This window comes from Mobula birostris, chromosome 26 (genome assembly GCF_030028105.1).
Source record: "Mobula birostris isolate sMobBir1 chromosome 26, sMobBir1.hap1, whole genome shotgun sequence".
In the NCBI taxonomy this organism is placed as follows: Eukaryota; Metazoa; Chordata; class Chondrichthyes; order Myliobatiformes; family Myliobatidae; genus Mobula; species Mobula birostris.
This window is the reverse complement of record NC_092395.1, coordinates 21,390,716-21,534,894: the sequence shown is the minus strand read 5'-3', so window position 1 is coordinate 21,534,894 and position 144,179 is coordinate 21,390,716. Positions and strand designations below refer to the sequence as shown.

The following is a 144,179-nucleotide window of genomic DNA, read 5'->3' as shown; positions in this document are numbered from 1 at the left end:
GGATCAAGAAGGGAGAGAGATGTCTGTGTGCAGAATAAAATCCAGCATGGACCAGTTTAGCCCCTGTGACTTTCCCCTACATTAAACTATGACAAGCAAGCCGTTTCATAGGAGCTTCATCAGACTAAATGCAACACAATTCACATTGAAGGTATTAGAGATTTTAAGGAGAAGCAATGGGCAGGAAGATGAATAGATAAAGACAAAAAAATTCAGAGCTTAGAGAACTGCCAGTCGAAGCATGAAACTGGCTTAATGCACATTCTATGTAATTGTTTCAGAAAACTTTTCCGAAAAATAAAATGTAGAAGAAACATATTCAACTAATGAGGTTGCTTACTGAGATTGAATCACTTTTTATTTTGGAATGAAATAAAAGTGCTCTTCTTAGAACTTTTAACAATGAGGGTGAATAAGGATTCAGTGACCTTTGGTTCACCCTGATGTTATTGTCTACGTGCATAATGAGTTATAACCATGAAAATAGATTTGTAACACATCGGGCATTCTCTTTATTTTTCCTCTGCAGTGTTCCTTCTGCTGAGTTCCTCACTTCAGCTCATTAAAGTCTGTGAAAATGAACTCTCCGCCGTCACTTCTGCACTGATAACGTGAAAAGGTCATGACCCCACCTCGCACGCCAGCCAAGTTTATGCCAAAAGCTGTTACATCCGCAGAGACCGCGTTGAGCAAAGTTGTATCCAGGCGTGTGCAGCCAGAAGGTTTGATCAGAAAGTGGGAACAAACAGTTGGAGAGAAGAAACAATTGATCTAGATCAGAATTGAAATCAGAATCATGTTTATTACCACTGACATATATCATGAAATTTGTTGTTTTGTGGCAGCAGTACAGTGCAATACATTAACAATACCATAAATTGCAATAAGAAATATAGATATATAATTTAATATATTAACATTTTAATGTATATAATTTAAATTGTAAATATATATAGATAGAAAGATAGATAGATTACAATAAAATAGTGCAAAAAGAGATCAAAAGTAGTGAGATGGTGTTCATGGATTCATGGACGTCAGAAATCTGATAGAGAAGGTAATGAAGCTGTTCCTAAAATGCTGAATGTGTATCTTCAGATTCCTGCACCTCCTCCCTGAAGCTAATTTTTTTTAGATTATGAAGACACGCAGTCCTCTTTTATTGTCATTTAGTAATGCATGCATTAAGAAATGATACAATATTTCCTCCGGTGTGATATCACAAAACACAGGACAGACCAAGACACTGAAAAAACTAACAAAACCACATAATTATAACATATAGTTACAACAGTGCAACAATACCATAACTTGATGAAGAATAGCCCATGAGCACAGTAAAAAGTTCAAAGTCTGTCAAATGTCCCACATCTCACGCAGACGGGAGAAGGAAGAAAACTCTCCCCGCGATGCCCGACCGCAGTCCGACTCTGAGTTGTCCGAAAACTTCGAGCCTCTGATCAGCCCTCCGACACCAAGTACCGAGCGCCATCTCTATCTGAACGATTCGACCTCAATCTCGGCCGCCAGCAGCAGGCAAAGCCGGGGATTTTGAGGCCTTCCCTCTGGAAGATTCCCGATCGCACAGTAACAACAGCAGCGAACTGGCGTTACAGAAACTTCTCCAGATGTGCTTTCACATCTGTCTCCATCAAATCAGAATTGTCCACGGCGCCTATTTAATGGAAATGATCTCATTTTCACCGGAGGGCTGTGTGTGCGCGCGCGCCGCGCTGATCTCCCATCCTCCCACCTAATGAGAAGAGAGCATGTTATTTATGGTGAGGACCCTTAATGCCTTCCTGAGGCACTGGCTTTTGAGGAAGTCCTCGATGGTGGGAGGGTTGTGCCCGCGATGGAGCTAGCTGAGTCTCCGGTCCTCTGCGGCCTTTCCCAATGCTGTGCATTGGAGCCTCCATAGCTAGCAGCTAGAGTGTTCCCCATGTTACATCTGTAGAACTTTGCTGGAGTCATCATTACAGCGTATGAAAACTAGCTTGGATTGAGATGTCCCATTCTGCCCTACTGGGCCTAATTCTTCAGTGCATCTTCTCATCTGACAGAAACTCGAGTGCAATATCACGTTTGCAATTAATGCCCACAAGATCACAGGTACAGTATCCCAGTGATTAAATTCCTGGACTAGGAATCATTAATCTAGAGACAGCTTGGATCCCACTATGGCTTCTTGAAGTTTAAGTTCAAGTAGTTAAATAAAATATGGATCTTTAGCAATAGCTGGCATTAGTAACCATGAAGTTACCAGATTGTTGTAAAAGACCAACTAGTTCACCTTTGAAGGCAGGAAATCAGTTGTTCTTACCAGGTCTAGCCTGTAAGTGACTCCAGGCACTCAAATATGTCTTACCTATCATTTCTTCTTCTACTTATGGTGACATTGACCACGACCACTACATGCCATTAAAAAAATGGGTGAAAGGATCTTATTCTGCTAAAGCACAGGAGTCAGAACATCATGTAATATTCTTTAGCAGGCTTCAGCCACCCAATGAGAGCATCCACTCTTCTGCTCATTTCTCCATGGAAAAGGTTATTTTCCTTTTAAAGGTTGCTAAGGAATAGCATTTAATTGCAATGATAGCAGGTCTTAAGAACTTGCTGGATTAAACACAAGAGATTCTGCAAATCCAGAGCAGCACACAAAAGCTGGAGGAACTCAGCAGGTCAGGCAACATCTATGAATAAGCAGTCAACGTTTTAGGCCAAGGCCCTTCATTAGGATTGGAAAGGAAGGCGGAAGATACCAGAATAAAAAGGTGAGGCGGGGGGAGGAGGAGGAGAAGAAGGACGAGCTTGAAAGTGATAGGTGAAGCCATGTGGGCGGGGGAGGCGGGGTGAAGTAAGAAGCTGGGATGAGGTAGGTGGGAAAGGCAAAGAGCTGGAGAAGAAGGAATCTGATAGGAGAGGAGAGTGGACCATGGGAGAAAGGGAAGGAGGAGAGGCATCAGTGGGAGGTGATAGGCAGGTAAGGAGAAAAGGTTAGAGGTCAGAGTGGGGAATAGAAGAAGGAAGGGGGAGGGAAAGATTACCTGAAAGAGAAACTGATGTTCATGCCATCAGGTTGGAGGCTATCTAGACGGATATGGGGGACTTCTCCTCCATCCTAAGAGTAGCCACATTGTGGCAGAAGAGGAGGCCAAGGATCAACATGTTGGAACAGGAATGAGGATAGGAATTAAAATGTTGGTTGCTATTCGTGTGTGTGTTAGATTAATACCACTTCTGTTCACTAACTTCCTTGCTAATTTTATATGAAAGGAATGTTCTTCCCATAACTGATGACAATTGCTGATTCCCATATTCCCAGAGAATTATTCGGGTGGTTTCGTTATTGAGAACACCCAGTTGGCGCCTCCACTCCCTGCCCAGCCTTCTCCAGCTGTTCGAAGCTTGGAAGCTCAGCCAAGTAATGAAAGCTCTTGTCTCAAACCTGCAGTCTCCATTTCAGGAGTTAAATCTAATCAACAGAGGTACTTCAGAATACTTGATCAGTGTTTGATGCATCAAAATAATGTTACATATGCGCTGAATTCTAAAGGAACTCACAACCTATTGAGAGATAGCACAAAGGAGCAATATACAGTAACTGACTTTTTCTTCCATCTGGATATTTTGTCTCAACAGCTTTACCCTCTTAAACTGTACGAAGAAGGAAACATTGGAATAGAGACAGCAACAAGCTAAAGGACTCCAGAACTGCTCTAACCCTTACTGGGATCATGGGTAGGCCTCTGCTTTTACACACGCTCACATTTCCATTCACGTGACCTGTACCCAAACACTCTCACACTCATGCACACTCACATTCTGTCTCACACACACACACACACACACAGAATCACAATCCAACTCACACCATCTCACACGAACACACAGCCTCTCACGTACACATTGGTGCCACTGTGGCGTCGCAGTTAGCACAAAGCTATTACATCTTGGGGCACTGGAGTTCAGAGTTCGATCCCAGAATCCTCTGTAAGGAGTCTGTATGTTTGCCCTGTGGAATATGTCGGCCTTCTCCAGGTTTTCCAGCTTCCTCCCACAGACCAAGATGTTCCGGGTGAGTTAATTGGTCATTGTAAGTTGTTCTGTGATTATGTTAGGGTAAATCGGGGTTGTTGGGATTTGTGGAGTGGTGCAGCTCAAAAAGCCTATTCCGCACTGTATCTCTAAATAAATAAGTAACATATTCATATGCACAACTTATGATTTGCTTAAAGTCCAAATATTGATCAGTTGATCAATTAATCTGAGCCTTAACTTCAGTCTACAGCTAAGAACCTCCAACCCCTGAGTTAGAGAATATCCATGATTCACAACACTCTGCATAAAGACATATCTCCTTGGCTAAGGGACACATTACCAGTCCTTCTCCTGAGGCTAAACGCCTCCTCTGGGTTCCTTAGTCAGGTGCTCAACATCTCTAAAGTTACAAGCAGGAGACTATACAACAAATGCTACACAAATTTATTTCACTTTTTCAAGATGGTAGAGAGACTTTCTGCACATTTCTCTCAGGCAGGGCTCATGGTCAATACCTGCAAGGTGAACAAGCTGTCTGAATGTAGGAGAAAACCAACAGGCAACCCAGCTGTAAGGCTCATATAAAGAGAGAATAATTTAATCTTCTTGAGAAATCCCTTGGGGTCAGCACCTTTCTCAACCAGATGACCCTAAAAAAGACTCCTTAAAATGTCAATATTTCAAGCTGAGCCCCTTCATCAAGGTCTCAGTCCAAAATACGACTGTTCATTCCTCTCCATAGATGCTGATCTGCCTGATCTGCCAAGTTCCTCCAGCACTTTGTGTGTGTTCCTCAAGATTTCTAGCAATAGCAAAATCTCTTGTGTTGTCCCTAAAATGTAGTGTTGGTGTAGAGCAGAAAACAACAGATGTGAATTTTGAAAACAGAGGTTTGAGGTGTGAATTAGCCCAAAACAGGACGTTTCACCTCTGCCATAAAATGGGGTAGGAGGTATCTAAGAAGGTAAACAGACAGGGAGCACATTCCTTCCACTCCTACAGCCTGTGACCAAGAGAATCATACCTCCACTCACTCTCAAGTGGAAATCAAGCTATGCAGAATGTTATGGAAGGAGATCATTAAGGAGACACTGTATGTAAGAACCCAGTGTCCCAGTCAATAATTAATCCTTAATTAGCAACATTAGAACAGGTTATCCATTCATTATCACGTTGCTGTCTCTGAGAGTTTACTGTGCATAATTTGGCCCGACCAGTTCCAACATTACAACATTGATTTCACCTGAAATGCACTCCGTTAGTTGTAAACCACCCTGGAATTCGATGAGGTTGTGAAAGGTTCTGTAGAACTGCAAGTCCTTCGTAATTTATTGAAATATTTTCTTGGTTTATTTATCCACAGGTTGTGGTTGGCACTAACTATGCCTTCTCTCCTATCAGATTCCCTTTTCTCCAGCCCTTTACCTTTCTCTCCTCCCTGGCTTCCCCTATCACCTTCCAGCTTGTTTTCCTTCCCCTCCCGCCACATTTTTATTCTGGCGTTGCCCCCTTCCTTTCCAGTCCTGTTAAAGGGTAGCAGCCCAAAACGTCGACTATTTATTCACTTTCATAGATGCTGCCTGACCTGCTGAGTCCCTCTAGCATTGTGTGCGTGTGTTGCTCTGGATTTCCAGCAGATCCCTTGTGTTTATGCCTTTGCTTTTTGTACATTCCCTTTTGCTCTTGAATTAAGGAGGCAGATGCATATTGTCAGGCCAAGCGAAGAGAACTGCAATGATTCAAAAACACAAGAGATTCTACAGATGCTGGAGTTTTCTCCAATATCTTTAACCTCTCACTTCGGCAGTCGGTAGTACCAACCTGCTTCAAGCAGGTCTCAGTTATACTGGTGTCTAAGAAGAACATGGTAACCTGTCTCAATGATTATCATCCAGTAGCAATTACACTGTGATGAAGTGCTTTGAGAAGTTGGTGAGGAAACAGATCAACTCCTGCCTGAGAAGTGACTTGGATCCACTCAGTCTCAACAGCACCACAGCAGCTGCCATTTCTGCTGTGGAGATTCAACTCTGGAGATTCTGGACAGCAAAGGTGCAAACATCAGGATGATCTTTATCGACTACAGCTTGGCATTCCATGCTAGCATCTCGTCAAAACTCTTCAATCAGCTTCAAGACCTTAGGCTCAACACCTCCTTGTGCAATTGGATCCTCGATTTTCCCACTTACAGACTCCAGTCAATGATACCTCCTTCACAATCTCCATCAGCACAGGTGCACCACAAGGCTGTGTGCTAAGCACAGCTTCAATGCCATATTTAAGTTTGCTGACAACATCTCTGTTGTTGGCCAAAATAAAAGTGGTGACGAATCAGCATATAAGAGGGACAATTGAAAATCTGGCTGAGTGGTGCCACGACAACAACTTCTCACTCAATGTCAGCAAGACCAAGGAGATGATTACTGACCAGGAGGAGGAAACCAGAGGCCCATGAGCCAGTCCTCGTTGGAGGATCAAAAGTGGAGAGGGTCAGCAACTTTGAATTCCTCAGTATTATCGCGTCAGAGGACCTATCCTGGGCCCAGCATGTAAGTGCAATTACAAAGAAAGAACAGCAACATCTCTACTTCCTTAGAAGTTTGCAAAGATTTGGCATGACACCTAAAATTTTGACAAACTTCTATAGCAGCACACACACAAAATGCTGGAGCAACTCAGCAGTCCAGGCAGCATCCATGTAAGACAGTAAACAGTTGACATTTCAGGCTGAGACCCTTCATCGGGACTGGAGGTAAACAATGAGAGGTCAGAGTAAGAAGGTGGGGGGAAGGGAGGAGAAGAACAAAGTGACAGGTGATAGGTGAAAACAGGAGAGGGGGAGGGGTGAAGAAAAGAACTGGGAAGTCAATTGGCGAAAGAGATAAACGGCTGGAGGAGGGGGAATCTAATAGGAGAGGGCATAAGGCCATGGAAGAAAGGGAAGGGGGAGGTGATGGGCAGGTAAAGAGACAAGATGAGAGAGGAATATGGGAATGGGAATTATGAGGTGGGGTGCAACTACCAGAAGTTCGAGAAATCGATGTCAATGGCATCAGACAGAATATGAGGTATTGCTCCTCCAAGCTGAGTGTGGCCTCATTACGGCAGTAGAGGAGGTCACGGACTGATGTGTCAGAATGGGAATGGGAAGTAGAATTAAAATAGGTGGCCACCGTGACATCCTGCTTCTTCTCATTGAGTATAGGTACACAGTGAAGTAGTCTCCCAATCTACATTAGGTCTCACCGATATACCGAATGCCACACTGGGAGCACTTGATACAGTAGATGCCTCCAATAGACTCATGGATGAAATGTCGCCTCACCTGGTAAGACTGCTTGGGGCCCTGAATGGTAGTGAGGGAGGAGGGGTAGGGGCCGGTGTGACATTTGTTCTGCTTGCAAGTATCAGTGCCAGGAGGGAGATCAGTGGGGAGGGATGAGTGGGCAAGGGAGTTCCGTGGAGGGTGATCCCTGTGGGAAGTTGAAAGGGGGGGTGGGGAAGGAAAGTTGTGCTTGGTTGGGGGATCCCCTTGGAGATGGTGGAAGTTATGAAGAACTATGTGCCATACATGGAGGTTGGTTGGATGGTAGGTGAGAACAAGATGAACCCTATCCCTGGTGGGGTGACGAAAGGATGGGGTGAGGGCAGACATGGACAAAATGGAAGAGAAGCAGATGAGGGCAGTGTTGGTGGTGAACAAAGGGAAACCCCTTTCTTTAAAGAAGAAGGACATCTCTTTAGTTCTAGAATGAAAAGCCTCATGCTGAGAGCAGATGTGGCAGAGATGGAGGAATTGAAGAGAAGGGGATAGCATCTTTATAAGTAACAGGGTGGGAAGAGGTATAGTCCAGGTAGCTGTGAGCGTTCCACTCCTTTGTGATTGTTATAATTGGACAAACTTCTATAGATGTGTGGTGGTGAGTTTATTGACCGGTTGCATCACAGCCTAATATGGAAACACCAATGCTCTTGAATAGAAAATCCTACAAAAAGTAGTGAATCATGGCTAAAGCCCTCCCCACCATCGAGCACATCCACACAGAACACTGTCGCAGGAAAGCCTTATCCTTCAAGAACCAGTCAGGCAATGCTCTCTTCTCGCTGCTGCCATCAGGAAGAAGGTACAAGAGCCTCAGAACACACACCACCATGTTCAAGAACAGTTATTGCCCTTCTGCTAGCTGATTCTGGAACCAGAGCGGATACCTTCTGTTTCTTGGGTTTACTGTGGATGCCTGCAAGAAAACGAATCGCAGGGCTGTATATAGTGACCGACATATACATTGATAATAAGTTTACTTTGTACTTTAAACTAGATGCTCAAGAGTGCAGGTACGGCCGGGGCAGCTATTAATGAGGGTGGACACTGCATCGAGGCCTGATAACAGAGGATGAAGCCATGGTTGACTCCATTACTCCACTCCAATTAAAGCGTCGAGCAAGATTAAAATTGTCGAGAGTGTTAGCAGAAAATGAGTGGGTGTTCTCCCACTTTTCTGAAACCGGTCTCCCTCTCTTCTCGCTACTAGCGTTGAGTGGGAGGTGCAGGGGTCTTGAGGCCCACACCACCAGGTTTTGGAGCAGTTGTTGCTCTGCAGTCAGCAGGCTCCTTGATTTCCTTTACTCACCTCAGCGTTGAATGGGCTCCACAGCTGTAGACTCGCGCTCGGGGACCCTGCAGTTCATGTTTCATGTGTTTTTGTTTACTTTTATTTTACTATTTGTGTGATTAGTCATCTTTTGGATGTGTGGCAGTCTGGTGTGTGTGTGTTTTTTGGTGAATTTTAATTTTTATTGAGGTGCAGAGTGGAATAGGCCCTTCCGGCCCTTTGAGCTGTGCCGCCCAGCAAACCCGATTTAACCCTAGCCTAATCATAGGACAACTGAAGGCTGATTTATACTTGTGCATCAAATCGACGCCGTAGGTACGGCATAGACACGAACCCTACGCAGTGCCTACGTGGATCTCTACGCCGTAGCCTGACACGCACCCCTCCCAAAATGTAACTACGTGTCGCGGCAATGCAGACTGCAACAGCTGTGATTGGTCCGCTTGGTAGCATCACATTTCCTCCTACGCTGCAATAGCTTCCCATTGGGCGACTGGAGGGCAGGGAAGGAACTCTGGCTGCAATGCTTTCCATAAAGCTTTACAGACCTCTGGAATTATGGAGGACACATTTTGTTTTTACGAAAAAAGATGCTCGCTTTAAACTTGTTTACCCCGAGAAAGACTGCCATGACCATGAACCCTTGCACGGGTAGGTATGTGCACATGAGTGACATGCGATAATTGCAGAGTGATGCAGACACACCAACGCACAAGTATAAATGCTCACAACGGCACAGCCCTCTTGCGTGATCAGCAGCACTGGGGCTCCACAGGGGACTGTCTTGTCTCCCTTTCTCTTCACCATTTACACCTCGGACTTCAACTACTGCACAGAGTCTTGTCATCTTCAGAAGTTTTCTGATGACTCTGCCATAGTTGGATGCATCAGCAAGGGAGATGAGGCTGAGTACAGGGCTACGGTAGGAAACTTTGTCACGTGGTGTGAGCAGAATTATCTGCAGCTTAATGTGAAAAAGACTAAGGAGCTGGTGGTGGACCTGAGGAGAGCTAAGGTACCGGTGACCCCTGTTTCCATCCAGGGGGTCAGTGTGGACATGGTGGAGGATTACAAATACCTGGGGATACGAATTGACAATAAACTGGACTGGTCAAAGAACACTGAGGCTGTCTACAAGAAGGGTCAGAGCCATCTCTATTTCCTGAGGATACTGAGGTCCTTTAACATCTGCCGGACGATGCTGAGGATGTTCCATGAGTCTGTGGTGGCCAGTGCTATCATGTTTGCTGTTGTGTGCTGGGGCAGCAGGCTGAGGGTAGCAGACACCAACAGAATCAATAAACTCATTCGTAAGGCCAGTGATGTTGTGGGGATGGAACTGGACTCTCTGACGGTGGTGTCTGAAAAGAGGATGCTGTCCAAGTTGCATGTCATCTTGGACAATGTCTCCCATCCATTACATAACGTACTGGGCGGGCACAGGAGTACATTCAGCCAGAGACTCATTCCACCGAGATGCAACACAGAGCGTCATAGGAAGTCATTCCTGCCTGTGGCCATCAAACTTTACAACTCCTCCCTTGGAGGGTCAGACATCCTGAGCCAATAGGCTGGTCCTGGACTTATTTCCTGGCTGGTCCTGGACTTATTTCCTAGTAATTTACATATTACTATTTAACTAGTTATGGTTTTATTACTATTTATTATTTATGGTGCAACTGTAACGAAAACCAATTTCCCCCGGGATCAATAAAGTATGACTATGACTATGTAAGCTGGTACGCACAAGTATAAATCAGCCTTTACAACTAACCTACCAACCGGTACATTTTTGGACTGTGGGAGGAAGCCAGAAGACCAGGAAGAAACCCCTTGCCGTCATGGGGAGAAAATACAAACTCCTTACAGGCAGCATTGGAAATTGAACTCGAGCCGCTGATACTGTAAAGCGTTATGCTGATCACAACGCTGCCTTCCGCACTTCTATTGTGTTTCTGTTTTGTGAGTTCCTGCAAGAAGGTGAATCTCAAGGTTGTATATGTTATACATACTTCGATAATAAATTTGAACTTCGAATACTTTCATTGTGAAAATTATTGATACTAGCTCTTATTAGGAAGAACCCAGGTTTCTTTGGGTGTGTTACATGAATTTAAATTTCCTTGATGCAAGTTCTGATTTAAGGTTTTTTTTTGGAAACATAGAAACATAGAAAACCTACAGCGCAATACAGGCCCTTCGGCCCACAAAGCTGTGCTGAACATGTCCTTACCTTAGAAATTACCTAAGGTTACCCATAGCTCTCTATTTTTCTAAGCTCCATGTACCTTTCCAGGAGTCTCTTAAAAGACCCTATCGTATCCGCCTCCACCACCGTCTCTGGCAGCACATTCCACGCACTCATCACTCTCTGCGTAAAAAAAACTTACCCCTGACATCTCCTCTGTACCTACTCCCAAGCACCTTAAAACTGTACCTTCTCGTGCTAGCCATTTCAGCCCTGGGAAAAAGCCTCTGACTATCCACACGATCAATGCTTGTCATCATCTTATACACCTCTATCAGGTCACCTCTCATCCTCCGTCACTCCAAGGAGAAAAGGCCGAGTTCACTCAACCTATTCTCCTAAGGCATGCTCCCCATTCCAGGCAACATCCTTGTAAATCTCCTCTGCACCCTTTCTATGGTTTCCACATCCTTCCTGTATGAGGCGACCAGAACTGAGCACAGTACTCCAAGTGGGGTCTGACCAGGATCCTATATAGCTGCAGCGTTACCTCTCAGCTCCTAAAGTCAATCCCACGATTGATGAAGGCCAATGTACCGTATGCTTTCTTAACCACACAGTCAACCTGCGCATCAGTTTTGATTGTCCTATGGACTTGGACCCCAAGATCTCTCTGATCCTCCACACTGCCAAGAGTCTTACCATTAATACTAGATTCTGCCATCATATTTGACCTACCAAAATGAACCACTTATCTAGGTTGAACTCCATCTGCCACTTCTCAGCTCAGTTTTGCACCCTATCAATCTCCCGCTGTAACCTCTGACAGCCCTCCACACTGTCCACAATACCCCTAACCTTTGTGTCATCAGCAAATTTAGTAATCCATCCCTCCACTTCCTCATCCAGGTCATTTATAAAAATCATGAAGATTAGGGTTCCCAGAACAGATCTCTGCGGCACAGCACTGGTCACCAACCTCCATGCAGAATGTGACCCGTCTATAACCACACTTTGCCTTCTGTGGGCAAGCCAGTTCTGGATCCACAGAGCAATGTCCCCTTGGATCCCATGCCTCCTTACTTTCTCACTACATCTACTGCTTTACCTTCATCAACGTGTTTAGTCACATCCTCAAAAAATTCAATCAGGCTCGTAAGGCAACACAATTTTCTGAATACAAGTTCAGTAATTTAATCATCACTGTTCCCTTGAAAGTGAAAAAAAAACAAATTGCTGGAAGAACTCATTGGGTCAGACAGCATCTGAGGAGTCAAAGGGATGGTTGAAGTTTTGAGGTCTTGACACAAGGCCTTGGCATATTTGGCAAAATATTGACCACCTCTTTTCCTCCGCATTTGACCCGTTGAGTTCTTCAAACAGTTTACTTTTTGCTGCAGTTTCCAGTATATGCTGTCTCTTGCTTCTTCTTACTGGAATCTGCCTGAATCTCCCATTAGCTTTTGATCATTCACTGAACTGTAAACACATTACCGCGAGAAAGGGGGATTAATAATTCTTCACAGCCATCTGGATTTAACCCAAACCCTACTACTGTCGTAGGTTTTGGAAGGAAAGGAAGGGAGGTGTCAGGGAGAGTTGTAGTGTTAATTGGCGCACTGCAGACTAAGGTTTATCTTTTGTGTTTTCCTTTTCTCTACCGAAAAAAGCTGCCTGTTGTTCTGTACATTTGTTAGGGCTTGCCAGCCAAGTCTTCGCGGGTCAAGGATTATTCTTTGTTAATTGGGATTCCTTCACCATCCTATTCGCATCCCCTTCCCCCAGCTCCCACTACAGGCTGTCACAGTCCCCCTGGGAAGAGGCAGTGCTATGTGAGGCCAGGCAGCCCAGGATACGAACACCAGGCTCTGAAGGAATACACCCCCTCACTGGGGAGACACACACAGCCATATCGTTTCGTCCTCTTTCTGTGTAGAGGAGTGGAATAAATTCCTTTTGAACCAGTAAGGAATGGACTCCCGCTTTTCTTGTACAAATATGCACATTGGTGGACAGAGAAAGCAGGATCTCCCAGTGGCCACACATTTTAATTCCACGTCTCATTCCCATTCTGATATGTCTATCCACTGCCTCCTCTACTGTAAAGATGAAGCCACACTCAGGTTCAGCCAGAGACTCATTCCTCCGAGATGCAGCACAAAGCGTCATTCCTGCCTGTGGCCATCAAACTTTACAACTCCTCCCTTGGAGGGTCAGACACCCTGAGCCGATAGGCTGGTCCTGGATTTATTTCATAATTTACTGGCATAATTTACATATTACTATTTAACTATTTATGGTTCTATTACTATTTATTATTTATGGTGCAACTGTAACGAAAACCAATTTCCCCCGGGGTCAATGAAGTATGACTATGACTGCTAGGTTGGAGGAACAACACCTTATATTCCGTCTGGGTAGCCTCCAACCTGATGGCATGAACATTGACTTCTCTAACTTCCGCTAATGCCCCACCTCCCCCTCGTACCCCATCTGTTATTTATTTATATACACACATTCTTTCTCTCTCTCTTCTTTTTCTCCCTCTGTCCCTCTGACTATACTCCTTGCCCATCCTCTGGGTTCCCCCCCTCCCCCTTTTCCTTCTCCCTGGGCCTCCTGTGCCATGATCCTCTCATACCCCTTTTGCCAATCACCTGTCCAGCTCTTGGCTCCATCCCTCCCCCTCCTGTCTTCTCCTATCATTTTGGATCTCCCTCTCCCCCTCCCACTTTCAAATCTCTTACTAGCTCTTCCTTCAGTTAGTCCTGACGAAGGGTCTCGGCCCAAAATGTCGACTGTACCTCTTCCTAGAGATGTTGCCTGGCCTGCTGCGTTCACCAGCAAATTTGATGTGTGTTGCTTGCTTATTCACTCTCTCATTTCATATGCAAATATGTTCTTGCTTTCATGCACAACACAATACACTCTTTCAGTCACATGTATATCCTCTCTCTCATACCTGCATGTGTGCATGCACACACACACACAAGCATCCTAACACCCTAGCACTGAGTGGTACAGAAACTGCACTGTGGCCTACAGAAGGGCTCTACAAATGGTAGTTAAAATAGCCCAACGCATCACAGGAACCAGCTGAAAATGGGAAAACGGCCAGTAAAATCATGAAGGATCCCATCCACCCTGCACATACACTGTTTGTCCCACTCCCATCAGGGAAGAGGCTATGTAACATCTACGTCAGGACCACCAGACCCAAGAACAGATCTGTCAAGCCATAAGGCTGATCAACCTACCCTACCACCACTACTTTATCAGTTTTATAAGTTGAAGAGCTGTCTCATCTGTAAAAACTCTTTGGGGCCCTTAATGGAGGTGAAGGAGGAGGTGAGTGGGCACGTGTAGCATTTCTGTCGCTTGCAGGAGTAAGTTCATTTGTCACATCTTCATTAAAACATCAGAACATGCAGTGAAATGTGCTGTTTGCATCAACAACCGACATAGTTTGAGGATGTGCTGGGGGCAGCCCACAAGTGTCTCCCTGCTTCTGATTCCAACACAGTATGCCCAAAACTTACTGACCAGTATGTCTCAGGAACATTGCAGGAATCTGGAACACCCAGAGGAAACCCACACGGTCACGGGGAGAACATACAAGCTCCTTATAGACAGCGGTGGGAATTGAACCCAGTTCATTGGTGCTAACTGCTACGTTACCATGTTGTCTTAAAAGTTGTGGGTTCAAGCTCAGTTCTAAAAGCTGGAACATAAAAATCCAGTCTGGTCGTCCAGTGCAATATTGAGCAGATGCTGCAGTATCAGAGATACTATCCTTTGAATGAGATCACATGACGTCTTTTCAAGAGGAGCAGCAGAACGGAATCAGCCTTAACGCTCCGACAAACTGACTGTCCTTCCAGCTGTAATCTCTTTGAAAAAACATCGGCAAAGAATCTTTAACAGTAAGTTCTCCATTTTAGGGAAGAAAACTACTATTTTATATGTGACTTCAGATCACAACAATGGTTGTGTCTTATCTGCCTCCTAAAATAAGCTAGAAAACAAGCCAGTTGTGGGAGGTTCAGCTAACCTTGTGGTGTTCTTTACATTGATCTGTTTCATTTACAGCGCTCCTGTAAAACAGAGTGGAGAGCTTGACCAGATTATCAGATCCTCATAAATGTATAAGTGCTTCATAAATACCCTGTAGAAGGGTCCCGGCCTGAAATGTGGACCATTTACTCTTTTCCATGCTGTCTAGCCTGCTGAGTTCCTCCAGCATTTTATGTGTGTTGCTTCATCAATGTAACTTGGTGTTCTTACTGTTCCTCCCAGAGGGTCAAAACCTTGCCGTGATCTGGAGGCTTGTGTGCCTCAATGACCTGGAGAGCCCTGTTGGCTGGAGTCAGAGCTTCGTGCTTTGGCTCTTGGTAGGGTCACCCATGCCAAACAGGTCAAAGGGTAAGAGTGGTCCACCGGTCCTCCAGGTTTGGGGGTTTCAACTCAGGGCTAACAACCCTGACTGGTAAAACAAAATTGTAATGGAAGCAACAATGAAGGATCTTTCTTCATCTGAATGCAATGGAATTCCTGAGGCTTGACCTGGGACTTGCAGGATTGACGCTAATGAAAACTGAGAGGAAGCTACTGACCTGATAAAGGGATTCCTGACCACCGCCAGAGATGGAGGACCTTCATTGCTGCCCTCAGTGCCAGTGGCATAATGGGCAGTAAGTTAGGAAGAAAGTTCTTAATATTACCTTAGGAATTTTACCACCAGATCTAGATGGGAGAATGTGGGGAATGAGGGAAAGACGACAGAGGGTTGAAAATAACCTTGATTACTCAATTCCTGCTTTCCATGATCTCTCTCCCAATCCCCAACTCATAGACACTTCAGTATTTGACACAGGATTTTTTTTCAGTCTCCATTCTTTTTATTATGCCAGAGAAGGAGGCCATTTGGCCCATCTAGTCCGTGCCAACTCGCAGAAGAATCTCACTCCCTACTAAAATTTCACTGCATGATTTACTACATGACTTTAACTTCCCCCAGGTTCTTCACTATTCTAGGGACAATTCACAAGTGTTAATTAACTGTGCATCTTTTCATGATACGGGAAAACCACATGCTGACTTGGTGAACATTCAAACTCCACACTGACAGCACCTGAGGTCAGTATCGGACCAGGGTGACTGCAGAAGTTCTACTAGTTAAGCCACTGTTGCTGTTTCTCACATGTAAGTGCTGACTTTGTATGATTACCAGGTTACCTGAGAACAGCGAGTGTGTCAATATCAAGAGGACATATTGCAGCTCTTGGCAGAACCGGGCTGTGCATTTGGGCTCAGATTAAGCAGGAGCCAGATCCAACAGTTGTCACCTTACTAATGCAGTGAGGTGGTTGGACAGTCTGCAGAGCAGAGTCAAGCTCTTGGAAACAGGGTCTTACTGTTGAATGTAACACTCCAGCTTCAAATTCAACACTAATGCACCGATAGCATCTTCAAACACAATATAATATTTCAGCTGTCAAAGCCTCCATAATGAAAACAAAAGCAAACTCAATGTCAAAATGAAGACCAGTGTATATAGTCATTTCATAAACCAGATCTCCACTAGACACACAAGCAAGCCACATGCCTCAAAGGGGCGGAACGTGTACGTTTAAATGGCAAAATGTGATCTATTGCATGTGATGCCTACCTAACGTGTAGGAGATGCGTGCAGAAAACTGCCAGAGAAAGGCAGGCAATGACGATCATAGACTCGTCATCCCACTTCCATCAGGGAAGAAGCTAACACTAGACTCAAAACCAGTTACTTTCCCCAAGCCCCAGGCTGATCAACACCTCCACACATTAAACCACCACAGCACACCCCAAAAACTACTAATTTATCAATTCCTGTCAGAGTCTCCCTATGTACAGACACTCCTGTACCTGACATCACTTTAAGTACAGATAATCAGCCTATGTATATAAGCTAATCTAATGTATATTGTGATATTTATGCATTCTTTAGGCTTATTGTGTTTTTGTTTATTTTGTATTGGATCTAGAGTAACAATGCGTTCTCCTTTACATTCGTGAACTGATAAATGACAATGAACAATCTTGAACCTTGAATCTGAAGGCAATAACCAGGCTTGACAAGTAAAAGCAAGGTACTGGAAATTTGAAAGGTGAATAACAAACCCATCTGTTTTGGTTGGGTTGGTTGAGGAGATACTTTGGGCAATATTAGAAGGACACGAATGTCTCTATAAAAATGCAAAGTCCTTCATTTTGTGCTATATTCTATCTTGAAGAAGGCAGCTCTAACAGTCAGTACACACTGAGTAACACCGGTAAGGAATTTTACGCTCAGGACTCTGAAGTGGGGCTTTAAATCTGCTCAGTGTGAAATCAGAGGAGAGAGAGAGAGAGGTCCCAATGTGCCTCACAGAGCCAAGCTACAGTTAAAACAGTGAGCAGGGAGGTTTTGGCTGCTGAAGGCACTGCTGCTAATGGTGCAGCAAAGGCCACCGAATCTCCAGAAGGTAATAGCATTGATGGAGTGCAGAGACTTGAGGCTGTAGGGCTGGGGACATTACAGAGATAGGAAGTGCTGGAGCCAGGAGGTCTTACGTTGTAGCAATCCTTTGAGATTCACTAGCAGGTCACCTGTTGACTTTTGAATGCAGTGATCAGTAATGATTAGGGAGTGCAAGGTTCAACATTCAAGATTGTTCAATGTAATTTTCAGTACACACGTGCAAAGGAGAACAGAATAACTGTTACTCTGGATCTGATGCAGCACAAAAAAACACACAATAAGGAACACAATAATAAAAAATGCAATAAATTATAGGTACCTAAGATAGCTTATATACATAGACTGATTTTATGTACATAAAGTGACAGCATGTTAAACAGTGTCTGTACATAAGGTGGCTGACAGGAAATGATAAAGTAGTGGTGGTGGGGGTGTGAAGCAGTGGGTTAGTGGCTGGAGATGTGGATCAGCCTTACAGCTTGGGGAAAGTAACCGTTTTTGAGTCTGATTGTCCTGGCGTGGATGCTATGTAGCCTCCTCCCTGATGGGAATGGGACAAGAGCAAGGTGGGAGATAAGCACCAAAAAGTAGTATTGTTGCTATCTTTCATTGGTAGAAGGGAGGTTAAGCCCGATCTATTTAACTCTGTGAAAAAGAGAATCATCGTAGTAATATCCCAAGTCCAAGAAAATGCTTCCTTCAGTGCCTAAAACATTCCTCCCAGAGCTAATCTGACTAGAATAGATTCCACTGAATTTTAGCTGAGTCTGGGATTCTGCTGTGCAAAACGCAGCTGCTCAGCCACTTCTGCTGTTGGTATTGGTTTCTGGGTGGCAGGGTGGAGATACATCTCTACCAGAGGAGATGTAGGGTGCTCCTTCCCTCCACTAGCCTGCAGGTCACCGTTGGGCAAGCGTGGCACCTGCTTATCCCCCCAGTCAGGGTCACATGAAGCCATGGAAGCAGATGGTGGATGGTCGTATGAGCAGTTGGTGCAATCACAAGTCCTGGTTGCACGACCACTGATGTGAGTCTATTCTCTAACCAGTATTGACAATGTCTAGGGTCGCCCATCTTGTAAAGACACCGCCCAGAAGAAGGCAATGGCGAACCACTTCTGCTGAACAATTTGCCAAGAACAAGCATAGTCAAGACCATGATCACCCACGTCATATGATACGACTCAATGATGATTGGCTGATTATTACATGTATGGAGATATCATTAAAAGCTTTCATTTGCATATCATCTAGTCAGATTATGCCATACATCTGTATATTAAGGTAACAAAAACAAAAACAGAATGCAGATTATAGGCGCAAACAACAGGAATTCTGCAGATGCTGGAAATTCAAGCAACACACATAAAAGTTGCTGGTGAACGCAGCAGGCCAGGCAGCATCTCTAGGAAGAGGTAAAGTCGACGTTTCAGGCCGAGACCCTTCATCAGGACTAACTGAAGGAGGAGTGAGTAAGGGATTTGAAAGTTGGTGGGGGATGGGGGAGATCCAAAATGATAGGAGAAGACAGGAGGGGGAGGGATGGAGCCAAGAGCTGGACAGGTGATTGGCAAAAGGGATACGAGAGGATCATGGGACGGGAGATCCGGGAAGAAAGACAAGGGAGGGGGGGACCCAGAGGATGGGCAAGGGGTATATTCAGAGGGACAGAGGGAGAAAAAGGAGAGTGAGAGAAAGAATGTGTGTATAAAAATAAGTAACAGATGGGGTACGAGGGGGAGGTGGGGCATTAGCGGAAGTTACTCATTCTTCCTTCGGTTAGTCCTGACGAAGGGTCTCGGCCTGAAACGTCGACTGCACCTCTTCCTAGAGATGCTGCCTGGCCTGCTGCGTTCACCAGCAACTTTGATGTGTGTTGCAGATTATAGGGTTGCAGCTACTGAGAAAATGCAGTCCAAGTAATGCAATAAAATACAAGGGGCTCGATGAGCCTGCAGAGAGCAATGGGATGTCCCAAGGTTAGAATAAACCACCATACAAACAAATTTCATCAGTGAAGCTTGGCAGGGGAGAAAACGAAGAGGAAACTTACTAATTGAGAACCCATTGCTTGCCTTCATCTTCCTGGCATCTGCAAGCATTTTGTAAATTCAATTAAATTTTCAAAAAACAAATGTGACCCACTAAAGAACAAATTGTATTCAGTTGCTGTTTATTAACAAGTTAATATGCTCATTGTGGAGTCTGCCTCTGCCAACCACTTGGATCTTCATCTGTTCTGATGAAAGGTCCCTGGCATGAAGGATTAGCTACAGTATTTCTCTTTCCACTGGCACTGCCTGACTCGCTGATTGCTTCCAGCATTTTCTGTTTCATTTCGACTTCTAGCATCTGTTGTTTTTTGAGCCTCTGGAGACTGAGCTCCAAATCATCTTCAGTCATGGACTCATAGAGCACAACAGCAGCCCTTCAGCCCACTTCGTGCATGCTAGCCTCTTTTGCCCATCTAAAAGTTCAAAGTAAATAATGATCAAAATACATACACTTACCAGCAGGCATTCACATTAGAACAAGCAAGTACAACAGAATGAATAAAAAGTTGCACACAAACAAGGCCGACAAAAAAAATGTGCAAAAGATAAACTGCGCTGTACAGAAAAGATCCAATAAGTAAATACTGAGAACACGACCTGTAGAGACATTGAAAGTGAAAGGTCTACACCAATCATGTAGACTGTACACTTAATGCCTGCAAAACAAAGGTTCTATGTCCATCAACCACAAGTTCCTGCAGAATGGAGACCACTGTCCATGTATCAGGAGTCACCTCTCAACGAGGACCAACAGTGATGATAAGATTCACCAACACCTTTAGTGTGTTAGATGGGAATCAGAGTCAGGCTTGTTATCACGACATGCCAAGATTTTTTTTTTTGATTTTTGGCAGCAGCAAAGTGCAATAATAAAAATTACTATAAATTACATTAAGAAATATGAAAAACAAGCAAGTACAAAGTATGAGGTAGTGTTCATGTGTACGTGGCCAGTTCCGAAATCTGATGGCTGAGGGGAAGAAGCTGCTTCTGAAACGGTGAGCGTGTGTTTGAAAATCAAGACTTCAAACCTGACGAAAGCTTATGGTCTACTCGGCTACAGTACTCCCCACTCTCCTTTATGCTCCTAAGTATGGACTACATATATAAAGACATACCTCCACAGTGAGCTCAATAAAATCCTCCAGATCCACAGGAAGGATGATAAAAAAAACATCAGCACCCTCACTCAGGCTTACAATAGGCACTGAGGACCGAACAATACTCGGCTGATTCAAATGGACAAGGCTTGTTGTTTGAGCACATAAGACATAGGAGCAGAATTAGGCCAGTTGGCCCATTGAGTCTGCTCTGCCATTTCATCTAGGCTGACTTAATATTCCTCTCAACCCAGGTCTCCCGCCTTCCCACTGTAACCCTCGGCACCCTTACTAATCAAGACCCTATCAATCTCCACCTTAAATATACCCAATGATTTGGCCTCCACAGTCATCTGTATCAATGAATTCCACAGATTCACCACCCTTTTGCTAAGGAAATTCCTCCTCATCCCTGTTCTAATGTGATGTTCTTGTATTCTGAGGCTGTGCCCTCTGGTCCTAGGTGCCTCCATTAATGGAAATATCCCCTGTCCATTCTCAATGTCCACAAGGTCTTTCAATATTCACTAGTCCTGCCAAGGGGTTTCGGCCCGAAACATTGGCTGTATTCTTTTCCTAGATGCTGGCCTGGCCTGCTGAGTTCCTCCAGTACTTTGAGTGTGTTGCTTGGATTTCCAGCATCTGCAGATTTCCTCTTGTTTGTCTTTCAATATTCAATAGGTTCCAATGAGAATACCCCCTGATTCTGCTAAGCTCACACACACACACAATCAGTCTAGATCGAGCTCTGTGTAGCAGAAGATTACCAGATGACAGATCTAAGCACCAGGCCGATTTGGAAAGGCCAGGTACAGGCTGAAACATGGCAGAGAGGTCCAGGCCCAGAGCATATTGAATCATCAGGGCCTGGGTCTGAGAGTGAGGAACAACCTGATATTTGGACAATTTAAACACTGGGCCAGAATGAAAAAGCAGGGTGTCGGTACCAGAGGTGGATGTCGAGTTGGTTCTCCTTGCTGCTCTGTAAATATTTGCTCAGCTCTGTGCTGGACTGAGGTTGTGGCTTTCTCTGACTGCAGAGGTGACTGGCTCCGTGTCTGTAGACTCAATTTTGTTATAGGTGCTGTTCGCTTGCTTTTGCTGATTGAGCGATTTTTTTTCCCCCTGGCACATTGGGTGCTGGACGGTCTTTTTTTAAATGGGTTCTTTGGTTTGTGGCTGCCTGTAAGGAGACAAATCTCAAGATAGTAAATATACGTACTTTGATAATAAATGGACTTTGAACTTTAAACAAGAGAAAGACAAAAGATGTTTACAAGGCCTCTTTAAAAACCCCCTCTGACTCCTGGCCTTCTCTGGCCCATGACTGTCCAAGTATCTGGGACAGAACAGAAAAGCTTGAGCCTTAGATAGAGTCATAGAACACAGACACTGGTCCATGCCAACCAAGATTCTTATCTAAGTTAGTTCCCATTCGGCCTACATCCCCCTTAACATTTCCTACCCTATAACTTTTATATGTTATTAGTCTACCTGCATCAACCATTTCCCCTGGCAGCTCTTCCCATATACAGATCACCCTCTGGGTGAAAAAGTTGCCCCTCCGATTCTTCGTAAACCTTTCCTCTCTCATTATAAACTTACGTCTCTAGCCCTTGATTCGACAACACTGGGAAGAAGACAGTGTATATCCACCCTATCTATACCCCTCAGGATTTTATATATCATTAACATATCTGATACTCCAGTGAATAGACTCTCTTTGAGAGAATCCAATTGAAAATGGTGAAAAGAACATTTCTCAAATTTCCCACCTGTGCAATCCCATCCTACTCCTCCTTCCCTACTAGTGGAGGATAGGTTGATTAGCTACTCAGAGTCCCATAGCTGGGCTGGATACAAATCATCCCTGGCCCCAGGAGACTGCTGAAGTAAAGGGTATGTGGGCTTGTATGGGAGTGGGAGGAGAGAAGGGGGTACAGGCATTATGTGCACCTACTTTGCTGAATGGAATAAACCCTGACCAAATTCAGGGGAAGGAACTCAATTTAAATGTCTATGGGGACCGGTTGATCATCAGTATTGTGCTCTAAAGCTGCAACCCTGGTGTGCGGACGGTGCATCTCTCAACTCATTAGGTTACACAGCTCTGAAGACACTAGCCTCTTATTTCACACAGCTCTTTTCCATTTCAATGGCAGGAGTCAAACTCCTCAGCAAAGGCAAAGGCAGGAGACAAAAGGGTGAGAGAGGCACTTGTTCAAGGGAGGATAAAAGTCAGTGGAGAGAAAGGGGAGGGTTGAGAAGACCCTTTATTAGCTCCACATTAGCACCACTAATCTATTGCAGGTGTTTAAACCCAGGTTCCCAGGGAAAAGGGCTCCTTTATTTTTGATCCTCAGGGGACAGGAGTGGTGAATATAGATCTTTGGCTGCATACATCACTTGACCAGGGTACAAAACAGAGGTTTATCAGTAGCAAAGGTCATCCTGCCCTGCCATAAGGGAACAAGGAGGCACAGAATGGTAAACGGAGTACAGATACACCCGTCTTCTCTGGGCAGAGCCCAAACTTCAAAGTAAATTTATTATCAAAGTACATATATGTCACCATATACAACCCTGAGATTCTTTTTCTTGCGGACAATCACAGTAACTACAAGAAACTCAATAGAAGCAGTGAAAGACCACACCCAACATGATGGTAAACAATCATTGAGAAAAAAAACCAATAAACTGTGCATTTACAAAAATAAAGAGAAAAAATAATAATACGTAAATAAATAAGCGATAACTATTGAGAAAATGAGATAGAGTCCTTGACAGTGAGTTCATAGGTTGTGGGAACGGTGCTGAGTGAAGTTATCCCCCCTCTGGTTCAAGAGCCTGATGGTTGAGGAGGAGTAACTATTCCTGAAAAGGGTGGTGTGATTCCTGAGGCTCCTGTACCTCCTTCCTGATTGCAGCAGAGAGAAGAGAGCATGTCCCGGGTGGTGGGGGCCCTCGATGATGGATGCTGCTTTTCTGTGACAGTGCTACATGTGGATGTGCTCGTTGGTGGGGAGGACTTCACCTGTGATGGACTGGGCCGTATCCTCTACTTTTTGCGGGATTTTCCACATATGGGAACACCAAGCTGCGATGCAACCAGACAATATTCTCTCCACCGCACATCATGTCGCTAGTCTTCAAGTGTCGAACGGAGGCTCTGCACCTCTGTCCTTAAACCCTAACCTGACCCCCAAGTTGCCTGTCTGTCCCCAAAACCATCCTTATAAACTAAAAAGAAACAACTAAGTCTGAGCTTTGATCTCTATGGAGACCATAGCTTGGTGCCATCTGAACCGATTTTCAAGTATTCTAGTTTTGAAGGCTTCCAGCAGGTCTCCGTGTGCCCACTTTATTGCAGTAAAAGTTCCAAACCAGTGCCAACAGATCAAATGTCACAGCTGTGGTATAATCCTTAAAAATGGTCTCTGCCCTCAGCCCTTACTTCTATGCATTTTGTGTATTAAGGTGACCAATGCAGTGCGCATTCCCTGTCCAGACAAATCCGACATAAGTACAGCGCACCTAGCTCTAGATTATCCTGCAGTCACACATCCAGATTGTGGATGCAGCATACTACCTGAATACTGCCCATTCAAGGCATTGCTCCTGACCTGATCTCCAAATGGCCCTGCAAGATGCTTCCTCAATTAGTGCACCAGGTGGGATGTCTTCCCTCCACTGGAGCCTCAGTGGAAGAGCCACTTCCCCAAACAGGCCCGAGGAAGGCAGTTACTCCCACAGCAAGAGCCCTGTGATTGGTAATCTTTCTCTGATCTCTGAGAAAACAGCCTAATGGCCCAGGCACTCGCTCTCCCAGTTCAAGCCTCTTTGGCAGAAGCATGCTGAATTACTTTTCATCTATACCTGGTGAACTGTTCTCAGCCGAGCAACCTCTTTGAACAACATTGCATGGACATCAAACAATGAAGTAAACTCCAAGTAACATGACTAATAGAGCGACCAATTGTGATGGAGATGCTGCTCATGTTGAACTGAAGCCAACATGTACAGCATCTCTACTACGAAAGGGCAATACCAACTCTGATGGATAGGTTATGGCACCTGAATGCCTAACTCACGTCTCCCCATACAGAACACTTTCCCCCAGTTGAAGGAATGTCAGTGAGCCCCCGGTGGGCAAAGATTTCAAAGATAACAACAAAATCAGTCTGAATAACTTCAACAAGTAGCTGCAAAATGAGGGACTGAACAGACAAAAGACCCAACCACTGAACACACCCACCAATTACTATTGCCCACACAGCACCAGAACATGTGATGCCTGGTTCAGCCTCTACAGCCGCCTGAGGATCCACCAACAGACAACCCCTTAGGAGAACTTCATACTCGACTTAAGGGATCACAGTACTGCTAGCTAAAGTAACAAATAATCTGCTGGAGAAACACAATGGCTCGGACAGCATCTGTGGGAGGAAAGGAATTGTTGACATTTTGGGTTGAGGTCTTGCACTAGTCCTGATGCAGTGCGTCGATCCAAAATTTTGACAATTCTTATCCCCCAGAGATGCTGCACGACCCTCTGGGTTCCTCCAGCAGACTGCTTCTTGCTCCAGATTCCACCATCTGCAGTCTCTTGTGTCTCCCTTGTAATAATGTAATACTGTTAACATTTTTAATCTGTTTTGTATTATCCTTAGCATTATCTGTTTTTGAAATATGCCCTATAGAGTCACTCCCTACAATAATGCATGCTGTCGGAGCAGTGCTGCCAGGATAATCAAGGACACGACCCACCCAGCCAACAAACTTTTCGTCCCTCTTCCCTCCGGGAGAAGGCTCAGGAGCTTGAAGACTCGTACGGCCAGATTTGGGAACAGCTTCTTTCCAACTGTGATAAGACTGTTGAATGGATCCTGACCCAGATCTGGGCCATACCCTCCAAATATCCGGACCTGCCTCTCGGTTTTTTTGCACTACCTTACTTCCCATTTTTCTATTTTCTATTTATGATTCATAATTTAAATTATTAATATTTACTAATTTTAACTGTTTTTAATATTTTTAATATTTAATATTTGTAATCCAGGGAGTGTGAAGCACAGAATCAAATATCGCTGTGATGATTGTACGTTCTAGTACCAATTGTTTGGCGACAATAAAGTATAAAGTACAAAGTATTTATAATATTTAATATTTATAATCCAGGGAGCGGGAAGTGCAGAATCAAATATCGCTGTGATGATTGTATGTTCTAGTATCAATTGTTTGGTGACAATAAAGTATAAAGTATAATGGAATTCATGGACTCCACATTCTCAATATCATCAACTGTGGCTATATTTCATCAGGAGTTTGAGGAGACTTTGCATGAAAACTCTTGCAAATTTCTACAGTTGTATATTGTAGTTGGTTGCATCATCATCTGGTACGGAGAGGCCACTGCACAGGATCAGAAAGAGCTGCAGACGGTTGCAAACACAGCTCCAATATGGACACTAGCCTCCTCAACATCAAGGACGTATTCAAAAGGTGACATCTATCCCTGAGGACCCCTATCACCCAGGACATGCCCTCTTTTCATTGCTACCATCAGGGAAGAGGTACAAGGGCCTGAAGGCGCACAATCAACATTTTACGAACAGCTTCTTCCCCCCATCATCAGATTTCTGAATGGATAATGAATCTATGTACTCTACCTCACTATTTTTTGTTCTTTTTTTGCTCTCTCTTTACGCAGCTTATGTTTATTTATTGAGATACAGTGCACAACAGGCCCTTCTGGCCCCTTGAGTCATGCTGCCCCACAATCCCCCCATTAACCCTCGTCTAAACACGGGACAATTTACAGTGACCAATTAACCTACCAACCGGAGGAAACCCATGTGGTCATGGGGAGAACATACAAATTCCTAAAAATTAAATTGAATTGAATTAAAGTTTTAAAATAAATTTCTTATTGTAATCTATAGTTTTGTTTATTATTATGTATTGCAATGTACTGCTCCTGCAAAACAATAAATTTGCCAGTGATATTAAACCTGATTCTGATTCCAAATGCTGAATGATCTCAAGATCCTTAAGCGTCAGTGAGGTTATTGCAGTTTTAATGAAGCTTAAATTTTACCCCATTATCTAGACAACTGAGAGCCAAGCAACACACATCAAACTTGCTGGTGAACGCAGCAGGCCAGGCAGCATCTCTAGGAAGAGGTGCAGTCGACGTTTCAGGCCGAGACCCTTCGTCAGAACTGAGAGCCAACGTAATTTTAATTTTTTCTCTTCATAAAATTGCACGCATGTTTCTACCACTTTCACGTTTCACAATAATATTTGATGACTTGTTTGTATCCCGAGTTCTCCAAGCCACTCTTCCACATTTTTTCCAGAACAGTGTTGGTGGACTGCAATGGGATACCATATATTCAAGAGCTGGCAGAACTGCCCTTAGTTTAATATCTTATTTAAGTAGTGTAGACAGAACAGCATTCTCACTCAGTACTGTACTGGACTGAAGCAACAACTTCCGTCCATATACGCAGGACTCAGGGTCTTGGATGATATATTTTTTGTGCGTGACTGTATTCACTGATACCTTCTATTTGCTTGCGATCTTGTATGTGACTTTTGGCACTGAATTTTGCACCTTGGCCCCAGGGTAATGATGTTCCATTTGGCTGTATTCATATACGGCTGAATGACAATTAAACTTCAACTTGAACTATAGGATTCTTAATGCAGCAAAGGATATCCCGAGTACCTCAAGACATTTCACAAGGATTTTAACGAGAGGATGGGCCGGCTAGGATTTTATTCCTTGGTTTAAGTTACTGAGGGGTGAGTTTATAGAGGATCCTGAGGAGTATAGACGGTCTTTTTTCTAGGGAAGGGAACCAAAACCTAGAGGTCGTATGTTCAATGTGAGGGGGGAAGATTTAAGCGGCGCAACTTCTTCACACAGGGGCATTCTCAAGTTGGAGGAGCAACACCTCATATTCCATTTGGGTATCTTCCAGCCTGATGGCATGAACATTGATTTCTCTAAATTCTGATAACTTCTCTCCCTCCCCTTTCGCTCTTTTCCATTCCCCATCTGGGCTCCCCTCTTCCCCCTTCCCTTTTCTTTTCCTCCCTTGCCCATCTCCTCCCTCTCGTTTCCTCTTCCTTCCTTTTCTCTCATTGGCCACTGTCCTCTCCTATCAGATACCTTCCTCTTCAGCCCATTCATTCCTCCCACCTATCACCATCCGGCTTCTCATTTCGTCCCCTGACTCCCACCCACCCACCTCAGCTGCCTCACCTGTTACCTGCCAATATGTACACCTTCCCCTCCTCCCATCTTCCTATTCTGGTTTCGACCCACCGTCCTTGATAAGGCAGCACCATTAAGTGGTGACTCTTTTCAAGCGGCACCGATGGGAATCACCAGATACTCCCATTTTGATCTACTACAGCTGAAATCCAGTCACAGCCATGGGTACTTCAGTAAGGAGCATAATTTTAAGACATTTAAAATATCTAAGGACTAAGTTAGGGGTGATGCAAAAACAATTCACAAGGATGCTACCAGTACTGGAGGGCCTGAGTTATAGGAAGAGAATGAATAGGTTGGGACTGTGTTCCCTAGAGTGTAAGAGGCCGAGGGATTTCTTTATGGAGGATTATAAAATTGTGAGGGGTGTAAATAAGATGGATAGTCACAGTCTTTTTTCCAGACTGGAGCACATAGATTTAAAATGAGAGAGGAAAAGTTTTGAAGGGGACCTGAGGCATAGGTTTTACACCTAGAGAGTGTTAAATATATGGAACGAGCTGCCAGAAGTGGTCAAGGTTTATACATTTAGAAAACACTTTGGACAAGTTATGAACAGGAAGGGTTTAGAAGTATACAGGCCAAATACGAGAAGCAGGGACTAACTCAGGAAGGTAAGTTGGAATGAAGGCCCGTGTCTGTGCTGTATCACTCTAGGCCTCCAAACTGACCCTTATCAGCACTTATAGTTACTGCCTGTTACGCTGCTGGTGTTTGGGCAGCAATGAAGGTCCAATGAAGGCCATCTTCTCTATTGTGCCCCAGGTGTGGTTCAGGGTGCTCATTTCTGCCTCTTCAGTATGGCGCCTCATTAGTCTCCCCCGTTACCTCTGACCTTCAGGGGCCCTGTGAAGTGCTGTTGTGATGATGGAATTGGCCTCCCTTCTCATCACATGCCCAATCCATCTCCAACGTTTCCTCATGATAGTCATAGTCATAGTCATACTTTATTGATCCCAAGGGAAATTGGTTTTTGTTACAGCTGTACCATAAATAATTAAATAGCAATAAAACTATAAATAATTAAATAGTAATATGTAAATTATGCCAGGAAATGTCCAGGACCAGCCTATTGGCTCAGGGTGTCTGACCCTCCAAGGGAGCAGTTGTAAAGTTTGATGGCCACAGGCAGGAATGACTTCCTATGACGCTCTGTGTTGCATCTCGGTGGAATGAGTCTCTGGCTGAATGTACTCCTGTGCCCAACCAGTCCATTGTGTAGTGGATGGGAGACATTGTCCAAGATGGCATGCAACTTGGACAGCATCCTCTTTTCAGACACTACCGTGAGAGAGTCCAGTTCCATCCCCACAAAATCACTGGCCTTATGAATGAGTTTGTTGATTCTGTTGTCCAGCACTTATGGGAAGGTGCAAAAGGTCCTTTGATGAGACTTTAAGCAGGGGAGCTATCCCAAGGGTCCGGCCAAGTATTAATCACAAATGAAAAAATCTGCTTATTGCTTTGTGGGAGATTGTTATGCATATATGATCTGCCACATTTTTGATGACGTTGACCCCATTTTGGAAAGGTCAAAATTGACGGTAGAACACTTTTGAGAGTCCTGAGCTTGCGACAGCTGTTACAGAAATGCAAGCCCTTCTTGGCACACAGGCTTCCGGCCGTCCTCCTTCCTGGGATCTTTCCATGCAGTAAAACATGTTTTGGCCTGGTTGGATGGGAATAAAACGACTTCTCTCACGTATCTGTTCAATTATACAGCCGAGTATATCATTAATCAATAACGGTGGACTTGAAAGTCTGGTGTAAAGTTTCAAAGGGCCCTGAGTCTATCCCTGGGGATTCAGAGGTGAGAGGCTGCTTGCATTAGCTGTATCCAAACAATGCTTTGTTTCAACACAGGGCTCAACGCCAGTAATTATCATCTAATTATATCCGCTTTCAAATTAAATGCACTGGCTAATTACATTTCTTTTTCTTTCATAATAGACATGTTTTTTTGCCTTTGACCTGTTTTTCAAACTCCTACCCCCACCCACACCCTCACATTCTGAGTGCCCCAGTCTTGGGTCCAGAGCAAGACTGCCCGGTGTGGGGTTTAAAGGTGTAATGCAACAACAAGGCAGCAGAGGGAGCGGGCGAGTCACTCTGAGACGAGAAAATAGAACATGGAATAGTATAGAATAGTACAGGCCTTTCAGCCCAAGAAGTTGTCCTGAGCTTTTATCCTATTCTGAGATCAATCTGTCTAACCCCTGGCAGGGTGTTCCATGCACCCGCAACTCAAAAATTCAGAGTTCAAAGTAGAATGTATTATCAGAGTACATACAGGTTACCACACACAAACCTGGGATTCTTTTTCTGTGGGCATAGTCAGCAAATCTAAAGAATGGTAACTGTAAACAGGATCGATGGACAACAAATTGAGCAAATGCAGATATACAGTAAATCCATAGTATTAAATAATAAGCATGAAATAACAAGATAAAAGAGTCCTTAAATGAGTGTAGTTATCCCCTTTGTTCAAGAGCCTATTAGTTGAAGGGTAGTAACTGTTCTTGAGCCTGGTGGTGCGAGTCCTGAGGCATTCATACCTTCTACCTGATGGCAGTAGCAAGAAAAGAGCATGGCCTGGGTGGTGAGGAACTTTGATGTTGTTTTTCTATGGCAACGTTTCATGTAGATGTGCTCAGTGGTTGAGAGGGCTTTACCCATGATGTACTGGGCCGAATCCACTACCTTCTGTGGGACTTTCCACTCAAAGGCATTGGTGATCCCATACCAGGCCACAATGCAGCCAGTCAGCACACTTTCCACTACATGTCAGTAGAAATTCACCAAACAGACTCCTGGGGAAGTAAAGGCATTGTCATGCTTTCTTCACAATAATATTTTTATGATGGGTCCAGGACAGGTCCTCTGAGATAGTGATCCTCCAGTGATCAAAATGGCGGGAGGAGAAGATGGCAGCGTGCCGCGCATGTGCAGCTCTCCGGTGAAAAATGATGTCGTATCTGTTAAATAGGGTTCATGGGCAATTCTGATTTGATGGAGAATGGATGTGAAAGCACAGAGGAACATTTGGATGAAATTTCTGAAACGCTCGTTCGCTGCTGTCGTTACTGTGCGGTCGGGAATCTTTCGGAGGGAAGGCCTCAAGATCCCTGGCCTTGCCTGCTTTTGGCGACCGAGAAAGAAGTCGAATGGCTCGGAGACAGATGGTGCTCAGTACTTGGTGTCGGAGAGCTGATCAGAGCTCGAAGTTTTCAGATGATTCAGAGTCGGATTGTGGTCGGCATGGCAGGGAGAGTTCTTCCTTCTTCCGTCTGCGTGAGATGTGGGACATTCGAGAAACTTTGAACTTTACTGTGCTCACGGACTTCTTCGTCAAGTTATGGTATTGTGCACTGTTGTAACTATATGTTATAATTATGAAGTTTTGTTAGTTTTTTTAGTCTTGGTTTGTCCTGTGTTTTGTGATATCACACCAGAGGAAATAATGTATCATTTCTTAATGCATGCATTATTAAATGACAATAAAAGAGGAATACATGTCTTCATAATCTATCTATCTACTGGACCTCTGATTTCCCTCTCCTGACATCTACAATCAGTTCTTTGCTCTGTACATAAAAAAAATTCCTCTGACATTTCCTATACTTGCTGTTGCGTTGTATGCCGAGCTTGGCTTGCAGATGTTTCATCACAGGTTGAGGTGACATCCTCAGTGCACAGTTGTTGGTGTTTCTCTCTGGGAGTGCTCACATTTATTTAGGCTCCCCGTTCACTTGACTCGGTCCTGAATGGCTATCCCTTCAGTTGAAATTTGAATTCTATTGGCTCGCATTTCTTTGACTCTTAGGGGTTTGTAGATGGCATCTATTTCAATATGTTTGCTTACAGAGTTATCAAAAGAGAGCTACGCTTCTAATAATTTTTGCGCCGGCTTTGTGTTTGCCTATGCCAGAACCTCCGTGATAACCCAGTTAAAGTGGTGTCCTCCTCAGTCTTCATGTGGATCACCGAGACAGTGGATCACGCGTCCGTACCGCCAGTTTGTCCTCTCGTAAACGAGTTGAGAGTTTACGCCCTGTCTGGCCCATGTAGTGTCCACCACATTGCTTCTGTCAGTTGCCTTTACTGGTATCTTGGTTCTTGAGACAAGCTTCCTTAAAGTCGGGGATAGTTTGTGAGTGATTGTGATGTTGTGAGGTTCGAGCAGTCAAGCTGTCATTTCTGAGATATTCTTCATATAGGGCAAGGCCTCCACCCAAGAGACCAATATTCACCACCATCCTGATCCCCTATACTTTTCTCCAATCTCCTTAGAATTATACCCTCTTGTTTTAGCAATTTCACCCTGGGAAAAAGGCCCTGGCCGAGAACCTATGCCTCTAACCATCTTGTGCAGCTTTATCAGAAGTACATCCCTCATCCTCCTCCACTCCAAAGAGAAAAGCCATAGCTCATTCAACTTATCCTCATAAGACATGCTCTCTAGTCCAGGTAACATCCTGGTAAGTCTCCTCTGCACCCTCATAGAAGCTTCCACATCCTTCCTTTAATAAGACGGCCAGAGTGAACACGGTACTGAGGGAGGGATTTGACACACGGTTGAGGAACAGAAGTCTATTATCACAACAGAGTCCTATTCCTATGTTACTGGCTCCAGACCTCACACTGGGGAGGAGTAATGGTGGGCAAGACTTCCTGGAGCTGATGGATTACTCCGACTGGAATTGAAAATCAGAATCCTGCAGATCCTGCACATCTTGCACATCTGAAATAACAAGACAGAAAACTGCTGGGAGTAGTCAGTGGGTCTGGCAGCACTGGGCAGGCCGTGCCTGACACCAGACTCCTGAAGCAGATGTGCTGCTCAGGGCAGTGGAGACTCAAGAGAGTGCAGATGCTGCAGTCTGGAGTGACGGCCGATTGCTGGAGGAATTCAATGAGCTGAGCAGTGTCAGTGGGAGAAAAGGAACTGACATCGCTTCAGGTCCTGATGCAAGCTTTGAACCCAAAATGTCGGCAATTCCTTTCCTCACTGTGAAAATACAACATCCTCACTGAATCCTAGGAACCTCTGGTCAATAACCACTCAAGGTGGAGATGCAAGTGGGATAGCACTGAGAACCTCAAGGCCATGCATCAAGTGTACATAATATACTGCACATACAACAGAAAGGGCATGTCATCTCCTGAACTACTCACCCACCTATCCTATCAGACACCCTCTGCCCCACCCATGGAAGAGTCTGTAATTCCCATATAGTCTTCATCTGTCACCTCAGAGCTCAATCTCAATCCTCCATCTCAAGAGACCACTTAAAAAGAGGAGGAAGCTTATGTATGTGGTATATTTGCGTTTGTCCATGTGCTTTGTTCTCCGTGTATGTTAAGTCGAGTTCAAGTTTATTATCAGCTGACTGTACGCATATACAACCAAACAAAACAATGTTCCTCTGGACCAACGGTGCACCCAGAAAACATATATCACATGCAGTACATGAATCAAAATATTATCATAAATAAGTTAATAAAATATAATTCAAAATGTATGTAGTGTGCAGCACAGGTAAACAGTAAACAATAATTAGTACAGTAAACAGTAACCAGCCACTGTCCAAGTGACGAAACCTCGGTGGCGGCAAGTCCCAAGATAAGTTTATGATCATCTGCACAAGTGCAATGAAAAACTTACTTGCAGCAGCATCACAGCCACATACAGTAGCATCATATAAGACATAAATTATACACAATTGTGTTTCTGTGTGTTTTCCTTAATATAATGTGTGTGTGTGGGGGGGGGTGGGAAAGAGAGAGATAGGGAGAGAGAGAACAGAAAGAGGGAGAGAGAGAGAGAGAGAGGCAGAAAGAAAGGGAGGGGGAGAGAGGGAGGGAGAAAGAGAGAGGGGGAGGGAGAGAGGGAGACAGAGGGGGGAGAGAGAGATTGTGTCTATGTGCATGTAGTATTAAAGCAATACAGGGAAAATCATTCTCGGGAGTCTTTTTCAACAACCTTTTCCCCTTAGCCAATAAACTGTGCCCCAAACCCCAGAATGGATTCCGAATATTTCCAGGCAGGGTGAATTTGTCCTGATGAACATTTCTCTGCTTGTTCTCCGAGTTCCTCCCGCATTTTGTTTGTTGTTCCAGATGTCAGCATCTGCAGCCCATTTTGTCTCCAGAGTGGATACGATCTTCACTGCGTGTCACAGAGTCACAGACTCATACTCTATGGAAGCAGGCCATTTGGCCCAACTGGTTCATGCCAACCGCGGTATCTTGCCTGCTAGCCCCAGTTGCCCAAGTTCAGCCCATAACCTTCCGAGCTGTTCTATTCCACGTACCTATCCAATTGACTCTTAAATGTTGCAATGACTTGTATTAACTGCAACATAATATCCCTACTTCTAAACTGAGTGCTCTGACTGATGAACTAACAATTTCTTCTCTACCCTCTTGATGTGCATGGCTGCTTTCAGTAAACTGTACTCCCAGGTGCAACAACACACATCAGTGCCCTATCATTCACTGTATGGATCTTTCCCAGTATGATTGTCCAAAATGTGGGCTTGGCAGGGAAGGACTATAGTTTAGGGTTCTTCTGCTAATGGAGAGGGAGAGGCTGGGTTGGGTGAAGAAACCCTTCAATTTTTGCAGTATTGTACCACCAGGGTGGTGTGGTGGAGATACAACTCTATCTAAGGAGGTGTAAGGCACTCCTTCCCTCCTGTAGGCCACCCTTGGGCAAGGTGTAGCACCTGCTTAGACCCTGAGCAGGGTCACTTGAAGTCATGGGAGCAGGTGGTGGATGGTCATATCCCAAGTCCTGTTTATCACAAGTCACTGATGCCAGGCAGACAATCTCAAGAGTATTGGTAACGGCTGGGGTCACCAATCTTGTAAAGACTCTGCCCAGGCAATGGTAAACCACTTCTGTAGAAAAAATTGCCGAGAACAATCATGGTCTCGATCGCCCACATCCTACGACACAGCGCATGAAGTGTACTGCCCCAGGGGGCCACATGAGTGAACTTTCTGCTTTAAGATGGCGCTGGTGAATCTCAGCAACTTCTGGCTGGTGACTAACATAACAAGGAAAACAACTAAATACTTTGATAATCACACATTTTTTGGCAAACAATCTTTGCAAGTAATGATCTGTAACTTCCCTTTGGACTTGAAGGTAATCTGACGTGGCAGAAGCGAGGCGAGGTGGTGGGCCCATTGCCAAGAGCGAGGAGAACCTGAGATTTGGTCGATTTCAGCGTCCTGCCGAAGGCTGAATCGAGGTGGCAAAGTTCAGTCACTAGAGTGTACCGATTCGACTGACCTCGTTGTTTTAATGGAGACTTAAGTGCTGTGCCAAATCGTAAAGGTCAGTCACAGACTGAATTGAAGCAGTGAAATCCCGTTCCCAGAGCGTATTGAGGTGATTAAACCCAATGTTTCATCGTCAATCTCTTCTATGCCCGCTTTGACTGTCAAAACATGGAGGAATCATCATGGACTCCCACAGCCACTGATGATCCTTTGACGTGCGAGCTGCCTTCACAGGGTGAAAACACAGAAAGGACCTGGCCTAGTCAGGGTATTTGGACAAATATAACAATCCTCTGCTGGTCAACTTGTTGGAGTGTTGATTGAGATCTTTAACCTCTCACTTTGGCAGTCTGAGGTACCCACCTGCTTTAAGCAGATTTCACTTATCTCACTGACTAAGAAACATGCGGGGATGTGCCTCATCGGCTATTGTCTAGTAGCACCTACATCCACAGTGATTAGTGTTTTGAGAGGTTTGTGATGAAATATCTCAACTCCTACCTGAGAAGCAACTTGGATCTGCTCCAGTTTGCCTACCAGAGCAATAAGTCCACAGCAGATAGATTCTATCTCATTGGCTCTTCATGCAATCCTGAAACATCTAGACGGCAAAGATGCATACACTTTGTTCTTCATCGACTACAGTTTAGCATTCAATACCATCATCCCCTCAAAACTAATCAATAAGCTTCAAAACCCTGGCTTCAATACCTCCTTGTGCAATTGGATCCTCAATTTCCTCACTTGTAGACACCAGTCAGTTTGGCAACAACATCTCCTCCACAATCTCCATCAGCATAGGTTCACTGCAAGGCTGTGTGCTTAGCCCCCTGCTCTACTCGCTTTCTACTTCTGACTGTGTGGCTTAGCGCAGCTCAATGTCATATTAAGGTTTGCTGATGATGCCACTGTTGTAGGTGGAATGAAAGATGGAGATGAATCAGCATGTGGGAGGGAGATTGAAAATCTGGCTGAGTGGGGCCATAACAACAACCTCTTGCTCAACGTCAGCAAGACCAAGGAGCTGAATATTGACTTCAGGAGGAGGAATGCTGAGGTCCATGAGCCAGTGCTCATCCAAGGATCAGAGTGGAGAGAGTTAGCAGCTTTAGATTCCTTGGTGTTACTACTTCAGAAGACATGACCTGGGCCCAACTCATAAAGTACAATTACGACAAAAATATGGCAGTGCCTCTACTTCCTTAGGAGCTTGCGAAGATTGGGCATGTCATCTAAAACTTTGACAAACTTCTATATATGTGTAATGGAGAGTATGTTAACTGGCTACCCCACAGCCTGGTATGGAATCGCCAATGCCCTTGAATGGAAAATCCTACAAAAAATAATGGGTACAGCCCAGTCCATCTCGGGTAAAACCCTCCCCAACATTAAGTACGTCTACGTGAAGTGTTATCACAGGAAAGAGGCATCCATCATCAGGTACCATAAGTGAGGATACTCTTCATCTCATGTTCTTGATGCTTATTACTTGCGTATCCTTTTTTTGCATTGTCATCTTGTTGTCTTTTGCATTCTGGTTGAACACCCAAGTTGGTGTGGTCTTTCATTGATTCTATTATAGTTGTTATCTATTATGGATGGACGTGGCCAAGTGGTTAAGGCATTCAACTGGTGACCTGAAGGTCGTGAGTTCGAGCTCCAGCTGACGCAGCGTGTTGTGTCCTTGAGCAAGGCACGTAACCACACATTGCTCTGTGACGACACCAGTGCCAAGCTGTATGGGTCCTAATGCCCTTCCCTTGGACAACATCGGTGGCGTGGAGAGGGGAGACTTGCAGCATGGGCAACTGCAACTCCATACAACCTTGCCCAGGCCTGCGCCCTGGAGAGTGAAGACTTTCCAGGCACAGATCCATGGTCTCGCAAGACTAACGGATGTCTTATATATTATGGATTTATTGAGAATGCCCACAAGAAAATGAATCTCAGGGTTATATATGGTGACATATATGTACTTTTATAATAAATTTACTCTGAACTTTGAACAAAGTGCATAGTATCAGAAAAGCAGCATTCAAAAGAAAACAAATTAAAATAAAATTATATGCCATTTTTTTCATACCAAATAACATTTAATTCTAATAAGTACTCTTATTTCTGTTTCCCAACCACCTTCCTATTTTAACCACTATACAGTACTGTGCAAAAGTCCTAGTCACCCTCACTATATATACGTGCCTAAGACTTTTGCATAGTATTGTAGATCAAGTAAAAGCAATCGTAGTGCAAAGTGTTGCCACGCTGAGGTAGGGAGGAAGGTTGTGCAGGAATGATGGTGGAGGGAAAATAACTATTCCTGAACCTGGTGGTGTGGCTCCTAAAACTCCTGCCTGATGGTAGCAGTGAGAAGAACGCATGACCCAGATGGGAAACTTGCTGATAGACTTCACTTTGCTGAGACAACACCTCAGTTGGATCATAAGTGCAAGAGGACCCACAGAAATCTTGAGCAATGCACACAAAACGCTGGACAGACTCAGAAAGTCAGGCAGCATCCATGGAGGAGGATAAACAGTCAACGTTTTGGGCAGAGACCCCTCATTAGATCCTGATGTCTGTTTATTCTCCTCTGCGGATGCAGAGTTCCTCCAGGATTTTGTGCCTGTGTGGTCCACGTGGATGCTTTCAATGGTTGTGCCTGTGATGGGCTGTATAATCACATAAGTGTGTGTATGTCTGTACGTACGTAAATACGTACATGTCGGTGTGTTTGCATGGAAACCTGTATATGTTTGTTGGATGGGTGGGAGGTGTCAGTCTGCACATATGTTTAAGAGACGTAATCCCAAAGAAATGCATCGCAAGTAAATCTCATTTAATGTAAATAGAAGTGTCATTAGGCACAACGTGTCCGCGGCTTGTGTAGATTCATATGGCTCCGTAAAGTGTTACACTTATTACCAAAAACAGTCGGCAAGACGGCGACTAAATACAGCTGCTCACTGTTTATGAGTGGTGAGTATAAACAGAGGTAATTTAATAAACCAAGCAGGAAGGCAGCTGGTGACAGCTCAGGGCAAACTGGGAAGGGGATGAAGATGGTGGAGAGATGGGGCTGAGCTTGTGAAATCAAGAAGAATCAGTTTGGCAGGAGCTGGTGGCTCAGAAAACACTGTTTGGAGGTGCAGATAGGTCTCAAGCTGCTGTGGTAATGCAGGGCATTGTATATATTAGAAAATAAGAGGTGTATATAATAAAAATAAATACAATAATTCATTTCGACTCAAGTTTAATTGTCATTCAACCATACAAGAACACCCATGAATACAGCCAAGTGTGAGTGTTACTCTGGGGCCAAGGTACAGAACACAATACCAACAGTCACACACAGCACAAGGCACACATAGAACATACATACAGCAAGCACATAAATGTATCAGTAAGATACAGCTATGCAATAAGAAAGCCCAGGCTCGAGCTGCAGAACGCTGCAGTTGATCACAATAGAGCTTGCCTTCTGCTGAGCAAACGCTGGGGAGCAGCACTGACTCCAGCCTGGACACTGGGACTATACTCATGGGGGTACATTAGCAAAAGAAAACTGATGAAGGAGCTCAGCATGTTGGGCAGCATCTGTGGAGGGAAATGAACAGTCAACGCTTTGGGTCGAGACCCTACATCTTAGAATTAAATTAGATTTATTTATGAATCACATCTACATTAAAACATACAGAAAAATTCATCGTTTGCATTAAAACCGAACACAATCTGCAGATGTGCTGTGGGCAGCCCACAAGTGTCACGACGCATTCCGACATAGCATGCCCACAACGTTGAGCAGAACAACGCACAGCCAACAGAAAACAAGGTGTTACAGTGTCATGCAGATTCACCCAATCGATTACGGGGATTGTGGAATGGGAATAAGGAAAATTGATTGATGAGTCTAAAGAGTCTGGAGTATTAACCGGTGAACATTAACCAGCTGCAGCTAGTGAAGAGCAAGCTGGCATTAATAAATGGAGGATGAATTCATGGACTGGATGAAAGATGAGTTTCTTGAACTTGAGAAATCCATTGGGGGCAAGTTACCTTAAACCAAATGTTCTGTCATAAGAAAGAATTGTCTATCTGGAGGATAAGAGGCTTTTGAACAATAGTGTTCATAATATGATAGAACTTTTAAAGTTTGCAAGTGATTAAATTCAACCTGAAACCAAAGTTCAACGTTCTAGGTAAATTTGTTATCAAAGTACATACATGTCACCATATACCACCTTGAAATCCATTTTCTCTCGGGCACTTACAGGAAATGTCAGTTTACCAAAGGCAGGAATCTGAAACAAATGCAGACTGTGAAGGAATGAGGTGTGAAGTGGCTGTGGGAGAATCAGAATCGGGTCTAACATCACTGGCATACATTGTGAAATTTGTTGTTTTGCTGCAGCAGCACATTGCAACACATAATAATTTTAAAAATCTCTGAATTACGATAAGAAGAATGTGTTAAAAATTAGATTAAGTAGTGCAAAAAGAGAGCAAAAAATGTACTGAGGTAGTGTTCATCGGTTCATCGTCCATTCAGAAACCTGAAGGCGGAGGGGAAGAAGCTGTTCCTGAAACGTTCAGTGTGAGTCTTTAAGCTCCTCCACCTCCTTCTTGAAGGTAGCAACGAGAAGATGGCAAGTCCTGGGTGATTTGGGTCCTTAGTGATGGATACTGCCTTTTTGAGGCATTGCCTTTTGAAGATGTCCCTGTTGCTGGGCAGCTTTGTGCCCATGATGAAGCTGACTGAGTTTTCAGTTTTCTGCTGCGTTTTTCCATCCTGTAATGGCCCCTCCACACCAGACAGTGATGCAACCAGTTAGGACGCTCTCCATAGTACATCTGTAGAAATTTGCGAGTACCTCTGGTGGCATACCAAGCCTCCTCAAACTCCTCATGAAATATAGCCACTGTTTTGCCTTCTTTCTGAATGTATCTGTATGTTGGGCTCAGGATAGATCTTCAGAGATGTCAATTTCCAGGAACTTGAAACCGTTCAGTCTTTACTGCATCCCTTGACCATACCCTCTTGGTCCTCGCCACTGGTATTGCGGTCTTTAGTCTCTGCCTGTAAGTTGGCAGTAGAAGTACAGCCAGGTAATTGGTCTTTCCAAAGTGTGGGCATGGGATGGTACGGTAATCTTTCTTGACGGTGGTGTAACAGTGGCTTGGGGTGTTGACTCCTCTGGTTCCACAGGTGATACGTTGGTGGTCGTTGTTCAGAGACTTCTTCAAGTTGGCCTGGGTGAAATCCCCCACAGTGATAGGGAAGGCATCGTGGTTCACTGTTTCTCGATTGCTGTTCTCAGTGCTCAGCTCCTCCTGTGCCTGCCTGACGATGGCCTGAGGTGGAATGTACACCATTACTTGGATGATGGCAGAAGACTCCCTCAGCAGATAAAAAGGATGAAATTTCCAGGCTGGGTGAGCAGGACTGAGACAGAACCACCACACTTCTGCTCCATGATGAACTATCTTTAAAACGGTGCTGTTTTCTGAAGTACCCATGGCTATAACTGTGAATTTCAGCTGTGGTCGTCCTAAACAGGAGCATATGATGATTGCCATCTGCACCCCTAGCACATCTTTGGGCTGTGTCGGTCATTGACGCAAATGATGCATTTCACTGTATGTTTTGCTTTTTTGCTGTACGTGTGACAAATAAAGCTAATCTTTATCTTTAATCAATCCAGATCAGTAATTTGGACAGGAGGATCAAGTGTTCTGGTTTCTTCCATTTTCATTTCCAGTCCTGATGAAGGGTCTCGGCCCAGAGCGTCAACTGTTTATTCCTTTCCATGGATGCTGCCTGACCTTCTGAGTTCCTCCAGCATTTTGTCTGTTATTCTAGATTTCCAACGTCTGCAGAATCTCTTGTGTTCAGGATCAAGTGTAGGTGGCCCAAGTTTCCTGATGATACAAAGCTGGGTGGCAGTGAGGAGATTTCAAAGGTATTTCTGGAGTTAAAAGTAATTTAAGAGAAAGGGCAAGAATGTGAGGTTAGTGAAAGAATGTGGCATTGAGGTAAAAGTCCAACCTTGATTTTATTGAATAGCAGAGCAGGCACATATGGCCAACCCTGCTTCAAAAACACAAAAGGTGCTGGAAATCCACAACAACACAGGGAAAATGCTGGAGGAACTCAGCAGATCAGGCAGCATCGATGGAAATGAAGAAAACAGTTGATGTTTCAGGCCGAGACCCTTCAGCAGGACTGGAATTGAAAGGGGCGGGAGCCAGAGTAAGGAGCTGGGGGGGGGGGGTTGGTGGTGGGAAAGAGTACAAGCTGCAGGTGATAGGTCGAAGAATCAGAAAGCAGCAGGGATCATGGGGTGGGGGTGGGCGGCAAGGAGAGAGAGTGCACTGAACTCCCATCGAAAAGATGATTTCAACTTTTTCAGAATGGGGTCATCTACTGTGCCTGGTGCTCCTGGTGTGGCCTCTTGTGAGACCCGGTGTGGATGGGAGACCGCTTGTGTGTTGCTTGGACTTCCAGCATCTGTAGATGTTTTTCTTGTTGGTGATTAAACTTTTCCAGTGCAGTTGTAACTCATAGAAACGTCACAGCAAACCACAACCACAAGAGGTTCAGCAGATGCTGGAAATCCAGAGCAATAGCTCAAAGTGCTGGATGAACTCAGCAAGTCAGGCAGCATCTCCGGAGAGGAATAAATAGTGAACGTTTCGTGCTGAAACTCCTCAGCGGGACCTTGATTCTTATGACTTCATGGCCCTGGTGAGGAATTGCAATTGTTCACGTGGACAGCATTTCCTTTGGTGCAGGAGATCGGACCTATGCTGGGTTCACAAGGTGGCCTAAAGCAGCCTCAGAAATCACCATTCACAATAAATAAAGTCGTCTTCAACATAGGTTTACATGTCGAGAGGTGAATGGTAATCGTCTTCCCTTAGACTAAGGGAGACCAAAACTAGGAAGCATCGGTTTAGGGTGAGAGCAAAAGGCTTAGAAGGAAGCTGAGGGGTAACCTTTTATGCAGTGGGTGTTGAGTACGTATATGGAACAAGCTGCCAGAGGAAGTGGAGGAGTCAGGTACAGTGGTAACGTTTAACAAACATTTCAATAGGTACGTGGAGGGGGCAGGGCTTAGAGAGCTATGGGCCAAACACAGGAAATTGGATCATGCTGGGTGGGCACTGTGGTCAGCATGGGCTGGTTGGGCCGAAGGGCCTGTATCTGCAGGGTATTGCTCTATGATTATTTATTAAACATTGTTTCAACTGTTTTTCAGTGATAGTTTGTCATGAAACCTTGCTCTACAAAATCAGTTAACTTCCTCAACTCTCTCTGCCTTTTGTTTCTAACCCTCACTGCAAAAAACACCTCGATAAGGCTAAATATTTATACCTAACCAACACAAATGTTATGTGGAAGAACAAAAAAATTATTTAAGTCAAATTTGCCTGGATAGATTCTATAGAGTGACAAGAGATTATTAGTTTTATCACATATACATCTGCCTAACACGAGCTCAACACTTCATAAGTACCTCATTAGTTGTAGAATACTTTAGGACGCCTTGGAAGGGGAGCGAAAGGCAATTTGGAAATGCAATTATTGCTTTCCCGATTGCCCATCCTTTGACACCAGGCTGGAGTTGGACACAGTCCCTCAGTCTGCCACTAGGTGTCACCGTGCTCTGCTCTCCGCAATCTCTGAGGCTCAACGTGGCACAGCAGCGCCTCTTTCTGGCAGATATCCGCAACTACAGAGGACTGACAGGAAAATTAGCCGTCCACATCTGGAGTACACATGGGACTAACAGCAATTGTTCACAACAAAAACACTCTGTTGATCAGTTTGGAGACATGTTCCCAGGGTTTCTTGGCAACCTGGAAACAAAGCAGCATTTACTTGGTCGCAGTCCCTTCTTCCATTGGGGTACCCCATTATCCCAAACACTCATGCTGAGGTACAGATGGACATTTCTCCATCAAACTCACCTCATTAAATAAAGTTTTTGCTGTACGTCTTAATGACGCAGTGATTCTGTGCCATTAGTTTATTGAAATTGTCCCTGTGGGTGGTAGTTATACCTTTGGTTCAGCTCCAGATTCAAGATCCGGTCTGGAAACTGGAGCTAAACTATAATCTGGCACTCCACTGGGTGCACTGGCAGAGCTGTCCTCTCTACACGAATGTAAAGCTGAAGCTCGTTCAGGGGTGATGAATCCCCTGTAGAATTTCCCAACAAATAAGGGGAGCATTGGGCCCATCATCTCTGTGCTGGCCCATTCAGTGTGAATGAGTGAGGGTTGGTAATAACGTCTCCTCCTCACTGACCTCAACACGCAGGTGCACCTCAAGGCTGCGTGCTTGGCCCCCTGCTCGACTTTCTACACACACATGACGCAGCACAGCTCCAGTGGCATCTCGAATCCGCCGACGACGCTACTGCTGTTGGACGGATCACAGGTGGCGATGAGTCAGCCAGCCAGAGTGAGACAGGTCGCCTGGTTCAGTGACGCCACAACGAAAATCTCCCACTCAACATCAGCGAGACTTGACAAATTGACTGTTGACTTCAGGAAGGAAAAGAAGGGCAAGCATATACTGCTCTAAATCGGGGATTTGGCAGTGGAGAGAGTCAGCAGCATGGGTATTAATATCTTGGTCAATACAGTAGCGTAGCCGTCAGCACAGTGCTTTTCAGTACCAGCAACCCTGGCTCAACTCCAGCCTTGTCTGTAAGGAACTTGTATGTTCTCCCTGTGACCACGCGGGTTTCCACTGGTGCTCTGGTTTCCTCCCACAGTCCAAAGGCATACCGGTTGGTAGAGTAGAGCTACTAGGACTTGATGTTTCAATCCCTATGGTAAGTCGGCACTCTCGATGTTGGCAGTGGGTTTGGAGTGGTGACAAGGAGGGAGGGTAGGTACGTCATCGGGGTCATCAGGTGGGCACCCTCCTTTGATGTTTCGTTGATAAGCCCGTAATGTCTCCAGAGGGCTCAACGGTGCTACCTGGTGTCCCAGATACACCCCCCTCAGTTCCATACCCTTCCATCTTCATCTTGCAGCCCAGTTGTTGTCTTTCCTTTTAATCTAAATCAATTATTCATGATAAATTGTTCCATGTTTAGGCTAGGGTTAAATTGGGGGTTGCTGGGCAGCACGGCTTGAAGGGCCAGAAGGGCCTACTCCAATGATAATAATAATAATATTGGGATGACTTGCTCTGGGCTGAGCACATGGATATAATCTGAAAAAGTTAAGGAGCTTTGGCTTTTCATCAGGCACTCTAACACACTTCAAGATATACTGCTGAAGGTGTCCTGACTGGCTGCATCACGGCCCGGCGTGACGATTCAAACGCGCAGGAACATAGGAAGCTGCAGGGAGTAGTGGACACTGCCCAGTGCATCACGGTTGCATGCCTCCCCATCATCAATTACATCTCCGGGACGTGCTGCCTCAAGAAGGCAGCTTCGATCAGCGCAGATCCCCGCTGTCCTGTCCGCCCAGGCCACCTTCTCACAGCCGCCGCCAGGCCGAAGGGAGAGAAGCCCGAAGTTCCACATCACAAGAGCAGCTGCTTCCCTTCAACCAGTTGGTTCTTGAACCAATCTGCAAAACCCTAATCACTGCAGTTTCGCACCACTATGATCACTTTTTGTCATTTTACATTAAAATGGACTTCGTCGTCTTTGCTCTAATTACGTTTTCCTAGTAAAGATTGCGTATAATTTACAATCTTTGTTTATCTAGGGATACTAGCCCTTCTATCTCATTGCCCAGCGACCCATCTATTTAACCCTAGCCTCATCACAGGACGATTTACAATGATCAATTACCCTACTAACCGGCACGTCTTTGGACTGTGTGAGGAACCGCAGCATCTGAGGGAAACCCATGCGATCACAGGTTGAATGTACCAACTGAGCACAGAGGACGCCGGAGTTGAGCTCCAAACTCCGACACCCCGAGCTTGAACGGCGCTGCGTTAACCGCCATGTTGCCGCGCCGCCCCTATTTTCTTGTGAGTGCTGCTTATGCGATGGTTGCACTCGCAATGGTGCTGCAAGTGACTATTTCATTGCACCTGTGCATGCAGGTACTGGTCCATATGACATTAAACTTCATTTTGACACACCCCGTACTTTGGGGAGGGAAAAGAGAAATACGGGCACCACAATCGCGTGGAGGTTAGTGCGAGACTTTACAACTCGGGGCGTTCTAGGGTTCGGAGTTCAACTCCACCACCATCCTGCAAAGAGTCTGTACAGCCTCCCTGTGGAATGCATGGGTTTTTTCTGGGTCCTCCAGTTCCCTCCAACATTCCAAAGACGTATCGGGTAGGTTAATTGGTCATTGTAAATTATCCAATAATTAGGTTAGGATTAATCGGGTTCGGGGGAAGGGGGGTTGCTGGGATAGCATGGATCGAAGGGCCACAAGGGTCTACTCCATGCTGTATTGCTAAATAATTTGGCCTCAGTAACATTACTTTTACTCATACTTTTTAATTTACGTTATTTTTTGTATTTTTTTCTCACGGTAACATGTCGAAGCTGCACCCTCTCTAACATGCTGGTAGAGAGAATTTTATTTGGGTTTTCTTTAGCACTGGAAATGGTTACATCCTGACACGCGGGACAGAAGCAAGGTCGCATTCTGTATTTCACGGACCAGCAAATCCCGGCCGGCTTAGCTAACAGAGCGGCGGACACCCCTGCTGAAATCCGGAGGAAAACACACAGGGGGGATCACAAAGCTGAGGAAAGAGGACTGGGTCGAGACAACAGAGACTTCTGGAGAAGAGGAGTTCGGTGGGTAATCTGGAGAAGAGGAGTTCGGCTGACCAGAAGTGCACTGAGAGCGGTAAGCGTAAAGGAGTTGGGTGCATACTGTTCTGGCTAACAACGGATGGTGCAATCCGGGGTATATTACGATCGAGGAACGTGTTTGCAGACTGGATATTGAACTTTTCACTGTTGGACTTCGGCCACATTCCACCGAAATAAAACACTGGGCGGCACGGGAGGTCGTTCCTGCCTGTGGCCATCGAACGTGCAGCTCCTCCCGTGGTGGGTCAGACACCCTGAGCCAATAGACTGGTCCTGGACTTATTTTCCATCTGGCATAGTTTGCATTTTGGTGTTTGATTGTTTGTGGTTTTTGTATTGCTATATTTACGCTCTATTCTTGGTTGGTGCGGCTGTAACAAAACCAAATTTCCCTCGGGATTAATAAAGTATATCTATCTAGCTATCTATCTATTAATGAAGAAAGTGATCATATCGCCCTCATGTGCACCAAATGGCTCATTACAGTTACTGCGAACCGAGATTGTACGCATGTGTGTATTAGGGATGTCACACCAGAGAATTACATCACGGGGGATGTTAATAACAGTGTCAACAGTGGCATTATGGTTTTGCTTGTGCAGCCCTGTTAAACAACCTTGTGGATCAATTAGCTCAGTACAGCGGAGACACAAGGTACAGCAATCTGCTGGAAGAACAGACCTGGAAGGTAGAACACTGAAAAATAGGAGCAGGAGTCGGCCATTCAGCCCCTCATACCTGACGTGCCATTCGATATGACCATAGTTGATCTATGCTGGCTGCACCTTCTTCTGTGCCAGTCTGCCATAACGCTCATTCATTGATTTTCCACAAATTTATCTATATCCATCTTAAATATATCTAATGATCTGGCCTCAAACACCCGCAGAGGCGGAGATTTTCAGAGATTCGCTACTACTGTGTCCACTAAGCTGCACGGGTGCGCGGTCGTGCAGGAACTGAAATGCTCCCACTCACATTAATTTTGTTGCCACACAGCTGGAATTCATTTTATATAATGTTAATATAATTTTGAAATTATGCTACTATATGTGTGAAATACTCTGTAATTAACTGTTACTGAATACAATCCATACGTTTTCTAGATAATAAACGTAACATAACCTTTACTTTGAAACATTTTAGAGCTTCAATGTCTTTACATTGTCAGGGTCGTTACAACATTGCAACAACAAACACAGAATGGAAGTCAGTAGCTCATTGTTAATAAACTGCCAGCCTACTAAACGCCATCTAGTTAAAACATTTTGCTTTGGCCATTGTGCCTGTCAGCTGTTTTGATTGCCAGACATTGTTTACCTATAACACACACAAAATGCTGGAGATAAATATTAACCAGAGAGAGAAAAAAATTGTGGTCTTCATTCCATAGAGCAAACATGGTTAGGATTAAAGTTTAATCTAAATACTGATGTTTACTTATCAGACCCACCATGATTGAACACAGTCGTATTGACCTGGAAAAGGACAGAAGGAAGCTGCAGATGCACAAGAAAGAATGAATAGCACATGCAACTGAAAAAGAGAAGCAGGAGATTTCCATAGCACAAAAATCACAGCGTCTGCCAACTGCAGCCCTGTGTTTCAATCCTGAGTGAAGCCTAAGATCTTCTGACTAAGAGACAAGAGGGCTCACGCCGAGGAGAGATGATGTTATGGAGCCCGACGGAACCAGTCCATCATCATCCTGATGTGAACAGGCCCAGCCTGGCTTCAATACTATAATTCCAAGTAAACTCATCACCTAACTCCCGAGCCTGAGAGTCAACACCTCCCTCTGCAACTGGATCCCTGACTTTCTGCTATCAGTGAGGATAGGCCTCAGAGTTATTCCAGTTGGTGCGTGAGGAACAAAACCCCCACTTTAGCAGCCAGCACAGCTTGAAGATGAGGAAATTGTTATTTACGTTGCATTATTACATCAGGCTGTGAAGTCCAAATCATTCCGATGGTAAATCAATTATTTCTATGTCAGAAGGGAATGTCAGCGATTACCTTATGCACGATAAGCTCCCACAAATGGCAAGGTGATAGATGAATGGAGAATTGTTTGATATGGTGATATTTCTGCAGGGATCAATATTCAACAGAGGAACATTTGAGCTCTTTACAGAAAATAGTGCAGGCTATTTTTGAAGTTTAAATGAATCATGACATTTACAAACAGAAGGTGATTCCTTGAGCACAGTATCTTCAGCATTTTCTTCTTTTTCTTACTGATCTTTGAGATCTTCAGGAATTTTTTGCTTTGGAAGGATGTGGCACCACTGAGTTCCATTGAACTGCACTCGAAGTCTATGTCCAGCAACACCAGTCAGCCGGTGACCAGACATCCTTTCTGATAGTCCCCTCCTTCAATGTCGTCTCATGCAAACCCTGCAGCCCACCCCTCAGTCTGCACCATGTTTCCTCACGTATTCACAGACTGGCACGGCGTCCTAATCCCCCAACATCTTCAACGTGACATTCTGACACAAGCGTGTGACCCTGAGCAGCATGCCTCCGCCAGTTCCTGATGTTAACCTCAGGAACGTGTGGTGATGTCCCACAGGCAGAGGGAGAGACACTGAAGTTTGAACAGCTCACTGAAGTTTTATAAGAACTGTGCAAGACTAAGGAAAATAATAAATGCTAGGACCACAAGGCCGTGAACTAAAATTCTCAAACTGAAAGCTAACATTGACACTGCAGCTCAGAAGCAGTAACTTAATACTAAGTAATAGTATTCAGTAAGAGCATAAAAGAACTGGTGATTCTGCCCTTTGCTGTTGTTCACCAAAAATCTGGAATACTCGACTGACTGAGATTCACCAGGCTCTTACTATGGAACATTTCAAAACGTTTCTAAAAACCTACTTTTTAAATTTGCCCCACTTATAGAATTACTTACTGCCTATTGAAGTTGATTATGCTTATATAATTTGGTATATTCAATTACATTTTATTCTATATAAAGTTTGTCTTTACTTATGATTTTTAATTTTGTCTCATGTTTTTATAACTATATTGATTTATCTTTACAGACTGCGTAAAACACTTTGAATCTGTATGAAAGGCATTATATAAATAAAGTTATTATTAGATTATGAGGACACACAGTCCCCTTTTATTGTCATTTAGTAATGCATGCATTAAGAAATGATACAATGTTTTTCCAGAACGATATCACGAAAACATATGACAAACCGACTTAAAAACTAACAAAAACCACATAATTATAACATATAGTTTACAACAGTTCAAACAATACCATAATTTGATAAGAACAGACCATGGCATGGTAAACGTCTCAAAGTCTCTCGAAAGTCCCATCATCTCACATAGACGGTGAACCTCCAGCACTGCCAACTTGCCGATGCAGCATCCTGGAAGCACCCGACCACAGTCCGACTCCGAGACCATCCAAAAACTCCGAGCCTCTGACCACCTCTCCGACACCAAGCACCAAGAACCATCTCTGCCGAGCGTTCTGACCCCTGCCCCAGCAACAGGCAATAGGCAAAGCCAAGGATTTGGGGCCTTCATCTCCGGAGGTTCTCGATCGCACAGTAGCAGCGGCAGTGAAGCCGTTATCAAATATTTAATAATTTAATAATAAATATTAAATATTTATTATTATTAAATAAATTCCACTCCTTTACAGGGTCACTCTTAACTGTAGTCTTCTTTCCTGGAGCGAGGACTAAGGTAAGTAGGGAGTGTTACCATTGCTGTACTTTGCTCAAGACCTGATAAAACTGAAATGAAAGAAAGGGAGTTAAATATGACCACAATGAAACACTAATTGGCTGGAACCTGTATACCCATGAGTGTGGTTGCCAACCCCAGTCAGGTGCCCATCTGCAATGGTGCCCAGATTGTATGGCCGAGTCCATGGTTGTGTCAGGAACCTTCTCCTCAGGCGCAGCTCCCGAGATGCCAGTGACCTGTGTCTGCTGAAAGTCCTGGATGAGGGACTTGCCCAGGATGTCATGGGCCAGAACCCCAAGAACAATTCACAGGGCCATACACCTCCCAATCCACGAGATACTGGATCCTGCCCCACACCTGCCGAGACGCCAAGAGGCGCCACACAGAATAGACCAGAGACCCACCCACCAAGCAGGAGGGTAACTGGAGCAAAGGGAGGGGAGGAAGTTACCAGCTTGAGCTGGGAAACGTGGGACACTGGGAGAATCTTCATTGATGACGGTAGACGCAGACTATAGGAGGCTCTGTTGTTAGACTCCACAATGAATGGTCCCACATAGTGAGGGGCCAACTTGTGGTTCTCAGCTTTCAAAGGAAGATCTCTAGACGGAGGAGGAGAAGATGGCAGTGCGACACAGCGCGCGTGGCCACTTCGGTGGTGATGTCTGTTATTTGTCAAGTAGGAGACTGTGCACAATTCTGATTTGATGGAGACAGATGTGAGAGTACGGAGGAACACCTGGAGAAACTTCTGAAATGCTCGCTTCATTGCCGCTGTTACTGTGTGGTAACCGGAATCTCTAAAGGAGAAGGCCCCAAATCCTCGGCTTTGCTTGTTTTGGCGGCTAGGCGAGGTTGAAGGTGCTCGGCAGAGGATGGCGCTCGGGAGGCTGTATTGGAGGGGCTGGTCGGAGGCTCGAAGTTTTTGGATGGACTCATTGTCGGCTGTGGTCGGCTGCTTCAAAGGCATTGGCAGTTGTTGGTGCTTGGAGGTTTCTGGCAGGGGAAGTTTCTCCCTTTTGCCGCCGCTATCGGGACTATCGGGAGTCGATCAACTCGGGACTTTGAGTCTTTTTTTTACCATGCCCATGGTCTGTTCTTTATCAAATTATGGTATTGTTTTGCACTGCTGTAACTATATGTTATAATTATGTGGTTCTGTCAGTGTTAGTCTTTGGTTTGTCCTGTTTTTCTGTGATATCACTCTGGAGGAACATGCAGGCATGCATTTCTAAATGACAATAAACGAGGACTGAGTGTCCTCATAATCTAGATACCAGCCAGACATTCTGGCTTGAGAGGCCTCACCTGTTGGTGAAGCTGATCAGCCTGCTAGACATATTGTTTATGAGTGTGAAGCAAGGAAGCCCTGGCCCACCTCCACGGCCACTTGTGCCAATGGACTAACTGCTCAGCAGCAGGATCTCCCATACCAATCTCTTGGTCAGGGAAGGAATCCCTTCTGGTATTCAAAGGGTGAAATACCAGTGAAGAACGACTGGAGTTTATTGTGGGCAATCTCTAGTTGGGAGCACCAGGTCATGGGGTTGGAAGAGGCGAAGCAGTGCAGGGTTGTCTCCAGCTCCTGGTTCACTCTCTCAGTCTGGGTGGTAGATTGGGGGGGGGGGAACTGGATGAGGTTCCCAAAGGGGAACAGAAAGCCTTCCAAAAACGGGAGATGAACAGTGGTCCTCAATCACTCTGGAGTGTACAGTGGCAGGGACAAACAGAGGGTTTTGAGGTCCCCCACCTGGGCCAAGATCTGACTGTTGGGCAGCCCTCACCTCTGCCTCTATTCCCCAAATCACCAGAGCAACAATGCACAAGCAGGGAAGACTAGGTTCGAGATTGGCGTCATCCTCAGAGATGGCGGAAGAGAGCACTGGTCTTGGTATTCTTGCTGCCAGTTTGGTAGGGGAGGGTGAAATTGAACCTGGTGAAGAAGAGAACACAACGGGCTTGATGGGAGTTGAGTCTCATAGTGTCCCAAACGTAGGAGAGGTTCTTGTGGTCTGTCCAGACCAGAAAGGGCTGCTCTGCCAGTGTCGTCATGCTTCCAGGGCCTCCTGGAAGGGGTAAAGGTATATCCAGAAATTCTCAGATCCCAACATCTAGTTACACAATGCAGGAGCCAAGTGATGGGAAAGAAAAGCACAGGGATACAGCCGGTGATCCACCGAAGAACACTGGGGGAGTACAGCTCCAATGCCGACATCTGAATGCATCAACCTCGAAAATGAATGGATGGGATGGGTCTGGATATTGCACCACTGGGACTGTGGTGAAGCATCGCTTTAGTTCTGAGAATGCTTAGTCTGCTTTACTTGTCCGCAGGAATCCTGCAGCGGTCTTCTTGGTGGGTGCCTTTATGGGTCCGTGATGGAACTGAAGTTTTTGGTGAAGTGACAATAAAAGCTCGCAAGCCACATGAGGCGCCTCTCCTGTTGGAATGTGGAATGTCCAGGCCACTCTGTGGCTCTCTGAACTTTACACGGGTCCATCTGAGCACTGGAAGGGGTAAGGATATAACCTGCTCTTTGAGGAACTCACAGTTCTCTGACTTGGCATAAAGGATGTTCTTGAGAAGCAGTTTGAGAACCCTACAGACAAGCTGAACGTGTTCCAGGTGAGAGCGGGAATGGGTAAGAATGCTGCCCAAACGCACAAAAACAAATTGATTCAGCATGTCTGAGATCACATCATAGACCAGGGCCTGAAAATCAGCAGAAGCATTGGCCAGACCAAAATGCATCACGGGGTACTAATAGTGGCCCATGGAGGAGCTGAATGTGGTCTTCCACTCATCCCATTCTCGGATGCGAACCAGGTTGTAAGCATTGTGCAGATCTAACTTGGAAAATATAGTTGTTCACTAGAGATGTTTGAATGGAGAGGCAAGCAGGGGAAAAGGTTAGTGGGCCATCACTGTGGTGTTGTTGAAGGAACAATAATCAATGTTTATCATTCTCCTTGCTCACAAAAAGAAGCCTGTCCTACATTAAAAACGTAGCTACATTGTTATAGTGTGGCATTGTCAGTGAAATCCAGAGGGGGATGTGAAAGGCGCTGTATAAATGCAAAACTTCTTTCAAGGTTCAAGGCGAGGATGAAACATAGATAAATCCTCAGGCCAAAGCCTCCTTGATATATTCTTCCATGACCACTGTTTCAGGACTAGAGAGGGCAAAGAGTTAGTCCTAGAGAGGACTAGAACTGGGTAGAAGGTCAAAGGCAGAGTGGTATGGCCAGTGTGGAGGCAGGGAGGTGGCCTTCTTCTTTCTAAAGACGTCAAGAAGGTCACATATTCAGCTGAAACATCAGACAGGTCCACACTAGCATCTGGCACAAGAGGGGATAGATTGACTGGGGTGGGGGGTGGTGCTTGAGTCAGAACCAAAGAGGTAGACAGAGGTCCTCACTCTTGGGGCATCTTTAGGGACCAATCAATCTGTGGGCTATGGTGAGATAGCCAGGGAAGGCTAAGCACCAGAGGCAGTTGATGCAAATCAACAACATAGAAGGAGAGTTGTCCCCTACCATTGCCTTCTTGCGTAAGTTTAATGGGGTCTGTGGAAAGGTGGATCTTGCCATTGCATAGAGACCAGCCATTCGGATCCTTGACAGTGACATTCTCTCTCAATTACTGAGTAAGAACTCTTCATGGTCTCTATTTCCTGAGGAGACTGAGGTCCTTTAACATCTGTCAGACGATGTTGAGGATGTTCTATGAGTCTGTGGTGGCCAGTGCTATCATGTTTGCTGTTGTGTGCTGGGGCAGCAGGCTGAGGGTAGCAGACACCAACAGAATCAACAATCTCATTCGTAAGGCCAGTGATGTTGTGGGGATGGAACTGGACTCTCGGACGGTGGTGTCTGAAAAGTGGATGCTGTCCAAGTTGCATGCCATCTTGGACAATGTCTCCCATCCACTACATAATGTACTGGTTGAGCACAGGAGTATATTCAGCCAGAGACTCATTCCACCAAGATGCAACACTGAGCGTCATAGGAAGTCATTCCTGCCTGTGGCCATCAAACTTTACAACTCCTCCCTTGGAGGGTCAGACACCCTAAGCCAATAGGCCGGTCCTGGACTTATTTCCTGACATAATTTACATATTACTATTTAATTATTTATGGTTTATTTCTATTTAGTTATTTATGGTACAACTATAACGAAGTCCAATTTCCCTCGGGATCAATAAAGTATGACTATGACTATGACTACGACTATGACTATGACGTAATCTTTGAGCCAGAGAAATATCCATGAGGTTTCTGACTGCCCCAGAATCAATAAATGCCTAAAGCTCATGTGCCTGGAACTCCCACAAACAGGGAGCTGGAGGCATTACGTGATTAGGGGAGGATCTCACAGGGAGAATCGGCCCACCAGAATTCTCCCTCCTGCTGATGGATATCCTCCTTACAGGGTGCTTGGGACATGATGCCCAGAAGTGCCCTGAATTGCCGCAGTAGAGGTAGGAAGGTGCTCTCCTGTACCAAACTCGCTCCTCCTGAGATGGCTACATGTGCCCCACCTGGATCAGCTCCTCTGCAGACTGTGCACTGGAAAGGGTACAGACAAACAGTTGTAACGCTCGGCGATATTGGCTGGTATTTCTCCAGGGGAAACCCCGTCCGGCACCCACCTTGTCTCCGAGTTATGTCGGCTGCTGTACAACTGCCACCAGATTCAGCTTCAAACATCAATCATCAGCCATCGCACAGTGTACGTTTTACCAATTACACTTTATAGATATTACTAAGTCTATGAGATTACTAGAAGTTCAATACAAAAAAGGAATGGAAAAGGCGCCAGACTTATCAAAGTTCAATTTGTTCGTGCACAAGTTGGAGCTCGGGGACCTCTTCGGGACCACTCCGACCCCTGCGACTTGCAGCTCGGGACACCCGGAGTGATCAATCTGAGCTTTCCCCGCACGTCCGTTGTCCTCACGATCTCTCCTCCGACTCCCCACCAAAACCCCCGGTTCCCAGCCATATGAGACAGCATATCACCCCAAGAAAGAATAACATCGACACCCATTGGTTCATTTACTCTGTTATCTATATTATAACCCAAGCAAAGTGCTAGCTAGAGACCTTATCAGCATTTAACAAAACAAAGAAGCCATTTTGATTAACATACGCAGTAACACAAAAGAAGAAACCCCTTACACAGTGATCTAAGAAGTTGATGGCTCAGGGCATTCTTTCCCTGTGCCACTCAGTTGCCCAGTTCTCCAGTCGAATGACCAGATTGATCAGGTCATCCAGGCTGTCTTGCTTATTATGCACCGTGATCTCATGCTGGACCCCAGTGCTCAGCTCTCGCTGGAAAGCAGTGAATCTCTCGTTCTGCCTTGTTTCCACCACAAGTGTGGGGAACTTTATTGCCTAGCCCCTCACTTTCTCTTTCCCTTGGTGCAGGTCCAGGAGACAGTGGGCTGCCGCCTGAGCCCATACTGGAAGATCAAATGCTGTCTTGAACTTAAATACAAATTATATTAAGCAGTAGTAAATCAAGGCAACTGGACTTGCTGTGTTCTCTAGAAGCTATTTCCCCACTCATCCGAGAGGCTTCTTCGGTTCTAGTCCATGGTGGGTAGTTTTCTGGATTATAGCTACTCATCATGGATCAGAACTGAAGAAGCCCCTCGGATGATTGGCGAGACATCTTCTAGACAACATAGTAAGTCCAGTTGCCTTGATTTACTACTGCTTGATATACAATGACCTGGATGACTGAGAGCCTTCTTGGACATTTTAATTACAAATTGTTGGAAAGACTGGGCTGCAGGGGAACCTTGTTTTCACAGTGTGTTGAACAGGGTTGAACAGGTCGAGTGCGGGTCTGTCTAAGGGATTCACCATGTAAGCCAGTTTACGTGCATCATCACCGAACTGACCTGGCTGAGCTTGGAAAGTCAGCTCACACTGGGTAATGAATTTCCTGCAGCTGTCCGGGTCACCAGAGAATCAGCCTGACGAAGGAATACTCGATTCTGGTCTGGACGCTGTCACGGGAGTTGGGGTTTTATGGCCGAGGCTGATGAGACTGTTAAACAACAGGATGTGGAAGATGGTGGAAGTGGGACTGATCTGACTGAAGGCTGCTGATGTCATGGTTCTGTTTGGTTGTTCCCCTTTAATGCTCCTTTCTCCCTGATTATGCCCTAATTTCAGCCATTATATTTCCAATTGCTGCTAGTTTACTTAATTACAGTACATCTGGTTTGCATCAAAGACTGTGAAATAAGTACGATGGTGTCACTACACAGGTTACCAGTTTGTTGGTCTATTCTTGTGTGATACTTTGTCCTCTTGTCTGCTTAGAACTGTTAGTTCTAAGTTCAGTTCCAAGTTCTACTCTAGTTTCAAGATAGTCCCTGTAGATCCCATCTCCTTGTCAAGATTCCTCCAGTTTGCTGTTCAACGTTCATGTCTACGCCAGCATCCCCAACTCAGTCGATGTGTCGGTATCCTGCACTTGGGTTCTCCTCAGTCGCCCTGTGCAACAGCTGAATTGCAACAGCAAGGGCAGTAATGGCTGGCACCTCATTCTGGCTGTTGATAGTGAGCTGCTGAACTGTGGCTGTGAGAGCAGTAATAGTTGCCACCTGATTCTAGCCATATGAGGTGAGTTACTGAACTGTCACTGCGAGGGTTAACGCCTGATCTTCCTGCTTGAACTGGGCTTGCCGCTCTGAAAGTAGTTGCTGCACTGCATGAGCCACCTCTGCTACTACAGCCTCCAATGACTTTAACTTCTCTCCTATCTGAGCAATGCATATCAAGGCCATGGTCAGCTGTTCTCCCTCTGCTGGGTGCATTTTTGTTCGTCGAGTTTTGCTGACAAGTATGTCTGGCTATGAGTGGTTAAGGGAGAGACACGGAAGCTGATTGAACTGTTCACTGAAGTTTAATAAGAACTGTGCAGAAAAGTGGAAAGTAATTAATGCTAGGACAACAGGGCCGCTAACCAAAACTCTCTAACAGAAAGCAAATGCTGACACTGCAGCTCAGAAGCAGTAATTCAATACGAAATAAATTCCACTCCTTCAAAGCGTCAATCTAAACTGTAGTCTCCTTTACCAGAACGAGGACAACGGTAAGCAGGGAGCAATGGCATTGTTGTGCTTTGGTCAAGATTCAACAAGACTGAAATGAGAGGAAGAGAGTTAAATACCACCACAGTGAAACATTAATTGGCTGAAACGTGCATTCTCACGAGCATGATCGCCAACCCCATCTAGCTGCTGTCCTGCAAGCAGTGGCCAGGCTCCATGGCAGTTGTGGTTTTGACATTTAAGGGTCCCAGTTCTGTTTTGTTTTTGAACAAATAATTCTGTGGTTTTCAGAAAGGTAATTATTAGATAGTAGAATGGTTATATTTGAAAGAAAGTTTGCAATTATATAGCACCTTTCACATCCCCCTCTAGATTTCACAGACAATGTAGTACTCTAGCAATGTAGCTACTTAGAACCATAGAACCTGTAACAGGCCTTTTGGCCCTTCTTGGCTGTGCTGAACCATTCTTCTGCCTAGTCCCACTGACCTGCACCTGGACCATATCCCTCCATAAACCTCTCATCCATGTACCTGTCCAAATTTTTCTTAAATGTTAAAAGTGAGCCCACATTTACCATTTCAGTTGGCAGCTCATTCCACACTCCCACCACTCTCTGTGTAAAGAAGCCTCCCCTAATGTTCCCTTTAAACTTTTCCCCCTTCACCCTTAACCCATATCCTCTGGTTCTTTTTCTCCCCTAGCCTCAGTGGAAAAAGCCTGCTTGCATTCACTCTATCTATACCCAACATTATTCTATATACCTCTATCAAATCTCCCCTCATTCTTCTACGCTCCAGGGAATAAAGTCCTAATCTATTCAATCCTTCTCTGTAACTCAGTTTCTCAAGTCCCGGCAACATCCTTGTAAACCTTCTCTGCACCCTTTCAACCTTATTAATATCCTTCCTGTAATTTGGTGACCAAAACTGCACACAATACTCCAAATTCGGCCTCACCAATGCCTTATACAACCTCACTATAACATTCCAACACTTATACTCAATACTTTGATTTATAAAGACCAGTGTACCAAAAACTCTCTTTACGACCCTGTCTACCTGTGACGCCACTTTTAGGGAATTTTGTATCTGTATTCCCAGATCCGTCTTGTGACGAGAATACACATGGATAAGATGTTAGCTGTCCTGTGTGATCAGCAGCTGGTCTGCCACCTGTCTTCAAGAGAGAGATAAGGAACACAATGAAACAGCATCTGGAGATGTGTAATGAAGGGACGGGAGAGAGCTCTGTCTGGAGCGGCTCCTCCTTTGAACCCTGAACTGTTGAAGTGATGGACAGGCGATACCCCAGCAGGGGGATAAAAAGGGACAGGTTCGCTAAGGCAGGACACACATGACACCCGAGGTAACGAGACCCTGGAAGCGGTGCGCCTCTCACGAGTCGGTGGGCAGTACCGGACCTTAAACGCACAGGGTGGAAAGGTACGATCAGCGGGAACCCGGTGTGTGTCCACCCTCGCTTGGGTGCCGGGTTCACTGCAGAGGATCGACCGCATCTGGAGGAGGGGTCACAGTCGGTGACCTCAGGTGACATCACAAAGGACCCGCCCGAAAGCTGCTTGTGAGCAATATCGCCGGTCTGTGAGTGGAAGCCGTTTCTGAATGATCAGCCGTTCTCGTTCTCTCTCTCCCTCCCCCCCACGTTGTCCATCGCCATGGCAATGATTACTGCGAACTGAACTAAATCGAACTGGACTTTTGTGTCACTTTGAAATTGGTCATTTACCCCAGACAACGATAGAGCTTGATTGATGCTGTTATCTTAATTCTGTGCACATGTGTGTTTATCGTTGCTGAACTGTTGCATTTATTATCCTTTCGATTACTGTGTTGCTTGTTTCTTTAATAAAACTTTCTTAGTTCTAGTAATCCAGACTCCAACTGAGTGATCCATTTCTGCTGGTTTGGCAACCCAGTTACGGGGTACGTAACAGTCTGTTCTACTGCACTCCTCTGTGCCTTACCATTTACCTTGTATGTTCTACCTTGGTTTGTCCTTCCAAAGTGCAATACCTCACACTTGTCTGTATTAAACTCCATCTGCCATTTTTCAGCCCATTTTTCCAGCTGGTCCAAATCCCTCTGCAAGCTTTGAAAACCTTCCTCACTGTCCACTACACCTCCAATCTCTGTATCATCAGCAAATTTGCTGATCCAGTTTACCACATTATCATCCAGATCATTTTTTAATGTAGGAAGCTTGACTATTTTCAGACAGCAAGATCCTATAAAGAACAACATAAAACTGATCAGAAAACAACAGGAATTCTGCAGATGCTGGAAATTCAAGCAACACACATCAAAGTTGCTGGTGAACGCAGCAGGCCAAGCAGCATCTGTAGGAAGAGGTGCAGTCGACGTTTCAGGCCGAGACCCTTCGTCAGGACTAACTGAAGGAAGAGTGAGTAAGGGATAAAACTGATCAGACTGGTTTTAGAAACGTTGATCAGAGATGATCTTGCTGCTCTCAAGTCTGTTATATCCATGAGATGTCAGACAGCAGGCAGGGCCTCCATCTGTATTTTAGCCACCGGGCAGCACTTCCAGTGAGTGCAGAACTGAAACAGCAGCAGAGATTGTTCTGGTCAGATCTTGAAGTGGGGCCCCACCTACAGACATTCTCCCCAGATACAAGGGAGGACTCCGCTGAGCCGCAGCTGGACACAGAGTAAACAGACTGGAAGGTACTGTTGAATTACATGGACAACACTCGCTGCACCCATTATAGATTAATCTACAGTTGGACTAAGTGATGTCCAGGAGTTTTTCCATTCATGGATGCCAGATCCTGCTCAAGACCTCGGTGACTGTCAAGGCAGGAACCTGTTCCGCAGGATAACTTGCGGTTTGACCCTTCCCCATCCCCCAGACTGATGGAAGCAGTGAAAGGAAGGATCAAATTTTATTTTAAAACAGTTCCATCATTACCGGAAGCAACACACAGCCCCAGAAAAGTGGGAGGCATGGTAGCGAGAGGGCGGCATGGTAACGTATGGTTAGCGTAAAGTTTTATAGCACCAGCGATCAGTTATTGGGGATCAATTCCCGCCACTGTCTGTAAAGAGCTTGCTCATTCTCCCCATGACTGTGTAGGTTTCTGCCGGGTGATCTGATGTATGGGTGAGGGTTAGTAAGTTGTGAGCAGGCTATCTTGGCACCGGAAGCATGACGACACTTGCAGCCTGCCCTCCGACACATCTTTGGACTGGTTTGGTCATTGAACCAAACCCTGTGTATTTCAAATAGACAAATATCTAAAGTTCCAAGTTGAAAGTACACATACATCACCATATCAACCCTGGGATTCATTTTCTTGTGGGCACAGTCGAAAAATCTATAGAATAATAACTATAATAGAATCAATGAAAATCTGCCCAACTGGGACATTCAACCAATGTGCAAAAGACAACAAACTGTGCAACTGTAAAAAGAAGAAACAATAATATAAATAAACAAGCAATAAATATTGAGAACAGGAAATGAAGAGTTCTTGAAAGTGAATCCATTGGTTGTGGGAACATTTCAATAATGGGGCAAGTGAAGTTATCCCCCTTTGGTTCAAGTGCCTGATGGTTGAGGGGGAGTAACTGTTCCTGATCATGGTGGTGTAAGGCTCTTGTATATTTTTTCTGAAGGAAACACAGAGAAGGGAGCAAGGTGGAGGTTGGGGGGTGGGGGAGAGGGGGTAGATGGGTCCCTGTTGATGGGTCCTGCTGTCCTGTGGCAGTATTTCATGTCGATGTGCTCAGTGGGTGGGAGAGCTTTACCCGTGGTGGACTGGGCCGTATCCTTTTATTTTTGTTGGATTTTCCATGCAAAGGCATTAGTGTTTCCATACCAGACTGTGATGCAGCCAGTCGATACACTCTCCACTACACATCTATCGAAGTTTGTCAAAGTTTTAGATGTCATACTGAATCTCCGCAGAAGTAGCGGTGGTGCCATGCTTTCTTTGTAATTGTACTTACGTGTTTTCTTTGTCTTTATCTTTGTGTACTGATTCTCAGAAAGACCCATTGATTTAAATTCTCCATTATCTTCCCAGCCATGCATCCCTCTCAACATTTATCTTTTTTTCTACATTATCATTTGAAGACGTAGCTTGGATTTTGTGGCAGATTCTCTCACTCGATGTACCAACAATCAAGTCAATCTGATAAAGACTCCCAGCCATTCTTCCTTTTCTCATGTGCTTTATTTTGGGAAATTATCCCCTGACCAGCCCATGAAAATGAGGAAACTTTCATTTATGTTGTAAATCACAAAAAGTTTGCTTCAAATCATTACACTATATTTTAGATTTTTTAGATTACGAGGACACGCAGTCCTCTTTTATTGTCATTTAGTAATGCATGCATTAAGAAATGATACAATGTTTTTCCAGAATGAAATCATGAAAGCACGTGACATACCAACTCAAAAACTAACAAAAACCACATAATTATAACATATAGTTACAACAGTACAAAGCAATACCATAATTTGATAAGAACAGACCATGGCACGGTAAAAGTCCCAAAGTCTCCCGAAACTTTGATATTAATTAAATATTGATTACTTTCCTTTCAGAGGGGAAAGTTAGCAACTTCCTTATGCATGTAACAGCCCTGGTTAAGATTTTTACTGCTCTGCTGTAGGTATTTCATTTTAGCAGTTCTGTAAGGGCAGTCTGTTCCGTTTTCAGCCTGTTTGGGTTTGAGCTAAAATAAGGGGCTTTGCTGTTCAACTTCAGAATGTGGTGTCATCCAATCAGGATGGTGGAATTGGGAGAAGGTTCTAGAAAAGGCTGGGCGGAGGGTTTTCGTGAGGGACACTGGTGTGGGTCCAGGTCTTTGTTGACAGGAGCTGGGAGAAGACAGGAGGGAAGATGGCTGAGGAAGCCATCCCTGTTGCAATAGGTGCTTTGTACAGATGAATGGCTTTGAGGGAGGACCAATACTCCTGGTCGGAGAGCCTGCTTGTTCGAGATGGATTTCAAGTGACATTCGGAAGGTGCAGGGTCTACATAAAAAACAACAGTTTCTGGAAGATTTGAGCTCCAGCATGCTCATGTGACTGTTTAAGTATAATGGGCCCTTCTTGTTTTTTTTAAACTTTCTTTCCTTTAGTAACTGGTTGCTTAAGTTAACATTCTTAAATATACTTCTTTATAATCGTATGCAGTGTAAGATCTGTTGTTTCTTGCTGACAGGCGATTGCTGGGAGCAGTAAGTCACACAGTATTCACACAAACCAGGGTTTGGGTGGGCAAGACATCCCAGCCTCACGGATTTGGTGGGACCAAAGCAATATGAACCCTAGACGTACGAAGCCCAAGAAAGGTGTGTTTCTTGCCGTGGAGTCCCGTGGCTGCTGGCAAGGGACTAACAAGGCACATTTCCAGAGACCACCAGTAAAAAGGGGTTACGTGCACAACAAACTCACACTGACAACAATGAGATAGAGAAATGTTTGATATGGTGATATGGCCAGCAGGATAAATATTAACCTGAGGAACATCAGAGTTTTTTACTGAGTTATGTTGTAGAAATAATATACAGTAATCTGTTCTTGAAGTTTCATAAGCGTCACAATCCTTTTAATTACATAGTAACTTTTTGAGCACCGTAGATTAAAAAAAGACGGAATATCAGAGGGAAAGAATTGTAGAATACGTTGATTGAGTTAGATGGAACTGAAAAGGTGCCATTACTCAAAGTTCAAATTTCAAAGTCAATTTATTATCAGAGTACATGTATCGTATGTTACCATATACCACTTTGAATTCACTTTCTTGCAGGCATTTAGAGGGAATAAAGAAATACAATATAATTTTATGATTCATTAACAAAGACAACAAAAACAATGTGTGTAAGAAGGCAAATAGTTCAAGAAGAATAATACTGAAATCACGACTTGTAAAGAGTCCTTTAAGTGAGTCTGTAGTTCATAAAATGTGTTCAGAGTTGCAGTGATTGAAGTTGTCTACACCAGTTCAGGAGCTGAATGGTTGTAGGATAATATCTCTTCCTGAAACAGGTAGTGTGAGACCTAAGGCTCCTGTACCTCCTGCTTGATGGTGGTAGTGAGAAGAGGACATGGCCTGGATGCTGAGGTCCTTGATGATGGATGCTGCTTGGTTGTGGCAGTGCTCCATGCAAATGTACTCAGTGTACTTACTATAACAGTGATAAATATATCTAATTATGCTAGAAGACCAGCTTCTCTATGTAAGACTGCCTTAGGGACTCTAGCTCAAGATTTTTCCTCGGGGTTTATGCCTGAACCCTTCCCCAAGAGTGGGTATAGCCGCAAAGATAGACGCTTTATTGATCCCAAAGGAAACTACAGCATCACAGTAGCACTCCACAGCACAGCTATACAAATATACAAACATTAGAAGAGAAAAGCACCCGAGGTGTGAGGTCAGAGTTTTCTTTCTCCTAGGTGAACTGCAAATACAGCTGATGAGCCTCAACTGCCTGAAGTTGGTTTTAAGGTGCCAGTAACCCATCTTTGCCCCTTCTCCTGTCAATAGCCACATGTGAACTGGACTTGGCTGTCAGGGGCTATTTGAGATGCATGCCATTGGGGACTAGCTTAAAGTCTCACCTGTACAGTACTCTTAAGAATACCTCTTCTTTACAGCATGACATGTGGTCTGGTTAAGTTTCCCTCTGAATCTCTTCAAACAAAGTTAAATCAATCCAATGCTCTTTGTACTTTTGTTTTGACCTGCCCATTGATATATTTGGCATTTTTCCCTCAGACTGGGTGACTAGATCTAGAGGTCATAGGTTTAGGGTGAAAGGAGAGATACTTAAGGAGAACCTGAGGTGGGGGAAGGAACCACTCAGAGGGTGGAGCAAGTGTAGAACGAGCTGCCTGCTGAAGTGGTAGATGCAGGTTCAACTGTAGCATTTAATAGAAGTTAGGATAGGTATATGGATGAGCAGGGTATGGAGGGCTATAGTCTAGGTGCAACTAGATAGGAGGAAAGGCAGAAAAGTAGGCTAGCATGATTAGAAAGACCAAAAGGGTCAGCATCTATGCTGTACTCCACAGATTTTAGACTCCTAAATCTCCAGACTGCTCCATGGTTAACAAAATGACAAAAAATATACAACACACAGTGAGTCTGAGTGAGACAGTTTGGCCCATCATGTTTGGTGTGGATGAGGAAAAACTAATGACTACTAACCCAATCAACACATATTTCATATCCCTTTTGTCAATCAACTGTCCAGCTCTTGGTTCCATCCCTCCCCCTCCTACTTTCAAATCTCTTACTATCTCTTCTTTTAGTTAGTCCTGATGAAGGGTTTTGGCCCGAAACATCGACTGTACCGCTTCCTAGAGATGCTGCCTGGCCTGCTGCGTTCACCAGCAATTTTTATGGTGTTGCTTGAAATTCCAGCATCTGCAGATTTCCTCGCGTTTGCATTACTAACCCAATTGCAGTTCACAGTCTGAAGCCTCATGGGCGATGACACTTCAACTTTAATCCTTCATTCTTATTTAGAGATACAGCACGGAATAAGGCCCTTCCAACCCTTTGAGCCACACTGCCCAGCACCTCCTGACAACCCCCGATTTAACCCTAACCTAATTACTGGACAATTTACAATGACTGATTAACCTACGAACCAGTACTTCTTTGGGCTGTGGGAGGAAACTGGAGGACCTGGAGAAAACCCAGAGACTCCTTACAGAGGACGCTGGGATTGATTCCAAACTCCAACTCCATTGTGGGTACAACTCTCCCCATCACCGAGGATATCTTCAAGAGGAGGTTCCTCAAGACAGCAGCATCCATCACTCAGGATCCTCAGCATCTAGCACATGCCCTCTTCTCATTACTATCATCAGGGAGAAGGTACAGAAGCCTCAAACCCTCATTAAATGATTCAGAAACAGATCCTTCCCCTCCACCATCATTTCTGAATGGTCCATGACCCCATAAACAATACCTTGTTAATCCTTTCTGTATGCACAATTTATTTTGTAATGTAGAGTAATTTTATGACTCAGTAAAGCAGCCAGCACAATCAGCCCAGTCACAACAGATATTCTCTCTTCTCCCCTCTCCCATCAGGCAGAGGATGCCAAAGGGTGAAAGCACGTACCACCAGACTCAACGACAACTTCTAGCCCACTGTTATCAGACTCTTCAACAGACCTCCTGAAAAATAAGATAGATTCTCGATCTTACAATCTACCATGTTATCATCTTGCACTTTGTCATTTACCTGCACTGCATTTTTTTGTAAAATTTACACTTTGTTCTGCATTTTTATTTTTTTACATTCTAGCTCAATGCACTGTGTAATGATTTGATCTGTATAAACAGTATGCAAGACGAGCGTTTCTCCGTACCTTGGAGAACGGGACAGTAAGTACAAAGTGGACTCATACCACCAGCCTGATGAACAGTTATACCCTTCGACCATTGACTTCCTGAAGTACTGTGAATAATTTCACTCACCACAACACTGAACTGAGCACGAAACACAACCTAGGGACTCAGTTTCAACCTATGGACGCATGTTCACAGTATTATTTGTAATTTAATTATTATTTGTTCTTTTATATTTGTACAGTTTGTCGTCTTTTACACATTGGTTGTTTATCCATCATTGCTTGTTTTTAGTTTTATCATTGATTCTATTATGTTTCTTTGTTTCTACTGTGCATGTCCACAAGTAAATGTTTGCTTTTTTTCCCCTATATTCCTTTTTGAAGGATTTGGATAGTGTGGCTCAGAGCAGGCCTGTATTAACAGCCAGTCAGCAGACGCACCAATGAAAGAAGACACAAGAGACTGCAGAAGCTGAAATCTGGAGCAACAGTCAATCTGCTGGAGGAAATTAGAGGGTCGAGTAGCATCAGTGTGAGGAAGGAAATTATTAGTATCTCGGGTCCTAATTGAGGGTTTTGCCCAAAACGCCAACAATTTCTTTACCTCCATAGATGCTGCTCAACCCACTGAGTTCTTCCAGCAGATTGACTGACAGTCTGAGAAAGACCCCCAGCTTCTCTCTTTCTCTTAACCAGCTTACCAGTTTTTGTCCCACATGAGGAAAGTGACATTTATAGAGTGTGTCACACCACCATGGGAAGCCTGAAGCACTCTAATGCAGAAAGAATTACGATTTAACACTGTAAGATGTCAGCAATCCCTTTCTACGTAACAACTTCCAAAAGCCAAGGATGATATTGATAGATCAAAAATTGTTTCAGAGAGTAATGTTGCTTGAGGGATAATAATAACCAGATAAAAATCAATGCTCTTTATTGAATAGTGACATATAATTTAGATTTGGTTTGAAATTGAAGCTTCATCAGAAATGTGGCAAACTGGCTTAACATCCTAGGTCATTCTGTGCTGAGCTCTGTAAACCTGGGTTTTTCCATTCTGGTCTCGAAGACCTGGGTTATTCTGTACTGAGTTTGGGAATCCCGGATCACTGAACTCAGGCTATCTGGTTTACCTTGAATTGGGTTTGTGGGTTCTGGGAGGCTCCATGCTGAGCTCAGAGACTTGGGCCACTCTATGCAGGGCTTGGTGGCCTGTGTCATTCTGTACTGCGCTTGGAATCCACTGACAAGCCTCATGTCCTGGCAACTGTTCTGATTTTCTCTAGTCTGGACCCCAAACCTCCATCAAAGTCAAATCATGACTGAAAGCTGTGCTATCACACATTACTCTGGTCATTCATTGACCATTTCTTCAATGACCTACACTGCTTCTTCATCTCCCAGTACTTACAAAGTAAAATTCTCACTGCTACATTTTAATTGTCATGTTGTCCTTGCTTCTCTGGAATGTGCAATGGATGGATGTCAGTTACTGTCTGGCTTCCAGAGTCTTCATCAGGTTGTGGGGAGGTGGAGGCAGTGGGTAGCACTGGTGGCATGAGAAAGAGTCACCATGAAGGGCAATTTCTAAATTTGGTGTGCACCTGCCTGATTCGGGTTCCTTGGGAAAGTCCCACCTAAATTATTATAGTGTATATCTCACTTTGTGTGGCAGGGTGGAGATACGTTTCTTCCAAAGGAGGCACAAGGAGCTCTTCCCCTCCATTGGCCTGCAGGACACCCTTGGGCAAGGTGTAGCACCTGCTTAGAACCCCAAATCAGGGTCATGTGAAGCCATGGGAGCAGCTGGTGCACATCACAATTCCTGGGTATGTGACCACTGACACCAGGCAGACTGTCTCTGAAGAGTATTGATAATGGCTGGTGTCACCCGTCTTGTAAAGACACTGTCCAGAAGAAGGCAATGGCAAACCACTTCTGCAGAAAAAATTGCCAAGAACAATCATGATCATGGAAAGACCATGTTTGCCCACGTCATAATACATGGCACATTATGATGGTATCTCAGATGTTTTAAAATTCTTGAATACATATTTGTTCATGGAAGTTGGTAATGCTGACTCTAAATGTCTCCTCAGCCAATATTAATGGATCTGCAGTCACATAGAAGCCAAACTGTAGTGTTGGATACAGCTCAGTCCATCACAGGAGAAGCCCACCATACTGTAGAGCACATCTACAAGGACCGCTGGCCAGAGGAAAGAAGCAACCATCATAACAGACTCCCCACTATCCAGGCTATGCTCTCTTCTCACTGCTGCCATCAGGGAGGAGGTACTGGAGCCTTTGGACCCAGAGTACCAGATTTAGCAACAGTTATTACCCTTCAACTATCAGGCTCCTAAACCACCATGGGTAACTTCACTCACCTCAACAATGCATTTATTCCACTATCTATGGGCTCACTTTTAACAACTCTGCAACTCATGTTCTCAGTATTATTTAATTATTATTATTATTATTATTATTATTGTAGTGTTCTCGTGCGGTGTGTTGAAACTCTAACTAAACACCAAGTTAAACCGGAGCCAATGAAGACAGAGTCGTAGTAAGATTAACCATTTACTGTTCACTCTTCCACATTAACATCATATGGTGAAAACTGCTGATAAAAAAATACAAACATATACAGCGTCCGTTTCATTCTGGAGACCACGCACACTCTCTTCTTTTAGCGAGAGTCTCCAGCCACCCCGAGTAGCGGGCAAGGGGGGGTCATGTCAAACCGCCATCGGGCTAGAGCCGACCCCGCGTTTGAAATTGAAAAGCCAGCACGCGCGCCACCCCAACCGTTACTTCCTTAACAGAAACCGCGTTAATATTTTTACTTCAAATACATTCTTATGAATTTACGGCATTTCTTCTACAATGTTTCTCCATGGGTAGAAACGGAGCTCCCCATTATCATGCTACACGCATGGCACCCACCTTCACACCTTCCTGAACCGGTTACACATAAGACGCGCGAAACCAGAGGTGATGTCATCGCATGCCGCGATATACCGTAGACAATGAACTTACCTTTGTTATACTGTAACTTAATTATCAACCTTTAACTTTAACTAGAAAATAGTTACAAACAAATCATTTAAAGCGTAGACCCAACACAGTCAAATAAATGCCTTAAGGGCAACACAATTATTATTATTTGTATCTGCATAGTTCATATTCTTTTGCACATTAGTTGTTTGTCCACCTTTGTTACTGTAATGTTTTTTTAATTGATTCTATTGTATTTCTTTGCAAACGGGAGAAAATCTGCAGCTGCTGCAAATCAAAGTACTATACACAAAATGCAGGAGGAACTCAGCAGGCCAGGCTGTATCTATGGAAAAGAATAAACAGTCGAGGTTTCAGGCAAGACCCTTCATCAGGACTGAAATAAAAGAGATGATGTCAGAGTAAGAAGATCAGGGGAGGGAAAGAACAAGTACAAAGTAATCAGTCCCTCCTGCCCCCACCACTTTTCACGGGGATCTCCCTTGTTCATTCCCCCCTCCTGGCACTTATACTTGCAAAAGGAACAAGTGCCTCACCTGCTCCTGCACCTCCTCCCTCACTACCATTCAGGACCCCAAACAGTCCATCCAGGTGAGGCAACACTTCACTTTTGAGTCTATTGGGGTTATCTACTGTATCTGGTGCTCTGTGTGACCTCCTGTATATCAGTGAAACCCGATTAGATTGGGCGTCCGCACTGCCGATCACCTACCGGAAAAGCGGTTTCTCCTGGTGGCCGCCCATTTCAATTCTACTTCCCACTCCCATTCTGACATGTTCCTCCATGGCCTTCTCTACTGCCGCAATGAGGCTACACTCAGGTTGGAGGAGCAACAGCTTATATTCTGTCTGGATAGCCTCCAACCTGATGGCATGAACATTGATTTCTCAAACTTCTGGTAATGCCTCTCCCCTCCTTCACCATTTCCCATTCCCACTTCCCTCCCTCACCTTATCTCCTTACCTGCCCATCATCTCCCTCCGGTGCTCCTACCCCTTCTCTTTCTGCAATGGTCTTCTGTCCTCTCCTATCACATTCCCCCTTCTCCAGCCTTTTATCTCTTTCACTAATTGATTCCCAGCTCTTTACTTCACCCCTCTCCCTCTCCTAGCTTCATCTATCACCTAATACCTTGTACTTATTCCTCCATTCCCCGCCCCACCCCCACATTCTTACTCTGACGTCTCTTTTTTCTGGTCCTGATGAAGGGTCTCGGCCCAAAACTTTGACTGTTTATTCTTTTCCATAGATGCTGCCCGGCTTGCTGAGTTCCTCCAAAACTTTGTGTGGATTTCTCTGTATCTACAGTGAATATCTGCAAGAAAATTAATCTGAGCATAGTATATCGTGCCATACACGTATTTTGATAATAAATTTACTTTGAACTTTGAGACTGGGTAAAAGTGGCAAATTTCTTTCCCTGGAGGAGTGGCACACACAGTACACAGGTCACTTTGGTATTAAGAGTTCTGTATAGGGCTGACCTCGTCTACACACACCTGGCACCTCATTGCATTAAAGATTTTGGTATGCAGAATATTAAAGAAAGATTATCTATTTTTCCCATCCATGTATTTTTTCCATTATTGGCTTACAGATGAGTTGATTGAAATATATGCAGCACACATGGAGTTACCATCACACCACATAACAAGCAACCTTCATATCGCTAACAAAACCATCAGATTTGAAAAGGTCTTGATCCAAAATGATGACCATCCCTTTACTTCCACAGATGCTTGATGACTTGCTGACTTTTCTAATGGTTTAGCTTTCATAAATAGAGAGGTTGGGTAAGACTAGAACTAGGTTTAGCATGAGAGGTCAGGTATTGAAGAGGAACCTGAGGGGATCTTCTTCACTCAGAGTGTGGAATGAGTTGCCAGCGGAAGTGGTTGATGTGGGTTCAATTAACAGCATTTAAGAGAGGTTTGGATAGGTACATGCATGAGAGGGGTATGGAGGGCTATGGTCCGGGTGCAGCTAAATTGGACTAGGCTGGAAAACAGGTCAGCACTGACTAGACAGTCAGAAGAACCTGTTTCTGAGCTGTAGTGCTCTATGATTCTATGATGCAAGATGTCAGCATCTGCAGTCTCGTATCTAGAGATCAATTTTTCGCTAGACGTTATTTACAGTGATGTGATCGCTCAAATGAAAGAGTTCCAACGCAAATCAGTTACTCTGACTTCTACCATCTGGTACTTGCATGAAACATTGCAGATAAGACCTTAAGACAAGTAATTGATTTACTTGTTTATTTATTGTTATGTTTTGATTTATTTATTATTATTATTTTTTTCTCTCTGCTAGATTATGTATTGCATTGAACTGCTGCTGCTAAGTTAACAAATTTCACATCACATGCCGGTGATAATAAACCTAATTCTGATTCTGATACAGGAGCAGAATTAAGCCATTTGGCCCATCAGGTCTGTTCCACCATTTCATCATGGCAGATCCAATTCCCTCTCAGTCCTGCTTTCTCCCCGTATCCCTTCATGCCCTGACTAATCAAGAATCTCTCAAGCTCTGCCTTAAATAAATCCAATGACTTGTCCTCCAAAAGGCGATGTTTTCCACAGATTCACTACTCTCTGGCTAAAGAAATTCCTCCTCATCTCCGTTCTAAGTGGACTGTGCAAATTACTGTCCCATAATGTCTCCTCATCTTAGATAAGCATCCCTTGCTGTGTCACAGTGGAAATCCTATTTGCTTCATGAGTGGCCATATAGGTTTTCCTTGGCTGTGACTGGTATGTTGAAGTATGGGCAAATTTATCCCATGGAGATTACATGTAGATAAAACCAAAGTTCTTTATTTTCCAAGAGGTTTACCAGAATAGATGGAACAGGGCTCCAATCTATAACTTTCAAGAGCACCATCCCCAATGATGTTCTACCACTGTGTTCATAACATGGTGGAGTATGGGAATGTATTGAGAATAGATTAAAACCACTGGAGATAAAGTTTAAGCTATTTTTAAAAAATTCACGCTGTTAGGAAAAACAAATTAAATTATTAGAAATTTGTTTCAAGCTACTTGTTTGCAATGACAGTACATGACACTTGAATATACTGGTCATTTGCCCTAGTTTTTGTTGTAAATTCCATTGATTTCCATATGGCGGGTCTACGGCTCCTCAGCAACACACAATGGTGATAGTTATTGTCCATCTTTTTCCGGGTACATATAGTAAATCATCTTATTCTTCAGTTCAGTGAACCAATCTCGGGTAAACACAATCGGCTTCATTCACCATGGGCAATATATCTCCTGTGCTCTTACAGCTCCTCCCTTGATAATGTTCAATGCTGTTTCTGACGCAGGATAAGGACTCATTGTTGAAATTCTCTGGGCTCTAAATGAAGCAAAGAAGAAGATAATCAGTGCAAAGCATGTCACTCTGCTTCATTCCTAAAAAGAGCACATTTAATAGGTCCGAAAATAAAATGTTCCAGAAATCCCAAAGAAAACAAATTTCTGAGAATATTCATTGCATCGGACAGTTTCCTATTAGAAATGAAACAAAAAAAAAACAGAAAAGTAATCAACCTGAAGTATTAATTCTGTTTCTCTCATTACTGCTGTTGAACTTTGAACAGATGCTGCCTGACCTGCTGGTATTCTGAGAGTTGTTAAGATGTTTACATTTTGTAGAACAAGTGACCAGCTTCACTATACTTGTTAACTAAATTATTGCTGGTCAGGTAACATTCTGACTGTTGATTTTAGTAGATAGTTTTTCATAAAATTCTATTGCACTTCTTTTTTCATAGTCATAGTATAGTAGTCATAGTCATACTTTATTGATCCCGGGGGAAATTGGTTTTCGTTACAGTTGCACCATAAATAATTAAATAGTAATAAAACCATAAATAATTAAATAGTAATATGTAAATTATGCCAGGAAATAAGTCCAGGACCAGCCTACTGGCTCAGGGTGTCTGACCCTCCAAGGGAGGAGTTGTAAAGTTTGATGGCCACAGGCAGGAATGACTTCCTATGACGCTCTGTATTGCATCCCGGTGGAATGAGTTTCTGGCTGAACGCACTCCTGTGCCCAACCAGTACATTATGTAGTGGATGGGAGACATTGTCCAAGATGGCATGCAACTTGGACTGCATCCTCTTTTCAGACACCACCATCAGAGAGTCCAGTTCCATCCCCACAACATCACTGGCCTTACGAATGAGTTTGTTGATTCTGTTGGTGTCTGCTACCCTCAGCCTGCTTCCCCAGCACACATGTTCGCACTGGCCACCACAGACTCATAGAACATTCTCAGCATCATCCGGCAGATGTTAAAGGACCTCAGTCTCCTCAGAAAATAGAGACAGCTCTGACCTTTCTTGTAGACAGCCTTGGTGTTCTTTGACCAGTCCAGTTTATTGTCAATTCGTACCCCCAGGTATTTGTAATCCTCCACCATGTCCACACTGACCTCCTGGATGGAAACAGGGGTCACCGATACCTTAGCTCTCCTCAGGTCTACCACCAGCTCCTTAGTCTTTTTCACATTAAGCTGCAGATAATTCTGCTCACACCATGTGACAAAGTTTCCTACCGTAGCCCTGTACTCAGCCTCATCTCCAATTTATTATTTATGGAGCAACTGTAACGAAAACCAATTTCCCCCGGGATTAATAAAGTATAACTATGACTATGACTATATGACTATCTCCCTTGCTGATGCATCCAACTATGGCAGAGTCATCAGAAAACTTCTGAAGATGACAAGACTCTGTGCAGTAGTTGAAGTCCGCGGTGTAAATGGTGAAGAGAAAGGAAGACAATTTTCCCTGTAAATACCTGCAAGAATATGAATCTCAAGATACTATAGAGTAACAAATACACACCTTGATAATGTTTATTTTGACACAGGTAGAGAGTCACATAGTCACAGAAAAATACAGAATAGAAGTGGGACGATTCACCCCATCATTGACCAATGGGCAAACCCATTATATTAATAACATCTTCCATCACTTGGTCTTGTAGCTTCCAGTGCCTAGGCAATCCAATGCTTGTCCAGACAACCACTTTGATACTGTTAGTGGCTCTGCTTCCAAAATCTCCTATCTATCAAAGCTTTCTAGGTACTCACCACTCTTCAGATGAAAAAGTACCCCTAGATCCCCTGTAGATCTCTTACGCTGAATCTAAAGTACGTCCTTTAGTTTTATTCACCCCTGAGAAGGGGAAAATATTCCTGCAGCCTGTTCAGACATTTTGGGGGTTAGTACATGTCATAAATAACTTCAGCAACTAACTTCAGCCACCAATCTTCAAATCTGAATATAGATCGTATTGAATTAAATTTACTTTATTTTTTACATCCTTCACATACATGAGGAGTAAAATTCTTTACGTCTCCGACTACATGTGCAATGTGCAATTTATAGTAATTTGTGATAAATAGTATGTACAACAGGACAGTCAATATAACATAGAAATACAATTGTGTCAGCGTGACTTAATCAGTCTGATGGCCTGGTGAAAGAAGTTGTTCCAGAGCTGTTGGTCCTGGCTTAAAAGCTGCGGTACCATTTCCCAGATAGTAGCAGCTGGAACAGTTCATGGTTGGGGTGACTGGGATTCCCAAAGATCCTTTGGGCTCTTTTTACACACCTGTCACTGTAAATGTCCTGAATGGTGGGAAGTTCACATCTACAGATGCGCTGGGCTGTCCGCACCACTCTCTGCTGAGTCCTGCGATTAGGGAAGCGTAGTTCCCATAGGAGGCAGTGACGCAGTCAGTCAGGATGCTCTCAACTTGCCCCTGTAGAAAGTCCTTAGGATTTGGGGACTCATGCTAAACTTCTTCAACCACCTGAGGTGAAAGAGGCACTGTTGTGTTTTTTCACCACACAGCCAAGTATGTACAGACCACATGAGATCCTTGGTGATGTGTGCCGAGGAACTTAAAGCTGTTCACCCTCTCAACACAGGAACCATTGATGTCAATAGGGGTTAGCCTGTCTCCCTTCCTCCTGTAAGCCACAACCAGCTCCTTTGTTTTTGTGACTTTGAGGGAGAGGTTGTTTTCTTGACACCATTGTGTCAGGGTGATGGCTTCTCTGTAGTCTGCCTCATTATTATTTGAGATAAGGCCAAGCAATGTAATATCATCAGCAAATTTAATTAGCAGATTGGAGTTGTAGGTGGTGACACCATGGGTACGAGTACGAGAGGGCATGACTTAAGGAATGAAGGGCGCCCATTCAGAACAGAGATGCGAAGAAATTTTTTTACCCAGAGGGTGATGAATCTATGGTCTATACAGAGAGTAAAGGAGCGGGCTTAGGACACAGCCTTGAGGGGCTCCTGTTTTGAGGGGCAGAGGTGAGGGAGCCCACTCTTACAGGCAATCTGACAGGAAGTCCAGGTTAGAGTTAGTAAGATATGGGCTTGCAGTGATGGCACCAGAAACATGGCAACACTTGAGAGCTTCCCACAGCAGATCCTTGGACTCTGCTGGTTATTGAAACAAATGCCACATTCCATATTTCCATGTTTTGATGCATAAGTAACTAATAAAGCTAATAAGACCATAAGACAAAGGAGCAGAAGTCGGCCATTCGGCCCATCGAGTCTGCTCTACCATTTTATCATGAGCTGATCCATTCTCCCATTTAGCCCCACTCCCCCGCCTCCTCACCATAACCTTTGATGCCCTGGCTACTCAGATACCTATCAATCTCTGCCTTAAATACACCCAATGACTTGGCCTCCACTGCTGCCCGTGCCAACAAATTCCATAGATTCACCACCCTCTGACTAAAAAAATTTCTTCGCATTTCTGTTCTGAAAGGGCGACCTTCAATCCTTAAGTCATGCCCTCTCGTACTAGACTCCCCCATCATGGGAAACAACTTTGCCACATCCACTCTGTCCATACCTTTCAACATTCAAAATGTTTCTATGAGGTCTCCCCTCATGCTTCTAAACTCCAAGGAATACAGTCCAAGAGCAGACAAACATTCCTCATATTTTAACCCTCCCAGTCCCGGAATCATTCTAGTGAATCTTCTCTGTACCCTCTCCAACGTCAGCACATCCTTTATTAAATAAGGAGACCAAAACTGCCCACAGTACTCCAAGTGAGGTCTCACCAGTGACTTATAGAGCATCAACATCACATCCCTGCTCCTATACTCTATTCCTCTAGAAACGAATGCCAACATTGCATTCGCCTTCTTCACTACTGACTCAACCTGGAGGTTAACCTTAAGGGTATCCTGTACGAGGACTCCCAAGTCCCATTGCATCTCAGAACTTTGAATTCTTTCCCCATTTAAATAATAGTCTGCCCGTTTATTATTTCTGCCAAAGTGCATAACCATACACTTTCCAACATTGTACTTCATTTACCACTTCTCTGCCCATTCTTCCAATCTATCCAAGTCTCTCTGCAGACTCTCCATTTCCTCAGCATTACCGGCCCCTCGACCTATCTTCGTATCGTCAGTAAACTTAGCCACAAAGCCATGTATTCCATAATCCAAATCGTTGATGCACAATGTAAAAAGAAGCGGCCCCAACACGGACCCCTGTGGAACACCACTGGTAACCGGCAGCCAACCAGAACAGGATCCCTTTATTCTCACTCTCTGTTTCCTGCCAATTAGCCAACGCTCTATCCACATATGTAACTTTCCCATAATTCCATGGGCTCTTATCTTGTTTAGCAGCCTCATGTGCGCCACCTTGTCAAAGGCCTTCTGAAAATCCAAATATACAACATCCCCTGCATCTCCCTTGTCTAACCTACTGGTAATTTCCTCAAAAAATTGTAATAGGTTTGTCAGGCAGGATTTTCCTTTAAGGAATCCATGCTGAGTTCTGCCTATCTTGTTATATGCCTCCAGGTACTCTGTAACCTCATCCTTGACAATCGACTCCAACAACTTCCCAACCACCGATGTCAAGCTAACAGGTCTATAATTTCCTTTTTGCTTCCTTGCCCCCTTCTTAAATAGCGGATTGACATTTGCAATCTTCCAGTCCTCTGGAACCATGCCAGAATCTATCGACTTTTGAAAGATCATCGCTAATGCCTCCGCAATCTCCACAGCTACTTCCTTCAGAACACGCGGGTGCATTCCATCTGGTTCAGGAGATTTATCGACCTTTAGCCTATTCAGCTTCCTGAGTACTTTCTCTGTCGTAATTGTGACTGCGCACACTTCTCTTCCCTGCCACCATTGAGTGTCCGGTATACGGCTGATGTCTTCCTCAGTGAAGACTGATGTAAAATACTCGTTCAGTTCCTCTGCCATCTCCTTATCTCCCATTACAATTTCTCCAGCATCATTTTCTATCGGTCCTATATCTACTCTCACCTGTCTTTTACTCTTTATATACTTGAAAAAGCTTTTAGTATCCTCTTTGATATTATTTGCTAGCTTCCTTTCATAGTTAATCTTTTCCCTCTTAATGACCTTCTTGGTTTCCTTTTGTAAGGTTTTAAAAACTTCCCAATTCTCTGTCTTCCCACTAATTTTTGCTTCCTTGTATGCCCTCTCCTTTGCTTTAACTTTGGCTTTGACTTCTCTTGTCAACCACGGTTGCATCCTTTTTCCATTTGAAAATTTATTCTTTTTTGGAACATATCTCTCTTGCACCTTCCTCACTTCTTGCATAAACTCCAGCCACTGCTGCTCTGCCGTCTTTCCCGCCAGTGTCCCTTTCCAGTCGACTTTGGCCAGTTCCTCTCTCATGCCACTGTAATTTCCTTTACTCCACTGAAATACCGACACATCAGATTTCGGCTTCTCTTTTTCAAATTTCACAGTGAACTCAATCATGTTATGATCACTGTCTCTTAAGGGTTCCTTCACCTCAATCTCTCTAATCACCTCCGATTCATTACACAATACCCAATCCAGTACAGCCAATCCCCTAGTGGGCTCAACAACAAGCTGTTCTAAAAAGCCATCTTGCAGACATTCTACAAATTCTCTCTCATGAGATCCAGTGCCAACCTGATTTTCCCAATCCACTCGCATGTAAAAACCCCCACAATTATCATAACACTGCCCTTCTGACAAGCCTTTTCTATTTCCAGTTGTAATTTGTAGTCCACATCACTGCAGCTGTTTGGAGGCCTATAAATAACTGCCATCAGGGTCCTTTTACCCCTGCTATTTCTTAGCTCAACCCATAAAAATTCTGCACCTTCCCATCCTATATCACCTCTTTCTAATGATTTAATATCATTTCTTACCAATAAAGCCACGCCTCCCCCTCTGCCTACCTTCCTATCCTTCCAATACACCGTGTATCCTTGGACGTTCAGCTCCCAGAGACATGCATCCTTTAGCCAGGTCTCTGTGATGGCCACAATATCATACCTGCCAATCTGTAGCTGTACGACAAGATCATCCACCTTATTCCCTATGCTGCGTGCATTTAAGTACAACACCTTAAGACCAGTATTTGGTACTTTTTGCTTTGATTTCACTGCAACTTTATTGCACTGCAACTCATCCCAACGGCTACAAATTTGCCCCATCACCTACATAATCAGTGTAGGTTGACAACTTGGTTATGAAGACATATAGGATGCTTGCCTTCATTATTTTGGGTATTAAATACATGAGCATGGAGATTATCTCCAATATTTTTAAACTTTTTGTGCCATTCAGGTCTCCACACAATTGGAAAGATGTGATAACACTGGGGAGGATGCAGAGAAGGTGCTGCCTGGGTTGAAGCATTTTAGCAATGAGGAAACTCCTGAGAACCTAGGCTTGTTTTCCCTGGAAGAGATTAAGAGAGGACATGACTATAGAATTATGAGAGCAAAAGATCAAGTAGGCTGTGTTGTCACATGAACAAAGTCACCAGAGAGAAGTACTGGTAGATGTGAAGCGGTCTTTTTATTCGGCAAAGTGAGACAGCAGATTAAATTTAAAATGTGGCTCTGAACAATGGGTTTCTGAGAGCCATGAATCACATTTAATGGGAAGACCAGGCAATGCTGATGAAAATTCATCTGGGTGTCTTCTGTGGTGTGGGTGCGAAGCTGGAGGTGAGAAGGTTGTGTGTAATTCAAAGGAAGTATGGTGGATGTATTGTAAATATGGAATTGTCCTTTGATCTTTAGCACATAAAATGTCATGAAGCATTGGGTCACGCAGGTCTCTTCCTCCAAACAGGGTCTCAATACGACGCCTGCTGTGTCTTGTTTTGCCAAGTAAAGAGACCCTTTCATATTTACCAGTACTTCTCTCTGGTGACATAGTTCACATGACAACACACCCTAATTGATCTTTTGCTCTCATAATTCTATATATCTCAGTCATGTCCTCTCTTAACCTCTTCCAGGGAAAACAAGCTTAGGTTTACAGGTGTTTCCTCATAGCTAAAATGCTTCAACCCAGGCAACATCTTCTCTGCATCTTTTCCAATGTTATCACATCTTTCCAACAGTGTGGAGATCTGATGTTTAAAAATATTGGAGGTAACCTCCATGCTCATGTATTTAATACCCAAAATAATGAAGGCCAGCATCCTATACGTCTTGATAACCAAGTTATCAACCTACACTGATTAGCTTTATTAATCACTTATGAATCAAGACAGGGAAACGTGGGGTGTGGCATTTATTTCAATGACCCACACAACCCGAGGATCTGCTGTGGGCAGCTCTCACCCCTAGTGCCATCATAGCATGTCCATAGCTTACTACTTCTAACCTGGAAGTCTCTGGAATGTGGGAGGAAACCAGAGCACGCAGAGGAAACGCTCAGTCACGGGGAGAGCATACATATTCCTTAAAGACAGTGGCAGAAGTGAAGCCAAGTCACTGATGCTGTAAACTTTTATGCAAACAACACCACAATGTGTGCTGCCACCTTCAGAATCTTTGGGCAGATAAGGTCCCTCTGTTCCTCAATACTCTCTAGGACCTTACTGTTCATTGTATGTCCCCTGGCCTTGCCAATTCTCCCAAAACATCTGCCATTTCCCAGTCCATTTCACTATTACATTAATACCGCCCAGTGACCCGAGACTACCCTCCATACTGTCAATTCATTGGGAGAGGAGATAAGAAACAAGGGAATAGAATTAAGGTAACTGGCAAAAGATCTAAATGAGACATGGATATATTTTTTAAATACTACAAGTCATTAGAGACTAGAATGTTGAGCGAAATGTGGATCCGATCAAAAAATTTGAATAATCACTTGAAAGGAACTAAAAAATCCTGGGTTATGTGGAAAGTAGGGAGGAAGAGATTGTCTTTACATGTGACCAATACAACCTCCTTCCCTGTTGGAAGTTGTCTGTGAATCCATGATTTCTACCTGCTTGCTCTCATTAACAATCCCACCTGATTTTCTCCATGGCTGACACAGTGTTGATCAGTCCGAGGATGCACAGAGTGATCGATACATTCTTCTTCTGCATCGCGAGCTCGAGGCACAGGGAGCTGAAGAATCCATCCAAAGCAAACTTAGAGGCCGAGTATGAAACTGCATGAGGGAAGGAAATCTTGCCTGTTGAGAAGTAGAACTGTAAGTTAGTTACACAGTTCAGTTTCATACAATGATTCTACTGGTCCTCTACCTCCAGCCAACGGCCCACTCAAACTGGGAACCTAAACAGCGTGTGACTACGTAATATGCAAGGAGATGAGGATGGCGAGAAGCCATCAAAGCTGAACTTGCCACTTATTTATTCATGTGAACATTCTTCCAACAACACAGAGAGGCACACAGTATATATGTTACTAGCAATCTACCAGAACTAGTGGTCTCCCTTTGCCAAATTCAGTCATTGATTTTGGAATGGAAACACCTGATAAGCCATTAACAGTACCTAGATTATTGGGCATTACCTACCAGTTTATCGAAAATGCATTCACTTTACAGCTATCCTTTAAGAAGGGAAGTTTGGTGTCTAATCAGTCTACTTTCTGCATGCCTGCAAATTCACAGCAATGTGATTGATCCAGTTGACTCCCAATTGGGAAATCAAGGACAACTGGAAATGGTCTCATAGATAGCTTTTTACAAAATACATCTACGGGGATCAGGAATGGGTTGATTATTTATACTTATGACTGTGATGCTAAGTACAGCTCCAAAGCCATATTCAAGTATAATGGAAAAGCCTACAAAAAGTAATGGATATAGTAATGGAAAAGCCCTTCCAGCATTAAGCCTACCTACAAGGAGCACTGCCACAAGAAAGCAGTATCCATTAGCAAGGAAATGCACCATCTAGGTCATGCTCCCTTCTTACTGATGCCGTTGCGAAGGAGGTATAGGAGCCCTAGGACCCAGGCCACTGAGTTCAGAAACAGTGATTACCACCAACCATCAACCATCAGTCACCTGAATCAGTATGGATAACGTCACTCACCTCAACACCCAACTAACTCAACAACCTATGCACTCACTTTCAGGGACTCTGCAATTCATATTCTTAACATGATTTATTAATTATATTAGTTATTATTAGTAGTAGTTTTTTCATATTTGTACAGTTTGTCTTTTTTTTGCACATTGGTTGTTTGACCATCTTTAATGTGTGCAGTTTTCCATTGATTCCATTGTGTTTCTTTGTGTCTACCGAGGATGCTTGTAAGAACATGAACCTCAGAGTAGCACGTATGTGGTGACATATAATGTTTGTACTTTGATAATAAAGGTACTTAGAACTTTACGGATCAAGGATCAACTTTAATTGCCACATACATTTACATGTATTAGGAATTTGCTGTGGCGTGTTGATGTGACATGCAACAAAAAATAACAACATTCAACAATTTAATTGCATTAAAATTAAAGTTAGAGATTAATTAATTTATTTATTTTTACTTATTGAGATACAGCATTGAATAGGCCCTTCCGGTGCCTAAAGCTGCACCTGCAGCAACCCCCGATTTAATCCTCGTCTAATCCCGGGACAATATACAATGACCAATTACCCTACTAACTTGGTATGTCTTTGGACTGTGGGAGAAAACTACAGCACCCGGTCATGGGGATGATATTCAATCTCCTTACATACAGTGGTCAGGAATTGAACCAGGGTCACGGGTACTGTTGTGCTAACTGCACACCAAGTGTTGGGCGAAAGTGTCAACTCTCAAATACAGGTATGGAAAAGTCTGCATAAATACAGTACATAAAAATACTAACATGTATTTACAATGTAAACAGCATTATAAAAGGTGGTTTAAAGTATTTGCAGTGGAGTGTAGTGATGGAGGTAATAGAAGCGGGTGGGGAGGGTTTAACTAGAATGGTTGATCAGATTTACTGCCAGACAGGGAAGAAACTTTTAAGATCGTATGAAGTTTTTGTTTTAATAGCCGGGTAGTACTTTCTAGAAGGGAACTTTTGGAAAAAGCAGTTTGCTGGGTGGGTAGTGCCCGCAATGATTTTTTTTCTGCCCACTTCTTTGTCCTGGACTCATACAAGACTTCCTACCTGGAACTGGACTGTCCAAGACCTTGCTGATCCCAATCAACTTCCTGTCCTGAACTGTAGTTTAGTGCAAGTGAGAAGGTTTTAGGCAGAATAGGGGTTCTCAGGGGAAAAAATGCAGTGCAGGTAGTAATGAGAAAAGAATTCCAGCCAAAATCGTACCACAAAGGGAGGAGACGACAATAATCGATCCATTGGTTTTGGTTAATGCAGGCAGTGCAGCAGCTGTCAGCTGGACATAGCTCAGGAAATTCACCTGAAATGTTTAAGGAGAAATAACTCAAAGTTAAAACTTCAACAACACAAGTTAGAAAACACATAGATGTTATGTTGAAGTTGTACAATACAAGACATTGTTGAGGCCTAATTTGGAGTACTGTGTGCAGTTTTCATCACCTGCCTACAAGATAGATGTAAATAAGGTTGAAAGAGTACAGAGGAAATTTAGAAGGAAGTTGCCAGGACTGGAGTTATAAGGAAAGATTGAATAGGTTAGAACTTTATTCCTTGGAAATTAGAAGATTGAGAGGAGATTTGATAGAGGTACAAAAAACTATGAGGCGCACAGATGCTGTAAATGCAAGCAGGCTTTTTCCACTAAAGTTGGGTGGGACTACAATTAGAGGTCATGAGTTATGAGTGAAAGGTGAAAAGTTTAAGGGGAATATGAGGAGAAACTCAGAGAGTGGTGAAAGCGTGGAGTGTGCTACCAGCACAAGTGGGGCATACGAGCTCAAGAAGTTTGGATAGGTACATGGAATGGTAATGTTATGGAGGGCTATGATCCTAGTGCAGGCCAATGGAAGTTGGCAGTTTAAATGGGTAGGCATGGACTAAATGGGCTGAAGGGCCTGTTTCCGTGCTGTACTTTCCTATGGCTCTATCGTCCAATCTGCCTTGTTGTGGCCTTGCATTTTGTCTCTTTCTCTGTAACTGTAGTGGATTAGAACTCTTTAGAAACAGACATGCACCCAAAATAAAGGACAATGATAATGCCATCATTGGAGCTCACTTAAGTTAAAAGGTGGTGACTTCATGCCTCATTAAATTTGAATCAGACTGACAACTTAAGTGAAGTACTGGTTAGTGAGAGGTGCAGTATAATGCAAATTACCTTTAGGGAATAGTTCATAGTAATAGTGCATAGTTCCCTGAAGATGGAATCTCATGTGGAGGGTGGTGAAGAAAGCTTTCGGTTTGCTGACCTTTATTAATTAGAGCATTGAGTATAGGAGTTGGGATGTAATGTTGAATTTGTATAAGGCATTGGTAAGGCCAAATCTGGAGTATTGTGTACAGTTCTGGTCACCAAATTATAGGAAAGATGTCAATAAAATTGAGAGAGTACAGAGGAGGTTTACTAAAATGTTGCCTGGGTTTCATCTCCTAAGTTACAGAGGAAGGTTGAACAAGTTAGGTCTTCATTCTTTGGAGCATAGAAGGTTGAGGGGGGACTTCATAGAGGTGTTCAAAATTATGAGGGGGATTGATAGAGTTGACGTGGTTAGACTTTTTCCATTGAGAGTGGGGAAGATTCAAACAAGGGGACATGGGTGGAGAATTAGAGGACAAAAGTTTAGGGGTAACATGAGGGGGAACTTCTTTACTCAGAGAGTGGTAGCTGTGTGGAATGAGCTTCAAGCAGAAGTGGTTGAGGCAGGTTCTATGTTGTTATTTGAAGTTAAATTGGATAGATATATGGACAGGAAAAGAATGGAGGGTTATGGGCTGAGTGCAGGTCGGTGGGACTAGGATAGGGTAAGAGTTTGGCACGGACTAGAAAGGCCGAGATGGCCTGTTTCCGTGCTGTAATTGTTATATGGTTATATGGTTGAGACTTTAGAACAGGGGTTCCTAACCCTTTTTGTGCCATGGACCCCTACCATTAACTGAAGGGTCTGTGGACACCCGGTTGGACACCCCTGCTTATTCACTTTATTAGGACAAGCACGTTTTTGAAGATATTTCTTCCCAAAGTCTCAGCCAAATTTTGCCAGGGCTGCTGATTCGAAGAAGGCAAAAATTGGGGGTTGGTGTTTCATGATAAACTCTTCGTGGTGCTTGGATGTGGTGTTCTTGATCGCACTCTTCTTCCCTGAACCTGGAAGATCTGATGAGTATGTGCCAACCATTCTACTTACCAAGAGAGTGCTCCTCCGTGATTCTGACTGCAGTTTATGTACTGCCAGAAGCCGACGTTAATCAGGCACTCGAGATATTAAATCCTGCTATCACCAAACAAGGAACAGCCTATCTCAAACCCTTTCAAATCATAGTCATGGACATCAATCAGGCTTGTTTGAATGAACCTCTGCCCAATTATCATCGGCATACAACCTACAGCACCAGGGGTCCCAAGAGACTAGACCACTGCAATTCTACGATAAGGAGTACATACTGATCCATGCCTAGACCACATTTCGGGAAATCTGATCACTTGGCAGTCCTTGGCATACAGGCAGAGGCTAAAGAGCAAGGCTCCAGAGATCAGATCATCAAAGAGGTGGTCGTGGGAGGCAGAGGGATCGCGGAAATGCTTCGAGTTGCTGACTGAGCCGTCTCAATGGACTCTGAAGATCTGAATGAATACACTACAGTTGTCACAGACTTACAAGTAAACAGTCGTTGATGGGTGTGTCCCTACAAAATTATTCAGAGATTTCCCCATCCAGAAGTCATGGACGAGCTATGAGATCCACAATCTGCTGAGGGCCAGATCAATGGTATTCAGGTCTTGTGACCAAGTAAGATAAAAGAGGTCCAGGTACAGTCTCCGGAAAGCCATCTCATGTGTGAAGTGGGTAATTCCAACCAAACTTGAATCACTGAAGGATGCTTGCTATTGTCTTCTTCTGGGCAGTGTCTTTATAAGATGGGTGACCCCTGCTATTGTCAATACACTTCAGAGATTGTCTCTCTGGCATCAGTGGTCACGTAACCAGGACTTGTGATAGGCACCAGCTGCTCATATGACTATTCACCGCCTGCTCCCAGGGCTTCATATGACCCTGATCTGGGGCTAAGCAGGTGCTACACCTTGTCCAAGGGTGACTTGAAGGTTAGTGGAGGGAAGGAGTGCCTTACACCACCCAATAAACAAAAATAGAATGCTGAATAAAGTATAAAAGACGGTGCAGTGCTGGTAAACAAAAAAGTAAAAACCTTCTTTGATAGGTTCTTGATTAGTAACGGCATCAAATGTTACGGGGAGAAAGCAGGAGAATGGGGTTGAGAGGGATAATAAGTCAGCCATGATGGAATGGCAGAGCAGACTCAATGAGCTGAATGGCCATTTTAATTTACATCCCTATTCCCATTCTGACATGTCAGTCCATGGCCTCTCTCAGGATGAAAGAGTAACACCTCATATTCTGTCTAGGTACCCTCCAAACTGATAGCACGAATATTATCTTCTCTGTCTGGTAATTTCCCCCCTCCCCACTTCCCTCTGCTTTTATTCCCCACTCTGGACTCTTACCTCTTCTCTTGCCTATCACCTCCCCCTGGTGCCCTCCTTCTTCCCTCCCCCCTCCAGCCCACTCTCCTCTCCTATCAGATTCCTTCTTCTCCAGCCCACTGTTACCCATTTCCGTAGATGCTGCCTGACCTGCTGAGCTCCTCCAGCATTTTGTGTGTGTTGCTTCATTTAACCCTATCTGATTAGTTTTCTTCTTTCTTCCTCATTTATCCATCATTTCCCTTTCGGGAATGAGCTGCTCCTATGGTTTAAGATCTTATTATCCAAGTAACACTATATCACAGCACATTTCCATCTCTTATTCTTCCTTTCCTCTGTTGGTAAGGCTTCAGTGTTCCCATGGCACTGTCTGAAGAACAGGACAGTACCCTGATGTCTCGGCCAATATTTATCCTCCCGTCAATAAAAAGGATTATACCATCAGTAATCCATCTCTGCTTGTTGGAAGATCATTGACTCAATTGATTTTTTACCTGACAAAGTACTGAAATTTCATTGTGATGATGGGAGGCTGTAAAAAGTACTATAGACATGGTTCTTCCTTCATTCAGAAAGCATTCAGGGGCAGTTTGGAGTAAGACTGTAGTGGATGTCAGGAACTGGATCATGTTTCACCAAGGTGCAGTCTTCTGCAATTGTCCAGAATTCTAGATATTCAGGCAAGCATGTTAATTCATCAGGTACTGTCCCTTTGCTCTGATCAACTCTGCAAAGGATCAATCGCAGGACTCTGCAGAGAATGGTTCGGACAGCACAGCACATCTGTAGATGTGAACTTCCCACTATCCGGGACATTTACAAAGACAGGTGTGTAAAAAGGGCCCGAAGGATCATTGGGGACCTGAGTCACCCCAACCACAAACTATTCCAACTGCTACTGCCTGGGAAGCGGTACCGCAGCATTAAAGCCAGGACCAACAGGCTCCAGGAGAGTGTCTTCCACCAGGCCATCAGACTTATTAATACATGCTGATACAATTGTATTTCTGTGCTATATTCACTGTCCTGTTGTGCATACTATTTATTACAACTTACTATAAATTGCATATTGTACATTTAGACAGAGATGTAACATAAAGATTTTTACTCCTCACGTATGTGAAGGATGTAAGGAATAAAGTCAATTCCATTCAATTCATTTTCTAAATTTCAGTGCAAGTTCCCTCACAGAAGTAATTTAATTTTCAACAGTACCAAATACTTAGTTGCATCAGTCTGCTCGTTTGCTCAGTATTCCTATTCCACATGTCAAAAGGATCATATCCAATGTGATTCAAAACCAAATAGTCCAGAGAACCTGGGAAAACAGGGAATGAATAAACTCTTCGGATGTGACCATTGCCCCAGTGAACCACTTCCTTCTGGATTCTAGATGTGGTTGCACACTCTTCCTAATCCTTGCTAAGTTCAAAGCTCCATCCAACATCTTTCACTGTAATATAGGCTGATAATTAATTTATCCCCCCATCCATATTATGCCCCCAGCACTAGGTGTGATCAACATTTGTCACAAACCACACCTTACATAAGATCCTACTTCCATATTTAAGGTAAACAAAGATAATTAACCAGAATAGTAGGAATCTAGACAACCTGGGTGTAGAAATTTGCCTCTGGTCGTGGTGTTAATTGTGCAGTATCATTTTGGCATTCCCTGGAATGGTTTTGGTTTGATCTGGGTGGATGGTCTGCAGCAATTTGGGCCTTTATGTATGTATCATGCTCCATGTGTTTCGTGCCAAGTGCGTTTGTCCCAATTAAAGGCAATAACGCAAAGCATGAAGGGACTCCTTTCGGTGCACTAGGACAATTCCCACATATTTCAGTCAATGGATTTAAATACGGGGACAACAGCGCAATAGGTCGCTACCACCATCACACTTGTTTAGCCCCATTGTCCAATTCCTGGACCAGAGAGATAGAGAATGTCATGGCTTCACAAGATCTCGGAATGGTTACTGCACAGAAAGAAGCCTTTAAGCCCATCAAGTCCAAAATGGCTCTATAAAAGCTAGTCTCACTCCCCATTCATTTCACATACTTATCCAGCTCCATTTTAGACATTACCATCAAATACGGCTCCATTACCACTTCAGTCACATTATTAAAATCAAATCAGAATCAGGATTAATATCACTGATGTACCATATGTTGTGAAATGTGCTTTGCAGCATCAGTACCATGCAATACATAAAAACTGTAAAATACTGAAAATATACAGTATATATAAAACTATAATACTCAATTAAAATTGAAAATTAAAATTGAAAATTGAAAATTAAAATTGGAAATTAAAATTGAAAATTGAAAATTAAAATTGGAAATTAAAATTGAAAATTAAAATTGAAAATTGAAAATTAAAATTGGAAATTAAAATTGAAAATTGAAAATTAAAATTGGAAATTAAAATTGAAAATTGAAAAGAAGTGGAAAAAGCTGTTCCTAAAATGTTGATACATTCTTTCCATTGTGCCCAAGGCAGTTCTTTGGAAGAACTCTAGAGGAAGCAAATAATTAAGGTAGTGAGGGTGCAGAAAGATTCATGAGGATGTCTGGGACTCGAAGTCTTGAGTTATTAGGAGAGACTGGAAGAACCAGAATTGTTTTCCCTGAAATGGAGGAGGCTGAGCAGCGACTTTATTGCGGTCTATAAAGTCATGAATGGATGACCCCAGGATGGGAGAAACTACAACCAGGGTGTGGTAAACCATGTATATATGTTGTAACTCGGTTACCTGTCTGGACACACCCCTCTGCTGACTGTCCCTGTGGCTCCTCCCACAGAGTCCTGTATAAAGGTGTTCGTCTTGCCCCTCCCCCTCAGTCCGGGGGCAGACACTCACTGTGGAGGTCGTATTGTACAGCGAATAAAAGCCTTTCAGTATTTTACCAAAGCTCAGTCTTTTGGAGTAATAGGTTTAAGGTCATAAAACACTGTCATTGGTTTTATTTTTCCTTTTGAAAGTTAGCATTGAAATTTGTTTCCTTTCTGTTTACTGTAATCTGCTGCAGAGTGGCAGAAAGAAAAATGATCTCCTAATCTACTTTCACGAGGATTAGAGTTAAACATTTACCTAGCTTCTCCAGGGTGAATTGCACCACTCGATCTGCGCTCTTTGGATCAGACATATCAGCAGAGAATGAGTAGACTTCCTTAGCACCTAGTTGCAGACAATTTTCCTCCACCTTTCAAACAAAATGTTCAGACTGGTTAAAGATTTCCGCTATAAGCTTACAACATAAGCAAATCAGGCTACCACCAGTTCAGCCTCAATTGTACTCATTCCTCAAGTTGAGTTATTGACCTCAGCACATCAGACCATAAGATATAGGATCAGAATTAGGCCATTTGGTCCATCAAATCTGCTCCACCATTTCATCATGGTTGATCCATTTTCCCTCTCGGCTCCAACCTCCTTTCTCCCCATATCCCTTCATGCCCTCCTGTTTATTCCCCCAGCTCCTCCTGTTCACCAGTCCAGGTGCTGAGGCACCCAAAGCTCACTCAGCACCAATGTTTCCTCTACTCTCTCCTCCCCCCTCCAGTTTGACACGTGGATAAACAACACAGCCTACCACTGTCTACATCCCCTCCTTGTCCTGTACCTACCACCCACATCTCTACATACCAACGGCTATCGTCCAGATTCTCATTTCCCCAACCTCCACCTCCCACCAACTCCCCAGTCATCATGGATTCACCTTCACTACTGAGCAGGTGAGAAGGGCTCTGGGGAAACTCAGACATGGGCAAAGCATTGGGACTGGATGGTGTGAACCCCAAGATCCTGAAGGAGTGCGCTGAACAGCTGTGTGGAGTTCTCCAGCGCATTTTCAGTCTGAGTCTCAGCATGGAAAGGCCCTGACTGTTGAAAACATAACGTGTGGTCCCAGTACCAAAGGGCCAACTGAAAGTCTTGAAAGACTACCATCTGGTGGCCATGACCTAACTCATCATGAAGACCCTAGAGATGCTGGTCCTGGCTCACCTCCAACCCCTGGGCTGATCAGCCCTCGGTCCCCTGCAGTTTGCCTACTAGGAGCACATCGGAGTTGACGATGCTGTCATCTACCTGCTGAACAGAGCCTACTCCCACTTGGATAAGCAGGGCAGCATTGTGAGGATCATGTTTTCAGGTTTCTCAAGTGCCTTCAATACCATACAGCCCTCATTGCTAGGGGGAAAAAATGCATTCTATGCAGGTTGGCATTTCCATTGCATCTGCATCCTGCATAATGGACTACTGACTGGCAGACCACAGTTTGTGCGGCTTCAGAGCTGTGTGTCAGACATGGCTATGAGCAGCACTGGGGCCCACAGCAAATTGTTTAGGTTCCCTTCTTGTTTACCCTGTATACCTTGGACCTGAGATACAACAGTAAGTCATGACATTTGCTGAAATTCTCTGATGACTCAGCAATACTTGGAGGATGGAAGGATGAATACAGGTTCCTGGTGGAGGACTTCAGCAAATGGTGCAAGTTGAATCATCTGCAGCTCAACATCTGTAAGACAAAGGAGATAGTGATGGACTTTAGGAAGACTAAGCCTGCACTGCTCCCTGTCACTATTGACACAGATGTGGTGAGGACCTAAAAGTACCTGTGGGTGCACCTGGATACAGACTTGAGTGGAGCACCAGAGGTTGTGTACAAGAAGGGCCGGGGTCACCTCTACTTCCTGAGGAGACTGAGGTCCACTGGAGTATGCAGGCCTCTCCTTCACATGTTCTACCAGTCTGTTATTGCCAGTGCAATCTTCTATGCGGACGTGCGCTGGGGCAATGGCATCAACATGGGTGATGCCAACAGGGTCAATAAACTGATTATAAAGGTTGGCCCTGTTATAGGAGTCAAACTGGACACACTGGGGGTTGTGGTAGAAAAAGGACCCTATGGAAAATCCTGGCAATTCTGGGCAATGTTTCTCACCTTCTGCATGCTACATTGGCTGAACAGATGAACACTTTTAGTAATAGACTAAGACAACTGCGCTGCTTCAAAGAGCACTGTATGAGGTCATTATCACCCTCGGCCATTAGGCTCTATAATGAGTCAGGGAAGTGATGACCCCTTCCTGTTAGACTGTTTGAGGTAATTTATTTTTTATTCTTTCTTACTTCTCTTCTAATATTTGCATATTTGTGCACTTGTAATGCTACTGTGACACCGTAATTTCCTTTGCGATCAATAAAGTGTCTATCTATATCAACCTGTGCCCTGACCAACCAAGAATCTATCAAGTTCTGCCTTAAATAGGCGCTCAGGAGGCTGTATGGGAGGGGCTGATCAGAGGCTCGAAGTTTTCGGACGGACGGACTTGGTGCCGGCTGTGGTCGGCTGCTTCCAAGGCATCAACAGTTGTCGGTGCCTAGAGGTTTATGGCAGGGAGTTTCACCCCTTTTGCCACCTGCTATCGGGGACTCGGGAGTCGATCGGGACTTGAGACTTTTTTTTACCGTGCCCATGGTCTGTTCTTTATCAAATTATGGTATTGTTTTGCACTGCTGTAACTATATGTTATAATTATGTGGTTCGGTCAGTGTTAGTCTTTGGTTTGTCCTGTTTTCTGTGATATCACTCTGGAGGAACATTGTATCATTTCTTAACGCATGTATGCATTTCTAACTGACAATAAAAGAGGACTGAGTGTTCTCACAATCTACAAACGTATATATACCCAATAACTTGGCTTCCACAGCTGCCTGTGGCAACAAATTCCACAAATTCCCCACTCTCTGGATAAAGAAATTCCTCTTCATTTCTTTTCTAAATGGAAGTCCCTCTATTCTGAGGCTGTGTCCTCTGGTCTTAGACTCCCCTACCATAGTAAACATCTTCTCCACATCCACTCTGTCCTTTCAACATTCAATAGGTTTCAATGAGTTCACCCCTCAAACTTCTGAGTTCTGGGTTCAGCAAGCAGTTGCAGCAGAGGGTTGGGTTGGGAGGTAGTGGGTTGGGGAGGGCTGTAGAAAAATCTACAGTGCATGATTCTGGGAATAGTAGCACAAAGTAAGATATTGTTTCTGTTGGAGGCAAACTATGTAGGGCAGAATTTCTATTGCCATGCCTATGCCACGACCGGTATCCCTACAGAAACCGTAGTTTCTATCACTGGAGTGGAACTAATCTGGTGGGAGCATCTTCCACTCTGCCCCCACCCTCAGTGGCTGCTCCTTCACTGTGAGGGAGACTATTCAGCCAGACTTCCAATATCAGACAGGGGATAATGGGAAGTTAAATCTGATGCAAATATAGAAATCTCAATCAAAAGAACAAGTGCTCCTGACTAACAGGAGGAAGGGTTAATTATTGTATTTTTAAAATATGTAATGTTAAAAATTATTGCAAATCAAGAATAAAATTATTCTTGTCACCTAATCAGTTTTCATAATTTAAATGCAAAGAACAATATTTTTATTCTTTGATATCAGCCAATTAATAATGCATCTTTTTCTCCTTCTCCTTTTAGTCCTGCCTGGCAGAGCCTGTGTTGGCAGCAGTTTAGTGAAGCCACCAGCCCCTACTCCTATTCCTGATCAGGTTTCTTCATTGCACTTTCACCACCAACCCACCCAACATCAGAATTGGTGCTGGATCAGTCCTTAGATGAAGCACGCTCCTTGTTAGATGTTATCGGATGGCAGCTATCAATTGTAGCCATGAACCGAAATCTTAGCTCATGAGGAAGTCATGGTAACATTAGCAACTCCACTCTTTCCTCAGGTCATCTGTTACTGAAGGCCCTCGCTTATGCCTTTGTTACCACTGGGCTCAGCTTTCCAGTGGCAGTCCTTGCTCATTTCCACCCTCCACCAATCTCAGCAAATCGTCACGATGCATTGCAATGCACCAACAGACTTTGTTGACTCAGATATTGGGGCCCACTGAAGGTCAGTGGCCCATATTTCTCCCATATTTACTCATTCCTTTTATCCAAATTGTCCAGGAGAAAGTAAAGCATTATTGTCAGGAGAAGGAACTTTTCCAGCAATCCAGGGAAGTGATAACAATGTACAGAATGACAGCCTTGTTAGAGGCATGGAAAACAAAGAAATCATGAACAACCTTTACAAAGTGCTGGATCCAGATATCACATTTTAGGGAAGAAAGGAGTATCATTAGGAGACTAAAAAAGATTAATTAAAATAATTCCAGGGACAAGGGATTTTATTTATCTGGACAAACCAGAAAAAGCTGGGATCATTCCTCTTGGAAAGGATGGTTATAAGAGGCTTGTGAAAACCAAGAAAACTCTTAACAGAGGAGATAGAACAAATCTATTCCTATGGATGAAAGTGTCAAGATCTAGGGAACATAATGAAGGTGACTGGCAAAAGGACCAAACAAAACACGGGAAGAGATTTTACACAACAGACGGTTAGGATCTGGTACACACCCCCTTGGGTGCTAATGGAGGCAGGTTCAACTTTGAAACATAAAGGGGGCTGTACAAGTATATGAAAGGAAAGAATTTGCAGAGCTAAGTGGAGAAAGTGGTGGAGCTAATTGGAGTACCAGATAGAGTTAGCACAGACTTGATGGATCAAATGGCCTCCTGCTTTATCCCAATCATTCAGAGATCCCGTGCACTGACAGAAATCTTCCTGTTGGTGCCTGAATCTGACAACAATGTGGGCTGCCCCAGCACATCCTTGGGTGTGTTGGTTGTTAAGGCAAAAGACACATTTCAGTGTATGTTTCCATATATATGTGTTAAATGTATCTGAATCTTAATCTGATTCTGACACTGGCAGTCATAGTTTTAATGCAACAATTCAATGCTGCTCTCTCACTGCCTGTGCCTTGTGCAAGCTGCAGCTAATCTAGTTTGGCACTTGCACAACGACCCAGTGACGTAACAGGGCGCTATTAGCTTCAGGCACTTTCCTAAGGATTAGAAACTTTAGCAAAGGAAATGAAAAATAATGATTTTGATTCTTTACTATTTGTGACTTGTTTCAATTTTCTGGGCATAAGAATGAGTGCTTAGAAATTGGATTTCTTTCTGTTTTTGGTTTGTTAAACATGTGATGTGCTTAATCAAAATGCAGTGAAAATTGGTGAAATAATATCGATGCTGTGACAGTAAATATGGAGAATCATGTGCTGTGTAGCTCCTGACTAGAGCTGAGTTTAAAACTGTGTTCTTCCCAAGCTGATTACTGGAGAAGGGGTCAGACGTCAGTGGAGCTCCCGCCATGGCAACCACAGACCACCTATAGAAAGGAACAACACAGTGGTGAGGGAAAAACATTGAGGAGAAGAGACATCACCATCTTCTGTTTACATGACCATTGGCTCTGATCAAATCTAGGGCAAGTACACTACTGTTCAAAGGTCTTAGGCACGTGTAAAAAAAAATTCTGTAAAGCGAAGATGCTTTCAAAAATAATGAACATTTTCTAAATATCAAAAAATTTACTAAGTGGACAGTAAACAGTAAAAAAAATCAATTTTTGGTGTGACCCCCCTTTGCCTTTAAAACAGCATCAATTCTCTCAGGTACACTCTCGTGCAGTTTTATAAGAAAATTAGCTGGTAGGTTGTTCCAAGCATCTTGGAGACCTTGGCACAGTTATTCTGCAGTCGATGGCTGTCTTGTATGCTTCTCTCTTTGCAGGTAGATTCAGACAGCCTCGATAATGTTGAGATCAAGGCTCTGTGGAGGTCATACTCTGAAATCTAGGGTGCCTAAGACCTTTGCACAATATGGTAGGTGTTTCCCAGACCACTGGAAAGTGCAGTGTGATCAAGGGGGTGGTGGATGTGGGTGAGATTGCAACATGTGGCTCCAAAGCACATTGCAGGTGAAGTTTCAGTGATGTAGCTTCAAACATCCTAAGCATTGAAAACCAAACCTGGCAAATACTGTGCATAGGATACTAGTGTCAGAGTGGCAACCCCTTCATTGACATCTCACTGGTGAACTCAACACAATATGTGACTATTTAACAAAGGTTGTAAGCTGTATCCAAAACTCCAATTTGCATTATAATGAGCAGCACACAAATCAGCCAATCATGTGACAGCAACTCAATGCATAAAAGCATGCAGAGACGGTCAGGAGGTTCAAACCAAACATCAGAATGGGGAAGAAATATGATCCCAGTGACTTTTACAGTAAAATGATTGTTGGTGCCAGACAGGGTGGTTTGAGTATCTCAGAAACTGCTGATCTCCTGGGATTTTCATTCAGTACAGCAGTATGGAGAATGGTGAGGAAAACAGACAAAACATCCATTGGGCGGCAGTTCTGTGGGTGAAAACTACTCTGTTAATGAATGGTGAGAGGATAGAGGCCAGACTGGTTCAACCTGACAGTAAGGCGACAGTAACTCAAATAACCACATGTTACAACAATGGTGTGCAGAGGAGCATTCTGAATGCACAACATATCAAACCTTGAAGTGGATGGCAGAAGCAGAAAACCATAGTCATACACTCAGTGGTCAAGAGGTACATAATGAAGTGGCCACTGAGCACAATTTCATTCAGAGATATTACTAGTGCGATCTAACCAGGAAAAAAAATGCTTTAATAGTTCCACCTAAACCAGGTTCTAACTGATCTGATTTTGAAGCTGTATTTTTTGTAAGGAATACAATGGATTTGTTGAAAATCAAAATGCTGGAAGTCTGAAGTAAAAAACAGAAACTACTAGAAATGCTCAACAGATCAGGCAGTATCTGTGGAAACAGAATCTGTGTTCATGGTTCTGATCAAGTGTCGGAACTGGGGAGGGGAGAATAGAAGTTAGTTTTAAATACCAAAGAGGGTGAGCATGGGATGGATATTTGCTACACGGCGAGGTCAGGGATTGAAGGCAGACAGAAAGAGAAAGAACATGAACAATGATGCAGAGATACATCCTAGGATGTGCTGGGACATATCACCAGTGATGTAACCTGCGGTCATCGGGTGTTTCTGGTCTTTCAACATCAGATACACTCACCCAGGCGACCCAGCTGGGGTTGATCAGGCCCTGGCTTGTGTCTCAGCAGCACTGGTCCGTGGGTCACATCTCTTGATCCATAGCCATGAAATTGTAATCCGCAGAAATGCAGTGAGAGAGAGAATCGACACAAAGGAATGTAAAAGCTGGAAAATGGAGATGTGTTGGAACAGCTAAGTTGGCCAGGCCATGATAATAGAGAAAGAAAAACTAAGCCAATATTAGAATGGATAGTTCTGATAAAAACAAACTTAGAATAACTTTGTTTCTCTGTTAAGTCTGGAAGGATGCAATGTGACCAGACTAGAGAATTTGTTACCTAACTACAAATCCAGATACCTGCAATAATGATATGGAATCATGGCCCTTGGGTTATAGCTGAGATGCTTCACTTTGATAAGTCCTGATGGAATTTCTCACCCAAAATATTGAATATCTATTTCCCTTCATAGATTTTGCCGGACCTGTTGAGTTCCACCAGCATTTTGTGTGTATTGCTCAAGACTTTCGGCATCTGCAGAATCTCTTGTGGCTCAAGCTACTTTGCATAAAAATCCAAAATACATCATGTCCATAGAGACATGATGGAAAGGTCTGAAGGGAAAACGTTGCGGAAAGCATATCCCACGTAGCCACGTAGCCATGGCTACCTTTGTGTGTGCATCTGGCAGTTTGAGTACACACATGCACGCACACACGCGCGCGCACACACACACACACACACACACACACACACACACACGCGCACACACACACGCACGCGCGCGCGCGCGCGCGCACACACACACACACACACACACACACACACACGCGTTTCTGGTGTCACTGCGTGCTAAGATTATACTTGACCCTGATGTTCTGAAGGATGGACTGACCTCATAGTCACAGAACACACCATAGCACCAGTCCCTTAGAGAGAAGTTTCAACAGAAAAGCAGCTTTGAGCATATCAATCAGATGGCAGTCTGCACAGATATCCAGAAGGCCCTACAGAAAAAGCAGATGGTAAATCCTACAGCATAGTTCCTTATATAGACTGCCAAAGTCATTTGGCAGAATGTTTCATTGACACACCAGATGACAATCGACCAGCTGTACCACATTGCCATCCTAATGACATGACCTTGATTACATTACCTTATATTATAAAGTACACTCAGTGATCACTTATATTAGCAAAGTGCCTCTGAGTGTATGTTCGTGGTCTTCTGTTCCTGTAGCGAGCCACTTCAAGGTTCAATGTGTTGTGTGTTCAGAGATGCACTTCTGCATATCACTGTTTTAATTCATGGTTATTTGAATTACTGTCACCTTCCTGACAGCTTGAACCAGTCTAGTCATTCTCCTCTAACCTCCCTCATTAACAAGGCATTTTTGCCCGTAGAACTACCACTCAATAGGTGTTCTTTTTTTGTGTTTTGCTACATTCTCTGTAAACTCCATAGACTGGTGTGTATTAAAATCCCAGGAGATCAGCAGTTTCTGAGATACTCAAACCATCCTGACTGACACCAACATGGTCAAAGTCACTTAGATCATTTTGTCCCCATTTTGATGTGTGGTCTGAACAACACCTGAACCTCTTGGGCATGTCTGCATGCTGTTATGCATTGAGTTGCTGCCACATACTGGCTGATAAGATATTTGCATTAATGAGCCTAATAAAGTTGCCACTGAGTGTATAATTCTGGGGGAAAAGAATTCTTGCACTCGAAGGAAGACCAGGGTCACTGTGTGACCTTGCCAGGCAGCAAATTATGATGCCCCACCGAACTTGTATCTGCCTACCTGGACTCCATTTTGTCACCCATAGTTCAGTCCCTCCCGGTGGGATACATCTGGGATACATCCCATGCCCTCCACCTCTTCAATAACTTCCAGTTCCCCGGTCCTGACCGCTTCATTTTCACTATGTATGTCCAATCCTTATACACCTCCATTCCCCATCAAGAAGCCCTCAAAGCCCTCCACTACTTTCTGGACAATACACCTCACCAGTTCTCCACCACCACTACCCTCCTCTGGTTGGCAGAACTGGTACTCGCACTTAATAACTTCCCTTTTGTCTCTTCCCACATTCTTCAGACCAAGAGTGTAGCTGTGGGCACTCACATGGGCCCCAGCTATGCCTGCCTCTTCGTTGGTTATGTGGAACAGTCTATGCTCCAAACCTATACTGGTACTGCTCGCCAACTTTTCCTTTGCTATATTGACATCTACATTGGGGCTGCTTCCTGCACCCATGCTGAGCTCATCAATTTCATCGACTTCACTTCAAACTTCCACCCAGCCCTCAAATTCCCTTGGTCTATCTCGGACACTTCTCTCCCCTTTCTCGATCTCTCGGTCTCCATCTCTGGAGCCAGACTGTCCACTGACATCTTCTACAAGCCCACTGACTCTCATAACTACCTCAACTATACCTCTTCACACCCTGCCACATGCAAAAATGCCATTCCCTATTCCCAGTTCCTCTGTCTCCGCCACATCTGTTCCCAGGATGAGGCTTTCCATTCCAGGACATCTCAAATGTCCTTTTTCTTTAAGGATCATGGTTTCCCTTCTGCCGTCATCAATGATGCCCTCACCCGCATCTCCTCCATTTCCCGCACTTCGGCCCTCACCCCATCCTCCCGCCACCACAACAGGGACTGAGTTCCCCTTGTCCTCACCTACCGCCCCACCAGCCTCCAGATCTAGCACATATCCTCCACAACTTCTGCCACCTTCAACAGGACTCCACCACTAAGCACATTTTTCCCTCTCCACCCCTCTCCGCTTTCCTCAGGGATCGGTCCCTCCGCGACTCCATGATCCACACGTCCTTCCCCACGGATCTCCCACCTGGCACTTATCTCTGTAAGCGCAAGTGCTACACCTGTCCCTACACATCCTCTCTTGCCACCATTCAGGGCCCCAAACAGTCCTTCCAGGTGAGGCAACACTTCACTTGTGAGTCTGTTGGGGTCATCTATTGCATCCGGTGCTCCCGGTGCGGCCTCCTCTACATCGGTGAGACCCGACGCAGATTGGGGGACTGCTTCGTCGAGCACCTCCGCTCCGTCCGCCACAACAGACAGGATCTCCCGGTTGCCACCCACTTCAACTCTGCTTCACATTCCCATTCGGATATGTCCATACATGGCCTCCTCTACTGCCATGATGAGGCTAAACTCAGGTTGGAGGAGCAACACCTCATATACCGTCTGGGTAGTCTCCAGCCCCTTGGTATGAACATTGAGTTCTCCAACTTCCGGTAATTCTCTCCCCCTCTCTTCCCCTATCCCAGTTTCACTCTGCCCCCTCCCCCAGCTGCCTATCACTTCCCTCATGGTCCCGCCTCCTTCTACTACCCATTGTGTTTTCCCCTATTCCTTCTTCACCTTTCCTGCCTATCCCCTCCCTGCTTCCCCTCCCCAACCCCTTTATCTTTCCCCTTACTGGTTTTTCACCTGGAACCTACCAGCCTTCTCCTTCCCACCCTCCCCCCACCTTCTTTATAGAGCCTCTGCCCCTTCCCTCTTCAGTCCTGATGAAGGGTACCCGGCCTGAAACGTTGACTGATCGTTTCCATGGATGCTGCCTGACCTGCTGGGTTTCTCCAGCGTGCTGTGAGTGTTGCCCCACCATATAATACTTCGAAATATTTCATTGATGGTAAAATGCTTTGATGCGGGCTGAGGTGAAGAAAGGTGCTGCATGATTAGCCATCTGTCATCAAGTTCCTTACTTGTTTCAGCAGAGTTTTATTTCGTGCAGTTCGCCGCCAAACCTGGCGTGGTGATATGCCATCTGCTCACCAATTCCTTTACTGGCTCTGGTCAACAGGATACGGGCACCTGAGAGAACCTCTGTTCAAAAATAAACCAAATGGTTAAGAAGTCACATATCACATTGCTTAATTTGAAGAAAAGTTACTGCAGGTGTATGTATTTTGCATTCTATTTTGTTTTTCATGCTTGGAAACATTCACAAGCCTAAAGTGAAAACTAAATCAACAATTGCAAATAGTCTGCAGTGATTCAATAGTCAAGTACTGGTTTCTGAGCTCCTGACATTGTTATTTGGCTCCCAGCTCAACCCAGTCCAAACATGTTTTTTTTGGCTATGGATCACACCCTCTCCTAGGTAATGGTCTAAAGTGAAACCAGACTATTTGTAATCTTGGTATTATGCCAGACCCATAATGAGTTTCATCACTAAAACTATCAATTGTATTGGAACGTGGTTTTTTTTGTAAAATCATTCTCATGTAACACGACCTTGCACCACTTTAATCTTACCTGCTGTCGAAAGCCTGATGGTGCATGCCTTTAGTAATCGTAGGCTTGATTATTTCAAGGTTTTCCTAGCTGGGCTCCCCTTTTCTACTCTTGAAATTCTACTACCCAAATCTTAATCCATACCTAGTCTCTTTCACCGTCATCCCTGTTCTTGCTGAATGACATTGGCTTCACCTTTAGCAACATATTAAGTTTTAAATTCTATTCCATGTTCTCAAATCTCTCCAGAGTCTTATACATCTTACAATCTTTTCAATTTTCTATGCCCAAACCTCTCAAGATCTCAGTGCTCTTCTAATTCTGGCCTCTTGATCAACTCTAACTTTAATTTCTCCACTCATGGTGGATGTGGCTCCTATCAAAACCTAGCCTGGAGTTTTTTTTTCTCTGAACTCCTCTGCCATTTCACCTGGGGATCTAGGGGATATGCAAGATCATGCATCTGCGCCTGGGAAGTCTTCATTTCCAGGGCACGGGCCTGGGCAAGGTTGTATGGAAGACCAGCAGTTGCCCATGCTGCAAGTCTCCCCTCTCCACGACACCAATGTTGTCCAAGGGAAGGGCATTAGGATCCATACAGCTTGGCACCAGTGTCGTCGCAGAGCAATGTGAGATTAAGTGCCTTGCTCAGGGACACAACACGTTCCCTCGGCTGGGGCTCGAACTCACAACCTTCAGGTCGCTAGTCCAATGCCTTAACCACTTGGCCACGTGCCCACACTAGGGGATATGATTAAGGCATATAAAATCAGGAGAGGGAGAGACAGGGGAGACTGCAGGAAATTTCTCCCCATATGAGAGATTGCTTAGACAATGCAAGAGAGATATTCCTTAACTTTATAGTACAGCAATATATTAAGATAACTTGTTCTTGGCAAGAACTCAGACTGATTAGATTAAACCCAGACAGAGTTCAAACGTCAGTACACCTGATACAGATGTGTGGTGATAGCCCAAGTGCAGAGGGAGGGACACTGAGGCGGGTTAAACAGTTCACTTAAGTTTAATAAGAACCTGCAGAACAGAAAGAAAAATAATAAACATTAGGCCAACAGGGCAGCTCTCAAACTGAAAGCTAATGCCAACACTGCGACCTAGAAGCAGTAACTTAGGACTAGATAAATTCTGCTCCTTTACAGTGTCAATCTGAACTGTAGTCCTCTTTCCCAGAACGAGGACTAAGGTAATCAGTACTTTAGTCAAGACTCAGCAAGACTGAAATGAAGGGAAGAAAGTTAAATACCACCACAAAGAAACCCTAATTGTTTGGAACTTGCATACTTGCAAGCTCAATTGCCGACCCCTTTCAACGACCCAACTGCAAGGGAGCCCAGAATTAGTGGTTGTCACAGGTCCCCTCCCTAGATGCACCAGAGAACTGTGTCTGCTGGAAGTCATCCCAGGATGTCAGGAGCCAGAACCGAAGAACGTACCTCTGGGCCATACCCCTCCCAGTCCACAAGACACCAAATCCTGCGCCGCGTCCGGTGAAATGCCAGGGATCTATCCACAAGCGGGGAGGAAGAGAGGGGGAGTGTTGACTGGAGCAAGGGGGAAGGAAGTCACTGGCTTGAGCTGGGAAACACAGAACACTGGGTCAATCTTCAATGATGGTAGGCACTGTCTACAGGAGGCTCTGTTGGTAATCTTTTCCACTACAAATGGTACCACATAGCATAGGGCCATCTTGGAGCTCTCAACTTTCAAAGGAAGATCTCTAGATGCCAGCCAAACTTTCTTGCCTTGATTGAGAGGCCTCAGCTGTCGGCTAAGCTGATCAGCCCGCCGAGCATGTTGTTTCTGAGTATGCAGCAGAGAAGCCCTGGCCCAACTCTATGTGTGCTTGTAGTATTGGACCAACTGTTCAGCAGCGGGAACTCCCATGTCCATCTTTTGGTCAGGGAGGAATGGTTGCTGGAATCATTTTTGGCATTCAAAGGAGAAAATGCCAGTGCAGGACAAATGGAGGTTATTATGGGCAATCTCTGCCCAAACCAGGTTCTGGAGTTGGAAGAGACAAGGCAGCACAGGTTTGAATCTATTCTCTCAGTCCAGCCATTAGATTTGGGGTGGAAATCTGATGAGAGGTTGGCTGTGGCTCCCAAAGGAAAACAGAAACCCTTCCAAAAACAGGAAGTGAGCTGTGGTCCTCAATCAGACGATATTTTATGAAGGAAGCCCTGTAGCCGGAACACGTGCTGAGGCATAAGGGTAGCAGTTTCACGAGCTTAGGGAGTACAATGAAGTAGGCAGCTTTGGAGATCCAGTCCACAACGACAAGAATGGTAGCATATCTATCAGGTGGAGGCAGACCAGTGATGAAATCCACCAAGAGGTTGGACTAGGGGCAGTGCAGCACAGGCACACAACACCGCAGGCAGAACAGACCAGCAAAACGCTGAAAAGATGTCTTGTTCTGGGCACAAGTGGGACAGGCAGAGATGAAGTCATGGACATTCTGGGAAATAGACGGCCACCAAAATCACCTCTTTATAATTTGCAGGGTCTGTTGAATCGCCAGATGACAAACCAGCTGAGAAGAATGACCTCACTTTAACAGTCTGAGGTGCACAGTGGCAGAAACCAAGTCTGGCTCTGTGGCTCAGAAGGGAAGGGTGGGGGTAGAAGAGGTTAATTGTCGCGGTAGCGAATTTGTTGGTTAGGGGAACAGAAAGGAGGTTCTGTGCACAGGAACAAGATTCCTGGATGGTTTGGTGCCTTTTGGTTGCTAGGGTCGGGAACATCTCGGATCAAGTCCACTGCATTAAGTTAAAAGCTTTTAAGTTAAGCCAGAGGTCGTGGTCCATGTTGGTACCAATGACATGGGTAGGAGGGGTGACGAGTTCCTCAAAGTGAGTTCAGGGAGTTAGGTGCTAAAGGACAGAACCTCGAGGATTGCTACTCATTGCACATGCAGGTGAAGCCAGAAATATGAATATCATACAGTTTAACACCCAGTTAAGGCCTTGGTGCAGAAGGAGGGCTTCAGATTTTGATATCATTGGGCTCTTCCAGGGAAGGTGGGCCCTGTACGGAAGGCATGGTTTGCACCTGAACTAGGGGGGGACTAATACCCTAGCAGGAAGGATTGTTAATGCCGCACTGCGGTGGGGGTGGGGTGTTAAACTGAAGTTGCAGGGGGATGGGAACTAGAGCACTAGAACAGACAGTGGAGAAAGATGTCGTTAAGCCTACATACAAGGTCAGAAATCTAAAGGTTGGGCATGGCTGGACAGATGTCCTGAGTTGCGTATATTTCAAAGCAAGGAGTATTGTTGGAAAGGTGGATGAGCTCAGGGCATAGATCAGAATGTGGAATTATGATATTGCAGCCATTTGTGAGACTTGGTTGCAGGAGGGGCAGGACTAGCAGTTCAATGTTCCAGGGATTAAAGGGGGAGGCGTGGTGTAACTAGTCAGGGAAAACGTCACGGCAGTGCTCAATCAGGACTGACTGGCGAGCTCATCCAGTGAGGATGTATAGGTAGAGCTGAGGAATAAGAAAGGTATGACCACGTTAATGGGATATTACAGAACACCCACCAGTCTATGGGATTTATAGGAGCAAACTTGTAGAGAGTTCACGCACTGTTGCAAGAAACACAAGGTTATGATAGTAGATGATTTTAGGTTGGCATAACATCATGGGCTGAAGGGCCTGTACTGTGCTATAATGTTGTATGTTCTATTGTACAGAGGTCATAAGTACAAGAGGTTCTGCAGATGTTGGAAATCTTAAGCAACATACACACGATGCTGGAGGAACTCAGCAAATTAGACAGAATATATGGAGGGGAATAAGAAGTCTCATCCTGAAATGGCGACTGTTTATTCCCCTCCATAGATGCTGCCTGACTTGCTGAGTTCCTCCAGCATTTTCTGTATTGCTAAATTATGGAGGTGAAATATAATAACTGCCTTGGACATCTGCAGTGCAACAGAATCCAAATACATCTCCTTCACATTCAATTGCATCGTTACTGGTGAATCTCCTACCATGAACTACCTATGGACTTCAAACTCAACTGGACCAGATTGTGCTAAAAGAGCAGGTCAGGTAAGGGGCATCCTGTGGGAAGTAATTCACACTGTAATACCCCAAAACCCTTCCACCATCAACAAGGCACAAGTTAGGAATGTGATACAAAATTCTCCACCTAGCTGGTGGACTGCAGCTCCAACAATACACAAGAAGCTCGACATCATCCAAAACAAAGCAGTCCATTTGATTAGCACCTCATCCACCATCCTAGGCTCAATCCTCCACCAAAATCTGCAGCCTTTTCCAATTAAAAAGGGTACAGCAGCAATATGACAAGCTTTGTGTGAGACCATATCCAAACCTTTAGGCTGTACGTACTAAGGGGAAGGACAACTACAGTAACCGCACAAAAAAATCACGTACATGCTCCCTCCTTCCTCTACACAACTCTGACTTGGAAAAACAATCTTTTGCAATCACTTAATAATCAAGTCAATTGATACTTCTTTCACAGACTGCAGGAGATCCAGGAAATACTGCTACCTCATTTCCTTAGAAGAAATGACAGAACAGCAATAAATGTCGGGTGTAAGAAATTGCAAGTTCTCAGAACCCATATTCAACATCTCATCCAAAAAAGTACTAGAACACAACTGACTTTCCAATTATCCTGTATACAATTGAAAGTAAATATATAGACAAGAAAGCTTCATATGAACCAACTCAATACAAAGCTGTAATAAAAATCCTTTGCAAGCTAACTAATGCTTTGATAACATCTAGAAGACTTTTTACGGCAAGAAACTTAATAGGAGTATATTACACAATTTATTAAGTTCCTCCTTAATTTAAAGAATGAGTGTTTTAAAGAGCAAGTGTCCTAAAGAACTTACCAGGATCAAAGCTATCTCTCCATAACACAGCCCAGATACCAACAGAGATTGCAATAACAATAATTGCTGTTAATCTTGCCATTTCCACGTCTTCATAAAATTACTGCCAAGCAGCAAAAACTGCAAATGTTAAAACACCAACTGAAGAGGCAGGCAAGGAAAGAGCAAGAGTGGGCTGGAACTAAACAACAAGTCTATTTTCTGCCAAGTGTAATTTGACCTAATCTTTTCATATTTACTTCCTAGTTTGTGGGCGGTGCCGGCAAATACTGTACTATCAGCTAATCCCAATCAGCCAGTCACGAGCTCATATCAACCAAAATACTATCTTCCCTCTCACTGTGAAACAGAGACATCTCTTTTTCCCTTGTTACGGAGAGAGAAAGCCTGTTGTATGTTGAATTATCACGTGAATGTGTAGTCTTTGGGGTACTGCAAGTCTTTGTCTTTACTGATTCTTTGCTGCACGCTTGAGTGTTCGGTGGGGGGGCACCGATGCTTTTTTTGCTGGTGGGGGAGGGGAATCATTGCCTTGCTGCTGCTTATGTGAGGGAGGGGGAGCTGGAGGGGCTTTGGGGTTCTAACATTTAACTGTCATAAATTCTTTGGGACACCCCTCTGTTTTCGTGGATGGTTGCAAAGAAAAAGAATTTCAGGATGTATATTGTATACATTTCTCTTACATTAAATGTGCCTTTGAAACCTTTGAACACCCCAGCATTTAACACTACATCATTTTCAAAACAGCAAAGTAGCCAGATGCATTTGATCAAACTTGTGCCACCAAATAAAATTTGGAGAAATTTCATGTAATGGTGGGTCCTTAGTGGCCGCTTTTTTAGATACACCTGCTCCTTAATGCAAATATCTAATCAGGCAAACATCAGGTAGCAACTCACTGCATAAAGACATGCAGATATGGTCAAAGAGTTCAGTTGTTGTTTGGACAAAACATCAGAAATGGGGAAGAAATGTGATCTCAGTGATTTTGACCATGGAATAATTGTTGGTGCCAGACAGGGTGGTTTGAGTATCTCAGAAGCAACTGAACTCCTAGGAATTTCAGGCACAACAATCTCTAGAGGTTACAGAGAATGGTACAAGAACACAAAAAAAATCTAGTGAGTGGCAGTTCTGGGGGTGAAAATGCCTTGTTAATGAGAGCAGACAGACGAAAATGGGAGAATGGCCAGGCTAATTCAAGCTGATAGTAACTCAAATAAGCACACATTCAGCTGTCCTTTTCGCAAGACTGCTAGCCAGTGGTGGAAGCTGAAAGTGAGAGTGACAAGCACTACCCACTAGACTACCACACTAGACCCGCCACAGCAGCAATTTTGCCACCTGCCAGCACATAGCCTCTTCAGTAGCAAGCCTCACGTAGTGCCTTCTCACTGGTGATACACAAAAACTGAACTCATCCCGGACTCAGGCTGAACTATAGAGGACGGGGAGGAGGTCTGGCCCCTGCACACAAAGCACACAGGCCCGCCAGTGTGTGGACATGCCCCGGTGCTCGTGGCCAAACCCCCAGCTAAGGGTAAATAGCCCCACTGTCTTGTGGGCAGCCTCAAAGGCTACAGGAGTAAACTTAGACAGCACATCTGGAGTGGAGCCCCTAAGGCGGCTGGACGTCATTGAACATCCTTCCGGCAGCTCCTGCAGCCAAGCTGATGCCAAACGGATTGCTTCATAAGCTTTCCTTTGGACTACACTGGTGAAGCTGAGAGGGGCTTCCCAAAGATCCCATTTAGACCGCCTAGTCCCATAGCCCTCCATACCCCTTCCAGCTATGTGCCTATCCAAACTTCTCTTGAACATTAAGATTGAAATCACATCCACCACTTGTGCTGGAAACTCATTCCACACTCTCACCAGTCTCTGAGTGAAGAAGTTTCTCTTCATGTTTCCCTTAAAATTTTCATCTTTCACCCTTAATCCATGACCTCTAGTTCTAGACTCACTCAACCACAGTGGAAAGAGCCTGTTTTTATTTACCCTATCTATACCCCTCATAATTTTGTTTACCTCTATCAAATCTCCCCTCAATCTATTTGAAAATAACATTGGCACACTACTAAACATACAGTGGAGCTAGAAAGTTTATAAACCCTATAGAATTTTCTCTATTCTGCATAAATATGACCTAAAATGTGATCAGATCTTTATGTAAGTCCTAAAAATAGACAAAGAGAACCCAGTTTAATGAATAACACAAAAAGCATTTATACTTGTTCATTTATTTATTGAGAACAATGATCCAATATTATATGTATTTGTTGGAAAAAGTACGTGAACCTCTGCTTTCAGTAACTGCTGTGACCCCCTTGTACAGCAATAACTTCAACCAAACGTTTCCAATAACTGTTGATCATTTAGGCCCAAGGTTTGCTGCAGTTGACCACCACTATTGACCATAAATATGGCAAGCTCAAACCTCTTGACTCTGCTTCCTTTCACCTGTCATTTGACTGAATTTTCTGATACAGATTTTGGCAATATTCAGTGGAGCAGAGGCATTCTGGACTCCCACATTCATCCCTTTTGCAGGTCTCTTACTGCTTCCATAACTTACAGTACTGTGCAAAAGTCTTAGGCACATATATATATATAGCTAGGCTTCCTAAGTACTGTATTTGTCATTGTGGAGCAGAGAGTGAGCTTCTAAGCCTGGCTGGATCAAATGATGTTGGGAATGGTGAGGGTGGAGCGCCACAGGAAGTGGCAGAGGAGTCCTAGGGGTGGGAGGGGGAGGGGGGCAGCATGGGTGCAGGCACACCCAGCCCAGAGACACCAGGCAATGTCATTTGATACCAAACAACTGGTTTTTCGATCATTACAGAATGTCTCTCTGGAGCTTCCCTCTCCCTTCTCCTTTTCCCAACCATGATTCCCTTCTCCCTGCCCCCTTCCCATTTGCCATCTACAATAGAGACTCATATCAGAGTCAGGTTTATCATCACTCACAATTGTCATGAAATTTGTGGTTTTTTTGATGCAGCAGTACCATGCAATACACACAATTACTACAGTACTGTGCAAAAGTCTTAAGACACCCTAGTTTTATGTAGTATATATATGTGTCCCTAAGACTTTTGCACAGTACCGTATATCTTCAAAAAACCCAATTAACTTGGTCAGACAGACTCTATGCCAATTCATTAATCCCTGCCTATCTAAGTGTAAAGTGATTCTGTCCTGCATAATTTTTTCAAGAAACTTCCCTGTCATCGTGTTAGTCTCACTGGCCAGTAACTACATGGCTTAAACCTGCCATCTCCCTTGAATAATTGAACCACATTTGCTGTGCTCCAGCCTCCTGGCACCTCACCAGTGGCCACTGGGGGTTTAATCAGATATTATTGTCAAATGTATTTTAAGTTGTTCAGTTGGAATTTCTGGGTCACATGATCACTTACATAATTTCTCAATTAAATAACAAGTATGGACATTCTTGATTCCTAAAGATAAAGTTATCCTTTCCAACACCAAAGATAATACTACAAAAGGTTATTAGCATTCAGTTCTGGACATGAATTCACACACATGATGCGTAGCAAAATTTGCTGATGACACTAAACTGAGTGGAAAAGCAAATTGTACAGAGGATGTGGAGAGTCTGCAGAGGAATATAGATAGGTTAAGTGAGTGAGCCAAGGTCTGACAGATGGGATACAATGTTGGTAAATGCGAGATCATCCACTTTGGAGGGAATAATAGAAGAGCAGATTATTATTTAAATGGTGAAAGATTGCAGCATGCTGTTGTGCAGAGGGACTTGGGTGTGCTTGTTCATGAATTGCAAAAAGTTGGCTTGCTGGTACAACAGGTTATTACAAAGGCAAATGGAATGTTGGCCTTCATTGCTAGAGGGATTGATTTCAAGAGCAGGGAGGTCATGCTGCAACTATACTGGCAAGGCTGCACCAGGAGTACTGTGTGCAGTTCTAGTCTCCATACTTGGGGACAGATATACTGGCTTTGGAGGCAGTGCAGAGGAGGTTCACCAGGTTGATTCCAGGGATGAAGGGGTTAACCTATGAGGAGAGATTGAGTCGCCTGGGACTATACTCTCTGGAATTCTGAAGAATGAGAGGAGATCCTATAGAAACATACAAAATTTTTAAAGGGATAGATAAGATAGAAGTAGGAAAGTTGCTTCCTTTGGTAGGTGAAACTAGAACTAGGGGATATTGCCTCAAGATTCAGCGGAGAAGATTTAGGATGGAGATGAGGAGAAATTGTTTTTCCCAGAGAGTGGTGAATCTGTGGAATTCTCTGCCCAGGGAAACAGTTGAGGTTTCTTCACTAAATATAATTAAGATACAGTTCGATAGGATTTGACATAGTAAGGGCATTAAGGGTTATGGGGAAAAGGCAGGTAGATGGAGCCGAGTTTACGGACAGATCAACCATGATCGTATTGAATGGTGGGGCAGGCTCGTTGGGCCAGATAGCCTACTCCTGCTCCTATTTCTTATGTTCTTTTATTCTTATGAGACACCATCTCTTACTTAACAAATACTAGCAGCATTTGTGCTCTCTCACTCACACACATCCACACACCCCCATGCAACTCAAAAAATATCAAGCCGCTTTCATTTTCACACTTTCAGCATCCATATGCTTCAAATCAGTTACAAAAAAAAATGATTCATTAAAGAGGTTAAAATTGTTCATATTTATTGTGTGCTTTTTATTGTGTTCTTTATGCATATTATGTTTTTTTCATGCTGCATTGGATCCAGAGTAATAATTATTTCATTCTCCTTTACATTTGTGTACTGAAGACTGACAATAAACAGTCCTGAAACAAATAGAAACAATCGTGCACACTTCAAGGAAACATTTAGTTCTAGAGTGGAAGTTGCTTGTCCAGTTTTCCTCTGCCCCCCGCTCCCAGGATACACCATCTCAATGTAAGACTAGCACTGTTGTGGTCAGCACTGTAGAATTACCAGCATGTTCTGGCTGCTTTTCTCGACCTCGTGTTTTGCTTCAGAGGATGTTATTCAATCATTTACTCATCTCCACAGACATCTTAATGTAAGTGTCCATGCTTTCTCACTTAAATCTTTTCCTAAATTTAATTCACCATAAACACTTAGTTTCAGCCATGGTTAATCATCTTACATTTCTCATTTTTATCAGCTAGCTGTTTACTCCATTACCAATCTGGTACCTGCTCGAGTTCTCTTACCTTGGCCATACTAGATAGGCCAGTTAAACTTTATTTCTCATTTGCAGTCTAGACTTTTTACTTAGTCTCTCCCAAGGCCAAACCTGTGACTTACAACAAATAGCAATAATATTACCAAAACAACAATTTTGCATCAACATAATGGTTTCACCCTGAAATATATTCATCACTTCACTTTACCCTAAACCTGGGCTGTTCAGCTCTTTAATCCATCAGGTGTCTGACACATCTTGAGCAGGGACCAAGCCTAATTCACTATGAACATACTGTAAACACATCCACAACTTGCTTGATCTCTCTTAATGACCAATATCCTTTGAAACATACTGCAAAACTGTTGAACTAAGCAGACAATGTTATAAGAATTAACACTGCGCAGTCTGATCTCATGATACTTACTTACTTACTGCCCATTGCACCACTGGCATTTAGGGCAGCAATGAAGGTTCTTTCCATCTCTGGCCATGTTCAAGACTTCCTCCATCATGTCAATAGCTTCCTCTCGGCTTTCACTATTGTCGGTCACACAAGTCCTGTGTGAATACTCAGGAATACTGTCACACTCAGATCTAGAAGGATTCTTTGTTGCTGTTTCCATAACGGTTTTGTTTGACCGGTCAGAGTTGTTAGCCCTGAGCTGAACTCCCGCACCTGGAGGGCCAGTGGACCACTCTTAGTCTGGCCTCTACCCTTTGACCTGTTCGGCACGGGTGACCCTACCAAGAGCCAAAGCATAAAGCCCTGACTCCAGCCAACGTAGCTCTCCGGGTCACTGAGGCACACAAGCCTCCAAACCCAACGACAAGGTCGTGGTTCTCTAGGAGATGATCTCAAGGTGCAAGTGGTTTACTTCCCTTGCATGAGGAGCTTCATTTTGCAGACTTTTCCACTGAGTTGCAAGTTGTCATGGCTACCTTACAGAAAATAACAGTTATCTACACCAAACAGGTCATCACACTTATTAGGGCTGTTGTCTCTGGACAGGTTAAGAGATTGTTTAACTGGAATATTTGCCCTCAATTTTTTGTCTGATATCCTGCCTCCTCTATAATGTGCTTCACCCTAAACTGCACGTGTGACCTTTCAAGTTCAAGTTTATTATCATTTGACTGTATGTATATTCAGCCAAACGAAACAACATTCCTCCGGACCATGGTGAACCCTCAAAACGTTTATTACACACAGCACATAAGACAAAATATTACATAAGTAAGTTAATAAAATACAATTCAAAATGCATGCAATGCACAGTACAGATAAACAGTAAACAGCCCGCCGCCCTAGTGACAAGACCTCAGTTGTGGCAGGGGTACTCATTAGTCTCATAGCTTGAGGGAAGAAGATGTTACTCAGTCTGGTAGTCCTAGTCCTGATGGTTCTGTACCTCCTTCCAGACAGTAGTGGGTCAGAGAGATTGTGGGATGGGTGGTAGGGATCCTGAACAATGCTTTGGGCCAGTCGTCTGCAACGCTCCCATTAAATGTCATAAACAAGGAGAAGGGAGATCCTGATGATCCTCTTAACGGTTTTTACTGTCCTCTGTAGGGTCCTGCAGTCCAAAGCCTTGCAGCTTCCATACCACATGATGATGCAGCTAGACAGGCCACCCTCAGGAAGTGTAAATGCTGCTATGTCATCTCGACTAATGAGGCCATGTTTTGAGTCCAGATTTTATCATCTGTTATATGCACACCAATGAACTTTGTGCTCTTCAATCTCTCTACGGCAGAGCTATTGATGTGCAATAGAGAGTGGTCGACCTGCACCTTTCTGAAGTCCACGATCATCTCTTTTGACTCAGGTTGTTGTTCTCACACTATTTGACAGGTGTCTCTGTATATGCCAACTCATCATTGTTGCTGATGAGGCCAAAGGCTGTTGTATCATCAACAAAACTTGATGATGCGGTTTGAGCTGGATCTGGCAGGGCAGTTGTGAGTCAGCAGTGTGAACAGCAGCAGGCTGAGCGGACATCCCTGGGGGGGGGGGCACCAGAACTCAGAGTGATGGAGCTGCCAACTCGGACTGTCAAGAAGTCCAAGATCCAGTGGTGCTGAGTCCCAATGAGGACAGTTTATCCAACAGCCTAAGGTGGGATGATCGTGTTAAATACCAAGCTGAAGTTGATGAACAATATCCTGGCATATGAGGCATGGTTTTCTAGGATACAGTGGATGGCCGAGGCTATGGCATCATCAGTGGACTGGTCTGAGTGCTGGTCGAGCTGGGAAGTGTCCAGTGTAGCAGGAGAGTGGGATTTTATATGATCCATTCCCTGCTGCTCAAAGCACCATATGATTGCTGAAGTTAGTGCCGCTGGGTAGTAATCCTTTAGGCCAGTTGCCTTTGCTCTGTCGGGCACCAGAACGATGGTGGCTACCTTGAAGCCTCCAGGAACAGTGGACTGTTTTAAAAAGATATTAACCATGTCCATTAAAACTTCTGTTAGCTTGGGCACACAGTTCCTAAGCCCCTGACCAGCTCTGCAGATTTGCAAACACAAGGAAATCTGCAGATGCTGGAAATTCAAGCAACTCGTGCAAAATGTTGGAGGAACGCAGCAGGCCAGACAGCATCCATAGGAAGAAGTACAGTCGACGTTTCGGGCTGAGAAACTTCGTCAGGACTAACTGAAAGAAGAGATAGTAAGAGATTTCTCCCCCTCCTCCTCCCACTCTCAAATCTCTTACTATCTCTTCTTTCAATTAGTCCTGACGAAGGGTCTCGGCCCGAAACGTCGACTGTACTTCTTCCTATGGATGCTGTCTGGGCCGCCACGTTCCACCAGCATTTTGTGTGTGTTCCCTGCAGATCTGTGAGGGTTTAGCCTGGCTAGGATCCTCCTCCCTTTGGCTGTGGCTAGACAGGGTGCCTGTGTCTCGGGGTAGAGGGGTCTTTCCTCAGTGTCATCATTTTGCACTCAATTGGCCATTACTCTTCTATGCTGTTAACCTTTTCACTCTTTCTTCAGATGAGCTGGTCTGCATTCCTCCAGGCGTTAATCAAAGTTTTCTAGTTTCTCATTTTCCCCTCTCGCTATTATTATACACTGATGCGACATGCAAAAATTTCCAGTCTGAGGTATTATTTTACTTTATGAGATATATTCCTGAATGAAAAATGACAGAGGAAGCAGGTCCCATTACTGAATTGTTTAAATAATGGGGGCACAGATTTAGAATTTTGGCCAAAACGTATGAAGTGGGTGTGAAAAAAAGCTCCATTACAGAGAGTGGTTATGATCAGGAGCTTACTGATGTAACAGTGATGGTAACGGGATCAACCAGCACTTTCAAAAAGCCATCGGACAGTTCCCTTGCATGGATGCAATGAGCCTAGGGTTACGTGTGGACATACATCCCAGGATGGATGGCTAGAGCTTTGCATCAATGTACTGAATGCCTCAGTAATTTTCAGAAATCAATGGAGATCAATGGGTCAAATTTTGAGAGTTGTATCATCTCAATGTTCTTGCCTGCCACATGCTTGGCATGCACAGAATGCTTTGCTGGAAATAGGTCGTGTTGTTACTCCGAGACCTGTTCAGGTTTTTGCCACATTCACAAACAAGCTGGAAAGATTACATAAAAGACAGGAGATGCTATGTTTGTGGTACTGGGAAGCTGGGTGGCCATGAACAACACACATGAGTGATGGAGGGATGAGGAACAAATGGGCAGCTGTTTATTTTACTTGTAAGTCATCCACCTAGAATGCCCTCTCACATTACTTTCACTACGTAATTCACAGGGAAGCTCGACAGCAAGGGTCAAAATATACATGAATACTATATATATCATATCCCTCCCCCTTCCCATACACAGACCAGCTGATGAACTATTAACATTCAAATTCAACCAACACCAAAAGAGAAACATTTTATTTTCTAAACTATATAAAGATGGCAGACTGCCTCTATTCCCAGACATAACCGTATGTATTATTCTGCCCCATGTACTGAGGCTTAGTCACTAAACTAGAGATTCAATCTGTTCCTGTGAGGGTATTGACAACCTGGGATGACACCAAAGTCCTTTTATCTCTTGGGGGTGTACGTATAGATCTTGGCTTGAGTACCGCATTGTCAGGAGGGGACACCTCAGGAAGCATAGGTGATGCGGGACGAATGGTCTAGCTGATTAAGAACTGGCATGTGATGATTCCGACTGCCATGCAGGTCACCTAGAATATCTGGGGATGGAGGCTGCATTACAGGAGCAGTAGAATTTCAGGGGGATTTGACTGCAAAGGCAAGGTTCCACTTGCCTTCATACTGTTCATAAGAAATAGGCCTGATCCATTTTGTTCTTTTATTTTTGTGCGGGAGGAGGGATTTGGGGGTCAATGTGCCTGATCCTTTTTGCCGTTTTTGTGCGGGAGGAGGGATTTGGGGGTCAATGTGCCTGATCTGTTTTGCCGTTTTTGTGCGAGAGGAGGGATTTGGGGGTCAATGTGCCTGATCTGTTTTGCCGTTTTTGTGCGGGAGGAGGGATTTGGGGGTCAATGTGCCTGATCTGTTTTGCCGTTTTTGTGCGGGAGGAGGGATTTGGGGGTCAATGTGCCTGTTCTGTTTTGCCGTTTTTGTGCGGGAGGAGGGATTTGGGGGTCAATGTGCCTGATCTGTTTTGCTGTTTTTGTGTGGGAGGAGGGATTTGGGAGTTGATGTGCCTGATCTGTTTTGCCGTTTTTGTGTGGGAGGAGGGATTTGGGAGTTGATGTGCCTGATCTGTTTTGCCGTTTTTGTGTGGGAGGAGGGATTTGGGAGTTGATGTGCCTGATCTGTTTTGCTGTTTTTGTGTGGGAGGAGGGATTTGGGGGTCAATGTGCCTGATCTGTTTTGCTGTTTTTGTGTGGGAGGAGGGATTTGGGGGTCAATGTGCCTGATCTGTTTTGCTGTTTTTGTGTGGGAGGAGGGATTTGGGAGTTGATGTGCCTGATCCGTTTTGCTGTTTTTGTGTGGGAGGAGGGATTTGGGAGTTGATGTGCCTGATCCGTTTTGCTGTTTTTGTGTGGGAGGAGGGATTTGGGGGTCAATGTGCCTGATCCGTTTTTGTTCTTTCTTTTGCGGGGATGCGGGACTTGGGGGCTGATGATCACGCTGCCTTTCTTTTCTTGGTTTCACGGCTACCTGGAGAACTGAAGAATTTCAGTGTTGTATACTTTGATAATAAATGAACCTTTGAACATGAGTTGCAAAGTCATTGAAAGTGAGTCTGTCTGTGCGCAATCAGTTCAGAGGTGAGGTGAGTGAAGATATCCACATCATTTCCAGAGACTGATCATTGTAGGGTTATTCTGTAACTATTCCTGAACCTGATAGTGTGGTACCTAAGGCTCCTTTGCCTTCTATCCAATGGTAGTAGCGAGACAACAGCATGGCCTGGATGGTGGCGACCCTTGATAAAGGAAGCTGATATCTTGTGGTAGTGCTCTTTGTAGATGTGCTCACTGATGGGGAGGGCTTTATTTGTGGAGAACTGGGCTGTATCTACCACTTTCTATAGAATTTTCTATTCCTGGGAATTGGCATATCCATACCAAGCTATGATGCAACCAGTTAGGATACTTTCCACCGTGCATTGATAACAATTTGTCAGACTTTTGGGGGATGCAAACATCTAAGAAAGTAGAGGGAGGCATAAGGAATTCAAAGTTACTGACCCTCCCCATTCTGATCTCCTAATGAGGACTGGTTCATGGACCTTTGGCTTCTTCTTCCAGTAGTCGATAATCAGCTCTTTGGTTTTGCTGAGGTTGAGTGAGAGTTGTGGTTGTGGCGCCATTCAATCATATTTTCAATCTTTCTTCTGTGCGGGGATCCAGGACTATCCCTATTAACTGTTTGGAGAGAGACATTTATCATTGATGGTTTGTTTGGAAAGGAGAGACAGACAGAGTTACTTACCACTGATATGTTGCTTTTGAAAAGAGAGAGAGAGAGAGAGAGCGACGAAGATTAATGGTTGGACAGTCACTTTAAGGCATTGGAAGTAACTTTGGATTTCCACTGAGTTTGGAGTTGGAGACAGCACCGAGCAGCTCGAAGGTTGCTATGGTGACCGAAGGCGGAGGACACTCGATGTTATGATTTTCAGCTGGTTGTTGATGTTACTTCCAAGGACTTGTTGCCTGCTTGTGTACTTCTTTGCAGATAAAGGAAGGAGGGACTCTTTGAATGACAGGTGATGCTCAGCCTGGTGAAATAAATGGGAGGTCAGATGATACAGACCTCAGACACATGATCTGGACACTGAATGAGCATTGTTGTGCCCGCAGAGAAAGTGGGTTTTGGAGGATCGATCAGGCGGATCGATCCAAATTGCTATTCCGACGGTGAAGAAGTGGTTGACTGGTGGGGAGTTGTCTATGTGTCCACCCTCGCCTGGGTGATAGCTCCACCACAGAAGACCGGTCCCCCTGGTCACAGTCAGTGACTTGTAAAGGATTTCGGAGGACGACGAGAAGATCGACGGCATCAGCTCACCTGAGGACTCAACTCACTCTCTCTCTCTCTCTCCCCCCATCACTACTCAACTAAATACCACGAACTGAACTGAACTGAACTTTACTCAACATCGTAAGACTGTATCTTTTTACCCCTAGACTTAAAGAAGCTTGGTTTTTTTCATACACATATATTCCACGCTTACTTTTATATATAATCATTGCTAACCTGTTTGATTTATCTACATTTATATTACTGTATTGCGTAGTTACTAATAAATATTAGTGGTTTATAGCAAAACGAGACTCCAAAGTGTTTTCCATCTCTGCTGGTTCTTTATGCCCGTCACGGGGTACGTGACACTTCTTTATGCTGAATCATCATCTCTTTTGATTTGGCTAACAGTGATGTCATCAGCAAACTTAAATATGGCATTGGATCTGTATTTAGCCACACAATCACAGATATAAAATGAGTACAGCAGGGAAATAAACGAGCCTTGTGGTGCACCTGTTCTGATTTGGTTGTGGATGAGATGTCATTGCCAAACTCTACAGACTGAGGTCCGCAGGTGAAGAAATCGAGGACCCAGTTGCACAGGGAGGTTTTGAGGCCCAGGTCTTGGGGAGTTTAGTGATTAGTTTCAAGGGGATGATAATGTTGAATGCTGAGGCGTAGTCAATGAAGAGCATCCTGAAGTATGCAACTTCATTGTCCAGTGCTGAGTGAAGTGTTAATGAAATGGCATCTGCTGTTGACCTGTTATGACGGTAGGGTAGGACAATTGGAGTGGATCTAGGTCACTTCTCAGGCAGGAGTTGATCTTGTTCAGGACCAATAAAAGAAGGCAATTTACATATTACCTGAAATTGGCCAACCATATCATACCAACATTTATATTATTTTGAGCCTTTTCCCATTCTTTCTCATGTAAATTTATCAACATAGCTCTTTACTTTCTTCTCTCTTGTATGCTTCTCCAACCTCCTGGGAGGCTTTCAGGCCTAGGGCTTGGAGTGCAGTGATTAGTTTCAAGGGGTTGATAGTGTTGAATGCCGAGCTGCGGTCAATGAAGAACACGCTGATGTATGCAACTTCTTTCTTTAAATGGCAGAACTTTCTCAGTTCTCTCATTCAAAATCTTTCAGAACCTCAAAAATCTCTATTGTCATCCCTTAGAATTTTTTAAGGAGAAAAGAGAATCAGTCTGTTCATCCTTTCCCATTCCGAAGTATTACCTTTGCAAGTCTTCTCTGCACCCTCACACTCCATATTCTAAATTGGTGACCAGAGTTAATGTACAAAAAGAAAAGGATAGGCTGGATTTACAAAGTCTGAAAGAACATTCAACCATTGCAGCTGAGTTGCTGACAAGACCAAGAAAACAGTTGAAAAGTAACGTTTACTTTAATTAATTGTACTAATTTGCAAAAGTTAAGAGATTTTTTTTCAGGAAAAGTCAAAACAACATACAAAAACAGAAAATACTGCAAGTCTCAGCAAGAAAGGTGGCATCTGCCCCCTGCTGTATTCACTGTACACCCATGATTGTGTAGCCAAGTTTCCATCGAACTCAATATATAAGTTTTTAGATGACACAACAATTGTAGGCCGTATCTCAGGTAATGATGAGTTTGAGTACAGAGAGGAAATTAAGAACCTGGTGGCATGCTGCGAAGACAATAACCTATCCCTCAACGTCAGCAAGACGAAGGAATTGGTTGTTGACTTCAGAAGGTGTAGCGGACCGCATGACCCAATTTCAGTCAGTGGTGCGCAAGTGGAACAGGTCAAAAGCTTTAAGTTCCTCGGGGTCAATATCACAAATGACCTGACTTGGTCCGACCAAGCAGAGTCCACTGCCAAGAAGGCCCACCAGCGCCTTTACTTCCTGAGAAAACTAAAGAAATTTGGCCTGTCCCCTAAAACCCTCACTAATTTTTATAGATGCACCGTAGAAAGCATTCTTCTAGGGTGCATCACAACCTGGTATGGAAGTTGTCCTGTCCAAGACCGGAAGAAGCTGCAGAAGATTGTGAACACGGCACAGCACATCACACAAACCAATCTTCCGTCCTTGAACTCACCTTACACCGCACGCTGTTGGAGCAGTGCTGCCAGGATAATCAAGGACACGACGCACCCAGCCAATAAACTTTTTGTCCCTCTTCCCTCTGGGAGAAGGCTCAGGAGCTTGAAGACTTGTATGGCCAGATTTGGGAACAGCTTCTTTCCAACTGTGATAAGACTGCTGAACGGATCCTGACCTGGATCTGGGCCATACCCTCCAAATATCTGGACCTGCCTCTCGGTTTTTTTGCACTACCTAACTTTCCATTTTTATATTTTCCATTTATGATTTATAATTTAAATTTTTAATAATTACTATCGATTTGTAATCCAGGGAGTGGGAAGCGCAGAATCAAATATCGCTGTGATGATTGTACGTTCTAGTATCAATTGTCTGGCAACAGTAAAGTATAAAGTATCTGTGTGTCTGTGTGCAACAGGAGAACACACATCACAGTCAATAGCCTTTGTTTTATTATTTTGTACATTATTATTGCACATTGGTAAATTATTGTCTATATTATTGTTCTGTGCTTTATTAGCTAAGTCTGCGCACTGCTAAGTGTGTTTTTAAATGTTGCTGCTGTAACAAAAGAATTTCCCACTCCTGATCAATAAAGTATTTATTATTATTATTATTATTGTGAGGAGTCAGGACATTTCATCAAATACACGCAAGTACTTTTACACTTTAAAACATTTATATTATATTTGTGGGATATATTACATTAATTGAGAACTTGGTGTAACCTCCAATTCAGGTACGTGATTGATTTGGTTCAGATGCTTGCTGAATGCAAGCTGGGGCTGGGGATCAGTTGGGTAGGGGTCAAGCTTCAGGAGTAACTGGCAGGGATACTAGTGACATTGTGAAAAGACAGAGGAAGGTGAGGCATCCCAGGAGTGGTCAAGATGCCAGCTGGATCTCCTGGTATCCAGCAAAACTGGACGAAAGAGAGGCCAGAGACATAGAACAATAGAGTACAGTTCAGACTCTATGACCCATGATGTTGTGCTGATGTTATAACCTATTCCACAATCATCCTAACCATTCCCTCCTACTCAGCCCACAAACCTCCATTTTACTTTTATCCATGTGCCTAAGATTCTCTTAAATGCCCTTAAAGTATCAGCATCTACCACAACCTCAGTAGTGCAGACCTTGGAAGGAGGCAAGGGGGACACAAAGGCCAACGATCCCAGCAATGTAAGCATGTGGGATAATTTGATCCATGGAAGCCAGGTTTTACAGTCTCTTCAATTCCTACAATATTGTTCTTAGGTAGACAAGTAAATGTGAATTTCAACAAACAATAAAACTTTGAATGCTCTATATATGAACTTATTGGTTATGCTTGTTGACTATCTGAATTTGCTGAAGTGAGTGATTAAATTCAGGATGGTGTCTGATAGTTCTTTTTACAATGTTTAATGGTGGTTGGCAAACCAACGTGAGGTGTATTACTGCCGCCTACTGGGTTGGAGTGGGAGCAAGGTGACAGGAAATACATCCACTTTAAACCCCCCCTCCCCAAAAAAAAGTCTAATGCTTTTAAAAATTCAAATACACACTTATATACATTACGATAGTAGTAGTATTCTAACAAACTTTCCATGTTAGACTTAGCAATTAGATGTTTCCTTTACACCTCATAGGATCTGCTTTCCAACAATATCGGCTGCCATTTCTTGACAAGTGCACTCTCTATAACGTATTGGAGCTGTATTTAGCCACACAATCACAGGTAATAACACCCACTGAATATTATATAAATGCACTTCTTTCTTTTCCTTATCCCAACTTTGTTGCCACAGTGATTGAATAGACTTCTTAATTATGGTTTTCGTTTCCCCTTTATGCAAAGGCACCACTAAATTTACATTATTAATTTTTCGTGATTGGTTGGCTGGATGGTCTGTCAGGTCATTTCTTTCAACCCCAACATGATACGTAAGCCGAGACAGATGTTGCCCAATCCCCATCAGAATCTCTGGCCTACAATTTGCAATACCTGTTTTAGTAAGATGCCAAAACCAAGGACGAGTCAGAGTGCATAGGTACATAATCAGGGTGTACTCCTTTGATGCATTTCAACACTAAAATGGTAACAACCATCTCAGATGTGAGCACTGATAGTTTGTCTGATAATCTAACAGTCACCTGACACTTTCAAGTTTAATTGTCATTCAACCATACATGAATACCCATGAATAGAGTCAAATGAAACAGAACCAGAAACATCTGAATGGCTTGTCACTGGATTTTGAACCATCTGCATAGATATGTAAGAAACAATAATATCAGCTTTACATACATTTCTGAACTACCTGTTACAACTAATAAATCTTCGTGTTGATCTTTTCTTGAAGGCTTAAGTCATCCACAGGCAAAGGGAAAAACCTTGGCAGAGGCAGAAAGAGGTACACTGGGACCATATTCCACATTAAACAGCCCAAGATTTTGTGCCTATTCATTTCTCATCCACCAAAACTGGAGACCTCATGAATCTCAAGAGTTGTTTCATGCATATATACTTGGGCTCGTCATGAGGCACATCAAGACCCTGTTGCCCCCCTCACTGGATCCCCTGCAGTTCGCGTACCGATCAACAGACGACGCCATTGCCACCACCCTCCACCTGGCCCTAACCCACCTGGACAAAAAAGACACGTATGTTCGAATACTGTTCATAGACTTCAGTTCAGTAATCAACGCAATCATTCCTCAGAAACTGATTGGAACACCTCCCCCTGCAACTGGATCCTAGACCTCCTGACTGGGAGACCTCAGTCAGTCCGGATTGGAAACAGCATCTCCAACACCATCACACTGGGCACGGGGGCCCCCCAGGGCTGTGTGCTCAGTCCACTGTTGTTCACTCTGCTGACCCACGACTGTGTTGCAACATCAAGTTTGCCGATGACACGACCGTGGTGGGTCTCATCAGCAAGAACAATGAGTCAGCATACAGAGAGGAGGTGCAGCGGCTAACGGACTGGTGAAGAGGCAACAACCTGTCTCTGAATGTGAACAAAACAATAGAGATGGTTGTTGACTTCAGGAGGACACAGAACGACCACTCTCTGCTGAACATCGACGACTCCTCCATAGAGATCCAAATTTCTTGGTGTTCACCTGGCGGAGAATCTCACCTGGTCCCTCAACACCAGCTCCATAGCAAAGAAAGCCCAGCAGCATCTCTACTTTCTGCGAAGGCTGAGAAAAGTCCATCTCCCACCCCCCACCCTCACCACATTCTACAGAGGTTGTATTGAGAGCATCCTGAGCAGCTGCATCATGGCCTGGTTCGGAAATTGCACCACCTCAGATCGCAAGATCCTGCAGCGGATAGTGAGGTCAGCTGAGAAGATCATCGGGGTCTCTCTTCCTACCATTACAGACATTTACACCACACACTGCATCCGTAAAGCAAACAGCATTATGAAGGACCCCACGCACCCCTCAGACAAACTCTTCTCCCTCCTGCCATCTGGCAAAAGGCACCGAAGTATTCGGGCTCTCACAACCAGACTATCTAACAGTTTCTTCCCCCTAATCAGACTCCTCAACACCCAGAGCCTGGACTGACACCAACCCACTGCCCTCTACTGTGCCTATTGTCTTGTTTATTATTTATTGTAATGCCTGCACTGTTTTGTGCACTTTATGCAGTCCTGGGTAGGTCTGTAGTCTAGCGTAGTTTTGTGTTGTTTTTTACCTAGTTCAGTGTAGTGTTTATATTGTTCATGTAGCACCATGGTTTTGAAAAATGTTGTCTCATTTTTACTGTGTACTGTACCAGCAGTTATGGTCAAACTGACAATAAAAAGTGACGACTTGACCTGTTAACCCATGAACTTTTGAATGAAGTGTTCCAATACTCCACTAATGTTGCCAATATTGGATGACCAAATTTGGGTCCTCTTACGTTAACCCAATAAACCATTGCTAATTGTAGCCTGCGTGGATGTCAGTAATGCCGAAATTGGGGATGATTTCATAGCGTCGCAACATAATCTCAACTGGGCTTTAAAACCACTAGTGAAGCAACACCTCCATAATGAAAGACAAATCTGATTAGAACAATATACACTTGTTTAAGTGACTGCTAATCACCCCCAAACAAAACATTAATGGCTATCTTATACAAGTCACGACCTTCACCCAACCTTTCACAGCAAAGACCAAACGAAGGCAGGGCACAACGACATAAAGACGCATGCGCAAAACGTCCTGGCTCCATTCCTGCCAGGACTAAACATGGCGACCTTCTAACCTATTGGGAAAACAAGCCGTCCCAGTCCGACGATGCTATGATTTTTGATAAAGGGGCGAGAAAACAATTCCTTATGAGGGTGTCTGATGTTAAAATCCATGAGTTTTGGAATTAAAATTCGACGAGCCTTTTCTTCCGATTACGTCAGTGCGAAAGGTCAGGCTGGGGCAGCTGGGAGTTGGAGATACCGGTTTCCTCCGCGCCTGCTCATGGCGTCCCGGGCGCTGGCTGTCGCCAGGTGAGGGGAATGTGCGGGATGTTTGGTGGTGGGACACATGGTGGCTGTCGGAAGGAAAGGCCTGGACACAGGTGGTGAAGCAAGCAGATGCAGATGGTGGAGGAGTTTTGCCTTTACTAATGGCGATGTAAAGGCCCCCCACTCACTGCTGTAGTGGAATAATTACGAGCCCCAGGGGGTGTTGAGACAGTTCTGCAGTGGTCGACTGAGCTTCGGCTGACCACTGTGCTGGACAGTAGTCACCATGCTTGACCAGCTTCCCATCGTTTCTGACGATTTGCTCAACTCCTAAGAGAGAAGGTGGAGCAGTGCATGTTGTCTACATGGATTTTAGTAAGGCATTTGACAAGTCCTTAATGGGTAGGCTGTTCCAGAAAGTTAAGATGCATGGAGATCCGTGTTCCCTAGGGACTTGTATTGAGACCTCTGTGTTATATAGATCATCTGCAGAACTAGTGGAGAAGTTATAGATGGAGCTCAATTTGGGCAAGTGTGAGGTGTTACATCTTAGGCAGTCAAATATCAAGGGGAAAAAAAACATGGTTAAACGCAGGCAACACACATCAAAGTTGCTGGAAGCGTGTTGCTTGAATTTCCAACATCTGCAGAATTCCTCGTGTTTGCATGGTTAAAGGCAGGATCCTCAACCGTACAGATGGATCTTGCGGTCAAAGTGAGCATCATATTTAGAGGCAAAAGGTATTTGAGAGGGAAGAATCAGAATTAGGTTTATTATCACCGGCATGTGACGTGAAATTTGTTAACTTAGCAGCAGCAGCTCATTGCAATACATATCTAGCAGAGAGAGAGGAAAAAAACATAATAAATAAGTAAATCAGTTACATATATTGAATAGATTATTAAAAAATGTGCAAAAACAGAAATACTGTATATTAAAAAAAAGTGAGGTACTGTCCAAAGCTTCAAAGTCCATTCAGGAATTGGATGGCAGAGGGGAAGAAGCTGTTCCTGAATCTCTGAGTGTGTGCCTTCAGGCTTCTGTACCTCCTTCCCGATGGTAACAGTGAGAAAAGGGCATGCCTTGGGTGCTGGAGATCCTTAATAATGGACGCTGCCTTTCTGAGACACCGCTCCCTAAAGATGTCCTGGGTACTTTGTAGGCTAGTGCCCAAGATGGAGCTGACTAGATTTACAACCTTCTGCAAAGGAAAGATTGTCAGAGTGAGGGATGATGGGACTGGGTTGGTGGATGATAGGTGGAGTCAGTTGAAGGAATATAATAGGGAAGGAAAGAGGGAATGGGAAAGGTGAACCAAGGAAGAAACAATTTCAGTAGACGTGTGGGAAGAGAGTATGTGTGACCTGAAAATGGCAAATGCAGCATTCATACCTTTGTGTTGTAAGCTGCGCAAGTGGAAGATGAGATGCTGTTAATCCTATTTGTATTTGACCTCACTTTTTGTCTGAGTCAAAGTAATCCTGCATCTGTTGGTAGGTCCCCTTGATTCATGTATATGAGGGGTTGGGGTGATCTATATTTATTGGCGATAGGGTCTTATCCTAATGATACCCCCTCCTGGTGATGTCTGGCCCCACTACTGAAAGGGCTCAGCTCGCTGCCACCCAGGATAAAGTAACTGCCTTCTGACATTCTTTCATCTTTAGGCTTTGTCTGCCTGACCTTCAAGCTTTGGTGTCTTAGCCATAACTTGGATCCCTTCCCATCTACTTTCCCAATACCTTCCTGTGTTGGTCTATTCCACTAAACACCTAACACATTGAAACAACCGCCTTTGTAAAACTACAGCTGATGTACATTTTAGGGCTTCCATCACGGTTTGCTGACATGCTCTGTCTACGTTTCTTCACTCTCACACTTCCATACCTTTGCATCTGTGGGTCTGCTTCTGTCAGGAGTGGTTGGATGAAGATGGGAAGCGTTCATTTTTTTAAGTTTCCTGTACTGAGATTTTAGTGGACTGGCTCATTTGATTTGTGTTCTCATTCTGGTTCCTTATGGTCAGCAATGTATTGCTGCTCTTTCACTTCATCACTGATCAAAGCTGAACTCTCATACGCAACACAAGCTGTTCTTCAAGCACGTTATGCATTTACTTTGAGTATGACCTCAATCCTAGTTAGTGATTGCATTTTATGAGGCACACAGTGTGATTACATTACAACAAGCTTTCCAAAAGAATTAAAACTTAATGTTTTGATAATGTACAATATCTTTTAACCTTTTGGGTAAAACATTCTTGTTAAGTAAAACAATGTTTTAGATCACTCCCCAATTGACCACCCTCTCCAAAATATCAATTTCAAGTTCCAAAATTAAATAGTAACTTTATCATCAACTGCCCAAAATACCAATTTCTTGAATGTTGGAGTTTCATACCCAGAATAGAGACATCCATATTTCTGAACGTTCCCTAACAGTAACCATCTGGGTTTGGACAGGGTAGAATATTTTGCAGCCCTTCTAGTTCCAGGAAAGTGAGTTGTGAGTTCAAATACTACTCTAGAGACCAAATAGAAAAGTCCAAGCAGATGTTGCAGTGTGTGACCGAGGGATTGCTGCATTATCAGATGGCTTCCCACTTGGATGAAGAAGATCCACTGGCAGTATTTCAAAGGTTTTTTTGTCTGAAGGTGCATCAAAATTTGGATGATAGCTGTGGGATTGATAAATTATTTTCATCTCAAAGACATCTACATGTAGATACCAAAAAACCCATTTCATTGAGTGCCAAGAAAGAAGGCAATCCCATCAAGGATGAAGAGGCAGGAGCACTTTAAAAAATCCTCCTTAACCATTTTCTGTCCTTATTATGAATGTGCTTGATTCTGTTAACAAGAAGCTTTCTGTTCAAGTCTAGCCATCACTACTCACTGGGAAACAAAGTATAAAAGGTTATACACAGAATGAAAAGCATGGTTTCAAGAGCAAATTATGTACCTTCTGAAATTCTGAATCTTGGCAGTGAGGAATCTCATCTCACATCACTGAAGAGGATCATGTGCCAGGTGACCTCAGAGGGCTGCTTCAGTTTACTCATGCACCTGAGGAGTGAAAAAAAAATCTTCTGAAGTGAATTGCCTCTGACATCTTCAAGGAGCAATACCTCAGAAAGGTCGCATCAATCATTAAGAACCCCTATCATCTTGGACATCCCTTGTTCTCATTGCTACCATCAGCAAGGAGGTACAGAAATCTGAAGGCACACACTCAACAGTTTAGAAACAGCTTCTTCCCCTCTGCCATCTGATTTCTGAATAGACATTGAACTTAAGAACACTACCTCACTAATTTATTTATATTTTTGCACTACTTATTAATTATATATATATTTACTATAATTCATGTTTTTTTTCTATTGTTATGTATTGCATTATACTGCTGCCACAAAGGCAACAAATTTCAGGAAGTATGCCAGTGATATTAAATCTGATTCTGATTATATTCACTGTATTAAAGTGTTTAAGTTTGTTAACAAACTCCTGCAAAATATGGGAGAGGGGGAAGAACTTACATTTAAGCTGAGCTACAGTGCAAAGGACTTCACATTAAATACATTTATTGTAAGGCTACTGTCATGGTTGTACCATTATCTGGGAGTAGCAAACAGCTGCTGGCTTTGCAGATGCTGGCTGGGAAGGAACATGAATCAATTTTTTGCATTATTGGATTTGATGTTCACTGGCACTAGAATAGCCATTGCCTTTGTAGTTTGAAACAGAGAAGAAATTCTGTGCATCTGAATGATTTTTACTAGGTTTGTTCATATTACTTATTGAACCATAGCATTAAAGATGATCACAGCACTGTTCCACTGGTATAAAGTGGGTAGGTTGAAGCAATGTACAGTGCTTTAAGGTAGTCTCTCTGTTCTTGGAACTGATGAACGGAAACTAAAAAATTATTCTATTATGATTTTGTTTTCAAGGCTCTTTACAAAGACTGGGATAATTGGAGGCAGCGTGTACCTTGTATATGACCAAGGCTTATTAGGAAGTGGTGAGCAAAGTTGTCAGGTGTTGAACAAGGTGTCTGTTGCAGTGCCAGAGGCTGTGGATCAATGGTCGAAGTACATTGGAGTGGAGGTAATTGGTGAAGTAAATTACTTGTTCTCTCTCCCTCCTTGGTTCAATTTCCATAACAGCAATTATATTTTTTATATATTCATTTTGAGGCTGTAAGTATCACTGTCAAAGTCAACATTTTTGCAGCCCATGATTTCCCTTGAAATTGGGGATTGTCTGGAAATGCTGAAGATTCAAGCATATTGCTCAGGGTTTGGAGTCACAAACAAGTCCTACAGGTAAAAATTACAGATTCGCACTGCAGTGAACCAGATGGGTTTTCATGATGATGTGCAGGTTTCAAAGTCACTGCTACTCTTTTAATTCCAGATTTGTGTAACTACTTTAAGTTGCCCAGTTGCAGTGGTGGGATTCACACTGGTATATGTAGTCCAGTACTCTGGATACCATGCTATCACTTTAACCATTATATTAGTGAACCCCTGTTGCTCATGAAGGCCAGTCTAATAATGACCAAGTAATTTATTAATGGAAAGACTCCATCTGCCCTTTCTTTTTGTCCACTTCCATGTATGATCCAGTTGCTTCTGTTTCCCAACTCCATCTCTCTCCCTCTCCTACCTGGCTTGATCTGCCCATCATCTTCACCTCTCCTTGGTCAACCAGTCACCAGCTGGCACTATCTTGGTGTTTGCCCCTCATTATACTGGCTAACTTCCTTAGTCCCGATTCAGAGTTCCAGCTTAAAGCTTTGACAATTCCTCCACCTTTGTGCCCTTTCTCCCCCTCCCACCATCTCCACAACCTCACTGATGTTACTAGACCCTCTGGCTTCCTCTTACATTTTGTTTGTTGCTCCAGATTCCAGCATCTGCAGTACTTTGCATCTCTTTTAATGATAGTTAAGGAATAATCATTGATTTGGTGATGGGGGCCCCTACTCAATAATACCATGAATTTCTTTAGGCCCACCCAATACAGCTGATAACATCTTCATTTAATATCTCACCTAAATTGGGCGTAGAAGCCTTAGTAATATGCATAAAGTTGAGCTAGAGTTTTGTGGTCAGATCTTTGAATGTTTTATACAACTGTGGCTGCTTCCATTTGAAACATGACTGATGTTTGTTGACTGTACAGGAATTGCTGGGTACTTTGTATTAGCGTCACAGTAAAACAGCATGGAAACAGGCACTTCAGCTCAACTCATCCATACTGACTGTGATGTCCAGCGAGCTAGTTCCATTCTGGGAAAAAGGTTGTGTGCTTTCACCCTGCCCCTTGTGATCTTGTATACCTCTATCAGGTTATCCCTCAATCTCCTACGTTCCAGGGAATAAAGTCTTAGTCTACACAGACCCTCCTTGTAACACTGGCTCCATGTCCAGACAACATCCTGATAAACCTTTTCTAGTTTAATAACATCTTTCCTATAGGGTGGCGTGGTAGCATAGTGGTTAGCACAATGCTTTACTGTACCAGTGATTCAGGTTCAATTCCCACCGCTGCATGTAAGGAATTTGTATGTTCTCCCCACGTCTGCTGTGTTTCCTCCCACATCCCAAAGATGTACTGATTGGTGGGTCAATTGGTCATTGTAAATTTTTCTGTGATTAGGATAGGATTTAAAAACTGGGGAATTGCTGGGCAGCATGGCACTGTATCTCTATAAGTAAATAACAGTGACCAAAACTGCACATTGTACTCCCAAGTGCAGATTGACTAATGTCTTGTATGGAGCACATAACACTATATAACTTCCAAGCTCCTCTATTCAGTGCCCTGACTGAAGGCCTGCGTGCCACATGCTTTCTTTACCACCCTATCTGCTTTCAGCATACTATGCACTTGCACTCGTCTTTATGTTCCATAGCACACCCGAGAACCCTGCAAATTCTACCCTGACTTGATCTCCCAAAACGTAATACCTCGCATTTATTGTGATTGAAAGCCATTTGCCAATCCTCATTCCTAGCTGATCAAGATCCCCCTGCATTTTTCCATAACTCTACAACACCTTCGATTTTAGTATCATTTCCAAATTATTAAAGATATTTCTGAAGCTAACTGTGGAATGATCTGTTGTATTTAATAGTTTATATTCTTTCTTCAGCTACCAGATATTCCCAAACTGAATGTTCCCATATCTGAATACTGGAATACAGGTAAATGGTTGAAAATATCTATAAATTGACTTGAGAAGGCACTGATTATTTGTGGGTCTAATAATGCCAGCAAACGTTTAAGTCCTTGTCAAAGTGTCTGTTCTTGTGTGACTCTTGTTCTAAGCTTTAAGTACCGGACACTTGGACTGTGAAGTAGCAGTGGCACTATGTAGTTTCATGTGCATGCAGGAGTATGCAGATGTTAAATAGGAGAGGGAATTCTGCTTCTCCCTCGATGGTCTGTTCTTTCTCTTGTACCAGCTTTTGGATTACCTAGTCAGTTAGGAGCAATTAAGGGCAGAGGAAATGAAGGCTAAGGTAATATAGAAAGGGGGAGGCTCTGGCATAAATATCAGTATGTACTGGTTGGGTTAAATCAGGGGTCCCCAACCTTTTTTGCACCGCGAACCGGTTTAATATTGACAATATCCTTGCAGACCGGCTGACCAGGTGGGGGGGGGGGGGGGTGTTCGAGTAGGTTTATGCTCACCTCAACATGTCTTTTACAGTTAGGGTTGCCAACTTTCTCACTCTCAAATAAGGGACAAAAGTTGCAGTCAAATCCCGGGACATTTTACCTCAGGAAAGACTACCATGACCATGAAGCTTTGCGTGGGCACCTATGTGCGCACGCGTGACGTGCGCATGTGATCATATGCGCGTACATGTCAATTCCCCCCCCCACAAATCGGTTTTGCCTTCATCTTCCTGACTATACTGTACATACATTATTTCTTCTTTATATAGGCTGTGTATTTATCATATCACTCCTGCTTTTACTATATGTTAGTGTTATTTATTTTCGGTTTTATGTGTTATTTCATATGATTTGTTAGGTTATTTTTTTGAGTCTGGGAACGCTCAGAAATTTTTCCCATATAAATTAATGGTAATTGCTTCTTCGCTTCACGCCATTTCAGCATGAAAGGTTTCATAGGAACGCTCTACCTTAGCGGGGGAAATACAGGTCAAACCAAATTTAGCTCAATATAAGGGATGTCCCGGCAAATACGGGACAGTTGGCAACCCTATGTTCAAGTTCAACAGTGCGTGACAGGGAATGAGGGAAGGTGCAGCTGACTCGTATCGTTTCCTCACGGCCCGGTAGCACATGCTTTGCGGCCCCGTGGTTGGTGACCGCTGGGTTAAATGGCCTGTTTGTCTGCTGACTGATGTGTGGTGCGTCAACTATATTTGCTACTTTGCAATGAATTTGTGATTGATATCCTTACCTCAGTGTGCATTTTCAGTCATGATTTTGGAGTTGTTACGTTGGGAAAATTATCAAGGAAAACTTGATATTGAGAGTTGTAACATTGTGTGACATTCTTCATGGGTTTTCTGCTTAGACGTGTTAATGGAAAGATTTTAAGTAACCACACCGCAGGGTAGAGTTGAGCCAGTGTTAGTGGAAAGCCCCAGTACTAATCCTTGGAATACCTATAGGTTGCTCTAGTAAAGAGGGTAAAAATCAAACCACTCTCCCCAGAAGGTTGATGAAAGATTGGGGTCAGGCGTGTGTGTGTGAAGTACTCTACATTCGAGTAGGTTACTGACGAAGGCTCGCATGTTAAAGATAAAGGCAAGATTGCAATGTTGTGACTACCTGTAACATGTTGCCTGAGCAACATCCATGTAAATCGAAAAAAACTATATTTGGGAGGAGTGTGCAGGATTAATTTTTACATCATACTTTTGGTAAACCCAGTTCAGTGGAAGTTTCGTTCTCCTTTACACTTGTGTATTGGAAATGACATTAAACAATCTTGAATGAGTTGAAGTTAAATTGGGAACAAGTTTTTTTCCCTGAAAACTGATTCTCATTTTAATTAATCCGTAATTATGCTGCCCTTAATTTCAAGACTTCCTTACAGGCCCAATGAGGTAGTGTTTATGCCCCTTTCCTTTTCCATATCATTAAATTTTGTTTGTCTGACCCTCAATTCCTCTTAAATGTGTCACTGCTAATACAACAAAATGATTCACAGGAACACAAGGGAAAATTTTGACACTGAGCTGGGACAGGTAACCTAAAAGCTGGTAAATGGGGGACGTTGCCTCTCATTTTCTTATAGCTGCACAGACCACCCATTGCTCTGAGCAGGAAATTTTTACACAGCCTGAAAACTGCATGACACTTTAATAAAACATTATATAAAAGAAAATTCCAGCTGTGTGGCAACAAAGGCTATGTTCATGGGAGCATTTCAGTTGCTGTGCAGCCGCGCACCTGCATAGCTTAGAGGGGAGTGTGTACATGGGCCAAGCCACAAGATAAATACCAAAGCAGAGGTAAAAAGTCCCAGATCTAGGTCTCTGGCAGCCTAAACTGCAGCCAAGTATGTTGAAGCATTAAATAATTAGATAATTTATTGGTCGGCACTGTTGTCTCTGAGTTAGAGCCAAGGGAGTGCACCATTCATAGCAAGCTGTCTGTATTAAAACACAAATTTAACTTGCACAAAAAGAGTCTAAGCAATGTACAAGCTATCCCTGGGTCATGAATGCCTGACCTATAGACACCTGTATATGTGAACAAGCTTCCATATTATTAGATTTCAAAGTTCAATATACTTGCCTTTGTTCTTTTGAACAACAGAACTTGTTTCCCCTCTCTTTTAGCAATTGTTTTATCAATGTTTTGTGTTTATAATGCCATTCATTACAGTAGTATGGGGGTATGGTTACCCTATGGACTGATTTTTGTGTCTTTTCTCACTTATGGACAAAAGTGTGAAAATGAAACCCATTTGTTACCCTGGGACAGCTTGCAGTTTGTTTCCTTCAGTACATTTTAGTAAAAGCAGAAATTTCTCCAGAGAATTGTAGCATCAAGCACTGTTACATAATAAGAATATAGATTGCAGAACGTGGGAGGCTGTGGAGCTGACAGGTAGGTGGCACAATAGGAACAAATCAGTCTTACATTATTTGAACATGAACTGGCTTGTGACATTGGGATAATGGCATGATTTTAGGCAGCTGGATGATAGTTTTAATAGGAAGAGTATAACAGGCTACAGTGAGATAAGACAACATGGTGATAGTTGGGACTGTTTCAATTAAGGAACTTGCACAAGCAGAGAGGCTGACTGACACTTGAGCTGTAAATTCAGTGTTGTATAATTAAAGGGCAAATGACAGAAATAATATAGGAAATGAAATTCTGCATTGCTTCAATTCTGCCATATAATCAAAACGTGTCATTTAGCCTCTAATGAAGTGAGAGATTTTTCAGTATTAGTGTATGCAGCAGGTGAGGGATATATTCAGAAAACTAGGTTTTGAAGACAAAGTGAAGTAAAAGCATGAAATGTTGGAAATGCCCAGCAGAACTGTTGCCCTCTGAAAAGTGTAACATCCTGGTATTATTGGAATATTTTGCACAGAAACTAGAATCGTAGGAAAGTTTTGTACAGAAAGATTCACAATTGTTTACTCTCATTTCCAGTACACAAGTGTCAAGGAGAACAAAATAATTGTTTCTCCGGATCTGATGCAGCACAGAAAAAAATACACATTCAGATAAAGAACACAATAATAAAAAAATAAATATAAATATGTGAGGTAGCTTATATACCTTGATTGTATGTACAATCAAATGTGGTCATTTGGCTAATTAAGTCAATGCAGCTCCCAGTAATTATCCCATCTGTCATTGAGGACTGAAAATTATTTTTTCAAGAAGGCCTTGATTCACGTTGTTTCTACCAACTCTACATAACTCGTATTTTTTTTTAGCTTTCATCAGCTATGTAAAGCTCTAATCCAGGTTAGAATGTGAACAATGGGAGTATTCAATGCGACTCCGTGCTGAAGAAAACTAAACTACCATAAGGGCATATGTATAATGTTGATCCTGACTCCAAAACAACAATGTTTATATATTGCAGCTGACTAGTAGGCTCATTATCAAACAAAATTTGATGCTGATCAACCAATTCAGGAATCTTGCCAGAGGTGGGCTTTGGAGCACCATTTAGATTAGGATAGAGAGGTTGTGGAGGGCAATGTCTTGGAGCCAAGGTAGTTGAAGGTACGGTTGCCTGAGGCCAGAATTGGAGGAGGGTAGATATCTTGAGAAGCTGGAAGAGATTAAATGGGAATAGTGAAGAAGGATTTAAAAATAAGGATGAGATAATAAAATGAAGGTGTAGCTTAACCACTGCAGATCAACAATCACACATGAACTGTGACTGTAATTCAAAGAATCCCTTGTTGTTTCATTGAAACCCATGTTTATCATACAAGTCCACCTTTGTTAATTATTATTGAGGAGAATTGGGTAGCCTGAGTTATTTGTTGTGGACATAATTAAAGACTGAACCAGCTTTTATTTGAATGATGTTTTGCAGGAATTGAAATGACTGTATCTTTCTTATCATCTGCACCTACAAAATTCAATGAATACACTGAAAAGGGCTGGCAGTACATCAAGAAGATGACGAGCAGCACAGGATGAAAACCGCCATCATTGACTTGAAACTTTTTGTTCATGATATGATTGTAACAAAATGTAAATACTATATGATGGTAATAAAGTATATTTGACTGATTTTTTTCCTTTTGATTCCCAATTGGTCAGTACAGGAGATGCAATTTCATACAGGAGAAAACTATTGAAAATTATTGTCATGTGTTTGTGTGTACAATTCCACAGCTGCTTTACAAACTGAACTTTATGAGAGGATGGTAGACTCTTGAGTTCTTGTATCTGATGAATCTGCTGTTTGTTCCTTACATCTCCTAATTGCATCAGCTGCTGATGTACTTCAGTATTCTCTAGACCCCCTCCACCAAAAGCAACTGATCTGCTGCGGTGCAGATTGAGAGACAGATTCTGGAAAGGTGCAAAAATAACAGTTGTCACTGGTGATTAACTAACCTACTATTGATTGGCATCTTTTTAGTGAAAAAGGTTCAGGTGGGGCAGAATTCGTCAGGTGTGTCCAGAAAGGATTTCTGGCACAATATGGATAGGCTAACTAGAGGAGAGGCCATACTGGATCTAGTTCTTGGCACTGAACCTGGTCAGGTGTTAGATATCTTGACGGGAGAGCATTTCGGAAACAGAGACCCCAACCCTCTGACCTTTACCACAGTCTTGGACAGGGATAGGAGCATATGTTATCGTGTGGTTAGGGTTGGTCAGTATTTATGAAGGCAGGTCATGCCCCACAAGTCAGATTGAGTTCTTTCTTTCTTTTTAAATCTTTTTATTAAATTTTTCCAAAGTTACAAACAAAATAACAATGTTAATACAAAGAGATTGGAGTAATCTTATTGTTAATAAACATATACAGAAAATATTTCAGATAACACAGGTATAATAGATTTCCAAACTCATGATGTAATTAATCATAGAGAAAAAAGAATATGAAGACCACCCCCAAAAAAAACAAAAATAAGAACTAAATACTAAATCCAAAAAAGCAAACGGAACAAAACAAGGCTAGACCAATATCTTAAATTAAACACGTTCAGTAATGTCGTCAACTCCGCTCCTCTATTCATATATTTTAAGTTAATAAGAAGGATTTGGAAAGGTCAAGTTAGATTGAGTTCTTTGAAGATGTGCAAAACAAATTAATGAAAGTGGAGTATCTAGATTTCAATGAGATGTTTGATAATGTTCCTCATGGTAGGCTCATTCAGAAAGTCACGAGGCATGGGATCCAGGAAAATTTGGCTATATGGATTCAGGATTGTCTTGCCCACTGAAGGCAGGTGGAGTGCATTCTGCCTGAAGTTTGGTGACCATGGATGTTCCACAGATCTGTTCTGAGACCCTGCCTTTGATTTTTATAAAAGACTTAGATGAGGAAGTGGAAGCATAGGGTTAGTAAGTCTGCAGATGATGATAAGGTTGATGTTATGGATGGTGTAGAAAGCTGTCATACGTTACAATGGGATGTTAATTGTATGCAGAACTGAGATGAAAAGTGCAGATGGAGTTCAATCCATAAAAATGTTAAGAGAAACACTTTGGAAGGTCAAACCTAAAGGCAGAGTACAGGGTTAATGGCAGCATTCTCACCCAGTATGGAAGAACAGAGGGATTTTGGGGTGGATGTCAACAGATCCCTTAAAATTGCTGTGCAAGTTGATAGGATGATTAAGAGGTTGTATGGTGTGCTGGCCTTCATTAGTCGGGAGATATGAGAGCTGAAGAGATATGAGTTAATGTTCTTCTTAAGGCTATCACCCCAACTGGGCATGGCTGCTGACCAGAGTCCTCTGTCCAGGGCCAGTTTTTCCAAGATGTAACCTATCGAAGATCCTTCTTATCCCAGGGATGAAGTCTTTGGAGCTTCTGTTGGCATTTCTGTAGTGCTGAGTTTTTATGTGATGGGGTTGCTTGTCCAAAGCCTGCCTGTGATGGAGTTATGAGGTAATGTTGCAGCTGTAAAACTCTGGTTAGACTACACTTGGAGCATTGTGTTCAGTACTGGTTGCCTCTTTATAGGAGGTAGGTGGAAGCTTTTAAAGTGCATGCAGAGGAGATTTACCAGGATGCTGCCAGGTTTTGAGAGCATGTATAATGAGGAAAGATAGAACACATTATGGCTTTTCTCTTTGGAGGATAACAGTATGAGAGGGGCCTTCACAAAGGTGTACATGATAAGAGGCATAGATAGAGTAGGTAACCAGCACTTTTTTCCCAGAGCGTAAATGGCTAATACAAGAGGGCTTAATTTTAAGGTGATTGGAGGAAAATACAGGAGGGATGTCAGAGTTTTTACACAGAGAATAGTGGATGAGTGGAACACACTGCCGGGGTGGTGGTAGAGGCAGATATATTAGAGACATTTAGGAGTCTCTTAGTTAGGTACTACAGTAGATGGATGAAAGAAACAGAGGGCTATTTGGGAATGAAGCATTAGAATGATCTTGGAGTAGTTTAAAAAGTGAACTGAAAGACCTGTACTGGTTTATGTATTAATGAACATCCTATAAGGTGATGTAGCAGGAGCCTGCAGATATAATCCGTGGTCCTACATGACTGGCATTCAAAGAGTTTCATGTTAAAGTGCTTTTTGGCAAACAAATATGGGCTTTCAGTGTTGAGAGTAACCAGAGTTTTCATGGTGTGGCTTCTCCCTGTTCCAGGATATCCATTCACTCTTCAAATGTGCAATGGCTTTCTTCATTTACAGTGATATCAGCTTAATGTCAAGAATTTATTCTGGTTATTGTCAGGGTTGGACCTTCTCAATTTGCTTCAGTGCTCTATAGAAATGTCGAGGTGTTGAGATAATGAATATCCGATGCTGACACCTCTGTAAGTATTGACTAAGAACAGGATTATAGTGTTTCATGTGGGAAAGTCTGAGGTCATGCACTTTAACATGAACCAAAAAGCTGCCCTGATTGTTTAGAGATCCCAGTGGCTCACCAAGCTGCAATTTTTCACAGATGCTCTTTTCTTTGAACTCCCTGGGGTCTTATTTCCAGGGCTTCTTTTAGAAACAATAGGCCCCTTTCTAGTTTGCTGGAATCATCTTTCCACTGCTAACCTTAAACTTACTGGAGTCTTGTTTCACTGGACAACAAAGATTTTGCTTTCTGAATTCCTACAGGTGTATCTTATGGATTTTGGGCTGCTGATTATAAAAATCATGAAATTTCCCTTTTACATAATTCAAGTCAGAATAACTGATGCCAAGATTAAGGAAGACATTTTTTGTTGGTCCACAAATCAAACAGAATATACAATGGCAGGCAATTCAAAGAACTTCTAGTGGGACCAGAGAAAATTGCATGGAAGGCATTCAAGGATATTGTTGAAAATTTTCTTGGCAACAAGCTATGTGCAGCTGGTTGGCAACATGCTTCAAGCATACAAAACCATGAAATACAACATGTCACAAAAGATACATTTTCTGCACTCCCATTTAGATTTCTTTCCTGCAAATCTTACGCTGTCAGTGATGCACATGGTGAAAGGTTTCACCAGGACAGTGCAGTCAAGAAGAAACAGTATCTGGGTAACAAATCCATCTGTGCTAGCTGCTTATTGTTGGACACCTAAGCAAGAAGCCTCAGACACTAAGTACAAATGAAAATCATTAAGAAAACATTTTTACCATAGTTGAACCACTGCAAAGTGTCAGCACCATTATGCAATTAAATACATTATATTCAATAAAAGTTAATTTCTTGTTCCTCCAAATCCCTATGTGATACAAGAATTCTGAAATTATTTTTGTGTTCAACTTCAAGAGGTCTAAAACAGTAAAGTTTCAGTGGAAGCATTTTCAAAAAAAAATGTTGCCCATTGCTTCCTGCAACTCTTAGAAATTCACTAGGGCCCTATTCTATTTCCCTTTTAAGTCACTAGGGCTCCTTGTCCACGATGTCTTTAAACTCACCTGAATGGCATTTCTCATTCTCCCTTTTACCTCAGTGTAGCCCATTAACCATCCTTCCTTTTAACTCACCTGAAGCATTTCCCGTATTTCCTTTAAGCTCAATGATGACCTGCTTACAGTTTTCTTTAAGCTTAACAGGTTCATAGGAAAAAATATTAAATGACTCCGTAATATCTTTTAAAAAGCTTATTAGAAGTCTGTGGGGTATTAATAGAAGTAGAATTCAACAATCTGGAAAATCTGCCAAACTGAGGATGCTGAAATATACAAGTTTACTGCATTATCTGAATAGAGGGAAAATGCAAATAAATAAAGTACAAATGGACTTTTAACATAATAAGTAGGCAGGGAGTTGTAGCAAATAGCTGGGAAGGCAAATGGCACATCTATCTTTGTTGCATGGGGATTGAAGTTTAGATATAACACTGTTACAGTTGTACAAGGTGTTGATGTGATAGTTGAAGTAATGTGCAGTTGAAGTACTGGCTTTCATATTTAGGAAAGGAGAGAGGCAGGCTGAAAGACATTTACTAGGCTAATTTCTATAATGAGGGGCATTGTCCTGTTGTGAGCATCTAAGTAAGTTGGATTGGTAGTACTTGGAGTTTAAAAAAATGAGAACGGACACAAGATTTTAAATGGGCTTGACAGTGGAAATAAAACCATTTCTCCAAAAAGAGACTTTTGAACGGGGTGGGGGGGGGGGGATCCATAATTATAGGTTAAGGAGGTAGCGATTTCAAACTGAATCTCTGAAATTCTCCATCCCCAGAGTTGCAGAGAATTGATCATTAGACCTAATTAAAGAGAAAGTAGATTGAGTTTTTCTTTCAAAGATCACTTGAAAGTAATGTTATGGGTCTGAGTAAGAGTTACATTTTAAATTCTACTTTGCCATTGAGTGAATATCTCCCAAGACAGAGAGAAATCAGGAACCATCTCTTCTGGTAGGGATATCTGGGACTAGAGACAGCTCTAAAAATTAGAATCAGAAATTTTCAGAGGAAAAGTGTAAATTGTGTTTGCAATACTGTTAGAACTTCAGAACTTTCAACCCACAGCAATTAATGCTCAGTTAGTTGCAATTTTTTTGTTAATCTAGTATCTAAAATTATCATCCATAACTAATGATAGCTGAAGTTTCACTGGAACTTAACAGCCAAGAATGGTGTGGCTACTCTTTCAGTTGGCCAGAACAAGGAATTGATTGTGGACTTCTGGAAGGGGAAGTTGAGAGAACACACACCAGTTATCATTAAGAGGTCAGCGCTGGAAAGGGCAAGCAGTTTTAAGTTTTTGGATCTGTCCTGGGCACAACATATTGATGCAACTACAAATGTGTCACACCACCAACACTACTTCATTAGGAGTTTGAGGGCAATTTGTCAAAGAACCCTGCGTATTTCTATCGATGTCCAGTTGAGAGCATTCTGACAGGTTGCATTGCAGCCTGGTATGTAGGCTCCAATGCACAGGATTGTCAGAGGCTGCAGAAAGCTGTAGACTCAACCAGCTCCATCAAAGGACATGGAGGACAGCTTCAACAGGTGGTTCTTCAAGAAGGTGGCATCCGTCATTAAGACCTTCACCATCTGTGGCATGCCATCTTCTTGCTATTACCATCGGGGTGTGGTACAGGATCCCAAAAACCCATACTCAACAACACAGGAATAACTCCTCCACCTCAGATTTCAAAATGGTCCATACATCCATGAACACAGGTACAATATGTTGGAGTTAGGGTTAAATAACAATTAAACATCATTTAAAAGTGTTTTTCTCTTTATTTTATTAATTCCTGATGATATTTTGGATATTTGTGATCAAAAACAGTTCTAGGAGCAAAATAATTTAATTTGTAGGTGTACCATGTTGAATAGTATTAATGCTTAAAGTAGTATATCAACACAAAGCAAACTTTTTATTAATTTTTATTGCAATTACTTCTGCTAAAATAAATGAGCCACAAGTGTATTACGGTAATTGTAGGCAGTGTATCCATTTCATTAATAAAGCAGTGTATCCATTTCATTAATAAAGCAATAGCGTTATCATGAAGGATTTTTAGCATGTTTCTTAAATTTACAGATGACAGATTCTAGTAGGTTAAACAAGGAAATACCTTGCTTTACTGACCCATCTTGGAAATTTCCGAATCTGCGACCTTTGCTATCTTATAGAAAAAGGACAGTAGGGGTTTGCTGCCATCTGCAGATTTCTCTCTGAAGCTGCACAGCATCTTAAACTGGAAATCCATTGTTATCCCTTCATCATTGCTGGGCCTAATTCCTGGCACTCCTTATCTAAACACGAGTGCAAGGATTGTGATAGACTCTACCTTTTCCCAGAGGTACATCTTGAATCAGAAGGTTCTAGAGTTCATACATCATCCCAGGAGTTAAGTATATAATCTATTGTATGGAATAAAATGTGATTCATTTCAGGCAGAGGGGGACATAATAAGTTTGCACAGCTCCTTTCACGTGTTTTTCAGGATCTTACAAAGTACTTAATATATTGTAAGTTGTAAAATGTTCTATTATTTTGCATTTAAACACAGCAGCAAAATTCCAGAAACAGTTTGAAAATGATTAGTGTTGGATTGGGGTGTAGAATTATTATTTTTCTGCTGAGCTCATCTATTGTATCCAATGCTCCCAGTGCGGCTTCTCTACATTGGTGAGATCCGTCTAAAACTGGGGGACCGCTTTTTCGAAAAAGCGGAACTTCCTGATTGCCAAACGTTTTAATTCCAATTTCCATTCCTATTCCTGCATGTTGGTCTACGGCCGCCTCTTGTGCTATGATGAAACCACCCTCAGGGTGAAGGAGCAACACTTTATATTCCATCTGGGTAGCCTCCAACCCGCATGAATATTGATTTTTCATTCTCGTAAAAATATACCCCCCCTTTCTTTTATTCCTCATTCTTGTCCCTTACCTCTTCTCACCTGCCTACCACCTCCCCTGGGTACCCTCCTCCTCCCCTTTCTCCCATGGTCCACTCTCCTCTCCTATCAGATTTTTTTCCTCTCCACTCCTTTAGCTTTCCTACCCTCCTGGCTTCGCCTATCACCTTCCAGCGATCCTCTTTCCCCTTTCCTCACCTTTTTATTTTGGCATCTTCTCCCTTCCTTTCCAGTCCTGAAGAAGGATCTTGGCTCAAAACGTCGACTGTTTATTTATTTACATAGATGCTGCCTGGCCTGCTGAGTTCCTCCAGCATTCTGTGTGTGTTGCTTTGGATTTCTAGCATCAGCAGCCCTTTCTCATGTTTGTTATTTTTCTTGTAGTTTAACTTCCCAATGCTTGCTTGTATTTTTTATAAAATTACCTAGATACATGCAATTGTTCAGTTCACGAGAATGATTCAGAGAATGAAAGGCTTATTAATGAGGAATGGTTGATGACTGTGGGTCCTCGCGGGAATTTAGATGAAGTGGTGGTGGGGGAGTCCTCACTGAAACCTATTGAATGTTGAAAGGCTTAGATAGAATGGATGTGGAGAGAAAGTTTCCTATGGTGGGGGAGTCTAGGACTAGAGGGCACAGCCTCAGGTTAGAGGGACACCTATTGAGAATGGAGGTAAGGAATGTCTTCAGCCATAGGATGGAATTGGTTGCCACAGGCGGCTGTGGAGGAAAAATCATTGGGTGCATTTAAAGCAGAGGTTGATAGGTTCTTGATTAGTCAGGGCGTGAAAGGTCATTGGGAGAAGGCAGAGAATGAGGTTGAGAGGGAAATAGATCAACCATGCTGAAATGGTGGAGCAGACTCGATGAGCCGAATGGCCTAATTCTGCTCCTATGCCTGATGGTCTTATGGAAATTTCCAGCAATTACAGTCAGTTGCTTTTCTATTTTTCGAGAGGCTTTAGGTGTCACCCTTCTTGAATCTGGTTATGTTATAGGTTAATTGTTATCACTGGAATTCAGTTATCTCTGGTCAGAGTATGAGATGACCATGACCGTGTTTTTTCCTTTGTTTTCTCATTTCCCACTCTTGTGACATTTAAAAAGTGGCTGTAAGGAACAAGTTTTCTGCCTCATTCTTGACTTCCGAATATTTAGATTGCTGGAGTATCAGGATTTAACATTAATTGATCTGTTTTAGTTCTGTTAAATAAGATATTAGCTAGTCTGTATTGATCCAGAATTTATCTTCCTTTCTGACCACCCCAAATATTAATTTTCCCAACCAATGGAGCACCATTATTATCCCTGCAGTAATAGTGAAGTTTGGCTCAGATTTAACTAGTACACTGGGCCATTCCACCCATCAAGTCCATCCTAATTCCTTATAGAACAATCCTTTTTTTCCTTTATTAGTTGAGGCACAGTGTGCAAAATCATTGTGATTATGCTGGGGAAGCCATGGTGCAAGGGCTGTGTAGAGTTCTGGTCACATTACAGTAATGATGTGATTACACTGATGCACAGGCTAATGAAAGTTCTGCTGGGACTGGAAAATTGCAGATATGAGGAAAGATTGGATCAGTTGAGGTTGTTTTCTTTGGAACTGAAGCTGAGGTGAGACGTAATTGAAATGTACAAAATTATAGAAGGCTCTCATAAAGAGGAAACAACTATTTCCATTAGCAGAGAGGTCAAAAAACAGATTGATACTAATTGATACCAGGATTAGGAGAGAGATGAGGAAAATGTTATTCACTTAGCATGATATGGATCTGGAACACAGTGCCTGTGCAAGTGGTCTAATCGGAAACTTAAATCACATTTTAAAAAAAATACTTGGATGTGCATTCCAGCAGCTATAGTGCTACAGAGCTAACACTGGAAGGTGGAATTAGGTTGTGTATCTCTTCCTCCACTGGCAAAGGCACATTGGCCACAATGAGTTGCTGTGCTGCAGTTTCTATGATTCCTAGATTCATGAGACAGAATAACGAACAGTACAGCACAATACGGGCCCTTCAGCCCAAGATGCTGATTTGATCTATATAAACGTACTCTACAACCAATCTACCCCCCCCCCCCGTTACACAGAACACAACCCTCCAATTTTCTTATACATCAGGGGTCAAGGCTGGAAGTGACAATTTATCGAGGAACAAAGTTGAACTATTTTGAAGTCAGATTATACTTTGGATTTAATGCCACAGGAAAGTCTAAAGATTCTAATCCATGTCGCTTACAGTTTAATCACAAGGTGAGACATTTTTAGGAAATTAAATCTCCCATCATAAAAATGAAGTTTGTTTCAGAACCCAGGGAAGTGATATTCAGGAGCAACATGTATCCAGTCAGTGAAAGGCTTTTGACTCTGATGGCTACCCACCCCACCCCCAAATTCTCTATTGCAGATAAATTTACTGCTAAGAAACTTGAATTTAGCAGAATCCCCCTCTACAATTAAACCTGCTGTCAACTTTACCAATAAATCCAAGCCCATTGGACAAAATATGTTCAGCTTTCAAAATCAATTTCTCACCTTTAGTACGTCTTGCAGCACCATTCTTCTGCCAGATTGTTAAATCATCTTTTGATTCTGTTAAGCCACCCATGTCAGCTGAAACATAGAAAACCTACAGCACAACGCAGGCCCTTCAGCCGATGATGCTGTGCGGAACGTACTTACTTTAGAAATTACCTAGGGTAACCCATAGCCCTCTATTTTTCTAGGCTCCATGTACCTATCCAGGAGTCTCTTAAAACATCCTATCATATCCGCCTCCACCATCGTCACTGGCATCCCATTCCATGCCCTCACCATGCTCTGTGTAAAAAACATACCCCTGACATCTCCCCTGTACCTACTTCCAAGCACCTTAAAACTGTGCCCGCTCACATTAGCCATTTCAGCCCTGGGAAAAAGCCTCCAACTATCCACACGATCAATGCCTCTCATCATCTAATACGCCTCTATCTAGTCACCTCTCATCCTCCATCGCTCCAAGGAGAAAAGGCCGAGTTCACTCAACCTGTTCTCATAGGGCATGCTCTCCAATCCAGGCAACATCCTTGTAAATCTCCTCTGCACCCTTTCTATAGTTTCCACCTCCTACCTGTAGTGAAGTGACCAGAACTGAGCACAGTACTCCAAATGGGGTCTAACTAGGGTCCTATAAAGCTGTAACATTACCCCTCGGCTCTTAAACTCAATCCCACAGTTGATGAAGGGAAATGAACCATATGCCTTCTTAACCACACAGTCAACCTGCGCAGCTGCTTTGAGTGTCCTGTGGACTCAGACCCAAGATCCCTCTGATCCTCCACACTGCCAAGAGTCTTACCATTAATACTATATCCTGCCATCATATTTGACCTACCAAAATGAACCACTTACATTTATCTGGGTTGAGCTCCATCTGCCACTTCTCAGCCCAGTTTTGCATCCTATCGCTGTCCCACTGTAACTTCTGACAGCCCTCCACACTATCCAGTACACCCCCAACCTTTGTGTCATCAGATTTACTAACCCATTCCTCCACTACCTCATACAGGTCATTTATAAAAATCACAAGGATAAGGAATCCCAGAACAGATCACTGAAGCACACCACTGGTCAGTGACATCCATGCAGAATATGACCCATCTACAACTACTCTTTGCCTTCTGTGGGCAAGTCAACTCTGGATCCACAAAGCAAGGTCCCTTTGGATCCCAAAACCTCCTTACTTTCTCAATAAGCCTTACATGGGGTACCTTATCAAATGCCTTGCTGAAATCCATATGCACTACATCTACTGCTCTACCTTCATCAATTGGTTTAGTCACATCCTCAAAAAGTTCTATCAGGCTCGTAAGGCACGACCTGCCTTTGACAAAGCCAGGCTGACCATTCCTAATCATATTATGCCTCTCCAAATGTTCATAAATCCTGCCTCTCAGGATCTTCTCCATCAATTTACCAACCACTGAAGTAAGACTCACATTCTGGTGACCACTCCCAGGTGACAGGGCAACATTCTCACCTCTCAGAGACTTGTTGGTCTAAATCCCGCTCCAAGTGTAGGACTGCTGGAGGTGCTTTCAGAGAATGTATTAAATTGAAGATCCAGCTAGACTTAGAAAATGTAGTGGAACAATTTCAAAGAAGGGCTGAAGAATTCAGTCCAATATACCACTTGTCTTCTAACTGCTTGTTATGAGTGAAAATTATTTTGTGATTTAGCACGAGGATATTCATTCATTACCTACTCTTTAAAAAATACTCCACCTTTCCTTCCAAGGTGGATAACCTCTTGTTCTTTCATAGTGTATCTGCCATCTCCCCTCCCCATTCTCTACACGTCACCCTCACTGTCCATAGTGCTATCTGTCTTCGTATCATCATTAAGATGGATAGACAGTATTATT

The 144,179-nt window shown here is 43.5% G+C and overlaps 2 protein-coding genes across 2 annotated transcripts; one reads left to right on the top strand and one right to left on the bottom strand.

Annotated features, from left to right (window-relative positions):
* Positions 1 to 69,307: 69,307 nt before the first annotated feature.
* LOC140188396 (hydroxysteroid 11-beta-dehydrogenase 1-like protein) lies at positions 69,308 to 104,253 on the bottom strand. Its single transcript, XM_072244628.1, is given in 8 exon segments — positions 69,308 to 71,409; positions 79,391 to 79,556; positions 81,657 to 81,755; positions 86,183 to 86,269; positions 88,047 to 88,158; positions 98,661 to 98,692; positions 98,695 to 98,781; positions 104,089 to 104,253. Coding segments are annotated over 8 exon segments (861 nt in total). The 5' UTR covers positions 104,171 to 104,253; the 3' UTR covers positions 69,308 to 71,213.
* A 17,898-nt stretch (positions 104,254 to 122,151) lies between these two features.
* micos13 (mitochondrial contact site and cristae organizing system subunit 13) lies at positions 122,152 to 133,044 on the top strand. Its single transcript, XM_072244627.1, is given in 6 exon segments — positions 122,152 to 122,220; positions 122,222 to 122,273; positions 122,276 to 122,318; positions 126,227 to 126,383; positions 128,437 to 128,488; positions 132,844 to 133,044. Coding segments are annotated over 6 exon segments (465 nt in total). The 5' UTR covers positions 122,152 to 122,166; the 3' UTR covers positions 132,951 to 133,044.
* The last annotated feature ends 11,135 nt before the right edge of the window (positions 133,045 to 144,179 follow it).